The sequence below is a fragment of the Nyctereutes procyonoides genome, unplaced genomic scaffold, assembly GCF_905146905.1.
Source record: "Nyctereutes procyonoides isolate TBG_1078 unplaced genomic scaffold, NYPRO_anot_genome, whole genome shotgun sequence".
In the NCBI taxonomy this organism is placed as follows: domain Eukaryota; kingdom Metazoa; phylum Chordata; class Mammalia; order Carnivora; family Canidae; genus Nyctereutes; species Nyctereutes procyonoides.
The window spans coordinates 6,893,816-7,037,994 of record NW_026575142.1 but is presented as its reverse complement, the minus strand read 5'-3'; the positions used below and the strand labels follow the sequence as shown (position 1 = coordinate 7,037,994).

Genomic DNA, 144,179 nt, shown 5'->3' with positions numbered 1-144,179 from the left:
GTCATTTCTATTAAGATTTCCTTGAATGTACAGACCAATTTAGGAAGATATTGAATCAAAATATTGAATCTTCCTATCCAAGAACATGGTTTATCTTTATTTATGCCTTCTTTAGTTGCTGTCACCAGTGTTTTGTAGTTTTCAATATAGAGGTTCTACACATTTTTTGTTAAATTTATTCCTAAGTATTTTATAATTTTGGATGCTACTACAAATGCTGATAGTTTTTCAATTTTTTATTGCTATTATAGAGAAAAACAATTGAGTTCTGAATACTAATTTTGGATTATCAACATGCTAAGTTCACTTTTAGTTAGTGTTTAGTTGGAGATTTTTGCAGGATTTTTCTTGTACACAATAATATCGTCTAAAATAGTTTTATGTTTTCCTTTCTTCAAATCTTCTTTTCTCTTGCATTAGCTAGAATATCTAAATAGCACAATGTTGAACAGGAGTGGAGAAAGTTTTAATATTGGAAAAACTGAGCAGTAGGCTTTTCAGAAGTGCATTATATCAGATGAGTGAGGCTTCTATCTATCTCTAATTTTTTTGTGAATTTTTATTATGAATAGGTGCTAAATTTTGCCAAATACATTTTATGCATTTCTTGTAGTGCTAGTGGGTTTTTTCCTACTATAAACTATTAATCTGAAGTACATCAATTTCTTTTTTCTTTTTAAAGTTTATTTTTTTTAAGATTTTATTTATTCATGAGAGACAGAGGGAGAAGCAGGCTCCATGAAGGGAGCCCGATGTGGGACTCGATCCTGGGTCTCCAGGATCACACCCTGGGCTGAAGGTGGCACTAAACTACTGGGCCACCAGGGCTGCCCGTACATCAATTTCTTAATGTTAAAAGAATCTCATGTTTATGTCTAAACCACACATGGTCATGATTTGTTATCGTTTTAATACATATTACTTAATTTGATGTGCTAATATTTTGTTAAGGTTTTCCACATTTATGGTTATGAGCAATATTCTTTTTTTCTTGTGGAATTATTATCTAGTTCTGGTAATAGCATTATGCTGACCTTATAAAATGAGAAATTTTTTTCTTTTCTGTTTTCTGAAAGATATGTAATGTTTAATATTATTTGTTAGTTAGTGTTTGATAGACCTCACCATTGAAGCCACCTAGGCTAGGTTTTCTTTGTGGAAAGGTTTATATAACAAGTTCAATCTCTTTAACAGTAGAGGGTATATTAGCTTTTTATTGCGGTGTTAACAAATTATCCCTAAATCTTAACAGCTTAAAAGAACAAACATGTATTATCTCATAATTTCTGCGGATTGGTAATCACGGAGCAGCTTAACTGGGTGCTTCGGATTCAGAATCTCTCATGAAATTTCAGTCAAGCTGTCAGCCTAGGCTGCTGTCATCTGAAGACTCAGCTGGAGGAAACTCCACCTCAGGCTCATCTATGTGGCTCTTTACAGGCCTCAGTACTTGCCAGGTCACTGACTTCTAGTTCCTCTCCTGGTGGGCTTCTCCTAGGCTACCTAACTGCTGTACTCACAAAATGGCAGCTGGCTTACTGTAGAATGAGTGATATAAGACAGAGATAGAGATAGACACAGATATAGATAAGATAGAGACCCATAATGTGTTTTATAGTGGAAACTCAGAACTGAACATGCCATAATTTCTGTTGTATTCTATTGGTCTACACAGGCCAAGTGGGATAAAACATTGGAGGGGACAGCACAAAGGTGTGAATACTAGTATTGTGAAATACATAAATTAATACAATCATATGCAGTAGAAAAATAAAAATATACTTTTCAGAAAAAGCAAGTATTTGTCCCAGTATCTGTACATATATTGGGAGTTTATGCTTCTTTCTGACACTACTATAGAGTGTTGGACTAGGTAGGCAAGATAACAAATGTTGCAGAGTGTTTCCCAAATGCCAAATGAAGAATGGTACTTAGAATTGATTGAAAATCTTGAAAGTTAGCATATTCTTTGATCTGATGGTCCCACCTTTAAGGATTTATCCTGAGAAAATACCTGGATGAGTACACAAAGAATTGTATTTGGAGTCTTCGCAGTTTTGGGGGCACCTGGCTGGCTCAGTTAGTAGAATGTGTGACTCTTGATCTCAGGGTCATGAGTTCAAGGGCCAACTTTAAATTTAAAAAAATATCTTCACAGTGTTTTTTTTTTTTCTTTTCCTTTTTTTTTATTCACAGTGTTATTTAGCAAAGAAAAATATGCATAGAACTTATTGATTCAAAAGTCAAGGAATGTTACATAAAATTGGTATTGTAACCATCAAAATTATTTTCTAAAAATATTCATTGACGTGAAAATATTTTTAGTATTGTTTCTAAGTAAAATAGAAACAAAAGTCACAAAAATAGAATGTCCATAGAATGATTTCATTATAAGAAACATATGTGTATAAAAAAGTCTAGATATTATTATTGAAAATATTAACTGATATACCAGAGTAGACATCTGTTGTTTTAGCTTACTCAGTATCTATTTCTCCTTCTCCCAATAGCAAGACCTAGACTTTTCCATTATCCTAGTCTTATCCTCTATTCAATGACTGCATAGTGTTAACTCAAGCCTCCAAGTTCAGCAAAGGAGTTGGCATGTGACCTTGTCTCAAGCAGTCCTTGTATTCCCAGCCAGCCACAGATACTGAGTCAGGGTTAAGACTGAGAGAGTCGAATCCCAGACTTTTGTTTATGTAAGTCAGGAGCTAAAGTGGCTACGTTGCTCCTTTGTGGAAGTCAGGAGATGGCAGCGGGGTTGGGGGGAGTGGTGGGTTGACCCACCAATGACCACATGGTCATTTGACCATGCATTTCCAGGCAAGCCCTAGGGTCCTCATCTCACTTAGGCTCCCATACCCTATGTTATATCATCATGTTTCTCCCCACCACAGACACCTCTACTTGACTTAGCTGCACCTCATGTCTTTTGGACTGAATTAGGAAGAAAGGAAGGAAGAAAAGATGGAAAGGAAGGAGGGATGACTAGAGAGAGGGAGGAAGGAAGCTTGATTTTTATTTATTTCTGAAAAGATGGCTATGTAAAAAAAATCAGGGAAATTGGAGACAAATGAAAACAGAAGGGGAATCATGACCATTGTCTTCATGTAGGTTAAAGACTCAGAAACAAAAAGGACTATTTTGAATTCAGTGGTGTAAAGTTACAGGGAGGCATATTTGCTTCAGTGTAAGTAACATAGTGTTCTAACAAGGAGAGCTGTCTAAAGGTAAAAATGGGATGCCTTGTAAAGTTATGAACCCCTTGTAAGTGGAAGCACTGAAGCAGAGACTGGATGCCAATCATCAGAGTTTTGTACAGAAGGTTCATTCCTGCCTTAAAAGAAGGGTAGCTCCAAATGACAACTAAATTAGTTAACCGGGGTGGGTAACTAACTTGGGAGCCCTGGGCTTTCATTTCAATTTTTTATTTCTTTATATAATAAATGAATCTTTGCACAGCACGCTTTTTAACGTAACTCCAAAAATGTCTGAAAGAGGAAATTTGGGGAAAGCAGTACTCATGATTTTCTAGTAGCAAAAATAATTAGGTCCCGATCTTCTCGTGACTCAGAACAATCAGTAGTCAGTGCATTAAATACGAAGAACCTAACATGACACAGTGTTCCCTTTTGAAATATAAAGCTATTTTGAATTATACAGAGAAGAGAAATTTCCCCTGGATAAAATTGAAAACATTACATACTATACCAAGGAAAGGAAAACATATTTTTATCAGCATGGGACTTTAGACTGTTTTTTTTTTTTTTATGAGAAAACACGAGCATGACAGAGTGAAAAAGAAACAAAAAATATTGATAAATTTCTGAACTGTCAGATTTTAGCTAATGCTGTAAAATCTCTCAGGTCCTTATGGAATAAATTTTACACATGAGTGTTCATTCCCGAAAGTGACAAAAGTTTTGTTTTGATAGAAGTCTTTTTTTTTTTTTTTTTTACAAATATATAGGTACATTTGCCACTTTCCTGCCTTAACAGAGAATCCAAAAAAAAAAAAAATTGTCTTAATGACCCACAGAATTATCATTGTATACTCAACTTACGTGGAGGCCCTCAGTCTTCTAAAGCATATTTTATAAATATATATTAAATATTATATATTCATATATATATACACACACGTATTCCTACATTAGCATGCCATTAATGTGTGTTTTGAGCAGTACTGTCTCCTTTTTAAAGTTTTTCAGTTTTCTTCCTTACTGTCAGGCTCCAGTCTGTCATTCTTCAGTGCTGCTAATAAATCTATCTCTGGCAGCCTTTTTCCTAATGTTAAATTTGCTGCTTTTTACCTGCTGCTGGTTTGAAAAATGGATAACTTAAGCAGAAAAAGAACACACCAGAAAGATTAGATCAAAACGGTGGACTGAGTACATGTGCCGGCCTCATCTTCCTCTCCCAAATCCTTAGAAATGAAAAGAAATGGATGCTGTATGCGTGCGATACAAGGATGTATGCCATTTATTTATAATGAATTTATTTGAAGTGTATGATTCCTAGGGGAGACAAAACCGTGTGGAGTATCTTGGTTCATACCTCCTCCTTGCAGTACCGGAGCTGGGATTGAGGATTTTTGATGTAGAGACAATCGAAACCATGTGGCTTGTGGGAAAGAGGTTTGACAAAAAGCATGGCATGTTCAGTATGCGGACACTTGCTGCAAGGAGGCCTTCCGCACCACCCTCCTGGCCACTTGTCAAATTTTAAGAAGCTTGGATTTTAAATTGAGAAACTGACCCTTTTCAGTTTAGCATGAGCAGAATTCACATTTTCTTCAAGTCGACATGTAAACAGCTTATAAGAATGGTAAATTTTAATTTATATGTAAGTTATTTAATCCCTAAAATATATCTTCATAGCTTGGGAGCTGGAGACTCGTGATTCTTTTCAGATCTGGAAGATTCCCAGTTATCATTGCTTCAAATGTTACCTCTCTGCCAGTCCCTCCATTCTCTTCCTCTAAAACTCTTGTTAGAAGGACCCTAGACCCTTCACACCTACCCTCTGTATCTCTTAATTATCTTTTCACATTTTAATCTCTCTTGTCTCTCCGTGCTGTTTTAGATGGATTCCTCAGACTATCTTCTCATTCCCTAATTCTCTCTTTCACTCTGGCAATGTACCAGTTATCTATTGCTGTCTGACAAACCACTTCAAAATTTAGTGGCTTGAAATAAGAACAATTTGTTGTTTCTCATGATTCTGTGGGTTGGCTAGGTGGTTTTCCTGCTAGCCTTGCCTGGACTCCCTCTTGCAACTACCGCTTCCTGGTGGGTCAGCTAGAGTCTGGCCTTCACTGGCCTGTGGCGGACTCACTACTCAGTCCGCATGATCTCTCACTGGCCAGGAGATGACCACGGCTTCTAGCCTTGTGGCTTCAATATTCCCAGCAGCATGAGTGTATGAGGCCCAATACTTAAGGACCTTCCAAGCCTCTACTTGCATCACTTTTACTAGTGATCCATTGGCTAAAACAAGTCACAGAGAAATAGGCTCCACCTTCGGATGCCAGGAGCTACAAAAAATGTATGGTCATTCTTCACAGGTGACCATACCTGGCTGGAATTTATTCACCTTCTATATTCTGTATTACAAGTAGAGTTTTTCACTTACAATATCTGTAAATCTCCACATATTATCTTCCTATGCCTGCTTTGTTGCATGAAATCTTGTTCTTGTAATGAATATATTTTTTTAATTTCTTTCTTTGAAAGAACAAATTTATTTTAAGATCTTCATCATATTGTACCATGTAACTGATTTCATATGGGGTGAATTTATGTTCTACTCGTTAACTTTGTTGGTTGTCTTTTTTATCACTGCTTTGTTCATGAGGTTCATTTGAGGAGTGGATTTTATTTTGATTTGTTATTTTGGTTCTCAGTCTCTGTCCTCCCCCTGTCCTACTTTTACTTACTCTCCCACCCCTTTGGACCTCTGGCTCAGAATTGAGTCTTACAATATGTTTTTGGGATCCCACGCTGGTTTAGGATGAACTTGGGCCCAGGGCCAGAAGGCAGCTTGACTCAATTTCCAGTTACACATCTTGCTTCTTGCTTCCTTAGCCTATACCTGTGAGTCCCAGGCAGAAAGTCAGCAGGAAGGAGAGGTGGAGGGTAAAAATACAGGACCTTTCCTTTTTAGCTTCCATTCATAGAGATGAGTAGGAAAGGTCTTCTTGAGCCACTGGCTTTAAGCTCTGAGTCAGGCCAGGTCCCCAATCTCCTGAGGAGGATTTTTAATCTTCATTACCAGCAGGAGCCATCCATTGCCCACTCTTGTTTCCAGGCCCATCATCTGTCAAACCTTCAGCTTCGGTCCCACTTATTCAGATTTCTATCGGTTTACAAGCCATGTTTCCACATTTTGGACTCTGCCTAGGGATTTTATGTTTTATCTATAATGGCTATGGGTTTCAACTAGATGAAGTACATTACATATGAATGTACTATCCAACCGACCAAAGTCCCACAATTGGTTTAGCAAAGCACCTTATGTTAACTCAGAAGTATATGACAAGCACAGGAAAAGATGCTCAATATTGATAATTATGGGGGAAAGATTAAAAGCACAGTGAGGTCTTACCATATAATCATTAGAATAGCTAAAATTAAAATCTGATCATACTAAGTGTTGAAGGATGTAGAGCAAGAGGAGTTCCCACACATACCCTGTTGATAGGAATGAAAAATTATAGAGCAAATTTGGAAAATAGCCTGGCAGTTTCTTAAAAAATTTAACATCTACCTACATACGATTTAGCCATTCCACTCTTAGATATTTACCCAATTAATGCATCATCTATATAAACACACCCATAAATGTTTATGATAGTTTTATTTGTAATAGCCAAAAATCAAAATTCTATCAACAGCTGGATGGGTAAATAAATTGTGGTTTGTATTACAATGGAATGCTACTTGGCAATTAAAAGGAATGAACTATTAATACAGAACGAATCTCAAAATATTTAAGCTGAGTGAAAGAAGCCAGCAAAAAAGAATAGATACCATATGATTCCATTTATAAACATTCCAGAGAATGCAAACTAATCTATAGTGACAAAAATTGGATCAATAATTATCTGAGGATGGGGAGGGGAAACAGAGGTAGAAGGTAGAAATCATAAAGAGTCACGAAGGAAATTTTGGAGGTTATGGACATGTTCATTGTGGTGATGGTTTCACAGTACTTACATACCAAGCTTAAATTATACACTTTATATTCCACTTATTGTATACAAATTATGCCTTAGTGAAGCTTTTTAAAAATAACTTGATTCTATGTATTTTTGAGCTAGTTTAATTTGGACATACTATTTTTACTTAAAATTATAGCATTGGCCAAAATATTGACAGCGACAGCTAACACTGGGCACTTTGCCAAATCAGTTATTATGCTAAGTGTTCTGCTAGGTCATCGCACTTGACCCCTTCAACAAATTTATCAATAAGGGATTACTAATATCCCCATTATCTAAATAAAGATTGGGCTTCAAAAGACTAAGTAACTTGACCAATAAGTGACACATAGGCAAGTGGCAAAAGTGGGATATGAACTATAAACTGTGGTTGTAGGGCCCAAACTTTTAACATCACCCCTAGCCTGATGGGAAGGACAATTTGCTTCACTCTTACTCAGTTTCCTGGTCTTGTTCTTTAAAACTGGTCTTCCTCATCCCCATTTTTTTTATCTCCTCCTAGTAAGGCTGATAAGCTTCTTCCAAGGATGGGGGTCAAGAAAGAGCACCACCATTTGGTTATGTCTCACCAGGTTGCCTATGCAAGGAAAAACTGAAAGACTGAAATTATGGGGTGTCCTTGCTGGTCCATACATCTAGTGATCACCTTTGCTTGTCTTTACTGGACTATTTTATACCTTTGTGAAGATAGAAGTTGTAGAAAATGGATAGTAATGCCATAATTCCTATCCAGAGAAATGCAAATTATCTGGTGAATTGATATATTGATTATTGCCCCACAGACAATGATTTCTTTTAGTCTGTGTTTTATCCATTTACGTATCTATTTCAGCACTTCTCATCTGACTGTAGGTTGTCTTTTCAACTGGTTGTAACATCTCCTGGCTCCCTCATGAATTAGTAAGTTACATAAAATCTTTAATATGCATTCATTTTTATTTGTATGAGAGACATGATTTTATCCCTTAAAAAAACCTACCCTTTAATAATATGTTATATTATAATTTAAAATAATTCAAAAACGTATTCCTTAACAGAGCCAGCAGCTCCCTGAATTTAGTGATCTCTTCCTCATGCCGTCCAACCATGAAATTCCCTGTGTATATATCTTCAATGACTGTGAGAATTTCAATTCTAATCTAAGACAATGGTGAGCCCTTCCTATTGCATCTAATTAGTTAGAGTAAGATCTGGGAGAGGGAAATAGAGACTAGACATAAAAAATAGTTGGAGAAGTAAAAATGGAGTTTCCCCTCCCATAAACGGATATAAAGTTTAAAGAGAAGAGGAGGAAAAGTAAATGCAGACTTTAAGATTGTCTTCCTGTGACATCTGTAAGGGGAAAGGAAGGAAGCCAAATACATGTTCTTTGGGTTGAAGTGATCATAGAAAGAGCTGAGACCTTATAAAACAGTATTTGGAAAGAAAGGAAGAAATACCTGCTTTATGATGATGTGTGTATTAAATACAGATGACTTACAGTTTTTTTCCATTTCAAATATCCAAGTTCTTCTCTGTCCCTTAGTTAAGGCGGAAAGGTGGCAAGACAGACCAGATGAGGAGGCCTGGCCAAGATGCGGGTGCCGGAGCATAAGATTAAATTACCACAGGCACAGAAAAGCAGAAAAGCACTGATAGAACTGGACCAAGCCTTGTAATCCAGATTATCTTCCATAAAAGAAAATAAATTTATGGATATCTGGTTAAAACTAAAGGAGAGGGAAACTCTGAACGTTTCCTGTAAGAAACAGTAAATGGGAATTGAATGTAGCATATATTATTACTTTAAGGTATGTAAAATAGCAGTGATGCTGTCCTTATAAATAGGTGATGTTTTATCTAAGACAACATTAAAAATACTTAACAACCTTAAGGCACAAGAAAGACTTATCTGGAAGGATGCAGAGCCCAGTGGAGCAAGGTTCTGGAGTCCCCTGGCTATGCCTGACATTGACATGGGATCCATGCTCCATGATGGAAAATCCAATAGCCCTCGGGGAAATAACCACAGTTACTGGGGCAAGTGATTGGCACTTAAGAGGCTTGGGGAAGTGGCTACTTACAAATTACATGGAATCATTTTGGTATTTTAATTAAAATGCTTCTTCCTCTCTCTCTCTCTCTCTCTCTCTCTCTCTCTCTCTCTCTCCCTCCCTCCCTCTCCCTCTCCCTCTCCCTCTCCCTCCCTCTCCCTCTCCCTCCCTCTCCCTCTCCCTCTCCCTCCCCCCTCCCTCCTCCCCTTATCCTCTTGCTCTCCTAAGTACTTGGTATTGCTCACCTAAACAGGAAAAACAAAGGACTGTAAAAGAATTGATCACTGTATGAGTTAGGAATGTGCACAGCTACAAATTGTGTATAAGTCTACCACAGGAGCTTAACAGAAGGGTTTTTTTTTCCGTATCACACATGCACACATACACACATGATACAAGCAGTCCAGGGTTTGACATGGGATGCATACAGACATCATCAGGGACCCAGTCTCCTTCCATGTTCATGCCCCTCTATCCTGAGCCGTCCTCATCATGCTTGTTGCCTCTTTGTTGCAAGAGGGTTCTGGAACCCTCACATTTCATATCTAAGTCTCAGGAAAGAACGAGATGGAAGAGTGAAGGAGTAGTATGTATCTTGGGGGAGCACATTCACAGCAGACGTCTGCTTGCCTTTGGTCAGAAGTATGTCACATTATCTACCCTAGATGTCATGCAGCAGCAGGAAGTCAGTATTTTTAGTGATGCACTTTGTTGCCTTGAACAAAATGAGAATTTATTAGTGAGGACGAAGGAGAAAATAAATATTCGTTGGGTAAAAATACACTACACTCATCTAAAAACTCCATCAAAAATTGGATAGAATTGGCTCTACCAATGAATTGTTAACATTTACAAAAAAAAGTCTTAAAATAGCAAAGTACAGTGCATTCTGCTGTGGGTTTTTAAATAATGTATTGTGTCACTCAGTAAATGTTGTTATTTTTAAATTTCACATCTGCAGGGATGTATATAATCACAACCTCATGTTTAAGTGGAAACCGTTGTATTACATATAAGCTGTTTCCAAACATGTATAACTAATCAAATTTTTAAGCCAAATTTCTTCATCCATGCAGAAAAACACTCCTCACTGATGTTCACATAAAAGCTCTTCATGAATGTAAGATTAATTTTGTAGTGTTTGAGGAGAGAGAAAGGGCATAATTTAAAAATTGTAAAATTATCCTAGTTGAGGCAATCAAATATAAAGGACTTTTCAACTTAAAAAAACATTTTAATTTCAGAATTACTCGCCCCTTTAAAGCAGTTATATTTTGCTCTTCCTGGCTCTGCTTCTTTTCTAAGGTGATCTTCAGTTTCCATTCTGTCTTTCTCTATTTTTGTTTGACTTTTAATTTTTTTCTCCATTTCAGAACAGAATTTTTCTAAGAGGGGAAGAGAGGTTTGTTGGTTTGTTTGTTTTTCCCAAATTGCCTAACATCATGTATCTCTATTGTAGAAAATGGTGTTCTCGTTTGTCTCTGCAAAGAGGCTCTTCATAGTTTCTAGTGCAGCAAATGAAATGCAATCAGTTATGCTCCCAGCTTAAAAACATCTATGATGAAATAATATGTACGAGTTCATTGGAGAATAACCCTTGCATAAAATGCTTGAGCCTTGCTTTATTTAATGTGAATCCCAGTTTGGGAAGAAAAATGTTTTCAGAACAGTTTGCTTTTGGTAACTGTTAATACTGCTGGATCCTCTAAGTGCCACAGAGAGTAGAGGGGAATTGGGTAGAGACCAACTTACACAGTTAAGCTCCTGATGCTCGCATAGAGCACATATAGAGCTATAATGCCTCAATCAAAAACTAAGCATTTCTCTGAAAAATAAAAATGGACGGTAACAAGTGGCATTTCCAAGATAGATGTTGGTTTTATGTTTAAGCTGTACTTAGGTTCCATTTGAATTAACTCAAAGTAAGTTGACTGAAATACTTATTACGTTGCATGAAGCCCATTTACCCTAAATTTATGTCACTAATGACCAATGTGCGGTGGTGACCTCCTTTCCTTCTTTTCTTTCTCAAGCCCAGACAATGCCTATTTGACATTGAATAGACCCAATGAGTCACCTAGATCTAATCAGATAGAGCTGTAAACTTGGCCAGGATTTGTTGTCACTATAAAATGTCCTATCCTGCTAGTGAGGGGAAAAGTTGGTTTGACTTTTTTGGAAGATCGCTTGATAATGCATCAAGAGTCTTTTAAAAACACAGCAATTTTACTTTGTGTACATATCTGATCATCTCCTTTGAATAAAGTAGATTTATATACAGATGTTTATCAAAGCATGTTTACAAAAAAACAGAATAAAAGTAACTTCTCATTACTAGGTTATTAGGATATAACCTAATACATAGCTATGATCAAAGAGAGGGTGAAAGGGGCGCCTGGGTGGCTCAGTTAGTGAAGCATCTGACTCTTGATTTCGGCTCAGGTCATGATCTCAAGGTGGTAAGATCGAGCCCTGTGTCAAGCTCTGTGCTGCTTAAAGATTCTGTCTTCCTTTCCCTCTGCCTCCCCCCTACTCTCTCACCCTCAAAAACTAAACAAAACAAAAACAAAGATAGGGTGAAAGGATAAAGTTTGAGATAGTATAGAGTGTATGACCTGTATTTTTAAAATTATTCAGACAATAAGACCCAAAGTAGAAAAATTACTGAAGGAAAATTCAACCGTGTCATATCTAGGTAAAGCAATTGCCTCCCTCTATAGAAACCTCATACACATATCTGATTAATTATTTTGATTAAATTCCTAAACAGAAATGATACCATGTATTACTATTTTTAAATGTCTTGTGTCACATTTTCAAATGGCCATCCAAAAATGTTATACCAATTTACGTATGTTGATTGTAAGCAAGCTAATTTTCCTTTCCTTTTTTCCTTTTTTTTTTTAGAGAGGGGGAGGGGCCGAGGGAGAGGGAGCTAGAGAAACTTAAGCAGGCTCCATGCCCAGCGTGGAGCCCAACACAGGCCTTGATCTCACAACCCCGAGATACTAACCTGAGCTGAAATCAAAAGTCAGATGCTGAACCAAATGAGCCACCTAGGCATCACAGCAAGCCAGTTTTCTACTTAGGTGCACCCAGCTTCCCGGGTCTTCTTTACATTTTTCTTTATTATACAAATTATCTACACCAAACAAGGATATTTGAATAATAAAAAATACTTATATATACATATGAAAAAGACACAGTATTAGAAATGCAGATCAAATAAGAGAATATCTTGTCCTTCGAGAGTGATTATCAAGAGTGTCTTGGACCCAGCCTGAGACCCATACATCAACCTCAAGCGTCTGTCTACCTTCCCTTCTTTAACTGATTGGTGTTTCTACTTAAGTGTGTCATCATCCACCTTCCATTAAAAGTGTCAACATGGGATTCCCAACCTGGCCCCCACTAGCTGCATTTGTATTCTCAGCATAGTCCTTCTCTCACGCTTGAAGCCTCTGAGCAATCTTTGACTTCTCTTTTCTTGCCTACCACGTCACTAGATTATAAACTTTTCTGAACCTGTTCTCTGTCCTTTCTTTTCTATTCCCATGGCTCCCACCCTAGCCCAGGTTCTCTTTACTTCTTTTATGCAACAAATACACCTTCAGTGCCTCCCCTGAACAAGGCATTCCACTATGGCAATGGTACGAGGACAGAGGCTGTTCCTACCTGCATGGAATTTATAGTCTAGCAGGATGGACGGACAGTAAATGACACATTTTTTTTTAAGATTTTATTTATTTATTCATGAGAGAGAGAGGCAGAGACACAGGCAGAGGGAGGAGCAGGCTCCATGCATGCAAGGAGCCCGACGTGGGACTCAACCCCAGGTCCCCAGGATCACACCCCAGGCCGAAGGCAGTACTAAACCGCTGAGCTACCGGGGCTGCCCCAACACATTTTTTTAAAAGATTTTATGTATTTATTTATGAGACACACAGAGAAAGGCAGAGACATAGGCAGAGGGAGAAGCAGGCTCCCCATAGGGAGCCTGATGTGGGACTCGATCCCAGGACCCTGGGATCACGCCCTGACCCCAAGGCAGATGCTCAACCGCTGAACCACCCAGCATGCTCAGGTGTCCCAGTAAATGGCAAATCATCCAATTTATCATATAACTGCAGGTGTGACAATGCTTCACAGAAGAAGGCCTGAGAACTGTAAGAGCAAGGAACTAGAGAGACATAATCTAGTCTGGAGAGTTTAGGTTGAAGACTGCTTGAGGAAGTGCTATTTGTTCTGAGCTCTGAAGTGGGGGCATTAACTAGGCATAATGAGAGAACAATCTAGACATAACGAACGATGTGTTCAAGAAAACCAAGAGGGAAGGGACTTGGGGCATTCAGAATAGTGAGGCCAAGTCAAGTTGGATGGAGGACAAAGAGAGGAAGAAAATGGTCTACCCTGAGGCTGCCAAGGTAGGGTGGCCAGATGATGCAGTCCCTTATACGCTATGTACTAGACTGTAGGACTAAAACAACCTAAAAATAGCCTCTCTGGCTCCAGGGTTACAGCGTCTTCAATTGTTATTGCTCATTACAACTAGATAGATCGTTCTAAAAAATCTGCTGGAACACATCAGTTTCCTAACACAAAGAAAGCTGGAAAAAAAATCATCAATCAGTAGCTCACTGCTGCCTACGAACTCAAGGAGACTCCTTGGGCTTTGGGGGTAGGTTGAATTGTAACCCCCTCAAAATTCATATGCTGAAGTCTCTACCCCTAATATCTTAGAATGTGCTCTTATTTGGAAATTGGGGAAATGGGGTCATTGCAGATGTAATAGTTAAGGTCATTCTGGAGTAGGGTGGGCTCCTAATCCAACATGACTAGTATCCTTATGAAAGGGGAAATTTGGACCGAAGCATAAGCACACAGAGAGGGCCCCATGCAATGGGAGTTATGTTGTCACAAGTCAAGGAACTACCAGCAGCTATGAGACAGCCCTGGAACAAATTCTTTGCTAACATTTCCAGAGGGAGCACATCAGACTCCTGAACTCCATGCGAGGTGATATATTTCTGTCGTTTAAGTCATTCAGGGTGTGATGTGTTGTTCAGCAGCCCTAGCAAACTCATACTGACTTTTACCTTGCAATTTCTCATTGAGATATCTCACTAAGATATCTGGTGTTGTCCCCAGAGACCAAAGAAGACTGATGCCATTCTTATTGTCTTTATTTCCTGACTAAAATGACCCCTACTTCTCTCTGCTTATCTGTATCAGTTTTTCCTTTTAGAACCCACCCATGGGAGCCCCCTTCTCTTCTGAAGCCTTATATAATTATTTTCTAATGTCATATTCATGCAACTTTTGTAAGCTACCTTGAATAATTTAGGGGACATAATGAATGGAGTAAAATAAATGGATAAAAAGGTAGTGTGGTGCCTAATTGTGATACCATTCATCGTCTATGATATGAAACTCTTGCCACTTTGTTAGGAATTTGTCTCATCTAATATCAGAAAGGGAGACAAAACATAAAGACTTCTAACTCTGGGAAATGAACTAGGGGTGGTGGAGGGGGAGGAGGGCGGGGGGTGGGGGTGAATGGGTGACGGGCACTGAGGGGGACACTTGACGGGATGAGCACTGGGTGTTATTCTGTATGTTGGTAAATTGAACACCAATAAAAATTAATTTATATATATAAAAAAAGGAATTTGTCTCATCTCTCCAACTAAATTGTGTGCTTTATGACCTTTCTCTACTTTTTTTTGAATACCCCAAAGTAGTTCACCAAACTGTAGTTGATTGCCTGAAGTAGGCAGCCCTGACTGAACTCTTGTAAAGGGTGATCTAGTTGATTTCTGGGTAGTAGCAACTGTGATGCAGACTTGACTCTGGGTCAGGGGCTCCAATTCTCACTCTCAGTATCCACCTTCAGCATCCTCTACAATCATCACGGCACCTCTTTTTCTAAGGGTCTTAGGGCTTTGGAGGACTAAAAATAGACTTCTGTCAAAACAGATAAGAAAATTTAGGTGTGGGATGTACATATATTATAGTGTATTCAATTTAGAAATGATAATATAAGAAAATACAACAAGCAATGGATATTTGCTTTTCCTATTATAAGTCTCGTTCTATTAAATATGAATAAACAGTGTGGAGCCAATAACATAAAATTGCTTTTAATCATGACTGGAAATTTTTGCTGTTATTCAGACATGGGCATCAGTTTATTTATTTATTTATTTATTTATTTATTTATTTATTGCTGCTTTTCAAGGCATATGGAATTCAAAATCTTATGTTCCTAACTCCTTATTTATTAAAGCACATCAGAAATAGAAGAAAGCTAATACTTCATGTAATACTACCTTACTTGCTAGTTTATTTTAGGGAATTACACTGAACCACTTAGAGACCTATGTTAGTGTGTGTGTGGAATATGGTTAACCCAATAATTATTCTTTTTTTTTATTTATGATAGTCACAGAGAGAGAGAGAGAGAGGCAGAGACACAGGCAGAGGGAGAAGCAGGCTCCATGCACCGGGAGCCCGATGTGGGATTCGATCCCGGGTCTCCAGGATCGCGCCCTGGGCCAAAGGCAGGCGCCAAACCGCTGCGCCACCCAGGGATCCCTAACCCAATAATTAAAAGAACATTATTTCCCCTTCAGTTAAGAGAAAAAGTCAAATGATGCTAATGGTAATAGTTAAATACAGTATCCGTAGCAAAAGATTGTTTTCATAGGTTACGTTTTGGTGGTAAGGAACCTTGGGATTATGTTTGGAACTAAGGCATCAATCTAATTCCAAAATAGACCTAAACTGTAACCATTTGAATGACTATTAGGTAGATTGTGCCCACAATATATTGTCTCAAAAGTCACCTCTCTATAACTAAGTCCATTTTAAACTGAGTTTAGAAAGACAAATACTGTCTTCCTTCTATGTGGGATCTTAAAAAAGAAAAAAAAGAAAAAATAACCTCATGAAAAACAGACATCAGATTTGTGGTTGCCAGAGGTGAGGATGGCAGGTTGGGGAATTAGGTGAAGGTAGTTAAAAGGTGTAAGCTTCCAGTTATAAGATAAATGAGTTCTGGGTATGTAAGGTACATCATGATGACTATAGTCAACAATATTGTATCATATTTTTAAAAATCTTGAAAAGAGTCGATCTCATCACAGGAAAAGAAGTATAACTATGTGAGATGATGGTTGTTAACTGATCTTATTGTGGTGATGGCTTTGCATGTACACACGTCAGAATCAAGTCATTACATTGTACACCAACTTCAATGTTTTATGTCAACGATATTGCAATAAAACTGGAGGAAATGGTTTAAACATTATTTTAAGTGCATTCCTCTTTGCTATTTATTTTCACCACTTAAATTTTTGTGCACTTTAACCTGTAATATGCAGTCTTTTGTTCTGTCTAAAATATATCTGAAATAGAGAATGAATTGGTTGGCAGCCTATACATTGGCCTCCAGTGATCCTCACCGCCTGACATCCATACCCTGTATATCACCTCCCTTTGAATGTGCACTGAACGTGGTGACTCACTTCTAACAACCACAGTATGACTAAAGTAACATTATATCCCTTTTGATATTAGGTTATAAAAAGCCTATGGCTCCTGTCTTGGGTACTCTTGCTAACTTTCTCATTCCTTCTTAATCTTGTTCTCTTTTAAATCACCTTGGGGAAGCCAACTGCCATAATGTGAGGCTGTCCTGTGAAAAGGTACATGTGAGTGACCTTGGAAGTGGATCTTCTGAGGCCTACCAAGAGCCACATGAGTGAGCTTGGAAGTAGATACTCCTTCAGATGAGACTACTGCCCTGGCTGACTGCTGGATTGCAACCTTCAGAGTGACCTTGAGCCAGAACCATCCCACAGGCTACTTCCAGATTCCTGATCCACAGAAACTGCTTAAAGTGATAAATGTTTGCTGTTTCCAGCCACTGAGTTTTGGGATAATTTGTTACAGCACAATGATTGCTAATGCAATGTAACATTGTATGCTATGTAGTACATCATTTTTCTTTCTTTCTTGAAATTGGCCCAGTCAAGTTTTGAGTGTTGGGAATGGGGCTGCTAACTATATTAAATTTCATCTTATGGATAATATATTTATTATATAGTCTAATTTTCAGTGATTTCCATAATTAACCTGAGTGGACTACAGTGCCCTGATGCATTCTCTGTTACATGGGTAAATTTATTTCAAAGCTCTTGGTGAAACCTTAAAATGTTAATGACCTTTGTATGTTTGGAATATGAGTTGTTCACTCCTGCATTCATTCCTTTTATCATTAATTCAGTTAGAAAGCATCTGTTGAATCTCTTATAACTAGGCATTATACTAGGCAATTCAGATACCAAGTGGAATATTATTAATCCTACCTTCTAGAAACTTGAGGTCTAATAGGGTAGCAAACCAATGGCAATGATAATAGAGAGTGATGATTGATAGAAATAGCAGTTGGTCTTGGATGCTATTAGCACTGAGGAGAAGCATTAAGGGGATGAAAGAAAGTTTCCTGTAAGAAATGATGACTGGGGCACCTGGGTGGCTCATTTGGTTATACATCCAGCTCTTGGTTTTTGGCTCAGGTCATGATCTCATGAGATCGAGCCCTGCATCAGTCTCCATGGTCAGCAGGAAGATTGTTTGAAGAGTCTCTCCCTCTGTCCTCCCCCAAAACATGCCTGCATGTGATCTCTCTCTCTCTCAAAAAAATAAACCTATTAAAAGAAAAAGGCATGACTGATTTTGAATGATAAATAGGATTTAGTCAAATAAAGGAAACATGCAGGAAGTATTTCAAGCAGAAGAAAGATGTGTGTCACAGCATAGAGTAGAAACACAGTTTAGGATTTTAAAGCCCCTTCAGGTTGTTTAATGTAGCTGTAAGGAAAAAGGTGTGTGGTGATGGTGAGAAAAGAAGCTAGAGGGATTGGCAGGGGCAGATATTAAAAGGATTTGTGAAACAACTTAAAAATTTAGATAGACAAATCTGCTCCCAGAAAGGTAGATTAAAGTTCTAGATTCTCACAGTCCCTGAAAGACCCATTTAATCAGATTCTGGAGACTGAGAACATTATTGCACTGTTTCTAAAATTAATGTAACATAGGGACCATATTTATAGGAAAAGCAAACTGGCACTGACCACCAGTATTTCCAAATGAACGAGCAAAAAATTGTGAATGAAACCAATAAAATTTAAATCTAATGGTGCTCATTTCAATTGTGGGATGGAGTCGTTTGTTGAGCTAAACTGGTGCTTCCTCAGTGACTATGACTCTGCCTCCTGTCTGCAGCACTAGATCTTCAGAGTTTAGCATGTCAATATGATTATGCATCACATAAGGACTCCATTCATCCCACACATTGTCCTATTTGAACTGCTATGAGTTCTAATTTATACAGCCCACGCTGACCAGTCATTTGACCTTCACTTAAGAATGTCTGGAGTATTAAATCTATGTACTCCTTAGGATTAAGTTCGCTGATGAACCAAAACCCAAATAGTTAATTCAAACAGGATAGATGTTTTATTACTCTCTTATGTATGCCTAAAAGGTGCCTCGGTTTGGTTTAGTCTCCACAGTGTCAGAGACCCAGGCTCCTTTTGCACTATCATGTTGCTTGACCCTAAATGAGCCCTATACAGCTCATCAACCAAAAAGGTATTCCAGCTTCAGGCATGAGAATATATTCTACACAGCAGGGCAAAGTGAAGGAAAGGGACAGGCTTTCTCTCTTTAAGGACACTCCCCAGAGTTGCACAAACCACCTTCAGTTAGAGCCTGTAGTTGCACCTAGCTGCAAGGGATGCTAGGAAAAATAGATTTTCTTAGAGGCTGCCTTGTAGTTCTGTTACTGAGAAAATGGGAACAACCAATTATTGACAGATTATTGGTGGGCAACTTGCAATCTCTGTTACACGTTGTAATTTTTTTTTCATTAGCCCACAACACAAATAGTTACACTATTTCTCATGCATGCTATCATAAACCTAAAAGTAGACAAGGATATTGAATAAGGGAGTTGTTGAGATAATCAGGGACACACTTGCTTAAATTGTCTTAGATCATCATGAAAGTGGAAATACAAATGTAAAAATATTTTTAGTCTTGAAATCCATGACAAAATGGAACCCAGCTTAAGCAAAACTACCAGTGTTATTAAAATCATCAATTTAAAAACCAGTGCTAGATGAGGTAGAACCATTAAGGGATTTTAAGTAAGTTTATGCTAATAACAATATTAGTTCTCAAAGTGTGAGGGGCTATGGAGAGCCAAGCCCAAATCTTTGGGGATTTGGAAGAGAGATGTGCAAGCATGCACACACGAGTCAGTGGGAGGGGCAGAGGGAGAGAGAATCTTAAGCAGCCTTCATACCCAGCGTGGGCTTAATCTCATGACCCTGTGATCATGACATGAGCCCAAATCAAGAGTCAGTCGCTTAACTGCCTTAACTGAGCCACCTAGGTGCCCTGGAGGATTTGCTTTTTAAAAGCATATGAATATATCTTCTATTTTTGTAATAGGAACAGCAGAAAGTAAAGTTTGATATGATCTCTGTGGAACTGCACAGAAGGTAAAGGGAGAGAACGTTTTAGAAGTCATAGGTTGCAAAAATTGACAAATACTGCTTTGGAAAGACCATTCTGATAGGAGTGTGAAAAATCATTTGAAGATAAAACCAGTAGGAAAGAATCCCATAAAGAGGCTATTACAGTTGTTCAAGGAAAAAAGCAAAGGGCCTGAACTGTCACTGGAGGGGAAATGAAGAAGGACAAGTCTGTGTTGACTTTTTTTGGCTTGGATCATGTGAATGTAGATGGTCTTGATATTTGCCAAGTCACTGAACACAGGAGAAGACACAGTTATTATTTGCTCATATACCAAATGATTTTTTGTTTGTTTCAACTGTAAATCACAGGCTGTTCTACATTCTGGGAATATTGTGTGACAAAATGAACTTGATCCCTGCCCTCTTGGAACTAGCACTCTAGTGATGGAGAAAAATGTATGAGCAAACAAATTATTGAATTACAAATTGTGGTAAAAAAAATAAAGGGGAAAACTAGAATGCAAAGAGATGGAATTTATATATAACAGTGTTATTGTGGAAAATAATTTTTAGAAATTAATTTTGTTAGAAGATTATGAAATATCTTCTTAGAAAAGTCCCAATGCAATGTATACAGAGAATGGGACTAGAAAGAGAAGCTGGCCTTAGGGTTAAAGACTTGGGTTTTATCAGTAGATTGACATTGTTAAAACTATGGATCTCAATTATGATCCAAGAGAAAATGTGTAGGGTTATCAAACTGTCAATTATTTAAGGAGAGTGCTTTTTGAGGTAGATTTTCAAGGTATCTGATTAATTTTAATCTGAGAATGTTACTTTTTTACATTAGTACCAGGTTTAAAAATAATTTCAAAGAATTTTCATTAAATTATAGTATCAGCAACCACAAAAATGGTTACTAATGCAATGTGCTTTCCAGAAGTTCCATTTGGTAAGTTCGTAAGACCTGAGAAGCCGTTAAGTTTAATGCTTAAAAAGCACAGAATGTTGTGAGGGCTGCCTGGTTTCAAATGTTGGCTTCAGCACTTACTGTGTGACCACAGTTAGTTGCTTAAAATCTTTCATCTCAGTTTGTCTCTCTGTGAAACGGTGATAAGCCTTGGACATTTATAGGGTGAAGAAAATGAGAAAATACAGGCCAAGTGTGGAGCACGCTGTACGTGCTCAATTTAAAAATAGTAGCAACAATGGGACACCTGCACCCCAGTGCTCATAGCAGCAGCATCCACAATAGCCAAACTGTGGAAGGAGCCACGATATCCTTTGACAGGTGAATGGATAAAGAAGATGTGGTCTGTGTATACAATGGGATATTCCTCAGCCATCAGAAAGGATGAATACCCACAATTCATCATAGATGGAACTAGAGAGTATTATACTGAGTGATATAAGTCAATCGGAGAAAAACAATTATCAGTTTCACTCATTTGTGGAATACAAGAAATAGTGAAAGAGGCCATAAAGGAAATGAGGGAAACTGAGTGGGGAAAAATTAGAGAGGAAGACAAACCATGAGAGACTCCTAACTCTGGGAAACAAACCAAGGGTTGCAGAAGGAGAGGGGGGTGGGGGTGCAGTAACTGGGTATCAGGCTCTAAAAGGGCACATGATGAGATGAGCACTGGGTATCATACTATATGTTGGCAAATTGAATTTAAATAAAATATTTAAAAATTATAAAAATGGTAGCAACTCGAAATACTATTATTTTTTAAAGATTTATTTATTTTAGAGAGAGAGAGAGAGAGAGAGAGAGAGAGCCAGCACAAATAGGAGGGGCAGGGAGAGGAGAAATAATCCCAAGCGGACTCTGCACTGAGTGTGGAGACCAATACGGGACTAGATCTCATGACGCTGAGATCACAACGGAAGCCAAAACCAAGAGCCAGAAACTTACCTGTGCCACCCAGAAGCCCCCAAATATTATTCTTAATGCTGAGCATTACTACGTGTGGCAGTAGTAGTAAAAATTGTTCTGTGACAGCTTTCTGAAAATCTATGGGATATTTTGGGCTATAGAATTATCAATATTCTGATATTTTCCAGTTATTGTAGTTTTTCCTATGACCAAAAGGAGAGATGTGTTTTTTTGTTTGTTTGTTTGTTTGTTTGTTACTCCATTTGAGATAGGGGTCAGGAAAAAGAAAGAGGATTGTGAAAACACCAAAAAACAAGGTCAAGCAACCGAACACATGCCTTCTGCCATTGGAACTAAAAATCTTGGGATTTTTCAAGATCCCTATTTGCTCCTGGGACCAGTTGTTTGGTATTGCTGGGAAATTGCATTATTTTAAATATGAAAATGTCAAATTTCCTCAGTTGTGAGAGAGCTGAAGGTGTAGCAGACAATTTTAATTTACGTTTAACTTTACTGTTTTATTCTCTTTGAGACCCAGATTTCATTTCTTTTGGATATATACCCTGAAGTGGGTTTGCTGGACTGTTTGGCACATTAGTTTTAATTTTTTGAGGACCTCCCATATTGTTTTCCATAATGGCTGTACTAACTTACATTCTTACCAACACGGACAAAGTTTCCCTGGTCTCCACAACTTCGCAACACTTTTGTCCTTTGGTAATAGCCATTTTTTTTTAAGATTTTATTTATTTTTTTTATGAAAGACAGGGAGGCAGAGACAGGGAGCCCCATCCGGGACTCGATCCTGGGACCTCCGGGATCACGGCCTGGGCTGAAGGCAGATGCTCAACCGCTGAGCCACCCAGGCTTCCCGGTAATAGCCATTCTAACAGGTATGAGCTGATAGCTCATTGTGGTTTTGATTTGCATTTCCCTGATGACAAGTAATGTTGAGCATCTTTTCATGTACCTGTTGGCCTTTTAAGACATCCTTTCTCCATTTTTTAATTGGGTTATTTTCATATTTTATAATTCATATGTTGAAATCCTGAACCCTAGCGTGATGTTACTAGAAAGTAGGGCTTTTGAGAGGCGATTAGGTCATGAGGGTGGAGCTCTCAAGATTAGGATTTTGCTGTTTGTTGTTAGGCCAATCTCCATTTTTTTAGAGGACACTAAAATTCTCACCCAAAATCAAGAAAATGCAGCTAATACGGAGTTTCCCCAGTGTTTAATCATAGATAGTGCTGATATGGGAATACTTTTATTGGTGCTTGGATGAAGTGAGGAAAATAATGTTTTTCCTAAATTAAATTTATTTAAATATCTGCTCCTATTTGTTTTATCTTATTCCTTTTTAAAGCTACGTTATAATATGCTGATGTTATAATTCTAAGCACTAAGTTTAGAATAAGGCAGCAAAATTAAACACTGGCTATTGGCCCTAACATTTTTGGAACTTTTACTGACCTATTAAATTTACAAATCTAGTAACTATTTACCTAATGCAGATAATCAATCATAGAAATTTTTCTACCTTATCAGTGCTATTAGTTACTTATTGCTGATGTAATAAATCGCCACAAACTTAGTGGCTTATAAGAAACATTTATGACCTGGCTGTTTTGTAGGTTAGAAGTCTGACCTGGGTCTCACTGGGCGTCAACGTCCTCTAGAGGCTCTAGGGAAGAAAGCATCCCCTCACTTTACTTTTGCCCCACTTCCTGGGTCTCCGGCATTCTTGGTTTGTAGCTCTTCATCCTCAAAGTTCCTAAATAGTGGACAGTCTCATAGCACCACATCATGTTACTACAAGCTCTTCTTTCTTTGCATTTCCGTGTCAGACCCTTTTCTGCTGCCTTGCTCTTTCACTTTTAATGATCCCTGTGATTACATTGGGCCCACCTAGATAATCCAGGATAATCTCCCTACTTTAAGATCCACTGATTAGCTCCCTTAATTCATCTGCAGCCTTAATTTTCCTTTGCCTGCCATGTGACCTTACATATTCATAGTTTCCAAAGATTAGGGTGTGAGCCTGTTTTTTTTTTTTCTTTTTTGCAGGGGTTGGGTGCATTATTTTGTCTGCCACATTAACAAACTTAGTCAAACAGCAACTGAGAGAGAAGAATGTGGTTTAATTTTGATTATTTCCTTAGGATGAATTATAAGCATTGAAATTGCTAGATATGTACGTATTGGAAAGGTTTTGGAAGCACATTTGGCAAATTGCTTTGTAAAAACCTTGCAAATTATTACACAAAATATTATACCCAATTAAAGTTTAGATTCTAAGAAGCATTATTTTACGTGCCATTAAGGAAGGAAAAGCACTGCCAGTTAAACTATGACATAGTTTTTTTAACTTAGAATTTTTATTTTTATTTTTTTAAGAATTTTAATTTTATAATTATTTAAGGAATTTTCGGGAATCCCTGGGTGGCTCAGCGGTTTAGCACCTGCCTTTGGCCCAGGGCGAGATCCTGGAGTCCCAGGATCAAGTCCCACGTCGTCCGGCTCCCGGCATGGAGCCTGCTTCTCCCTCCTCCTGTGTCTCTGCCTCTCTTTCTCTCTCTCTCTCTCTCTCTCTCTCTCTCTCTCTCTAAATAAATAAATAAATAAATAAATAAATAAATAAATAAATAAATAAATAAATAAATAAATAAATCTTTTAAAAAAAAAAGAATTTTCTTAAACTTACTTGGCCTTGGGTATTTATTCTGCATCATGACAACACGAAGAGCTATGGCCAAGCTCGCGCAGTCACAGGAAGTGCCAACTATGTCAGAAGTGCTGCCTGACTGGGAAGGATTTAAGACACCATTGATTGAATGGTACATTTTAATTTCAGAGATGTTAAAACATGCACGTTGGAATCAGTGAAATGCAATATAGATCTATAGATAGATACATATCTATCTATAGATATTTATCTTATAATGTAAGGATTTAACATTCTTGATGCCCATTTTTTAGTAGTAACTGAGATAGCTCATGATGGGAGATGATTGCAGCTTTGCTGAGACGTGTATTGCACGTTTCCTGTTTGGTCACAGACACAGTACTTCAATCTGTGAATGAGTGTGATGAGTTACGCGCACCCCACGCTCATAGCCGTAACCCATGCAGCAGCTCTCATTCTGCCTGCCGCTCTGCACCTAAGTTTAAGAATATGCAAAGATTTCCTGTAACCTTCAGAATGTCAAGTATGTGGTGGGCAGTTAAGAAAAATAGCATTTATTACTCAGGGGGAAAATAGGCCTTCAAAAAAACCTGCTTCAATAATTAAAAAATAACTACTGTTTACTTAAGGCTTATGTTCAAGGTACTATGCTTAGGGGTCTGTCAATATTTCTCCATTTAATCTCTCACAACTAACAGCCTTGCACAGAAGATATAAATACGCCCCTTTTATAGCTGAAAAAAGTGAGTCCGGGACTAGGTAAATGGTATGTTCCAGGAAACATGACCAGGAGGGCAGAGCTGGGTTTTGAAGCCTGGTTTATTTGAATCCAATCACTGTACTACACTGCCTTTGATATTAATTATATTGTTTCTAGGCAAATAAATCACTGCTCCCAACTTACAGAAATTACATTAAAGTTGGGGAGATTTTTCTGTCTCTACTGTGATTCATCATTCTTACAGGATAATGCTTTTAAGATAACACAGGAAAACATACTTTATGAAAATGAGCAAACTTCAAGGAGTGACATCACAAAATACAGATTTATTGTTTTTTCCCTTCACTGAACATGGCTAAAATCCACTTCCCAAGGACATCCCTGCTACCTCCAAGTACCATTTGGAAAATATTCCTTCTACATCATGACACAACAGTAGGTATATTGTAAGGTTTTTTAATTGATAGCATATTTCTTGCTAAGTATCTTTTCAAAACCACTTCTTTGAAAAAGAACTCCACAAATTAGGAATAATTATTATATATTGAAATGTAGGAGAAACTTACAACAGTGGTGTATTTCAATCTTAATAAATAGGTGAACACTGCTAAACTCTAGAAATTTACCCTCTCATATAATAAACAGACCTGAAATTATGATTTTGGAAGAAATATGAAAAAAATGCCTAATAGTCTCTTTCTATGTATCATTGGGGTGCAGCAATTTGAACCATCACTGACATTTACTCTCTAATTTAGCAGGTAGGCTTTCTTATTTTAAATAAGAAATAAAGCATCTTTATTTTCTTATTTTTCTTATTTTCTTTTCTCCACCTCACCAGTTCTCAGCATCCTTAACACTCAGGAGCTCTCCACCTTGACCGTACATTGAAATCACCTGGGGGAACTTTAAAAAACTGCTAATGTCTGGGTCTCAGCCCTGGAGCTTGTGATTTAAGTAATCGGGAGTGTGGCCTGTGCATCAGGATTTTTAACAGCTCCCCAACCATCACAAGATGATCCTAATGTGCAGCCTAAGTTGAGAACCACTAATAAAAGGGTTAGATAATAGAAAACACATCTTTGAGCGTGCGAAAGAAGGCTGATTCTAATGGCTTAATAGTGATACTTCTGAATTGGTTACAGATTTTGACATATATATTACATCTGTTCCCAACACCATAGATAATTGAGATTTAGTTATGTTGCTAAATACTGTAAGCAGGTCATGGACCAAGAAATATAACCAGATCATTATCTCATTGTAACTCTTCTCCTAAAATTATCTTATTCGTTTCTGGAATTCTGTAACAAATTGTGTTTAGATTATAGCCCCAGGAAATTCAATGGTACTACTTGTCTTAGGGGAGGGGAGTGGGAGTGTATAGTAATAAGATTTAAAATTTATAACTTATCATCTTGGGCAGAAATCATGGCCAATTTCCTTAAAAGACAATTTGACACACTAATAAAACTTCTGCCAAAATAATCTTTTGCAGGGCCAAAGTAACTTTAGGTACGATAAACTGGCCCCAATTCCTGAATTTTTGAAACAAACAATTGTAATAAGCTATCTGTCGCTTCTGATATTGTTGTTTTCCCTAAAAACACACATAGGGGAAAGCAAGATTTTGCATAGCAAGCAAGTGGTAGAGATGCGGCTAGGTCCCAAAAAATAATAACTTCCATTGATACAGAATTTTATGATTTTTTTTAAAGCTTCTTCACAATGAAGTTCTTTATTTGGTTTCTATGGTGATTTAAAGTCACCTCACTTCATAGCAATGTTCTTTCTTAAATAAATGTTTTTACAACTCAATCAGTGTACTAATGAGGTAATTTAAAAGAAAATTCATGATTGGTTGATTAGAAGCTATCCTGATGCTGTCGAGAAGGATAAGGTAAGTCCCTATGATGTTTATATCTGGTGTTATCACTGTTTCTAATTAGCATATTTACCTTTGGTTCAGACTCTACATCATTATACATCAATACTCCACTTTACACAGCTCCTTAGTGTTATGTCTTCTAAATAGACAATTGGCAACCGCAATAGCAAACACTCCGTAAGAGGAAAATATGACCTCTTAAGAGGAAAGTGTCATCTACTGGGATTTGATGTCAGCGAATGAATATTCATTCAAATAAACATCTGTTACTTCCACAAGCCACTGCAGTAAATCAGTTTTAAGAAGCTATACAGAGATGAATATCACATCACCTTCCCTCACCCCAAATCAATCTCTTTAAAATGGGATCTCTTTTGTTTGGATTTTACATCACACACACCACACTAAACACCGTAGCTACTTAGCTTAGGCCATACAGAACCCTTGCCTGTGCTCCTGACCTTGGTCCCTGACACTGGTTTTTACTTATTCCGTATTTGCAGCACCTAAGTAATGTGGTTTATCGAGTTATGGAGTTGTGAAATTTGCAGTGTTGATCCTTATGTGTAGTCTTTAACAAACAAGTGCTTGCTCTTGTGGAAAATTGACTATGTGCACATGCTCTCTCTATATGCATGTATATTTGCACTGTTTTGCCAATTAGACTAAGTATGTTCAGATTAAATCATTAATTTGTACCAGACTAGGCACAAATTGCCTGCTGATAGTGAGAATTTTCTCTAGACAACTCCTGTTAATGAGTCACTATTATTTTTATACATGCGTATAGTTATATAGTTTTATATATGCATATAGTTAAATGCACAAATATAATTTATTAATGTTTTAGTGGTTTTTTTCAGAAACTGAGAAACTTCAGTGTTCTATAAACAATCCCTTTGCTGTTAGGCACAAGCGAATGCTCTCCTAAAGTGAAGAGTCTAATTAATGTTAAAATGTTCCTACATCTAAATTTGGAAATATATTTTTTTAATTTAATAGAAAATGTTAAATTTCAACATGAAATGCTTTGTATTAAGATTTGGCAATCCCTTCTAATATTGAATTGATGGAGTGCCAGGACTTATTTTCACAATCTCTTACTCTTTAAGAATTAGTACACTTTGGGAGACTTTTCTTCTATTAAGAATCATTGACCTGCATTTACCACACTAATAAGGACCAATTTTGAAATAACCTCAGTTCTTTTCTTTCCATGGAAGTGCAGAGAGAGAGTGGGATGATATATGCATTTGATTTAGTAAATACAATAATTTAAAATGTAGGTTAACATTATAGCAGGCTAAAAGAGATAGGAGGGGGAAAGAGGGGGACATAGGAGGAGAATGACATGAAGGAAGGTGAACTAGGGGAAGAGTGGCAGGAGAAAAAAATGCCCAGAAGGACCACAAATAATTTCTGATTTTTGCGGGAGCTTCATACATGTCTCTTTCTCATTGGGTAGTCTCTGTCAATCTCACAATGCAAAGATTGTCCAAAAGCCACCCCCACGGGTTGCCTAAAATCATAGCACTTCTCCATCTTTGCTGGCTATCAACATCTCCAGCCTGGCCCAGAGGTGCCAATTCTTACCCTTCTCACTGTGGGGCCAATGATGCTATTGGTTCCTCCTCTCCTCCCTCCCATCCCAGCACTTGGAATGCCACTTGGTTATTTAGAAATAGCATAGCACAGTAGTCAAGAGCATGGGTCTCCTGGCCAGGGTCCATCATTTATAGTCAGATGACCTTGGGCAACTTACTTTCATCTCCCCATGCCTCAGTTTCCTCACCTGTAACATTATATATAATCATAATACCTGCCTTTTTGAGGCTATTGAGACTATTAAATGAATCAGTGTATGTAAAATACAGGGTAAAAGACAGTAAATATTACAGAAATGTTTATTGTTCTGCGAATATTTATTGAGCTCCCTAAGAGTGCTAGGCACTGAGGATACAGTCGTGATGACAGGGAGTGAAAGAGACTGGTGTCTTAAGTACCTTAGCTAGATGGTTGAACTCTGAACTCTGTTCTCCTAAAAAAATAAATAAGCAAATAAGAATAACTTGCTACAGTGCAAAAAATAATTCAACTGCTGTTTTTTTAGCCATGTAATTATCCTAAGATAGAACTTATTTTCCATCTACTCAAGCAGTGCCTACTTGTTCAGCAACTGCTTCATGTGTGTGTACGTGTGCACGTTGAAGGACATCCTACCCACGTTCAAAAATACAGTTTTCTTATTCATCGAATAGGTACAGAATGTTTGTTGAGTATGCATATAAATCCCTCTTTTACGTCCTCTGGCTTCTCCTCTAATGTATTTGAAGGCAGTGAAAGCACAATTCTAAGGCATTGTTTATTACCTGAAGAGTAGGTGAATGGACTTCTGCCATTGTTTTTTGGGCAGGAAACTCCTGTTTTTGGACTTTGAAACACCCCCCCACCCCCACCCCTTAAACCATCCTGCTAGATTATAAACTTTACAGCAGAGACGGTATCATGTCTTGTTTGGTATGTATCTTCTAGCATTGTGCTTTGTCCTTCAAAAGGCATTTGTTACATTTGTTAAATGAGTAAATAAAGTTTCAGCTATGCAAATAATTCTACTTCCCAACTTCAATTTTGTGAGGGCTTTTGCGTTGTGTGGCAAAAATGGCCCTAGGTAAGTTATGGACTTTTTTTTTTTTTTAATTTTTCTAGGGTCAAGAAAAAAATTAAGTTTAGAATTAATCTGACCAAGAAGTGGCCATCTGACCTGGTATAAACAGCCTTATTAAAAATAACATTGATTATTTTCTTTATAAAACTTCAAACAACTAGAATTTCTGGTATATATTTTACCCCACTTAAATTAATAGCTGGTTTGGATGCATATACATTCATACAGCCAAAATAACTGGGGGTGTGGTGGGGGTGGATGTGGAGCAGGGTTGCTGGTTACGGAAGCCTTTATTTAAGAAAGACATTCACATTTTTAAAATCCAAATTGCACTTTAGCAGTTAATCAACTCGTGTGGATACATATGGCTTTAAATCATTGCTGGCGTAAGTCTTGACATGAAGCACTGTTAGTGTTTTTAAAAGCACTACCAGGCATGTTAGTTAATTCAGTTTGTTCAACAGCACTTACTTATACGATAGCATAAATCATACAGATTCCAGAATTGGAAAGAATCTCTGGACTCTCTCATTTTGCTGATGAGGAAACTGGCATCCAGAAGGGTTGAAGCAATGTAGTCAGAACTAAAACCCCAAGATGCCAGGTTTCTGGATCAATGACCATGATGTTCTGCTTAAGAGCTAGAGAAAGTTGAACCAAATACTTAACAGTTTTATTTTTCCATCAGTCCTTTTAAATATCTCTGCCAATGGGTCTGAGACTGAGGTCGATTGATTTTAATCTTTGTTGCTAACATTTAGCTTTAGAGAGCACATAACTTGATCTCTTCCATGTAGACCATGTAGACGTTGTATAAACAGGGGAAAAAATTTGCTGCCCTACTGTATTTTCAGAAAGGAATATAAGCCAGTATTCATTCTCTGAGTAAGGTTCTATTAGAAGTTTGGTGAGAAAAATGTGGTCATTATCCTCCTGACATGTATTTCAGAGATTAGGGTCTATTGCAAAACACCCTTGATTTATCTGCATGTGTGATCCTACCGTCCTTTAATTTATCTAAATACTTTTGGACTCCTGTATCGTTGGCCTATACTGCTTTTCATAAAAATTAGGTCCATAAGAATACCAGGCAGTGTAAAAAGATTGTTTCTTGTGGTTGTTGTTATTCTATAACATTTCCTTCAACTGACTTTGAGTGTGAAGGGAACTTGGCCATCCATCCATTCATTCATTCAGGAGTTATTTACTAAGTATTATATGCGAGGCTCTGTATTGAACGTAAAAATCAGATATGGTTTTTACTCTAGTAGGGAGAGAAAAATCTTAAAGAAATAATCACACAAGTATTTATTTGGAAACTGCGATTCAGTATTTTACTATAGGGTATTAGGAGTGATTAAAATAGTATTACAAAATTTATATCAGTGTATCAGAGATCATTCTCATGCTCCCAAGGGTGAGAAAAGACTGTTAAACTGAAAAGAACTTTTTGATGACATCATTTTGGTATCTCTACAAGAGCTGGTGGTTTGGGGAATGGGACTATATGGCCTGGTGGTTATGACGGTATAATAGTAGAACGGGGATAAAATTCTAACGTTCTGTTTCCAATTCTGTCAAGAGCTACCTTTAAGACTTTAGGGAGGGAAGTCATTTAGTGTCTCTGAGTCCAAGTTGCTATTTACCTCCACCACACAATGAGTATATATTCTTACTGAAAATTATTTACCACTTTTTTACCCACTCTTCTCACTCTGTGATGTCTATTTTATCTGAGCTATTTTGGGACATTATATTCCAGAGAAGTTAAACTATGCACTCTAACATTTTACTAGGCTTACCTTCGAGATCTCTTACAAACTATCACAAACTTCTAGAATTCGAACCGGAAAAAAACTGAAGTATAACTCTCAACATATTTAGCTAATATCCCCATTTGAAATATATTGTTTTAGATCTTTAGTATAAGGACATTCAACTAAAATGTAAACTTGCTCATTCTGTCAAATTAAACCACTTTCTCTGTAGCCCCACATCGAAGCACATTGTTTCTTAATAAATCTCTTCCAAGTTGATAACCACTTCTATGATATAGAAAAGGCAGCCAGAATCACAAGTAAACAGGCCCTTATCCTAAATGATTATTTTCATATTTCTTCCAAATCTCTTTTATACATTTTCCAAACATATTGTGCATTTTGTTTTCTGAAGCATAAAGCATACACTTAACCTGATTTTACAGTTGAGGTATTGTAAAACATATCAGAAAGATTTAAGTGACAGAATGTTAAGTAAAAACATCAGTTAAAAAGTTGATGCACGACGTCTTTTGTTAGTCTTATTAACTAAGCGGGACGTGAGCTGATCTCATAGAGAGGGATTACTGTGAGAAGGCAATGAAGGCCAAAATGATAGTTATAATACTCGCTATTTTATATTCATGTATATTCCATTGAGTGAATGGACCATAATTTACTAAAGCATAGCCTTATGTTGGACAGTTTGAGTGGTTTCCATTTTTATATAGTATAAATTACACTGGGATAAACATTGTCAGGCATATGGCATTTTTTAATATTTTGGATTATTTCCTTAGGATAGATTCCCAGAAGTAGAATTACTAGGTTAAAGGGTATGAACGTTTTTATGACTCTTGAAATACATTGCCAAATTGCTTTCCAAAAAGAGGTTGTATCAATTTACAATGCCACCAGCAATATAGGAAAGTGCTCTTCTCATAATATTCTCACAGGTATTTGGCATCACAGAATTTCTAGTTTTGCAAATTTTGTGGACAAGAACGTAGTACCTCACTTTCATATACATTACTTAGTGGGTTTTTTGGGTTTGCTTTTGGTTCTCTTAAGGCAACATAGCGTTGAATAACTTTGAATTTCTGACATGTTCTTTAACTGTCTATGCTGATTTGGTCATTTTTATGAGCCTGTACAGAATTATATGTGATTACATTAAACCTTCTCGATAGTACAAACTTTTGTCTATTTTGTTGCTCCAAATTGCGGCATGTATGTGTATGTATGGCAGGAAGCATATTGAGGATTCAATTTTTGTACCTGCTCAAATTCTCGCTTTCTTCTGTGATTTTCTTTTTGCCTGTTGGTTTACAGCATATCGTAACTCCCCTCTCGCTACGTTAAGTATGTGAGTTATTCTAATTTTTCTAGGGAGTGACTTTTTAAAAACAACTCTTGAATTCATCTGTAATTTATGTTGATGTATGAGACAAGGCATGGATTCCAAGTGATCCTTTTTATATGGGTAACTAGTTATCCCAATATCATTAGTTAAACAAGTCTTCATTTTTCTGTTTTAGATGAAGTCTCACTTGTTATATAGTCATCGAATTCTTATTTCCTTCTTCAGTTTAGTGATCTATCTATCCTTGAGCCAGTGTTTATTTAATGTAGAGTTCCCTCAAATGGCTTTCTAAGGATTTAAAAAAATGGTCTTGCCTTTAAAAAAAAAAAACAACCTGAAAATTTTGACAAATTCAACATAGTCTGCTTGAATTTTCATTTCTTTGAATTTATAAATAAAAATTTAAACAAAACAGCTTATAAAATTTTTTTAAATAAAAAAACGGTTCAAACAGAATTTTTTACTTTTTTTTTTATTATGAAAGGAGTACCTGCCTATTTAAAAATGCTTGGCAAAATACTGAATATAGATTGAAAAATACTGAATATCATTCATAGTTGCTCTCTTTTATTTTAAAGATTTTATCTATTTATTTGACAGAGAAAGAAACAGCACGAGCGGGGTGGGCGTGAGGGGCAGAAGGAGAAGGAGAAGGAGAAGCAGGCTCTCCACGGAGCAAGGAGCCCAAAGCGGGGCTCAATCCCAGGACCCTAGGATCATGACCTGAGCCAAAGGCAGACAAGCAACAGAGCCACCGAGGCGCCCCTCATAGTTGCTTTGAAATATAAGCTTAGGGGAATCCCTGGGTGGCTCAGCGGTTTGGCGCCTGCCTTTGTTTGGCCCAGGGCGTGATCCTGGAGTCCTGGGATCGAGTCCTGAGTCGGGCTCCCGGCATAGAGCCTGCTTCTCTCTCCTCCTGTGTCTCTGCCTCTCTCTGTCTATCATAAATAAATAATTAAATAAATAAATAAATAAATAAATAAATAAATCTTAAAAAAAAAAAGAAATATAAGCATAGTTAACCTCTAGAGTGTGTTCCTTTCAGATAGTTTTGCTAGTTGTGAGGGTGTGGTGCATAGTTCCTTGACAGATATCTATTGAGCACTTACTTTGTCCCAGATCCCTTACTAGGCATCGAGTCAGGTTCCGACTTCACAAAATAGACAACTCCTGCCCTCGTTAGCATTTTATCATAATCCATTCTTGTATTTTGCATACTCCTCATAGATTTTAATACCTGCAGATTTTATTGTGTCATATGAATCCATTTGAGTAATAATTTTCCTAGAATTGGACATTTCTAATTATTCGATGTCCCCCCCCACACACATTTAGAATGTTTCCTTAAGATACATTTCTTGAAATGGAGAAAGTTGGTTAAAGGGTGTGAACACATTTAAGGTTCTTGACCCAGACTTCCAAATTGCTTTGTAAAAGGTACTAACTTTGATTGCCACTGGACGTGGACAAACGGAAACTTTTTTTTTTATCAATTTGCCAGCAATGATTATCATCACTAAACATTGTTTTTGTTGTTGATGAGTTTTAATTCTCTTTTTTTGATAACTAGCAAGGTTTCAGGTTTTTTTTTTTTAATACAGTCAAGCAAATGAAGTTCTTTGAAAATTTTTCTGATCATGCTCTTGCTCTATTCAAGATGCTTCCATTTTATTTTCATGTGTATGAGCTCTTTACAGATAAAGACCTGAGCCTTTTTGGCATTTACCCTCCTTCAGAGTTATCACAAAAGAGAAAAGCAGGAAATGATCACTGAGTTTTGGGCCCTGATGTACTTGAAGTCAAACTGAGGCTTAGGCACCTGTCCATTTCCAGGGCTTAACCTAGGGTGGGCACACAGCGGGCTCTCCATCCAGGACGCGGTGGACGAGCACACAGGTGTCAAGCCGTGCATTGGGTTCTGGGGTGTCCAGGGACACGGAGACTGACAAGGGCAAAGACGTGGCTTCCTAAATTCAGCCTGGGCCAAGGAATGACTTTCTGGGAAACCCATCCATGTTTATGGGTAGGAAGAAAAAAATATCATAGCCAGAGGACAAAAGGATACAAGCAACTGGGTAGCATCGGAGAGAACCTGAGAGAAGGAAAGGGGTAAAATGAAAAGCTAGTGAGAGGAAAGAAACCAAAACAGAGATAGACAAAGCAAATTTATTCTGCATCCATCCATCCTTCCATAGGACATGCACAGGGTGTCCTATGTTGGGAGGTATGTTGCTATGGTGGGCGATTAGAAACGATCGGCGGCCTCACCAAAGCTTATCTAACTCCTCAATTCAGAAACGTCTTAGGCAACTCAAATGATCTATTCCTGTAAAATTCTTGGTTATACACGCATATGCTTAAGTACACATGTAACGCTAAGACTCATTGGAAGGTTCAGGAGAGAGCGTCTCCCCAGCTACAGATTTCGGGGGCCTGCCTTCTCTGCCCTTATAACAATAGGTCCCTCTTGGTCACAAAATCTGGGGGAAAAAAGAGGAGAGAAGGTAATAATTATGGCACCATCTGTTGCCATTGGATAGAGTATCTTCTCACCCCTGCCTCTCTTGGGGTTGTGAGTGAGAAGCTGGCAAGGCCCCAGGCCAACAAGAAAAAAACAGGGGACTGAGAGGGGACAACCTTCTGCGGTAGCCGGTGTCCGCTTTGTCGTACTCTTTTGAGGGTCATCTGGGAAAATTTTTATTATATACTTTATGGAATAGTTTGCATTAGGTCAAATTTATATTCCTTCCGGAGAGCCTATGAAACATGATCCCTAATTTCAAGGGTAGACGTTGCAAAAACAAGAAAGAGGTAATTACCAAAAAAGGGTGTCCTGTGGGAAAGAACTTTGAGTGAGGAACCGTTCAGAATTTACAAGTTGCCCCTGGTCGAGATGGTGATGTGATCTGACCTTGGAGATCTGTGCGCTGGAAAGGATCACCCGAAGGATACCTTTAGTCAGGTGAATGAAGGCAGCTGAGTACCCAATATTTTGGGGGCAGGTCACCTCTCTCCCTAACCTTAAGGAGCCGTTCATTCTCTTTATGGTGGCTTTGGTCATCCCCTAAGTACTGACTATTGAGCAACTATTATGTGCCAGCTACTTTGCCAAGAACATCATCTATATTATCACCTATTCATTCCTCCAGGCCTAGCTCACTGTTCTTTTTAACCCACCCATGACTTATGTCCCCAAGCCGAATTAATAATGCCACTACCGGTTGACTGATAATTAACACACTCTACTCATTCTGTTCGCTCCTTGAATGCAGCTCTTCTCCCACGGCCCACGCTTCTACCTGTCCCCCTCAGTTCCTCAGTCCTCCTGAGCTGGACAGGACCAGCACCCACGCTTTATTCCAACTTCCCAGCATCTGGTAGTCCCCACGTGCCACATTCCGTTGAGTGGAACCACATGACTTCAAACTCTTGGAAGAATCCCGGAATTGCTGAGCAGGAGGGCGCCTGGAACCTTCGCTGGCTACAAGCTCCTTTCACACAGGAGGAGATTTAGGTTCGCACAAGTAACTTGCCTGAGGTCACGTAAACCTGATAGGACGAAATCAGAATCCAGTTCCCTTGCTTTTCAGCCCAGTGTAGATGCTACCGAGACACAACTAAGTATCTGTATTTCCCAATCTCCTGGCCCCACCCGAATCCTATCAGCAACTGGCCTTTGGACCTTCAGGCTATTTCTGTGATAATCTATTTTCTAAAAGAGCCCACTTCCATACACAGCTTTTCTTTCATTGCTCCGCATTCCAAACAGGAAAGTCCAAACTCCAAATGGGCTGGCTTGAGCCCTTGAGCCGCAGCATCGGTGTAAAAGTTGGGAGTGGTGGTGGCGGTGGTGGGTGGGGTGGGGTGGGGGGGGACCTTCTGTGTATATTTTTACCAAGTTCTGTCCACATGCAGCCTTTGGTCCCCACAAATCAAAACGCTTGTCAACACACATAGCAGGCTCCCTCTTCCCCATCTCTTGAGACCTGGTGGTTGTGCTGACTCGAGGATCCTTCCTCCTCACCAACCTGGCGAACCCCAAGGATCTGCTCCCCTCCTGGACTGGGCGCTTCGGGCACCGCGAGCTGGCTTGGCCCTCGCACCGCGTTTTGGGCGGACTGTGTGCAGCACCGAGCAGCAGGGTGCACCGCGTGCCTCTGCATCTGGAAAATTACAGAAATGTGACTTACTCCTCGCAGTTGTACGCACCCTTAACCCAAACTTTCCTACTTGTTGGAGAAAGTAAGTAAAATATGTTGGTGCATTCAGTACCCCCCCCCCCCCCCGCCCGGCTGCAGATTTCTTCTCTTTCTTCCTTTGAGTCCGGTTGCTCTGTTATGGCTGCTGGTCCCGCCGCCTCCGGGAGCTGCACAGGCTCCAGCACCCCTGGCCCTGCCCCTGCCCCTGGCCCTGGCCCCGGCCGGACAGGGATCCACAGCTTCCCGCGGGGCTGCATCACTGGAGCACGTTCCCAGGAGCTGGAGGACATCTGGGCGGCCCACAGGAAGTTCTGGTACTTGGGATCCCATAGCAGAGAAGGTGCTGGAACGAACAAGACCGGCCCGGAGGACGCCCCTCCGAGGCTGCCCCTGCGCGCACGCTCCGACCCAGCGTGGCCCAGGGCTCCCCGCTCCAGGACGGTTGCCCGGCGTGCACATGGGGCCAGGCCGGCAGGGGAGGCAGCCTCGGAGAGCCCCGCGAGCTCAGGCTGCAGCAGGACGTTTACCCCCCCCCCCGCCCCCGATTGGGATTATTTTTTAAGTTGTGAAAGCATCCGAAGGGCTGGCTGCCCCTCGGGCGCGCGGAGGGCCAGAGCCAAGCAGAGCGCGGTCCCCTGGGCTGTCAACCCTTCCTTCCTCCTGCTTCGATGCCCGATGCCCTCGACCTCGTGTTGGCCTTGGGGCTCCGGGGCGGGCCGGGGGGAGCGGGGGGGGGGGCAGGAGCGGCGCGTCCTCACCGCCCCCCTCGGGCCCCGCCTCCACCCTCCCGGGGCCCGCTCCACGACCCCGCAGGTTTGCAGGCTCCCAGGGCGGGGGCTCCCGGGCGCGCATCCAGGGCCCTGCGCGCCCCGGGGGGCCTCGGGCGCACCCCCCTCCCCTCCCCTCCCCTCCCCCTCCGGAGCGTGCACGGAGGCGCCGCGGGCGGGGGTGCGGGGTGCGGGGTGCGCGCGCGGGGGCGGGTAGCCCAATGGGCAGCCTCGCTCGGGAGGCGGGCTCAGGCCGGAAGCCGTCCCCGCGCCCCCGCCCTCCCCGGCCGAGGGCGGCAGGGTCCCCGCCCGCGCTCTTTGTCCGGGGCCCGCGTGCGCCCCCGCATCCCCGCGTCCCCCGCGCGTCCTCCGCGGAGCTCCCCGGCCGGGGGCGCGGGCAGGCGGGCGGGCGCGCGGGCGGGGCGGGCGGGGCGGGCGCGCGGGAGGCGCTCGTGCCCGGCGGCCCCGGGAGCGCGCGCCCCTCCGCCCTCCGCCCTCCGCCGCCGCCGCCGCCGCCGCCGCGGCCGCCGCCGCCGCCGCCGCGCCCGCCCCTCCCCCTCCCCCGCGGCCGCCGCGGAACTTGCTGACTGCGCGGCCGGGAGGAGCCGAGCCGGGCGGCGGCGGCGGGAGGCCACAGCGCGCGGGGCTGCCCGCGTCCCGGGAGCGCGCCCTCCCCCGCGGCCCGCACCCCGCGCCCGCGCCCCGCACGCTCTATTTATTTATTTATTTATTTATTTATTTACCTATCTATCTCTCATTATTTATTTATTTTTTATCATCATCACCGTTATTATTATTATTATTTTTTTTTTTGCATCTGTCCCCCTCCCCTGCCTTCCCCTGCCTTCCCCTGCCTTCCCCTGCCGCGGGCGCCGGGCGGCGCCACCCTCCGGCCGGAGCGCGGTACTGCACGGCCCCCGCCGACTTTCAATGTTCCACGCTCCCCGGCCGGAGCCTCCGCGGCTTCTTTTTTTCCCTCCCCCCCCTCCCCCCCCCACGGCTGCCTCCATTTCCTCAAGGAAGGGTTTTTTTCGCTCTCCCTCCCCCACAGCGTAGCGGCGCGCGAGCGGGCCGGGCGGGCGGCCGAGGTGAGGCGGCGGGGCCGGGGGCGGCGGGGGGCGCGGGCGGGCGGGGGCGGGGCGGGGGCGGCAGCTTTGTTCGCGGGCGGCGGGGCGGGGGCGGCGGCGGCGGCGGCGGCGGCGGCGGCGGCGGCGGCGGCGGCGGCGGCGGCGGCGCATCCCTCGGCGGCCCCCGGCGCCCTCCCCACAAAGGGCCGCGGGGCTGCGGGGCCGCCGCGGCTCGCCGGGCGCGGGGATGTGCTGCTGCACTTCTTGCGGCTTTTGTTTGTTTGTGTTTGCCTCCTCTTTCCCTTTTTTTTTTTTTTTTTTTTTTTGGTTATTTCTGGACAAAATGTCGGTCCGCGATGCGAGCGTGGAGCAGGGGGGCCGGGGCGGCGCGGGGAGCTCCGCGGGCGGTGCAGCCGGGCGCCCGCTGCCCCCGCGGGGCCGCTCGGGGGAGCTCGGGGGAGCTCGGGGGAGCTCGGGGGAGCCCGCCCGGGGCACCGGCCGGCGCTGCTCGGCCCCCCCGCGTCCGCGCTGCAAGGGCCGGCGTGCACCGAGCAGGAACCGCCACCCCAAATAGGCACGGGGGCCATCAACAGGGTCCGCTCTCCTCCTGCAGAAGGGGAATTGCACGGTCTGCCTGGACCCGTGTCAGCGCCTAAATACTGAGACGTTAGTGACTCCTCTCTCTCTCTCTCTCTCTCTCTCTCTCTCTCTCTCCTTTTTTTTTTTGCACATTTTTCAGCCCCAGATCTGTTATGCACAAGGTGTCCTCAATGCTCGTCGCCTAAGTTCCCTGGCAAATCTGTCTCATGCCTTCTGAGAAACTACACAATTGATAGATTGTCCAAGGGATGGTGGGGGGGGGGCGGGGGAAGGAAAAAAAGAAAAAAAAATGTGAGTGGGTTTTTTCTTTTTTTTTTTTTTTCCCTCCGAACTTGAGTTCGGCCAAGGCTTGGACGTGGTGAGACACATCACCTCCCCGTGTAACCTTGCTGGGTGATGATGAGATCAGTGTGAGCACTGGCAAGTGTTTCTCATTAAAATGCGAATGTAGGGGAACCTTGGGAGGAGAACGTGCTGTTGTTGGTTGATTTCTCAGGCTTAATATTTCCTTTCTCTCTCTCTCTTTTTTTCCCCCCTCTCTTTAAAAGTTTTCTAAGAAGTAAGTTCACCAAGATGTCCAGTGATAGGCAAAGGTCCGATGATGAGAGCCCCAGCACCAGCAGTGGGAGTTCAGATGCAGACCAGCGGGACCCCGCCGCCCCAGAGCCCGAAGAACAAGAGGAAAGAAAACCTTCTGCCACCCAGCAGAAGAAAAACACCAAACTCTCTAGCAAAACCACTGCTAAGTTATCCACTAGTGCTAAAAGGTAACGTGTCAGAAAAGGACGAAAGCACATGATTCCGGTTGTCTTCCAGACAACTCACTGTTGGTTTTTTTTTTTTTTTTTTTTTTTTTTTACATCACTAGCCAGGGTTCAGAGATATTTACTTGGCGATCACTTCTATTTGCACTTGAATAGCTTGTCATTCTTTAGGTGGGACGTAAGGCACCTCCCTAGAACTGTACTTCTAAGGGAACTTAACTCTGTACTTTGGTTAACTTCAGGGAGAGTGTCCTTGAGTAGAGAGAGCTTGGACTCCCATTCTGACAGATTGTTTGAGGAGCTGGCAAGGGAAATTTGGTGTGCCCAAATTAGCTGGTACATTGAGGATGTTCCTTTTTATGAGTCATACTCTTCTTCTTCTTCTTCTTCTTCTTCATTGAAATTGACACTTCTGGAGGATCAGCAGCGCCTCTCCATGAAGCCTGATGATTAGAAAGGGGAGTGTGTTTGCTAGGAAATTTGTCAATTCAAGGCCTGGACTATATTGGAGAGCAGATTTAAAATTTGGGCTCCCCTTTGCTTTCAGTTTTGCAGATAAGGACTTTAAGTCCCACATCCCAGGTAACTGCTCTTCTGTAGTTAACGGTTGGTTGTGCCTCTCTATTCTCGTGAGCGCGCATAAAACTGCAGAGGAGGGATCCCTGGGTGGCGCAGTGGTTTGGCGCCGGTCTTTGGCCCGGGGCGCGATCCTGGAGACCCGGGGTCGAATCCCACGTCGGGCTCCCGGTGCGTGGAGCCTGCTTCTCCCTCTGCCTGTGTCTCTGCCTCTCTCTCTCTCTCTGTGACTGTCATAAATAAATAAAAAAAAAATTAAAAAAAAAAACTGCAGAGGAGCCATTTACCATTTTGGATGGCACCTGGCTGTCGAAAACTTTCATTGTGTTTGTGGCCCTTCCCTCTGAAACTTGTGGATCTGCTTGACGTGTTAATACCCCACAGCAGAAGAAACCTGTTTTGATGGGTATATACGAAAGGCCGTTTGTTTCCTGTTGATTTATATTATCTTTGATGGCAAAAAAGAGAGAGAGAGAGGGATCCCTGGGTGGCGCAGCGGTTTGGCGCCTGCCTTTGGCCCAGGGCGCGATCCTGGAGACCCGGGATCGGATCCCACGTCGGGCTCCCGGTGCATGGAGCCTGCTTCTCCCTCTGCCTGTGTCTCTGCCTCTCTCTCTCTCTGTGTGACTATCGTAAATAAAAAAAAATTAAAATGTTAAAAAAAAAAAAAAGAGAGAGAGAGAGAGAGAGAGAGAGAGAGAGAGAGAGAGAAAGGATTCTGTCCAGGGGACTCCATTGGTGGCACTAGGGGAATATCCACGAATTCCATTAATTCTACGTCAGATATGTCTATAGCGTTAGCTCATATTGACATTTTGTTGGTTTTTATTGATCACGACTAAAGGGAGAAGAAAATATAAAAACTGTTCAAATACTGCGTTCTGTAGTGATTTCGAAGTACTCTTATTTTTCTGTGGACTTTCACCTCTATCAGTAATCCCGTATTAATAACTTGAGAATGTTTTATTAAATAACAGCAGTCTTTTAAATAATTTAGAGTCCCCCTCAATTTGCTGTAATCTTGTTGAGGAACGTGTTAAACACATCTTAAGTTTTGAAAGCGTTTTAAACTTGAATAAAATCAGAGAACTGCTTCCCCTGCTCTCTCCCCCCCCGCCCCCATCTCAAGGCTATATATCCTGGTATTTCTTTCCTTCCCACTTTACTCAGTCTTAGTCCTGTACTTAAATTAAGGTCAAGGAAAACAGAATTGGTTAAGTAAGAATGTCAGAGTCCTTGAGAAGTTTTTCACTGGTAAAGATGTTTGTGAATTTTAAACTTTTTTTGGCCCCAAATATCCTCAAAACTGTTAACGTACTCGTGTGCTAGCTTGCTGCTACTTACCTCTATAAAAGTGACTTGAAGTCATTGTCAAAAATTCTAGTGCTTTCCCTCCTCCCTTCTTGTCTCATTTGCATATAAGCTTGAAAAGAGAATTTCTTTGGTAAAAAGTGTTTTCAAATAGATCTTCTATCCTTTATTGAGTACTAGTAGAGGACTACTTCTCAAATCAGGTGTGCATGTCATACTTATTTACAGTAGCGAGTGAGAAAAAAAGCTGCAAAGTTTCTGTTAAGGGATTTGGGTTATGCCTCTGAGAACAAAGAGGAAGCAGCCATGTTAGCATTACTGAAGGCAAAGCCAGCCTTGCATTTAACTGCATGGTGGTAGAGGGCAGTGTAATTCCCCCGGTTATTCTGTAGACTACCTCAAATCCTTTTTGTCTGTTCTCATTTCACTAACAGAATTCAGAAGGAGCTAGCTGAAATAACTCTTGATCCTCCTCCTAACTGCAGGTAAGACACACATTTTGTTGTTCTGATTTTTTTGAAAGGTGGAAAAATATCAGGAGATTAACGTATCGGCTCTGGGTATGTGTGCTGCAGAAAAGCAGCTACTGTTTGCTTCTCTTCAGTTCTTGCAAGTGGAGCACATAAAAATTATCCGAGGTGAATTAAACCAGTTTGGGGGGGAAATACTCTTCAGCGTGTATCATACCTCTTAGATTTAGGAATAGACCGATTTCTGGGCTTCTTACTGACGTGGGTGTGAGTGGTGCTGATTTTTGTTCCGTTGTAACATCTCTGTGGGGTGTTTATTCAGAAGTATATTGCAGAAACTTCTAAAATTTTGCTCAGCTTTAAAGTTACTGCTCGTGTGCAATCTGAACTGACCTTCCAAATTTAGAAATCGCTGAATGTGGTGTTACAGAATGTAAATGCAGTAAACAAGAGTATAGTTTCTGTTTGATTTATTCAGTAATGTGCCTTAAGGACAAATTTTATGTGCTAAGCTAATGCTTTTAGTTGTTTTCTAGAGAATGCATTGGTGGAATTACTTACTTGTTAATCAAATGTCTTAATTACTTGGGAAAATCCTTAGGAGTCTTGGTCCTTGTAATATATATGTGTATGGAAAGCAGTAAATGAATTGGAATTTGTAGGAAGTATTCATTACAGTGACATCATGTAGGATAATTTAAAACGGTTGGTTGGTATAAGGTGCTTTAAAAGTAAGTGGTTGACAGTTCTGTTTGTGAACTGTTTTTTTTTTTTTTCTTTCCAGTTTGTCTTAGTGCTCTGTTTTCAGCAGTGACTATGTGGCTTCCAAAATTCATCAGACTTAGACAAAAAAAAAAAAAAAAACAGTGTTGTAGAGACTTTGCATACAGATATGTGCTCAAGAGCAAGAGTGGCAGCTAGAAACAAGGCAGGGTTACGGTTGGATAGGAAAATGATTTTCTCGTCCTAACCTGTATTTTTGATGTAAGTTGTGTTCACATGAGATGATCAGACCTAGCCCTGAAGTCTACTTGAGATGTAATTGGGTGTAACTCCATTGCTTCTTGCTTGTGTGTGTTATTAACCAGATCCTTGGATAAGGTGATCTGATCCTGATTTATTCAGTGAATTAACAGTTTTGCTGATATTCGTAATCACCTATTTCAGTTCAGAAGGCAAACGTGAATGTAAGCTAATTTTAAACAGGTAGTGGGTATGTTAGATCTCGAAGTTCTAAGAGCTGTGCTGTCCACTAATGCAGCCACTAGCCACTTGTGGCTCTTGACCACTTCAGTTGTCCAAAATGAGATGTGCTCTAAACGTAAAATACACGTCAGATTTTGAAAACATAGTACGAAGAAAAGAATGTACAGTATCTTAGTGATTTCTAAAACTACCTGTGACGTGTTTAAATGAGAAGTCGGGTATGTTGAGTCACATAGAATGTTTTAAGATTTTACCTTTTTATCATCTTAATGCAGTTATTAGAAAATTTAAAGATACGTTATGTGGCTTGTATTACATTTCTAGTGAGCAGTGCTGCTGCTTTAGAGAATAAATACATCAAAGTATTCCTTCCAGCCTTCTCGACTGGTGTGTCAAATCTGTAGCCATTTAGTGAGGTCAAGTTAGATTTGCTCTTGGAAGTATCACTTAACTTGCAGAGTATATTCTGATATTTCCCTTTGTAAAAGATGTAAAGATCTATCAGTTCAAAACCTAAATTGCATGTGAGGTCAAACATTGGTTTCTGTTGATTTTCTGCAAGTGGCACAAACTAGCGTACGTGCATAAATCTAGAGAGTCTAGTAGGCGAAGTGTTGAATGCCCTTGGAGCAGTAGTGTAGTGTTGCAGTTACTGAAGAAGTGTGCTTTACATGTTTAACCCAGGAATGGTTCCCCAAGGTCACTGAGGATTATTTTAGAGGAAGTTGAATGTTTCTGGGAGGCAGAAAGTTTGTTTATTTTTCTGTTTATATGTGCCATGTTTCATTTTAGTCTGAAATTACACTTCACATTTAGTGATCATTGAAATAGCGGACCTGTGGGCTTGGGGATGGTGACATGGACTACATCATCTGTGCTTTCCCTGGTCACAACCTGTGATGATTGTAAACTATTGCAAATTAATTACATATTTCGGTTCTCTAGTTCTTTTAATATTTCACGGTGGGTTTTTTTTTTTTTTTTTTTTTTTTTTTTGGTGGCTATGTGACTAAAGGAAAAACAGAAAAAGTGAGTCTTGACAGGGAACTGGGAGAAGTTGTGTCTTACTAGTTTGGGGACGGTCTTCTTTACATGCCTGACGTAAAATAGATACTTCTGTGTCTTTTATTTGAAGCGTCTGGAGATCGTTTTGGGGTGGAAGATGATCTAGTCCTGTCCTCGAGCAGGAGTTTGGAATATTGAGTGTTTGGTGGAGACACTTTGAGATTTTGACAATGAAGTCTGAATTTGTGTTGTATTTTTTTTTTTTTTTTTACCTGTCAGAAATGTGTGACAGATCGTGGTGTTCTTGTAGTTCACAGGTGCATGGGTGAGGATTTTAGCTTTATGGTGATTGTATAGTTTAAATTTATTGATTTATGTTATAATTTAAAATGGGATTCTATGTTAATAAGTTTTAAAATGTATGAGTTCATATTGCCTGAAATCTATGAAACCTTATACTCTCTTGACTTTGATGTTTAACTTTCATGTGCAGTTAATTAATCAGAATTCCATTATGGTTTTGAAAATAATTTTTACAAGCTTGTCAAAGTAGGTGACAGATTTAATTCTTCCTCGGGGAAGAAATGTAAAGTGTATCTGTGTACATTCAGGAAAAAGTTGGTTGAAATAAAACTCAGCAAAACCAGAATTAGACAAGACTAAGAATTCTCTTAGCTCCCGTCCTCCCTTCTTGTGCTTTATTAATAAAATATTCTTATGTTATATATTCCCTTACTATTATATGTCTAATATGTGTATATCGAGAATGATCTTAGGGTAGACTTACCTGTTGAATTAAGTGTGTGGTTTTAAACAGGTTTGAATATATTTTTGATAGTAATGATATTTCTTTTCCTGATAGTATAAAAGTTGGATAAAGGACTATTTCCAGTGATTTGATGGCATTTTAGTTTTTAGGTAGTGGAGTTCCTTAGACCAGAGCATTCTCAACATAGGGATTTAATATTTAAGGTAGTGGCCTTGATTTATATGGTTTACATAGTGTATCGTGCGTTATGGTATAGTTGATTCATCAGTGAGAATGAAGGGAAGTTGTGTTACAGGTATTTCCATATCTGTTTTTGGAGAAAGTGATTGACTAGAATTGTTGAGTACTGTGCTATTAAGACATTTATGTTCCCTCTTTCCCAGAGGGTGCCCTTGTCCTTTCACAGTAACCACTTATAGACCTTTAGGAGGTTGCTAGATCTTTAACTCAACCTCTGATTCTTTCTGTATATGATAAAAGCACAAATACGCACTCTTAAAAAGTTCTTTAATATGTTGAGGTTGAATCCGTGTCAAAGTTGGATATTCAGGGACGTTTGTAAATAGTTTTTGGATGTGGGAAAGGCCTTACTGGAGGGGGACGTAATAGTATCAAGTGTGTGCTTGCAGAACTTGAAAAGGTACTTTAATACTTGTAAATTTTGCTAGCAGCATCCTTCTTTAAAAACAAAATTAATACAAGAGGCAATTAAGTTCTAAACCAGAAGTTGGCAACTCTTGATTTGCTCATAAGCCTCTCATTGTCTAACTGTGGGTGAACCGTACCTCGTGAGGGCTGTCGCCACTTGCCACCATTTTCTAGGGTAGTCTAGAATTTTGCTCCTCAGAGGGTGATCTTCAGGTCAGCAAGGTCCGCATCGCAGGTAAGATTGTTAGAAATGCAGAATCTTGCCTCCCCCCGCTGCAGAACTACTGAATCAGAGACTGTGAATTTCAGCAAGAATCCCGGTGAATCAAGAAGTGTATATTAAGGTTTCAGAAACATTGGTCTGAGTTCAAATCCTTGATCTGCCTTTTATTAGCTGTGCTATTTTAGATCAGTTAGGATATATTTCTGTCTTTCAGTTTTCTTAAATGTAAAATGGAGATTAAAATAATTCCCCTTCTACAGGTTGAGGATTAAATGAGTTGTTATGTTTTAAAGTTTTGTAATGGTGTAAATTGGGTCAGTAAAGTGACCACAGCATAGTTAAGGGGAGAGAGGCAGGTTAGACACCTGTCCTCACTCTTGCTGGCATTTTTCCAATGGATCAACATCGTACTCTAGGAGTAATTTTATTTTAATCAATTTAGCATCTATTTATTTGAAGACACATCAAGCAAAACAAATTTTAGATATATATTTATTAGTTAAAGGAGTTCCTTAGAACTTGAGTAAAAAAGAAAATTAACCTAAGGACATTGGGCAAGGATGAAGGACTAGTATATCCCTTTTAGAGGAATATACATAAAGTTAATGATACTTAATTCAATAGAGAATGATCTCTCTCTGCAGTAAATTACAATGAAAAAATTTTGAAAATAAGGGTGATAGTTACGTTTTCCCTTTTTAAAATATCCTGTTTTAAAAATGTGCAGGTTTACTGAGAATGAGATTATATCAATATTTGTAAAACTTGGATTCTGAATTGATGTAGTTTACCAGTAACCTAAATATAGCAACTTTTTTCCTTGCCTGTGATTTTGGAAGCTTTTTGTAATTGGTATATGAAGGCAGGTAATAATCAAAATAACATGTGATATCTACATTGCTTAGTTGGTTGCTTATACAGCATTTTATTTTATTTCATTTTGTTTGGGGGAGGGAGGCAGAGAGGTTGAGCCTGGATCTCACAACCTTGAGGTCATTACTTGAGCTGAAATCAAGAATCAGGTTGCTTAATAGATGAGCCACCCAAGTGCCCTTACAGTGCTTGATTTTTTAAAGTCCTCCACATTTACAGATAGATTGCTTTTTTTCTTTTTTACTTTACGTGTGTTGTTGTGGTTGATATTAGGCAGCATGTGCTATGTGAAGGAAGATACCCTCTTTTGTGAAAGATCTCTTTCATCATCTAGTCACTTTCAACTCTTCAAAAAAAATTCTGGAACTCTCTCTCTTTTTTTTTTTTAATGGAATCTTTACTGGAAGCACACATTCTAAAACAGATAAATAAAGAACTACGCTGATTGAAGGTATTTTCCCTACCACCCCATTGTGGTCATCTACTGATAGATAGTTCTTAATGTTTTGTTAATTAAATTTTGACTTCTGCACAGACTTTCAAAAATCATGAGGATTTTTGGGATCCCTGGGTGACGCAGCGGTTTGGCGCCTGCCTTTGGCCCAGGGCGCGATCCTGGAGACCAGGATCGAATCCCACGTCGGGCTCCCGGTGCATGGAGCCTGCTTCTCCCTCTGCCTGTGTCTCTGCCTCTCTCTCTCTCTCTCTCTCTGTGTGTGACTATCATAAATAAAAATAAATAAATAAATAAATAAATAAATAAATAAATAAATAAATAATCATGAGGATTTTTTTGGAAATTTGGGCATTACTGATAATTTTAAATGATGTTTTATGTTTCATTAGCCTAATACTAGCTTCAACACAGATGGAACACATAATACAGTATGTTTATGTTGTATACTATAATTATTTACTTGTTTCTACCTTCTGCAAGGGTAAGTGTTCCTCTGAAAGGAGGGTGTGGTCTTACACATTTTTGTAACTCTTGCTTTACACAGTATTTTGCATATGAAAATTCGTTAAATTAATAGATAAATCGAAATCTGTCAAATTGACTGGAATAGAAAGTCCAAGCAAAACAGTGACTTTGGGTTGGAGAAAACTCTCTTAAAAATACCATATGTTCTGTACTTTTCTTTATAGTAGTAATTATTAGTATGATTATTCAAAGGCACTTAGCTACTGTTTCTATTATAGAAGGAAACTGATAATACTATATAGTAAGCCTAATTATTTGTCTCATATGCAAGAGTGCTGCAGGAAGACCCAGTGCTGTTGTGACTAAAAACTTTTCCCAAAAGAATGACATGATTGAAAACAGTATTTCTTCTCCTAAAAGGTCATGTTTTTATTAGGGACCTATTATGTTCAAAGCAGATAGTGTAGTTAGAAAGTAGGTGAAAACACTGTGTGCCTTTATTCCCAGTTGTTTTGTCACTTTCTATAGTTAACCAATTGGTACCTTATTCCCTCCTTGAAAAGAGTTGCTGTTAACAACAGATGGATATGTTTAGTTACAAGAAAATCAACAAATCCTTCTTGCTTTGAGTGCAAGGGCATTCAGATTGAGAATGGAGAGCTTGATCTGCCATTCTCATCTTCCCCATAAAATTGAGATTAAAAACATACGATAAAACCACTTGTAGACTTAGAGAAATAGAAATGATTTTTTTTTTCTTCCTATACGGCTTTTGTCAGGGAAGAATATTTGTCATTTTATTAGAATCTAGAAAAGAAACTCTTTAAACTTTTATTCTTTCTTTTGCCTCTAGATCAGTGGTTCTTTTGCCTCTAGATCAATCAACTGGCGGTGATTTTTGCCTCCCTACTTCTCTCTACCAGCTCCTCCCCACCCCCGCACCCCCCCCCCCCAAAAAAAAAAAAGCCTAAGGAACAGAGGAACAGTGGACAATGCTTGGAGACTTTTGTGCTTTCTTAACTGGGAGAAAGGGGGGGCGGTGGCTGCTGATATTTAGTGAGTAGAGGTCAGGGATGCTGCTAAATGCCCTGCAGTGTGTAGGGCAACCCCCTCCAACACAGAATCATCTGGACTAAAGTGTCAGTAGTGCTCAGGTTGAGAAATCCTGCTGTAGATCCTTAACTCTGATACCTTGCTGCCTGAATTGTTGCATAGTTTTCTTTTTACCACTTTGCTGTCTTATTAGCGATGCCTGCTTAGTATACTCTCCTACACCTTAGAGCTGATGGCTCTGCCTCCCACTACTCCTGTGCTATGGTTTATATTTATTGTGTATTTTTTGACATATGAGTATGTTGTTTTTATGTGAAACCACAGGAATGGCTACCTTGAATACCTGCTAAATTATGGTCTATTGAGGCCAGAAATGCTTTCGGCAGTATTTTTATTTCTTTTCTGTCTTCCACCAGTTAATTATACCCCTGCAAGATCTAGCTTTAGGCTGTTGTATCTGTGTTCTACCAGAAATATTGAAGTACGATGCATCAAGGAGAAATACCATTGGAAATTCATCCAAATTCAGTTTTACATTGAATTACAAACAGGTTAGAAACCATGCCCTTGATTTGGTTTTTAGTTTCATCATTAAGACAGTACAGAGATTATTCACTTCTATTATTGTTCTAAGTCCACAGTCTTTTATTTCCAACCCTTGGGGCTAGATGTGTTTCAGAGTACAGAAAATTTTTGATTTTAGAAAGGGAATATGATGTGCTTGCTGTAGCTTATATAACAACCCCAGTGGGATCTTCAAACACATAATATTTTTACATCAAAAATGTATGAATATTTATACTAAATGGGATAATAAATAGACATTACAAGTAATTTCAGGTTTAGTTCATGTTTGGTGTTGGCTGCCAAATTATTTTTCTCCAAACTTATTTTAAAAACCTTTTGATTTTTAGAGCTTTTGGGATTCCAGAATTGTGGATAAGCAGTTGTGAGTCCTCTACTCCCTGTGTTAGAATGACAATCAACTACAGCCATTTACAGTACAAGTGTTTTGAAGCTGGTCGACTTTCCTTTCTTCTACCTGTTTTCTAATACCAGTTTTCAGTTTCTCACTTTTTATTCTTGGATAATTGCTTTTGTTGTTGTTGTGGTATGACTTGTATGTTTAATTAGAAAAATAATTTAGCCTCTTGATTTTAGAATTCTTTCTGCTTAAGTTGAAACTATAAGTATCAGTTTCTTTTTAACTCGCGTATGGTGGATTACTTTTCCACTTTGTTCCTAAATACAGTCTTTTAATCATTTCATTTTTTTTCTTAATGCACGAAATTACACCAAAACCAGTGCGTCCTTCAATACTTAAACAGAGGACTTGCCATTTTTATGTATGCGTTTTGTCCTGTAGCATTTGAGTACAGTTGAGTACAATTGAGTACATTAAATTTTGCTGTGTTGGAAGCATATAAGGGTTTACTTCTCTTGGTCATATGAAGTCCACTGTACATGCAGGAGCTCTCCTGGGTAGGTCTTCCATGTATGGACTCCGCTCTCTGCTTCTTGCATCCTGTAGTTGTGCCATTTGAAACCTGTGTCCAAGCAAGAGAGTTAGAGGGTCATGTGCCAGCTTTTAAGTGCTTCGGTCTGGAAGTAAGACATGAATTCATCACATGGCCTCAGCTAACTGCAAGGTGGCTGGAAAGTGTGGGGGAGCATATGGATATTCAGTGAGAAATCAGTTTTTCTGCCACAAAGGATGCATACTTCCATGATCAAGACTTTCACTCTTACTTTTCTTTTGAAGAGGAAATAATTGAGCATCCAGCCTGACACTGTACTGGAGTCCATAGTATGATACTTATTAATATTCTAACTTGTTTAATTCCCAAAAGAACCCTCTAAAGAATCATTCTTTTTAAGATTTCAAAACTGAATCTTAAGAGTAGTTGAGAAAATTGCCAAATGTCACATATGTAGCGCATATACATAACAGATGCGGGGCAAAAATCTATGTTTACTTTTTGACATAAAAGTAAGCGCTTCTGCTTTTGTACAGTGCTGCTTGAGAGATCTGGTAAAAACATTCCCAGTTGATTATGGGTCTGTAGGTGCATGCTTAGTTTAAGTATATCTCCCATTTGTTTGTTTATAGTTTTTCGAAGGATCCAAAAATACTGTTCCTTGTAGGGTTTTAGAACCTGGCAAGTAAGGTCCAGATGGTGAATTGGAGATAAAAAGAGTTTCCTTCTTTGGCTTGGGAGTGCAAGGCTTTCTTACCTTTTTTTTTTTTTAATTATCATTTAAGCTTTTTTTTTTTTTTTTTTTTTCTTTTTCAGGGAGCATTTCCCCAGTTGTCAGCTCTCTTGCCTTATTCTCTTCCCCTGTAAGAAAGAAGGTCAGGGACTGAGTATGATCATAACGGAAAAAGCAAATCTTTGTTCTCTGCCTTGTAGTTCTTTGTGTATGGCTTTCCTGTGGGCAAAGGAATATCTTTAAATCTACCTCTGCTTTTTTCTCTCGGGTATTGTGAAGCAGTCCATGTTTATGAATTGCTTTGAGGTTGGAAAAAAATCCATCTGTAGATAAGAATTCCTAGCTTTATGGAGAAAAGTCCCAATCACATAGGATTTTAGGAGAATTTGAATGCTGATTTCTCAGCACAATGTGCACTTACTATTTTTTGATACTGGCACTAGATCTCACTTTTTAACAAATTTGGCTTCATGTTCAAGTTAAGTCCTCTTAATTTTGTCTTTTTTTTCTTATAGCCTCATAGTTCATTCAATCACTGTTTTCCTAAATTTGTGAATTTATACAGAAATTATTCCCAGATAGTAGTATGGGGATTTGCTTTTTTTCTTACGAGTGAGTCTCTTTGGAAAAGGAGCTGGTCCACTTAGCAAGACAGACCTACTAACGTTCTCAGGGTGACCTGCTAGGTTTATGTAGTTCATTTTAGATTAATGAGATTAGTTTTATGAATCAATCTGTACCTTGCACTTTGTCTAAAGGCAGTCTTGAATTTTAAACTTGTGGCATTTTCCTCTTTGTTGACATTTCATTGGTTTTATAAGGGTGTGTAGATAAATAGCATAAGCTTATTTTATAGCGCTTGTTTTGTATGTGATGGTCAGTAGGAAGCGATTAACCTCAAAAATAACAGCAATGGGGCCAAATTTTTAGATCATTACATTTAAAAAAATTTCAGTCCTTTCTTGATCCTGAATGTATGATTATTTTAATTTAATGGTTATTTGCAGCGAACAAAACTGAAAGGAATTGCAGTATTTCCGTGTTCATTCATTGTTTGTGGTTTAGTCTGCCTGTTTTGGAGAGATTTGGACCGGTTATGCCCTTCCAAAGTTTCTTTGCTGCTTCACTGTCCGAGAGCAAATACACTTTGTCATTCTGTTTAACTTCTAGCTTGTCTGGGGAAAAATAAAGACATCTCTTGTCTGAAATTGCTTTTGGGAGTATAGCTCCACATGTTTTGGTCGGAATGAAAGGCCTAGGGAAACATGAATTTTGTTACCTTTTTATTTTATTTTCCTTTACTTATAAATCATCATGATGATCCTCCCTTTACATCCTTGCCTCTCACTTTTTATAAACAACATTCATTCCCTTTCTAAGGGTGGTTATTTGTAGTTTGTTTTGCCATTTACAATCTTATAAGTCCTTTACAAATGGATCATTTTTTCACATTAAATTTTAGTAGGTCAAGAATCCATTTATTCAGGGTCCCCAAGAGAATCGATCTCAGAAGATTGTGGCTACATATTTTTTATGGCTTCCTATTGTTTTCTGTAGTCTTCTCAATTTAAAGAGTAGCAACAACAGAATATAAAGGGCACCATAAGGCCTTGGCTTTATGGTTTTATTTTTGTCTCAGACTTGTTTCTAAGAGTATTGGTAATATTTGTTGGATCTGTGAAGTATATGCTTGTGGTAAATTCACCTGCTATCGCAGTGAGGAAAAATCTGGCCTTTGATGGGTTTGAACTTGAATTTAGATGCATGTGTTCCATGTGGAATTAAGTGGCAGTTTTTAACTAGTATTCCTTTAGATTTTATTTTATTTAAACCAGTGTCTGTTTAAAATTTTAAAAGACATTTCTGTTATATCTTCCCAGATGCTTAATATCCCCATATCCATTAGAGGACTATGCCAAGCGTGCATTTTGTTCTTTTTTAAAACCCTAAAATAAACATGTTGCAAATGATTGCTTTCCCCTCCTGCTGAGGTTTCTTAGTTTTTTTAAATTAACTTTTTATTATGGACGATTTGAAACATATATGAAAGTAAACAGACTGTTACGATGAATCCCCATGTAGCCTGCACCCAGTTTCAGTAGTTACCAATCCTTGACCAGTCTTGTTCCACCTCTAATCCCATCCATCTCACCCTCCCATATTACATTGAAGCAAATCTCAGACATCATTTCATCTATATTTTTAAAGAACAGATATTGTGCTGCGCATTTTCAAAAGATAGAGACTCCTTTCTAACTTAACTACAATGTCATTAACACACCTACATTTTAAAAAATCTAAATTCCTTAATTGTTCAAGTTTACAGATGTCTCATGGATGTCCTAGACAACTGCTCCCAATTCCCACTCCCTAAATTTACCTGAATCAGTGTCCAAATAAAGTAGACGTATTGAGATTGGTTGGTATGTCTTTTATATCTCTTTTAACGTCTAAATTCTCTTTTTCCCCATTTTTTGCAGTGTAATGAAAGAATTGGGTGAAGTTTCTGAGAGTAGACTTTGCTTATTGCATCTGTATAGTATAGTTTAATATCTTTGCTTTCAATATTTCCTTTAAATTTGGGAGTTTTGTCAAGAGGCTTGATCAGAGTCAGGTTTGGCTGGTTTATTTTCTTTTTTCTTTTCTTTCTTTTCTTTCTTTTCTTTCTTTCTTTTCCTTTCTTTCCTTTCTTTTCCTTTCTTTTCCTTTCTTTTACTTTCCTTTCCTTTCCTTCCTTTCCTTTCCTTTCCTTCCTTTCCTTCCTTTCTTTTCTTTTCTTTTCTTTCTTTTCTTTTCTTTTCTTTTCTTTTCTTTTCTTTTCTTCTTTTCTTTCTTTCACAACTCCCTTATGGGTAGTATGGTTTTCTATCAGATTTGTAAGATCTGATTTTCTTCTTGTGATGTTAGCAACCATTGGAATAGATCTCTAAAGAGAAACTTACTGCATCTTCCATTTGTTTACCCAGTTGGGTAAGTTACTTAGTGAAGGCCGACTGTTTTATTCCTTCTCTTATTTATCAGTTTTATTTTTTAGTGCTTTTTCAAAATAATAGTTGGTTTCCTAGTATCCTTTTCAGAATCATTGTGAACTCATATCTGTTGTGTTTCAGTCCATTGCAGCACTTCTGTATGTTGCCATTATAATCCTTATACACCGCTTAATTTTAAATAAACTTCAGCTTAAATTGCTTTGCCTTAGGGAACTTTGGATGCATAAAAATTGCATGGACCTATTTTGTGTTAAAAAATCATGCAAATACATACATTCAGCCTAACCATTGCCCTAGATATTTTTTCAAAAACTGAGTACTTTTTTACGCTATTGTTTTAAACAAGTGATATTCTCCTAGCCACCTCTTCATCATTTGTCAAGGGATAATTATTAAGTCTTAGCATTAGGATGACTGAAATACCTTTTTTGGAACTACAGGTCTGTTTTTAATTTCTGAATTAAAATAAATGAAGGTGGAATGCAGAGACCTTTATCAGAATGAAATTAATTTATCACAAGAAATGAATTTAAAAATCAACCCTGTTGTAATCTAATAAGATCTAACAAGATAAGCAACCTTCCTTGATTGCTTACAGTGTTTCTCATCAGGGTCCCCCTTGGCATTTGGGGCTGGATTGTGCTTTTCCTTGGAAGACATTGAGCATCCTTGGATTCTGCTGGTCAGGCCTGTCCCAGTATTAGGGCCACCAGAAACCACCTTCTCCCATTTCCAGATGTCTTAAGGAGGGGAAAGGGGTTAATCACTTCCCATTACAAATTACTGGTATAGATTCCACATTGTAATGCTAGCAAATCATAATAGTGTAATAAAAAAAATTGTATAGCATTGCTTCAAATAATAATGTATAATAAGGGATCCCTGGGTGGCGCAGCGGTTTTGCGCCTGCCTTTGGCCCAGGGCACGATCCTGGGGACCTGGGATCGAGTCTCACGTCGGGCTCCCGGTGCATGGAGCCTGCTTCTCCCTCTGCCCGTGTCTCTGCATCTCTCTCTCTCTCTCTCTGACTATCATAAATAAATAAATAAAAAAATAATGTATAATAATTTTTGGTAGATTTCTAATGTAAAGTCTGTGATGACCCAGTGTGTGTGATTTTACTGCCTATGTAATTATCTTCTGTGCAAAAAAATAAATGTTTTCTTCCTCTAGCATTTTACTTTTTACACCTCCCCCAAACTCTGAACTCTCATACTAAATATGAACTTTGTGCATGAGCTCAACATATATATATACACACGCACACATTTTTGCAAATATGTATGTACATACATATCTTTTGATCTTTTTGTTTAGCGAGTTTTATTTTATTTAGAGGAAAACCTGTGTACCTGAGGGATTTTTCTGCTGGCCCATTGCCTCCATTAACCTTTCCTGTTTTTCAGAAATTATTTAAAAGCCCGTTTAATTCTGTCATCTTTTCTCTCCTTATTATCTCCTCTCTGGCTTCTCATTTATCTTTATTGAGCCATGTATGTAGCTACTTCTCCACATTTGTCTTTTATCTCTTTCATCTTTTTGTAATCTGGCTTTTTGTCTTCTGTTTTATTTCAAAAATGTCATTTGGTAATCTTGGTTGTCCATGTTTTCTTCATATGACTTATTTGTAATTTTTTTAAGTGTTCACCTTGTTATGTCTCTTTACTTTTCAACTTGTTTTCTGTTGTTGATGAAATCTTTCTTCTTTCTCCTAATTACTCTTCTTTTGTATTTAGTATTTGTTTCTTCTTAAACGTGGTACCTGTTCTTTCTTCACATGTGTATCCTTTTTTTTTTTTAAGGCTTATTTATTTATTAGAGAACATGAGCGGAGAGAGGAGGGAGAGGGAGAGGCAGGCTTCTCACTGGGCAGGAACCCAGGATCATAACCTGAGCTGAAGGCAGATGCTTAACTGACTGAGCCCCCCAGGTGCCCCACGTGTGTCTGTTTTATCTCTTATCTTCCCCTGGGCACTCATGCCACATTGTGTCAGAGGGGCCTTTGATTACAGAATTTCCTCAGAAATCTCAGTAATTGTGGGCCACCTGGGTGACTCAATTGGTTAAGCATTAGATATTTGGTTTCTGCTCAGGTCATGGTCCTCACAGCCCTTAAATTGAGCCCTGCATGGGGCTCCATGCTCCGGGGGGAATCTGCTTCAGATTCTCTCTTCTTCCTCTGCCCTTCTGCACCCTCTGCTTGCATGCATTCATGCTCATTGTCTCTCTAAAATAAATAAACAAATCTATATTTTCATCTCTTAGTGTAATGTTCTTGCATTACATTTTAGAATAATTTTAATGAACTTGTTAATTGAAAGCAGCTCTGAAACTAGCCAAACTCTTTTTATGTATGGAGTGCGTTATAGGAACCCTGCATTGACCATACATCCTGGCTTATGATTATTAATAGCATTAATATTAATAGCATTTGTTTTTACTTTCAGAAATTCCCCAGTGTGCTAAATTATAGGGTCATCTTACTCTTATGCTAATGTGGGCAATGTTCTGGTTTGGCTTGGTGAATTAAGATTCTTGTAGTCAATTCTCCAGAGCCGAGATTCTGATTTAGTAGTTCCAAGGGTGGCCTGAGGAGGATGTGCATTTTAAGAAGCATGTCTTAGGATTCAGATAGTAGTGGCCCTCCAACCATTTTCTGAGAACTAGCACTCAGACTAAAGATCTTAGTTGGGTTGGGGATAATGGGGAAGTGGCAGAGGAGGTAATAAAATACCACTTATTCTCACTAGAGAAGAACAATTAAGCTCATATTTCTTACTTGATTTTAATGGCTGTTTTCTTAAGCATCACCTATACTTTGAATGCCGGTGTCATAATACAAGAGTATTGGTAAAAGTGTGTGTGGGAGGAGTCTGCTAAACATTAAGGCTCTGCATGTGTGTATGTAACTGATGACTTAATGAGGACATGAAATTTTAGTGCAAACAGCTGAAAAATACAAGTAAATCAGAACTTAAGCTACAACTCTGGAGTAAGCTGGCTGAGCTAATAACTCCAGAGACAGTTCTGAATCTCACTCGTGTTTCTATATATATTTTTTCGTGTGTTTCTATATTAAAAAAAACGAAGAAAATAAAAACACTTCAACAGCAGTCTCTTCAGGTATTTAACCAGAGGATGATTGATTTGAAAACCTGAAGTAGATTATTTGTAGACTAACTTTAAAAAATTTATCCTGTATACTTTTGTTATATAGCTTTCACTATGGATTTATGGATATTTCAAACTTCTAGGTGATTTTTTTTTACCTTTTATTCAAGAACATAGGAAAACATGAAAAACTACCTTAAAAACTACCTTAAAAATGTTTTGAAGCAAGAATAATCTAAATTCCCAAGCATGATCCCACACTGCCAAAATGACAGTTGTATAATCTCACTGAAGACCAGCAGTATTAAAATTGTAGAAACAAGTAGAATTCATTTATTAGACTATTACCCCGTACACAAAGGAAGTTTGTTACAAGACTGTGAAGAGTGGCAGTTTCCAGTCCTGTGACATATTACTACCATAGGCTACAGAAGAAAAAATATAGAATATTTTGAAATAAAGAATACAAGATAAAAGCATTTTATATATTTTATCCGTTCATCAATTATGGATATTTAGCTCATTTCCGTCATTTGCCTGCTCTGAGTGGTGCTGCTGTGAACACTTGCCTACAAGCATTTGTTTGAATACCTGTTTTCAGTTCTTTGGGGTATATTTCTGGGAGTGGAATTGCCATATCATGTGGTAGTTCTGTTTAACTTTTTGAGAAACTGCCAAACTGCTTTGCACAATGCTGTAGCATTTTAGTTTCCCATCAACAATGTATGAGGGTTCCAGTCTCTTTACATCCTTGTCACACCTATTTTCTGGTTTTTTGACTATAAGCATCTTAGTGGGTGTGAAGCGGCATCTCATTGTGGTTTGGGTTTACATTTCCCTAATCACTTGTGATACTGTGCATCATTTGGTGTATTTTAACTGACTCCCAATTTAAATATTGAAGTAGAAGAAAATTCTCCTTTAAAGTAATAAAATATGCTTCCCTTTGAAAAAGCCAATATTCTTATTGAAAATACTTGTGAACAGTTCTTTAAATTTTGAAGGGAGAAAAGCCAGGGATGCCCCAATTATAACTAATAACCGTGAGTGACTATAATATAAACGTTGAAGAAGAAAAGATAACAAAGAATATAAATATTGGAAAGGCAGAGACAACCTCCCGACTGCCCTCCAAATGCCCTTTTTAATATATATTCAGGAATTCCAACTGACTTAGACAAATACAAGTTCAAGTCCCGACTCCACAAGGTAGCTGTGAGATTTTGAGCAAGTTAATTTAAATTTCTGTCTCATAAATGTGGATGATAATCCTATTTCATCTGTTTTTGGTGTATTAGATACTCCATATCTGGTGTATGTTACATGTAATGGTAAATAGCTGTTTTATGTTTATTTAAAAATAAACCAGCGTGTTTATGAAATAAGACTTTGAAAAATGAGGTATTAGGGTCAGTTATATACAAAGATTTAAGAAATATTTCTAGTCCACAAAGAGTAGTGATGAGTGGGATAGCATGGCAAAAAGATCTGACATACTATGGTCATTGACTTCTATGGTAAGACTAAGAATTTTGTGTTCTACAGCCATCTTTTACATTTTATATTGTCCGCATTTAGCAGTTTCTGGCACATAGAAGATACATCATATATGTTTTAAAGTTTTGTTGAATACAGGTTCAGGTGGAGACTTATTAGTATATTAAACAAATACCTTTAAAAATACTCAAAATGACTTTCCAAAACATGGAGTTAAGATTACTTAATATGTGAAATTGGGATAAACAAATAGTGCTTTAAAAAGTTGTCACAACTTTTATAATATAACCTCCAGATGGATGAAAATCTTACGTATATTGTAAATAAAGTCAAACTGTTGGAAAACTTCAGGAAATGGGCCTATGTATTGTTTATTGTTCTAGAACATCCATAGTGTACAACTGCAGGGAGTGTCATTTACACTGTGCTCTGTTCAACACGCCGTAGCACAGAGTCTACCATAAGTGGCACCCTGGGGGTTGTGCAGTATGGTGGCCATGATTAGACCTTCGACGATTAACTTTTAATTCATAAGTGAAATCATAAAGGAGATGGTTGAAATTCTAATATATATGTAAAGTAAGAGTTCTTGTGCTATGAAAGGAACAAAATTTTAAACAAAGAGAAATACATCTGCATTGCAAAGAATGTATATCATAAGGAGCTCATATCAATAATAAAACTATTGATTCATAATGATTAGCTGAAGGATATGAATTCACACAGGCTCCTAAAGACGCAAAAACTGGAAACAACACTGGAGGGGTTGCACTCCTTGGACTGCTTCAAAAACCTATCGAAAGCTTATGAACCATCTCTTCAGGAAAATATATGCAGGACATTTCGGGAAGTTTAGGACACCATGAAGGTCTTTCTAAGCTCTGGAATTTTATAAATGAATTGTTACATTTAATGTCAGTTAGTGCAAAGAAGCAAAATATGCCGTCACTTTTCAAGAAAGATAGGTGGGAGAGAAATAACTCTGTAGCCTCCAGAAAATTGAGAGCTTGCATGTTGAAAGTAGAATTTAAAGAGTTTCTTAAATAGCTGGGGGAAAGAAAAATAAAATTATGTTTTGCCTTGAGTCCTGGAAGTCCACCTGCCAGCTATGAATGTGTAAGGGGAGAAGTGGAAATAGAGCAAAAGAGATGATTTGGAGAAGGGGTGGTTTGAGACAACATGTCCAGCCCAACGGAAGGATTAGGAAGAAAAGTAGGAAAGAGTAGAGATTAGGCTGGATGTGATCTGATGAGACCTCTGACACCTGCAGGCAAGCATCCTGACGCAGGACCTGTAAGGGCATTAGGAAGTCTTTGCAGGCTGTTGAAAGGGGAGTTGGGATTTCAGGGTAACAGATTAGCCTGCAGCTTGAGTTGTGGTGGTTAGACAGCCTTGGATAACTAATTGACAAATGGATGATTCTGGGGGGACAATGGTCCGGAAGCAGTTCCCCTTGAAATCTGTTAATTACACGGTTTTCAGATTGGGATGAGATTTTCTAATTTTATTGTTTTAACCTTCCAGTAAGACAGTGCTCCCCTCATTATGAAATATTTAGTAGCTAAAGAAAACATACGATGTTTGTCCATGTCTGTTTTTTAATAGTGGGAGTTTACGAGGAAGTTGTGCTTTTCTGGTTGTTGCACGTGGAGATTCAAGGTCAGATATCTCAAGCAAAAGGCGATACAGGGGAAGCCCATTTGGCACTAGCTGCAAGTCTGTGTGGCTTCCCACACCTCACTGGCAGTTGGAAGTCTAGGAATGAGGTTGACTTTATCGTTGGTCTGTGAAGTGCCCCTTGGAATGGATTTTTTTTTTTAATTTTTTTAAATTTTTTTTATTTATGATAGTCACAGAGAGAGAGAGAGAGAGAGAGAGAGAGGCAGAGACACAGGCAGAGGGAGAAGCAGGCTCCACGCACCGGGAGCCTGACGTGGGACCCGATCCCGGGTCTCCAGGATCGCGCCCTGGGCCAAAGGCAGGCGCCAAACCGCTGCGCCACCCAGGGATCCCTGGATTTGTTTTAATGAAAACATCTACCAGTTATTGGCTGTGTGATAAAAACTCTAGTATGTTAGTAACGGCATAATGTTTTCTGGTCTGTTTTCAACTGTAGTATATATCAATATGTTTCTTTTGTATTGCTCACTGCTGTCAGCAAGGCCTGTTAAGAAGTTATATGAAAATGTGTGGAAGGGGGACAGGAAATGTAGATCATGCAAAGTGGCAGATACATGTCTCTTTTGTTGTTAAAAACAAATTTAGGAAGCATTACAAACGAAGAAAATGTTCTAAACTCTTAAGTTTAGGTGCCATGATTCAAAATAGTGCTATTTAATAAAAATATAGTGCAAGCCATCTATGTAATTTTTGTTTTCTAGTAGCCACATTAAAAATTAAGAAATTTGTGAAAACAAAATATATATATTTTTGTTGTTTGTTTGTTTGTTTTTTAACCCGAACCATCTCTCAATTTATTTAAACCACTTGAAAGAAACCCGGGTGGTATGATAGACTGGGAGTAAACTGTGTGATCTTGGGTGCCTGACTTCACCTTTTTTGAGTCTTCAGCTATTAGAGTGAAAATTAATTATATTTTTATTAAGTCAAATATCCAGAATTATATTTCAACATGTAACCAACATGAAATTACTGATGAGCTATTTTAACTCTTTTTTGTACCATATCTTTGAAATCTGGTATGTATTTTACACTTAAAACATATTTCAGTTCATACTACGTAGTCTGTAAGTGCTTAATAGCCAAAGGTAACTAGTGGCTGCTGTATTGGACAGCATGGATTTAGAATGTTTGCTCTGTGTCCTTCCACATATTATGGATTAACTTGGTTTTGCCCCCTTATACCTCATTTTTTTTTTTTGTGCATAGGTATCAAGAACTGGGGCACACCCCTACTTGTAAAAGGAAGATTAATAACCCCTTTGGGCTAGAAGTAATTAGATGTGAAGATCCAAAAGTTCAACAGTACAGAAATGGCTGTTTTCCAAAGGATTTTGTTTTGAAACACAGATCCCTCTGCCCATGGTTCTTCTTTATTGGTGTCTTATGGTAGGATATTCATAATTGAGAGGGAGTCTCTCTATTCTTCTTCTATTGTTTCATTGGTTTTAGAAGCTGAAATGCCATTTGTTGGGTTTGATTTTTTTTTTATATCAACACCTAAGCAAATATGAGCTAACATATTTATAAATGTTTTATCTTGTTAGAGATAATCTTACGATCAGCCATACTCATATTCAGACAGCCTTTAATGAGAAAATTTAGTGTTCCCATTCTGGACATTTAAAGAAATACTTTGTAAATAACTTTAATTCAAATTATTTATGTCTTTCTGAGAACTCCTAGGAAGGATAACATCTCAGGATTTAAAGTTCACTTAATCTTATTATAGTTTGTTGGACTTTATTTGCTGTAAACTTTAAATAAGATAGAGTTAGTTCCATTTTTTTTTTTTTGGATTGTGATTTTTCACTACTCTAATGCCATAAGGCGATTTGCTGTTTTTGAACACTAACTTTTAATATTAAAAAAACTTCCTAAAACAAAATTTGTTTGTACACAGTACATGATAGAACCAGACTATATTTTCCAAGATGTCTTGTGTTGTACATTTTTATTGCCATTTACTCTTTTCGTCTGTGTTGAACTATGACAAGCGTCACTTAATTATGGCAGTGCATGTCCATTTGAAACAATAGCTTTTACTTATTGACTATGCTACGTCCTTTGTTATATAATTTACATATATTTTAAAATTCTTTCCCTGAATATCTCCCTAAAAGGGAGATATTCTAATCTTTTTAGAAATAAGAATAAATCTTTGAGAGGTTATGTAACTTGTCTAAAGACATACTAATTAATGATGGAAACAAGATTCAAACTTGATCTGATCCCAGAGGTCATGCTGTTCATCACACCACGTTAGATGTTCCCATGGCTGAATCAGGTGTGTGTGGGCAGGGTAGGGGTGAAGAGTAAGGACCATCAGTTTATACAGTACTCTGTGACAAGGAATACTTGTCAGTTTATGTTTGTATTGTACGCACACGCGTGGGGCTTGTTTCTTTTTAAAGAGGTGAAGGCATAGTTTACTGCGGGGGAAAAAAGTAATACATGTTAAATAGTAAGGAAAACCAAGACCACTGTTGCTTCTTGCCAAATGCAGTTGTGAAGTCTGGCATTTGTATGTTAAATCTTTAGGTAGATTATATCTTACATAGAAAATGTTTTGAAAAAATTTCAAGTAAAACCCAAGGGCTTATATTTGCATATACTTACTTGCATATTGGCAGCCTACAAGCCAAACTCAGCACTGTTTGTGTGTGAGTTATTTTTAAAAATTGACTTTGAATGCCTGTATCAAGACTCATTTTGTTGCAGTAGTAGAAAACTTAGACTGAACTGGCTTAAGGAAAACATGTTTGTTGGCATAACCGGGTAATGGTACAGCTAAAGAAGTTGTTGCACATAACCGAAAAGTTCAGGGTGGAGTTGCCTTTAGGCACGTCGTCAGCATCTCACTGACTTGTCCATCTGTTAGCTCTGCTCCCATTTAGTTGACTCCATTACGAGATGGGTTTTCCTGTTGTGGTCACATGATAACTGCTGGTATCACCCAGCTACATCCTTCAGTGTCAGATGCAGTGTGAAATAGTGTGAGAGTTCTGGCTCCAGTATTTTCATCAGAATTCTAATTGCATGTCATTAACACTAATTGGATTCATCATTGAATCAGACACAATGGGGTGAGTGGAGTGGGGTGAAATATTCTGTACATATGGTTCATGCCTAGGTGACTGCTCTGTCTTCAGACTGGGTTAGAATTCACTCCACTGGAGGCATATATAGGTGCTGAGAAGGGCTGCAAATGTGAAATGAGTTACCACAAGTCAAGTGCATAGAGCTGAGTGGCAGATGCAGTGTGCATCTCTTTTGGGGGTGGCAGGCATGTTCTGTTTCACCATAGCCCTCACTCTTCCCAGCATGTTGGCTTACTTAACTAATTTGCGTTACTTACTTGGCAACTTTTGAGCATTTGAGTTTGATTCTCCTGGCTTATAGCTTCCTGTTATGAGGACTATTGAAGAACTTATGGTTATATAAATGTATACTTTTCTCAATTTAACAGATTTATTTTTATAGTTTTAATCTCTGGATATCTGTGTCTTAGATGTTCTTATAAGTGTATTTGTTTGAGTTGTTGAGCAGCAAAGATGTTTATAGACATACTTCTGAGATGTGGGGGTTCAGTTCCAGACTATTGCAGTAAAGTGAATATCGCAAAAAAGTGCGTTAAATGAGTTTTTTGGTTTCCCAGTGCATATAAAAGTTATGTTTGTGCAATGCTGCAGTCTATTAAGTGTGCGATATCATTAAATTAAAAAATGTCATACCTTAATTTAAAAATGCTTTATTGCTTAAAAACCCTAATCATCATTTAATAAGCTTTCTGCAAATCCTATTTTTTTTTTTTTTTGGCTGGTGGAGAGTCTTGCCTTGATGTTGATGACTACTGACTGATTAGGGTGGTGGTTGATAACAGTAGGTGTAGCTGTGATTGCTTCTTAAAATAAGACAACAGTGAAGTTTGCCACATTGATTGACCTTTCTTTTACAAGTGATTTCTGTGCAGCGTGTGATGCTGTTTGATAGCATTGTACCCGAAGTAGGACTTCTTTCAAAGTTGGAGTTCGTTTTCTCAAACCTTCCCTCAGCTTTATCAACTAAGTTTATGTAGCACTCTAAACCTCTTGTTGTTTTTTCAACAATCTTCACAGTATCTTCACCAGGAGTAGATTCCATCTCAAGAAACCACTTTCTTTGCTCATCCATAAGAAGCAACTCCTCATCCACTCAAGTTTTATCATGAGATTGCAGCAATTCAGGCCCATCTTCAGGCTCCATTTTCTAATTCTTGTGCTGTTTTTACCACAATTACTTCCTCCATTGAAATCTTGAATCCTTCAGAGTCATCAGTGATGATTGGACTCAACATCCAAACTCCTGTTAATGTGGATATTTTGACCTCTTCCCATGAGTCATGAATATTCTTAATGGCATATAGAATGGTGAATCCTCTGTAGGAGGTTTTCAATTTACTTTGCCCAGATTCATCAGAGGAATCATTGTCTATGGCAGCTATAGCCTTATGACATGTATTTCTTAAATAATAAGGCCTGAAAATTGAAATGACTCCTTGGTCCATGGGCTGCAGAACAGATGTTGAGTTAGCAGGCATGAAAACAGCATTAATCTCATTGTACATCTCCATCAGAGCTCGTGGGTGACCAGGTGCATTGTCAACGAGCAGTAGTATTTTGAAAGGAATCTTCTTTTCTGAGCAGTAGGTCCCAACAGTGGGCTTAAAATATTTAGTAAACCATGATGTAGACGGATGTGCTGTTATTTGGCTTTGTTATTTCATTTATGGAGTATGGACACAGTATATTTAGCAGAATTCTTTTTTATTTTATTTTATTTTATTTATTCATGAGAGGCACAGAGAGAGAGGTGGAGAGACAGACACAGGGAGAAGCAGGCCTTGCAGGGAGCCTGATGCAGGACTTGATCCCGGGACTGGGATCATGCCCTGAGCCAAAGGCAGATGCTCGACCACTGAGCCATCCAGGCGTCCCTTTAGCAGAATTCTTAAGAGCTCTAGGATTTTCAGAGTGATAAATGAGCATTAGCTTCAACTTAAGGTCACCAGCTGCATTAGCCCCTACCAGGAGAGTCAGCCTTTGAAGCTTGGAGCCAAGCACTGACTTCTTCTCTCTAGCTATGAAAGTCCTAGAAGGCATCTTCTTCCAATAGAAGCTTGTTTCATCTCCATTGAAAATCTATTCTTCAGCCACTTTCATTAATTATTTTAGCTAGATCTTCTCATTTTCACTAATTATTTAGCTGCATCTTCTGGATAACAGGCTGCAGGTTCTACATCAGCACTTGGTGACTCACTTCCTACTTTTATGTTATGGAGATAGCTTTTTAAACCTCGAGAACTGACCTCTGCCAGCTTCATGCTTTTCTGCAGCCTCCTCACCGCTCTCAGCCTTCATGGAATTGAAGAGAGTCAGGGCCTTGCTCTGGATTAGGCTTTGACTTAAGGGAATGTTGTGGCTGGTTTGATCTTCTGTCCAGACCACTCAGACCTTCTCCACATCAGCAATAAGCCTGTTTGACTTTCTTCTCGTTCGTGTATTTACTGGTATAGTGAGAGACCTGCACTCTTCCCTTCACTTGAGCACTTAGAGGCCATTGTAAGATTATTAATTGGCCTAATACCAATACTGTTGTGTCTCAGGGACTAAGGAGGCCCGAGGAGAGGTAGAGACAGGGAATGGCTGGTCAGTAGTGAGAACACACAGCATTTATTAAGTACCTCTTACGGACGTTGTTCGTGGTGTCCCCAAACAGTTATAGTAGTAACATTAAAGATCTCTGGTTACAGATCACTGTAATAAATAGAATAGTAATGAAAAAGTTTGAAATACTCTGAGAATTATCAAACTGTAGCACAAAGACACAGAGTAAGCAGATGCTGTTAGAAAACTAGCCCTGATAGACCTCTTGGGGTAGGGTTGCCACAAACCTTCAATTTGTAAAAACACAGCATCTGTGAAGCACAATAAAGCAAAACGCTAAAGCGAGGTGCAATAAAATGAGGTATGCTTGTGCAGAGGATTTGAATTAGTTTTTTAGAATTAGTTATTTATTTATTTTTAATTTTTTGATTTTTAATTCTTTAAAGATTTTATTTATTTATTCATGAGAGACACACACAGAGAGAGAGAGGCCAAGACACAGGCAGAGGGAGGGAGCCCGACGCGGGACTCGATCCCGGGACCCCAGGATCACGCCCTGGGCTGAAGGGGGCGGGGTGCTAAACCACTGAGCCCCCCCCCCCCCCCCCCCGGGGCTGCCCTGGAATCGGTTGTTTAGAGTGACTTTTCCAAAACAAGTTTGTTTACTTGTTGGTTGAACGTCAGCTGGATGTCTTGAACTATTTCACTGCTTCGGGCAGGTTTTAGAAGAGCCTGTAGCTAGATTTTGGCTTGTTTGTATAGTTAACAACTAGACCAAAAGCTACTGATCTAACCCAGTAGACGGGGTGAGCGTCAGGTGGCTGCCATCGCTGGAATGGAGGGGCTCCAAGCCTAGTTCTTCTGTAGGAACAAAGTGGAGACATTTCCAAAGTCCTTCCGAGTACAGGCGTGAACTCAAGCGCATAGAAAGGCGCAGGTCTGTAGCACTATTTGGGATTTGTGTCAACAAGATGAAGTTAACAGAGTGGGAGCTGGAGTTGAGCACAACTAACGTAGAAAAAAATTTCTCCAACAGGATTTTCATGAACTGGCATTATTAGATTCAGCGGCTTAGGGTTTGCTTGTATGCATGTCTTTACTTGTTTTAAAAGCATACCTCTGTGTAATGTCTGTATTTATCCATATCGATTGTGATTTCAGATCTTGTCAACTTCCCCTTTTTGCCTTTCCAGATTCCATGAAGGCTAATACTTTTGGGCCTAGAGAGGCCAGATAAAATATAGGACACCTCATTTAAGCTGAATTTCAAGTAAATAACAAGTAACTTGTTAGTGTAAGTATATCCCAAATATATACAGGGTATACTTCTACTAAATATTCTTTGTTTATCTTAAATTTGGAATTTATCTGGTTATTCTGTATTTTTCTTCCTTTTTTTTTTATTTTGAGATAATTGCAGATTTGTGTGCAGTTGCATCAAGTAATTCAGAGAGATCATCTTGTATTTTTGTTTGATAAATCGAGCAACCTTTTCTGGGTCTTTTTATCATAAGGCAACCCAACCTCAAAACAGTTGTGTTTTGCAAAAAATAAATACTAGATAGAAACCCTTTGGGGGTCCTCTGACACTTCAGCAGAGACCAATACTTGAAAGAATAATCTTTGAGGAAAGATACTACTACTAAAAGTGCTTAAACATTTCTAAATTTCAGAATAAAATTACTTTAAAAGCTATACAGGATTTAGGATATTTTATAATTCCATCTCCTTTCTAGCAAGGTGTCGTGTATTGGAAATATTATGAAACAATAAACTAAATGGCTTGTGACATCTCTGAGCATTATTTTGAGCCAGATAGTTTCACGTCTCTTTCATCTCTCAGTCTTTCAAATTTGTTCCAACTCTCTTGACCCAGATTTGGCAAGAGGGTTATAATCCTGTCTTTTCCTGAAGTTCGTGGTGATTGCAGGCTGGAATCATAATTTGAATAAATCAGAACCTAAATGCCTACCACTCCTTTGAATAAGATCAGAAAAAGAAAATAAGTGATCCCTCACATTTTCAAAGTTCTTGAGTCAGGGTTACAGCTTGTTTCCTTTTTCTTTTCCCTCATCTGGATGGTGGGTGGTAGGGCACAGGGAGAAACATGGCCAGCTTGTTTCCCACACAACTACTTAGTTCCAGCTGTTACTCTCCATTGGTAAACAAACTTGATTAGTACTTTTTTTGTTTTATCAAGCAAGTAGATTGAACTGGGGAAAGAAGAGGAAGCGGAACTAAGTAAAACTAAACTAAAATTGATCATCTCGTTTTTCCTTTATGCTTGGAAATACCTGGGTGAATGGCTATAGAACGTTGTTCTCTAAGGAGGAGATGGAAGTTGGAGCTTCAGTTAGTTGGGCTGTTGGACCTTCGACTGGATCAGTTTTGGTCTCCAGCTTTACCTCCTGAAGGAGCTTGGAATCAGCAGGATTTTTCTGGCACGGCTCAGTGGGAGGCAAGACAGTGATTGGAGGCCAGTATATCAGATGGTTAGTGCCATAGGGCTTTGCACCAGTGTTGTCCAAAAGAACTTTTTTCAGTGGTAGCAAAGTTTGATATCTGTCATATGTGGGAACTGAGCACTTCAAATGTGGCTAGTACCACTGAATGACTGAATTTGTAATTTAATTTTACTTATTTATACATGTAATCGCTGCATGTGGCAAGGGGCTAGCTACCGTATTAGGGATGGAGTCTTGACCCTTCATCGAAATTTGTACAGGAATGAAGGAGTCATTTTGTGCTTATAATCCAAGCATACACTGAAAATAAAATCATACAAATACAGTATTTTGTATTCTGAATAGTCTGTAGTCTGGCGTTTTAAAGTAGGACTTCACAGGGACACCTGGGTGGCTCAGCGGTTGAGTACCTGCCCTCGGCCCAGGGCGTGATCCCGGAGTCCAGGGATCAAGTCCCACATCAGGCTCCCTGCATGGAACCTGCTTCTCCCTCTGTGTCTCTGTCCCTCATGAATGAATAAATCTTAAAAAAAAAAAAAAATAAATAAATAAACACACGACTTTATAAACAAAGTAGGACTTGAGAAATACTAAGATAATGCATTTAAAGCTTTGGCCTTAATGATAAAATTACTAGTTGTGACATCGTGGGGTCTCTGCTATAAACAAATATGATTGCTCTGCCAGTCAGGCATTTATTTTGCGTAAGGGTTTTATTTTCCTACCTGAGGTTTGGCTGGACACTTTGCAAATAATTCTGCTAATGTTTACTGAAAATTACTATATGCCAGGCATTGTTCTGAGTCTGTAGCAGTCTTATGAATGTTTTTTTCACATTGAGATGAGAAAACTGAGGGACGGGGAGTTAATTACCTAATATTGTATAGGTGGTAAAAGGGGGAACTAAGATTTGAACTCAGGTCCCAGAGTTCATGCTCTTACCTGCTACACTGCGCTGGTCTAGCAAGTTGTTGAAGCAGCCGTGGGTATTTTGTTTGTATGCACAGAAGCTGACTCCTGGTGGAAAAGCTTTCTTTGTTCCAGCTGAGGGATCTATATTATAGCCCTGATTGTGGCAGGAAAGGTTTCCTAGTTTTCAGCTATTGAGGGCAGTTTTACAGGCAGCTCTGGGTTCTAGCAGCAGGAGAGCTGGCTCTGACACTGTGTGTAGTAGTAAAAGGAGGGTAATGGAGAGGGAATGGAATTCCTCCGTGGCTTTGGGCTGGAAAAGGGCAAACTGCAACTGGGTCGGAGAGCACTGGGCATGCTTACCGCAGGTCAGCTTCTAGGAGCAAACCTTAAACAGTTACTGGGAGGTGATGGTTTAATTTCTTGAGAGCTAAGTTTGGAATAATTTGATAGATTATGACCATGATTGTCCCTGATAGTCTTTAACAGAGTCAGTCATTCTCACATTATTCTTTTTCTCATCACACTAGGCTGTAATTTGTTTTAACAGAATAGCATTGGGTCTTGATGCATTAAATACAATAGGAATGCTAAAGATAATTATTCTAAAACAGCGTATTTTATACTATTTGCATAAAATGGTAAAAAGGCATAAGATACAGTTATTTTTGTAAGCCAACTGACATTTAGTCACCTGCCTGCACCTTTTGAAAGAATATCCTATCTAATCCCTGATTTTCTTCAGTAATTGTTAATTTAATGCTAGTGTAATGTTTTTCCTGGGCATGTAGTATTTTTGATACTGAGAGATTGGGCACATTACAAAACTGAAGGGTCTTTTTTCACTATTTATCTATGAAGTTATCTATGAATTATTAAACTGCCACATTGTATTTGTTTGTTGTGGTGTATAGATAGACCTGCTTGGAGTCAATGAACAAATATAATTTTCTTCCTTTCAGTGTTTATTTTCTTCTAAAGGGCTGATTGTGAAAATTTCTTATTTTACTCCTGCACTCTAAAGTACATGCTAATACGAATTCCTCTAAGAAGTGGACAAAGCACTGTTTTAAGAAGTTGTTGATATCTAGAATCCAAGGTGGTATTAAAGCATATTGGTGCTTAGCTACTTTATATTTTTATCGTAAAAGGTACAGTCTATTATTTTTCTTGATAAACTATTCCAGTTTAATACATTTGTTTACTCTTAATTGTCCTCCGATGTATTTTTATTTTGATATTGTACATGCTATTACTATTTTCTATTATATTCTGGCCGGATACATGGTTGTAATAAGATTCCAGTCACATCCTTTTTTTTTTTTCCCTTAACCCTTTCTGGACCATTGTAATGTTTTTATAAACTAGAAACAGAGTAAGATGAAAGTCACCTAAAGTATTATTTCTGCTATAGTACTGGTGTAATAATTAGAAGATACATAATTTGTGGTAGGTCGGCTGTATTCTTTTGTATTAACTGTGCTTTACTGTATAGTTCCTGTGTTCATTCAAAAAAGTCATTAAGTAGAAGATGCAATTTCAGCTGTGTTAGAACTGGTTGCTGACTTGTTATTGAATCATTTTCTTGTTTGTTCTATACTTTATAATGACTGGTTAATTTTTGAAGTGGTCGCTTTTAGCTGATTGCTTTTTAAAGTAAGAGTAGTGGTTGCTTTTCCTAGCTGTAGAAGAAGTCAAAGGGATATTCATTTTTTCAGTTTTGCCTATCTGCCTTAATCTTTTTATGTGCTCTTTGGTAATAGGGGGATCTTTAGCAGGTTTTTAATATTTCTATAAGATAGAAAATCTTCCTTGCCATGGTGTAAAAATTCGAGTAGGATTGGCACTATTTTAGTTAGATTTTGGCAATTGTTTTATAGCTGCCAAAAATGGATTCAGAAGTTACATATGAAGTTGGTTTTACAGTTAGATATAAAAGGAAAACAGTAGCTAGTAGAATTTTTCTCAATATCATATTATACTTTCCCTTTTTTGTTTGGATAAACAATGTTTTCTAATGGGACTTCAGAATAACTAAAACAGCCTTTGATGTCAGGGGGAAAAAAATCCTTTTTGATGAAGTATGATGTCTTAAGAGTATTGGAAATATATACTTCCTGCTGGCAGTTTGTGCTACATCACATCCTCTTCTTTTTTTTTTTTTTTTGCGTTTTATTCCTACATGGATGTGCTTATTGGCAATATTCAGATATGTCTCAGACTTAATGTGTGTTTTGAGTACCTCTGCAGAAATGAACCTACTTGTGTCCTTATTAGTGAGTGATGGGAGTTAAAATTTCCTACTGAAGGCTTAGCTTTAGTTGCACATAATATGCCATGCAAGGCCATTATGGACCTACCTCTCACTTTGTTAGTAAAATCAAGGAGTGACTTAGTGACTTGGCCACAAGATCTTGACTCCTTTTAATCAGAGCCAGAACAAAAATCCAGATCTCTAGGCTCGAGTCCAGTGTTATTTCTAGTGCTCCTCAAATAAAATTTTCTTTTAGAAAGATAACCCAGAGACTGCAAGGGAACCATGCTATAGAAGTGTCATTTCTAACTCTATTAGTTGCCAGGTAATATGCTTCCATTTTTCAACTTTTATCTTAATGTCAGCATTGTGTGAGCTATAACAGTTTAATCACTGAGATCCTCTGGCAAGTAGTGTTAGAAAAATTGGATCATACCATTATTTATTGTTCTTATTTTAGCTTTTCAAATGAACAAACCACATGTCCTCCTTTTAACTGCTTTTAGGAAGAACAAATGATAAAGATTGATTAACATTTTTTCCCGATTATCTAATTTCACTTTATGGACAGTAATTTTTTGTTTATTTGCTTTCAAATTCCCCGAGTAAGGTTTGTTAGGCAAAGTGGACTCCATAGAATACATCATATTTTCCTGTCCCTTTAGTGATTTCAGAACTAGACTATCATTTTATGTGCAAGGGCAGCTCTGTTTTGCTTCACTGTAAGGTAGAAGACTCAGTTACTAGGTGGGAGGTGGAAAAATTAATTATTTTCTTTTGAGAGAAAGCATTTGTGATTGGCCACTAGTTATGGATTTGTTTTGCCCCCTGCCAAGTACATTTTTGAATAGTATGCATACTCCTTTTTTTATGCAGCAGTGCTGCTAGCAACACCAATTAGATTAGTTTTAACAAATCTATTATATGTAATAGTGTTTGCTATAAATTTGCAACATAGCTCAGACACATTTTTTTTTATTCACTTGGTTAAAAGTCAAGATGGCTTGTCAGTTACAGTTGTCATTTGAAATCAGTATTGTCTTATGATTTACATTATTTCCTAGATAGTTTGCTGTGTATTTTAGGTACCTGCTAGACCTTAAAAACAAACATGGTCAGGGTGGCTGTGTCTGTTCGCGTGTATATGTTGTATACACACATGCATATGTATGTGTATTTTCATAGATTCATGTCTGTGTGTATAATTTTAAGTTATTTATACAACAGCCAAACATTGTCAGATAAGCCCAAGGAGATTTAACACTTATTGCCACGGAGGTAATCTCTTTGTTATGCCTGAAGCCAGTTTGGAAGATCTAACTAGTAAAATGAGTGCAGTATACTTTATTTACTAATCCTTTGGTACACACATAGAAACACACAGTCCTATTTCTGTTTGTCATTTATTTATTTATTTTAAAGATTTTATTTATTTATTCATGAGAGACAGCGAGAGGCAGAGACACAGGCAGAGGGAGAGGCAGGCTTCATGCAGGGAGATCCCAGGACCCCAGGATCACAACTTGGACCTGAGCCAAAGGCAGACGCTCAACCACTGAGCCACCCAGGGGCCCCTTCTTGTCACATATTCATATATATTTACTTACTTGTAATTTTGTGTTTTAAATTGAGGTATTAAGGCATTTGATGGCATCAACACATTAAAGTTTTATCATCTTGTAACACATTTATAATTATGAATTTAGAGATATTGGTAAACATTGGCATTTTTCAATGAATATTTCTGGAGGACCTACTATGTATTAGACATTCCAGCATGTAACAGTGAGCAAGGAAGGCTTTGTCTCTGCTTATTCGTTTTTTTTTTTTTTTTTTTTTTTTTTAGGAAGCTGCATACATTTTTTTTTCTTTTATTGCAAATTTGTGGGGCACCTGGGTAACTCAGTAGGTGAAGTGGCTGCCTTGGGCTCAGGTCATGATCCAAGGGTCCTAGGATAGAGTCCCACATTGGGCTCCCAGCTCAGCCAGGAGCCTGCTTCTCCCTGTCCCACTGCCCCACCCCTTGCTTGTGTGCGTGCTCTATCACAAAATCTTTAAAAAAAAAAAATTCAAGCATGTTAAATATAACAAAAGTACTAAGTGTTATGATAGGGTACCAGAGAGGTTGTGTTAGTTATCTATTGCTATTTAATAAATTGTCCCCAACTTAGTAGGCCAAAAGAGGAAACACTATCTTATACTTTCTATGAGTCAGGAATTTGGGAGAGGATTAGCTGAGTGGTTCTGGTTCAGGATCTTCCACCAAGCTGCCATCATGGTATCAGCAGGCTATAGTTATCTGCAGACTTGATTAGATTAGAGGATCCGTTTTCTCGGTGGCTCACTCACATAGCTATTGGCAGGAGGTCTCAGTTCCTCACTGTCTGTTGGCAGGAAGACTTAGTTTTTGCCATATAGGCCTCTTCATAGGGTGCTTAAATGTCCTCATAATATAGAGCTCTCTCCTGAGTAAGCATTTGGGCAAGCATTATGAGACAAAGACTGAGTGAGAGGGAGACAACTACGTGGAAGCCTCCTTGCCTTTTTGTGATCTAGCCTGGGAAGTTCATACAGCATCACTTCTGTACTCCGTTCACCAAGTTACTTCCAGAGCCTCAACCAAATTCAAAAGAGGAGAGATAGACCATGCCTCTTAATGGGGAACGGCAAGTTCCAGAAAAGCATTTGCACCACAAGTATCGATGTCATTTTTAGAAAATATAATCTGTGGAAGGGAGAACGAGAGGAGATCCTAGCAGATCCGTTAACATGCTTCTGGTAGGTCAGGAAAGAGGTGATGGTGGTGGAGATGGAAAGAAATGGATACCTGGAAGAAATATGCCAGAAAATAGAAAGAATCTGGTGATTGGAAAGATGTGGGTGGTGAATGAGATGGGATATCAGGTATGACTCCCATGTTTCTGACACGAGCAATCAAATGAAGGTGGTGTGATATCTGGGATTGGGAAGTCTGGATAAAGGCCAGAGTGGCTACGGAGGTTTGTTTTGTTTGTTTGTTTGTTTTGTTTTTTTGTTTGTTTGTTTTCTCAGTGGTTGTGGTTGTGGTGAGCTTAGCTGGTGGGAAGATGCTAAGTTCATTTCTGAATGAACTGAGTTTGAGTTACATGAGAGACATTCAGTGGAAATGGAATGTTGCTAGTCTACGTAAGAGATGTAGTCTGGGCTGGAAATAAATATTTGAGAATTGTAGGTATATAGGTGGCAATTTAAAGTGTGTAAGTATCAAAGTTCAAACTTGGGTGCATGTAGACTGAGAAGATATATTTTAAAAAAGAGCTCTGAGGAATAACATCTTTTGATGGTTGATTAGAGAAAAGCTAATCAAGTAAGGCTGAGAGAGTGGCCTGAGAGGTAAGAGAAAAACCAGAAGGATAGATTTCAAGAAAACCTAAGGAAGATTGTGTTTCGGGCAAACCAAAGTCAAGTAGGTTGAGGATTGAATAATGTTTACTGGATTTGGCCTCTTAGAGGTGACTTTAGCAAAATTGTATTTGAAGAATGTTGGTGGTGAAGGCAAATTGGAGTAGTGTGAAAAGTGAGTGGGAAAGGAGGCAATAGAGGTGCCCGGTGAGACCACTCTTATGTTGAGTCCGTGTGGGGAGAAGAGGGACTGAGGCCACTAGCTGCAGAGGAAGGTGAAGTACAGAGATTTTTTTTTAGATGAAATTTTCCCCCTTTTTAAATGAAGGGGCTTGATATCTTGAAATGTTTAAGGATCAAGAAAGAGAAAAACGAGGACAGAACTGTAGTTATGCTGTCAACTTAGTTTAAAGGGACATACAAAAGGATACTTAAATATTGAAATAAGGTATTCATGGCCCAATATAAAAAGCCACTCTTAACCTATAGCCACATTTAGCCTTTCCAAAATCAGAGTTTTGGTAAAAACAAGCTAATTGGCTTAGGAAGTCCCCAAGAAATAATAGATGTTTAAAAAACAGATGCTACAAATTCCATCAACAGTGAATGGTAACCAAAATTTGGCAAGTACTTAAAAGAATGTAAAGAATTCTGAAATGGATATAGTCACTAAACAATCACTTAGTCCTTGCCCCATGTACTAGAGATGAGACTTACAGGAATTACAGCTAACCATACTGTAGGAGCCCAAGTAGAAATTGGGTCCTATTCTCACCCTGTTGATAATGTTGTATAATACCATGGAGCATGTTAGAGCTATGAAAATGGGATTGGAGTAATTGCCAGTGAAGATTAAAATTTGTCCAATTAGCCTAGTTTTATCAAGTTACAGGAATTATTAGGAAGGTAGAAAATATCTGCAGTGCTGCCTCTGGTGTTCGTTCATATTCAGGCTTTGAAATAAATGCTAGTGAGTAGTGTAAGGGGTTCAGTGATAGAAGAACTAAATTTTAATCTAAATCTGCTACCACTTTAGCTGCACAAACCTGGGTAAGAGCTATAACCTTGTTCCTCGATAAAATGGTGGAGCTGGTGTCAGGCTATGAAAAAACTCAAATTTATTAAGCAGCAGCTATGTTGACAGGCATAGTGTCATTTTCTTAATACTTTCTCGTTTAATCCTTACAGCCATCCTATGAAGCTGCCCATGTCCATTTCAGAGATGAGGCTAGGTAACTTGGCAGTTGATAAAGGTGGAATACCCACCCAAGTCCATTGACCCCTAAACTGATGCTTTTTACACAGCATCATGTGTCGCATACTTCATTCATTTTTGTACCTTTTTTTTTTTGGAGAGGAAGAGAGAATCTTAAACAGGATCCACACCCAGCGTAGAGCCTGATGGAGGGCTTGATTTCATGATCCTGAGGTCATGACTTAAGCCGAAATAAAGAGTCAGACACTTAACTGAGTGACCCAGGTGTCCCGTTTTCGTACCATTAAAAAAACTGTTGCCCTTTCGGTGTGTTACTACTACTGTTATTTACTTAATATTTTTCTTTAAGTCTATACACATATTTTACTCAGATTTATTTCAGAAGGAAACTACTTGGCAAATAAAAACAAAATGAAACAAACTGATGTGGAAGACTGGAAAGACCAGGAGTTCTCCCTCCTTTCCTGGGGGGAGGAAGGAAGGAAGGAAGGAAGGAAGGAAGGAAGGAAGGAAGGAAGGAAGGAAGGAAGGAAGGAAAAAAAAAAGAAGGTAGGTAGGAAGGAAGGTAGGAAGGTGGCGGGAAGGTGGTAGGAAGGTAGGTAGGAAGGTAAGAAGGTAGGTTAGAGGCCAGGGCCTGGAAATGGCCAGAACATTACAGAGAAGTGGGTTTGGGACTGGCAATTTGAATCCCATTTGAGAACTATATCACAGACAAGAAGATGGAAATAAGTCAGGAGCACCTGCATTTGATTTAAAAGAGCTGGGGGTTAGGAGAAAGAGTTGGGCCAGGAATGGAACCTGGATTATCAGAGGGTCTGGAACTGAGAGGTTGGAATGCTTCCTGGGAGAGGGGAGAAGGGTAGAGCCTCAAGAAGTAGCACAAAGATTGGGAATTCTGGAAAAAAAGAGGACAGGGAGCTCGGATTAAAGCAGGGCAGTGACTGGAGCTCTCCAGAGACTGAAGGAATGCTCAGGTGAAGGCTGAGGCCCTAGCTGGAGGCTCAGAAATGAAAGCTTAAAGGTGGGTACCTCTAAGATTGGGGCCCTAGAGGCTGAGTTGGGAGCACAGGGATGGGGAGGGAACCAAATGTGATTCTCTTCAGTATTAAGCCCATAGTTTTTCTCCGAAGACTAGATCATGAGTGCTACAGTTCTGGGAAATTCTCTCCATGAGACAGTTTACATATGGTCTGAAATAATCTTTTGTACATGCAGTAGTAGGATATACACCGCCCTTTTGGTAAACGTGGTTACTCCTAGATTTAATTCATCTGTCCCTTCTAACCCTGGGTTTTCCCTTGACTTGTTTTGTCAAGTCCTTACTCTCTTGTGTTATAGGTTCATTTAAAACAGGGTTAAATAAGAGGTTTAAACATTTCTTAAATTTAAATAATATTTAGATCTAGAATATTCCTATAGCTTGCTTTGTCTTTCAGCTCCCAACTAAGAAAGGGACTGTCATAAGCAGGGCGTAGGAGGGGAATTAGTCTGCCTTTCTAAAGAGAGGGATTGACCGGAGAGGCTGAGCATCCTGCTTCCGGATTTCTAGGTCATAGGAGTCCCATCTTTCCTGTTGTCAGCCATCGTTTTCCAGTTCCCTCTGAATTTTTTTTACTTTTTTCTCCATTTTTTTTTTCAGCAGTATCTTTACTTTCTGCTTTCTCTTTCTGCATATATGTTCACCTTAGTAGATTTTGTTGCTGTTCTTCTAGTTTTTACCTAGTTCTACATAATGACCCTACCCTGATGCGTGTGCTTGGGGTTCATTCGTGCCTGTTGGACTTTGATTTTCTTTGCTGTTAGTATTTTGTTGGCTGTCTTTCCTACAATGGGTAGGTAACTCTTGAACAATTAACAAAAAAGATTATATTATAGTAGTACCGTATGCCACTAAAATCTAAAAAATACTATTTATATTTAAAGATTCTGCCTTAGAGGAATGTATGTTAGTGACGTACGTGCATACATAAGTACACACATATAAGTGTGTATAAGTGTGTATTTACACACATGGTTAATATTTTCATCTACAGACATAGTATTTTTGACCTATAGGAAGACATAGTGTGTCCTGTATATTTATGAGGGCGTTGTGTGTGTATATACGTAATATATAAGCACATACTTCAGAGGATTCCTTGATTATTAGCTTTTGGGCTAAAGGACGTAGGGGAGTGTAGGTTAGTTAAAACTGTGGGCCTTATTGCTGACACCTCTGCATTTTATTTCAATTTCTAATGTTTGTTCTTTTACTAGACCTTTTAATAAGCAGGTTCTAAAGAGGTTGAAGAGGGAAGTAAGTTTAATTGCAGGAGTTAGTTTGATCTTTCTCATTCTTGTTTTTCATTCCACCAGTAGTCTTCATCTTTGGTTTCATACAACAGTAATATCTCGGTAAATGGCCATAGTGTAGTAGTATAATATATATACATTTTTCTTTTTATTAGTATCCGGAGGATCTAGAAAAGCTCATGCCTTTTGTATTAGAGAATTATTATCCTGATAAACAGTTACCTAGGCAAGGAGCAGAAGAGATCCAGGCTCCCTGGTATCAGATTTTTCATTGTAAAATGAGGAAGTTGGAAACAAATTCTGAAGTTCCCTTGCTGCTCTAAAATTGATGAGAGTATGGGTCTGTGAAATTGTTGGTTGACAGACGTTTAATCATGGAACATGTTCAGCCAGTGCTCAAAATTTTCTGCCCATAAATGTCACTCAGAAGCATATTAACTTTGCATTAATCTCTTTCTATCCTACCAGTGTAAACTTTCAAACTTTGAAGATAACGGTGCATAATGGCATTTCTAACTTATTTTTGCAGGTTGTTACTTTGGAAAACAGCATGGATTTAGTTTTAATTTGCATTTTGAAGGCATAATAGCAACTATAGGACTCTCATTTGGTGGGAGCTTCGTTTGTACTTAGAGCAACATTTATTTTCATTGCAGGGCATAATATACCAGAATTTTTTAAAGTCTATTTAATATCAGTTGTTTTGCTTTGCTTTGAAGATTGATGTATTAGTTTCTTTGGGCTCCTGTAACAACATACCCTGAACTGGATGCCTTTATTTATTTTTTTTTAAGATTTTATTTATTTATTCATGAGAAATAGAGAGAGGAAGAGACATAGGCCAAGGGAGAAGCAGGCTCCCTGGAGGAGCCCAAGCGGGATTCAGTCTCAGGACTCCAGGATCACGCCCTGAGCCAAAGGCAGATGCTCAACCAGAGTCCCACAGGTGTCCAAACTGGATGGCTTTCAACATAAATTTATTGTCTCACAGATCTGGGAGCCAGAAGTTCTCAAAGGCAAGGTATGGGTAGGGTCATGTGCCCTCTGAAACCTTTCCTTGACTCTTCTAACTTCTGGTGTTTGCTGGCTTTCCTTGGCATGTGTATATATGTCATTCCTTTGTACATGGCCATCTTCTTGAGTGTTATAAAGACAAAGGCCATATTGGATTAAGGGCCAACCTTACTTAGGATCTCAACTTACTTGCAGTGATTCTGTTTCTAAATATGGTCACATTTTGAGGTACTCTAAGTTAGGAGCAAAACATCTTTGGCGAAAGGGAGAGGGACAGGACACCCTCACCCCAGGACAGCTGTTAAGGTTGTGATTGCAAATAATCATGTACTAAGCCCAGATTATTGTCCTTTTATTCATCATTTCCTAATTGTTTCAACACTGCCACTACCACCTTTCCATCTGCTGAACAAATGTTCTTGAACTTTTTTTTTTGTTGTTTCTGGCATCTAACATCAAATAAAAAGCTCTAGTATAGATTTAGAGGAAATGTTCAAACTAGTTTTCATATTAAGCTGAGAGAAAGAAAGTGAACAGTTAAAAGTGAGTTTCACATGACATTAGGTAATCAGAGGAACTAGACAATTTTAAATTTACTTTAACATACCTAGGAATTCCTTGATATGAGTGTAAAATCTAGTGACATGTTTGTAGCATGCTGGGTAAAGTTTTTATTAAAATTTTAGATTTAGAGAATGATAAAAGGCAAGAAAAGGGGGGGGATTTTATCCTTCCTGTTTCATAGTATTTTATTTGGAAATGTTCCAGTATTTTAATGCATTTTGAAATTGATGAAAGGGTTAGCACATACTTTGTCAACAATTTTATAGAGTATGGTGCATAAAAAAAACAGTAATTATGTTGAGAAAGGTGGCTTGGGTATAGAAATATGGAGTAGATAATTGCTACAGCAATATACCACTCTTTGTGGACTTGAATATATAGTAACATAGTTAAAACTAAAAAACATGAGGTTAGTCAGGATTTTGTGCTTTTACTGGCAAATAAGATACTAATCTCAGTGGAGTGTTATGTTTTCTCTTGATATTATATATTCATTTAAGTTCTGCTCTTCTGTTCTTATCCAAGTTTTCAAAATTATTCAAATGTGAATGCTGCTTAGAGCTTTTCATTTAAATGTGTGATATGTTAATATCTGTGGTCATGGAACCAAGTAAAATGATTTAGTGGTATTTGAACTGATAGATTTCTTAATATTCTTTTAGATTAATTATTTATTTCTTTAGAGTTCTATTTCCGTCTTTTTCAAGAACCATGTGTAGGTTGGAAAATGTTTTTGGATTTTGTTTTCTTAAATGATTTCCAAGTACATCTTCAGATTCAGAGTAATAGTCCTGAGAATCCATGACGTTAGTCTCACCTAGGTGTGAAACCACCAGCTTTTCTCTTTTGATCAGTTAAGAAGAGTAAAAGCTACCTTGCCTCACATACAACTTTTATGAAAATAACAATGGGTGCATCATTTTGGAAATTGTAAAATGCGGTACAGGTGGAATAACATAGCATTAAAAATAATAGAATCTAAGTGGGAATCTGTATTGTTATCTTCCAGTTAATGTTTGTTACGGTAAATGTGCTTATAAGTCTAGGAGCCATGGACAACTTTTTAAAAACGAATGTTCAATAGTTATCTGATGATTAGGAACTATAACCTTTCCTGGTAAAACTCTTGAAAATAAGATTAATTTTACTAGCTCCATTCATTTCAGGAAGATTTATGAGATGGTTAGAAAAGGAAATTCATTTGATTTTAATTATTTGTGGTGGTTATGTTGCCACAAACATTGGATTAGTGAACACTGAACTAGTGCTCCTAGGAGACGTACAGGGTTAGGTTCCTGTGAGCCTCTGGTTACATTTCATCACAAGTCAGTGCCTGACTTATGTTTCTGTTTAAAGACAGTTATTTAATATGTATTGTTAATTTATTAATCCTGAACCCATGGCCAGTGACACTAACTCAAGCCTGAGTGAAGCTTATCTATCTGACACATGTGTTTTCTCTAAGGCACACCAGAGCTTTTGTGCACTTTTGGGGACACTACACAGCACTTCAGCACTGAACTTGAGGCCGTTTCAGACAGTGAAAAGCACAAAAATGGAAGAAATGTGGTATTAATAAATAGACCATGAAAAGAGCACTTGTTTACAGTGTGAGAACTGAAACAAGAAGGCTGAGTATTGCTTTATTACCGAAGCTGGGACTCATATTTTCTACCACTCTGCATATGCCTCGAATGACTGCAAAAGTACCGCTAATATTCATTCAGGTTATGGAAATACATTTGGTGAGTAGGTGAATTCAGTGTCAAAATACAGGAATGAATGAGGATGTTGTATATGCAACAGTGAAAGATTGAGTTAAGGTGTTATAGTTGGATTCAGATACTTTGTATCTTAATTTCCTAAATTTACATTTAAAGTAAATAGTACATCCTCTGTCTTTGTCTTCTGATTTCTCAAACAGTGTAACTACAAATTCTCCATTATCAATGATACCTGTAACAAATAATTTAATGCCTTGCCCTTTTATTTGATGGTAAGAAATTTGTAACTTAAAAGAATCTTGCGTTGCTCTATAATATCAGAAGGAAGACGGAGGACTTTGATCACTGTAGTGAGTGTACAACATCCCTTACACTATTTGAGTCAATAATAGTCGTGCTCTTTAAGTAATTCCACTCTCCCAACCTCCAGGTATTTCTGGGCATAAAAATCAGGGACATTCTGGAACATATTAAAAGTGTTAAGAGTGGGGGTCCTATCTTGGTCTCATCACTTACTTGATGTGTGAATTTAGGTCTACTAAGTTCTTTGTGCCACAGGTTCTTTTATACAGTGAGAATAATAATAGTATCTACCTCATGATTTTGGTGGGAGAATTCAGTGAACTGATACACGGAACATACTTAGAATAATGCCCACCAGTTAGTGCTCAGTAAATGTTAACTGTCATCATTATTACTATTGTTATTCTCCTAAATTTAAGTAGGCCCTTTTTATTCCTTCTACCTCTTACTGTCAGGGGGGTAATAAAACAACTGAAAAACCTTTGTTTTACGGTATTTCTCATTGCAGCCTCTCCTAGTGCTCATGTTTATCATTGATCTGATGAGTTATGCCCCTCCTTCCTATTTTTACTATCATTTACTATCATATCATGTAGAAGAGATAAACATGTATGTTCAGTCCTCCATCATGAGCCAGAAGTTGATATGGGGACTTAAGGTGATGAGTCACCAAAGGAATTTTAAAAATACTTGTTAATTCCTTCTTCTATTTTCTTCAAAGATTTTGACTGACTTGTTCTCAGAAATGGTTGGCAGTGTATATGTAAGATTGATTCTTACAGTGAATTATGGATTATGTTAAGACTTCATTAGGAAAAAGTGAGACTATCCTTCCGTCCTGCCATCCTATCATCCATGTACCTTGTATGAAAAATAATCCAGAAACGTGTTCAAAAAGGAAGCCATTTCTTATGGCTTTAGTCAGTCACACATGGGTGGGTTCTGGGACCAAAGTTGGAAGTATTCTTGGAGAATTAAAAATAAATAATTTTTAGGGACAACAGTGTTTAGAGGTGCAGTTTTGGATTTAGTATGGGTCTGAGCATTTGTTTAGGAAGCAGACCACTTTGCCCAATGTACTTGAATTCCTAATTGTTTTCGCTAGCCTAGACACTCTCCAAAATAGAGCAGAAATCCTACTCTTAATGACATAAAGACAATGAAATGAGTTTGTTTTCTGAACGTGTTTTCATTTTCATCACCAATATTTTACTTACAAATAAATACCCTTTCACAGTGTCATTTTGTTGATTTTCGCAGGAAAAATGTTCTCTTTTTTTCCACTGATATTTGATGTTAAAATGTGTTCAGCTCGTTAGGTGAGATAACAAGTATTTTTCTCCAGTATTTATTGTGAAAACAGGTCTAATTGCTTGGAATATATGCATTTAAAGGTATGCCTTTAGAATAGTTATCTTAAGAGATTATTTTTTAAAAGATTCTGTTTACTTATTTGACAGAGAGAGAGAATGCACAAGCAGGTGGAACAGCAGGCAAAGGGAGAGGGAGAAGCAGGGTTCCTGCTGAGTGGAGAGCCAGGCATGGGGCTTGAACCCAGGACTCTGGGATCAGGACCTGAGCCAAAGACAGCCGCTTAATGAACTGAGCCACCGAGGAGCTCCTAAGAGATACTTCTAATCGTAGTTGTTAAATACTACGTGTCATTTTCTGGATTTAAGCAGCTACCATGCTGTAGTACTGAACTTGTCTCAGAAATGATGGAAATACACTGTCATTAAATTAATTCTAGATTTGAATCATATTATTGGCTATTAATAATCTTCCAGAATCACATCTACATATTTTAGCACTAAAGAATCATTTTAGTGACAATCTGTAAGACTTAATAAAAAAGAAAAAAAAATCTGAGTTCACACCTTGTCTTCTGTGAGAGCAAGTCTGATGTCAATGTACAGCCCTTTCTTTTTTGTTTTTAAAACACTCAAGATAGTTCAGTTTTATATGAAAACATTTTTCAAAAGAGCAGGAAATGGATTTAGGGAAATTTGCACATAAACTTGCACTCACATTTTACCTAACATGTATACAGATTGGGGTACCTGGGTGGCTCAGTTAAGTGTCTGCCTTTGTCTCAGGTCATGATCCCAGGGGCATAATTTCTCCCTCTCCCTCTGCCTACTGCTCCCTCTGCTTGTGTGCATGCGTGCTCTCTGTCTCCCTCTGTCAAATAGACCTTTTTTTTTTAAAAAATGTGTGCAGAATATTTTTAGTGTTCAAAAAATGTTAAAATTGAATAATATCAAAGAATTTTATTTCATTTAGGGGGTCCATAGGATAGTTAATAAAATGGTGATAGAACTGAAGAGACTTTCATCATAGGATCAAATGTGTTGGGATCATGAATTCTTAAATAGTTCCAATTATGAAACAGCAGGAAAACCCGAAAAAACAAAAAACAAAAAACAAACTCCAACCCATTGATTTAGTAAGAAATTTGGAATATAATAATTTGAGGCTAATATTTTAGACAATCTCGTGGAAACAAAAATACGTTTTTGAATATTGCAGAGATAGAGTACATATTCTATAGATTATTCTGGCATTTTCTTGTAATCTGATTTTTTTCTTTTTAAATTTAAGAATACATTGAATAAGCTTTAGGTAACTTCTTCAGTTAAAATTCCTGAAAAGACAACTGCAATCTCTCTTGGAGTATTTGATTTCTGCTGGTTCCTGTATCTTTTTTGTCTGAAGATAGGGAAGAGGGTGTGTGTGTTTATGTGTGTGTATTTTCTGTCAGTTGGGTTAGTAAATCTTACAGCCATCTTTTGATAATTGTGCGGAAATGTCCTCCAAAAGTTGAGGAAAAAAAGAGGAGGAAAAGCTGCATGTAATGAATATTAGATAGGATAAATAGTGTTCTTCAAGTTGCAGTAATGCCATTCATTTAAATGTTTGGCTCAGGCCTTTTGTTAGATGACATACGTAGATCTCGTATAAGCACTGTGGTTGTGCTTAATTAAACCTTTGGCAATGGCTATACTGGATATATTGTACATATATTGTCAGTAAACTTATAAAAGTTTGATACTGATTAAAATTCTTGTCTAACTTGAGTCTGTTGACCATATGACATTTTGTGTAATTTCTATGGTTATTATAAAGTTGATAACCAGTTACCCAGGCAATTGATATTTTAAATGTTTTATTTTGAGTTTCACTAATCAAATCTCTCTATCCATGAAGCTAATGAATGATTCGTTAATAAGATTTGTGAATGAGAATTGTGAAGAACATTCAGAATTCTAATTTTATCTATTCTTCCTAATTTATACTACATTTAGGAATGTTCTTAATATTTTAGTTTTATTTGGAATTGTTTTGTTCATCAATACTATTTTAAAATGGTATCTGCAACTTTTAAAACAAAAGGGTTATGTATTCTGTAACGTGAATTTCAAATTTATAACATTTATGCATGTGTATATGAATTAAATTTTAGATGGAAAGATGGACTGTAACAACAAGAAGTGTGGACATAAAGTCACAATATCCTTCTTTTTAGCTTTTCTGGGTAAGATGTTAGTAACTATATCATGACCAGCCAGACCTCTTGTTTGAAATCAGAGGCATGGTTAATTATAAGTAAAGATGCCAAATAAATTTGCAAGGAGAATTGTTTGAGCTACTGAGTGAAAAGATCTCACTAGGAATTCCTAGATTATCAAGTCATTTAATTCTGAGCTCTAACTTAAAAACATAAAAGAATTTGAAAAATAAGAATCCATTTGTGGGTAGACTTTTAAAAAGTTTTGTCACTTGCCCATAGCTGAGGCTAGAGACTTTGTTTCTTTTATTTGAAGGTCTGGGGGGAAAAAAACCTCACATATAATTAGGAGCAGGAGAACTAGAGCATATTGTATCTTGCAGAGGTCTTTTAGACTGACAGAAGAGCCCAGCTTCTCTCCTAGTATTGTTTTTAAATACATGTTTGAAGTTGAATATTATTCAGCTGTAAGATATTTTTAATTATCCGTGGTTATCAATGTTAACTACACTTACTGCAGTGATTGTTTTGCAATATCTACATATATATTGAATCACTACATTATAAACTTGAAACATGTTTTCTTGTAACTGTTGGGTATTTGGCTGTCTTTGAGAAACTCTGTTTACAGATCTTCCCATTTTTATTTATTTTTAAGGATTTATATACTTACTTTAGAAAGAGAATGCATACATGAGTAGGGGGAAGGAGCAAAGGCAGAGGGAGAGAAGCTGACTCCCTGCTGAGGGCAAAGCCCAATGTGAGGCTAGATCTCAGGACCCTGAAGACAATGACCTGAACTGAAATCAGGAGTTGGATGCTTAGCTGACTGAACCATCCAGACTCCCCTACTCTTTTTTTTTTTCTTAAAGATTTTATTTATTTATTTATTTGTTTGTTTGTTTATTTATTTATTTATTTTTATTTTTTATTTTTTTATTTATTTACGATAGTCATACAGAGAGAGAGAGAGAGGCAGAGACACAGGCAGAGGGAGAAGCAGGCTCCATGCACCGGGAGCCTGATGTGGGATTCGATCCCGGGTCTCCAGGATTGCGCCCTGGGCCAAAGGCAGGCGCCAAACTGCTGCGCCACCCAGGGATCCCCTATTTATTTATTAATGAGAGATGCAGAGAGAAAGGCAGAGCATAGGCAGAGGGAGAAGCAGGCTCCCTGCTGAGGGCAGAGCCTGATGTGGGACTCGATCCCAGGACCCTGGTATCCTGGCCTGAGCAAAGGCAGACAAATCACTGAGCCACCCAAGTGTCCCTCCCCTGCCCATTTTTAATTAAAACAAACAATTTTTTTTTTTTGCTTTTGAGTTGTATGAGTTTTTTATATATTATGGATATTAACTCCTTAATTAAATGGATCTGCAAATATTTTCTCCTGTTCAGCAGTTAGGCTTTTTATTTTGCTGATGGTTTCCCTTTGCTGTCTACAAGCTTTTAAATTTGATTTAGCCCTGTTTGTTTATTTTTCCTTTTGTTGACTTTGATATTGGTGACTGATGCCAAGCAGCTTGCTGGGTGTGATTTCTTTTAGGAGTTTTATGGTTTCTGGTCTTATATTCAAGTCTTTATTGCATTTTGAGTTGGTTTTTGTGTATACTTCCTCCATTGGAAAGGGGAGCACCTGTACACTTTATTTCTTAATGCTGAAACCAACCATAAGCCGTCTTGCTGACCTTCAGCATATTACGGTCACTCAACTATTGGAAGATCATTATAAATCATAACAACCTGTGTCCTGGAAAATGCAGTACAGTGTCACAGAAACGTGGCCTCTAACTTATGATTCTGAATAGATGAAGAAAGACATTTTATAAGAATACACTGCAATTTTAATACTGTCAACTAATGTGATTAAAGCTAAAGTTTCCCTTTAATGACAAAAAAAAATGTAAATTAATAGTTTCGGGTTTTTTTTGCATGTGTTTGTCCAGTTTTCCCAGCACCATTTATTGAAGAGACTGTCCTCTATCCCCAGTGCATATTCTTGGCTCCTTTGTTGTAAATTAATTGACTAATTGTGCATGGGTTTATTTCCGAACTCTTTATATGTTCCAGTCATTTCACGTGTCTGTTTTTATGCCAATACTGTACTGTTTTGATTACTGTAGCTTTGTAATAAAGTTCAAAATCAGGAAGCGTGATGCTTCCAGATTGCTTCGGCTATTTGGAATCTCTTGTAGTTACTTCATACAGATCAGGATTGTTTGTTCTACTTCTGTGAAGAATGTCATTGGAATTTTGATTGAGATTTCATTGAATCTGTAGATTGCTTTGTCAGTATGGACATTTTAACAGTTTTGCATTTCCTAATCCATGAGCATGTGTTATCATTCTATTTATTTGTTCTGTTTCTTCCATCATGTCTTAAAGTTTTTAGTGTACATATCTTTCACCCTCTTGGTTAAAATTTATCCCTAGGTGTTTTATTCTTTTGGATGCAAATGTAAATGGAATTATTTTCTTAATTTCTCTTTCTACTACCTCATTATTAGTGTGTAGAAACTCAACTGATTTTTGTATATTGATTTTGCTTTCTGCAACTGAATTCACTTAATTAGTTCAAACAGTTTTTTGGTGTATGTAGTCTTTAGGGTTGTCCGTATGTATCATGCCATCTGCACATAGACAATTTAACTTCTTCCTTTCTGGTTTGGATTCCCTTTATTTCTTTATCTTGCCTAACTGTTCTAGCTAGGATTTTCAACATTGTGTTGAATAAAAGTGGTGAAGGTAGTTATCATTGTCTTGTTTCTGATCATAGAGGAAACACTTTTAGCTTTTCTTCGAGTATGATATTAGCTGTGGGCTTTTTACTATTGGCTTTCTGTGTCCACCATGTTGAGAGTTTTTATCATAATTGGAGGTTGAATTTTATAAAATTCTTTATCTGTTGAGATCATCATGATTTTTATCCTTTGTTAATATAGTATATCACATTGATTGATTTGCACATATTGAACCATCCTTGCATTCTTTCAATAAATCTAACCTGATCTTGTTGTAAGACCTTTTTAATGTTTTGCTGAATTTGGTTTGTTCATATCTTGTTGAAGAATTTTACATCTATGTTCATCAGGGTTATTGGCTTATAATTTTCTTGTAATGCCCTTGTCCAGTTTTGATAACAGAGTAATGCTGACCTCATAAAATGAGTTTGGAAGTGTTACTTTGTCTTCTATCTTTTGGAAGAATTTGAGAAGAATTGATATGAATTCTTCTTAAGTGTTTGGTACAATTCACCAGTGAAGTCATCTGGTCCCGGACTTGTGTTTGTCAGGAAGTTTTTGATTACTGATTCAATCTCCTTGCTAGTAATTGGTCTGTTCAGGTTTTTTATTTCTTCACGATTAAATCTTTGGTAGGTTGTGTGTTTCTAGGAATTTACCTACTTCTTTTCTTTCTCCAGGGTGTTGGTGCATAATTGTTAACACGGGATCATAAGAGACTACTTATCATCAGTTGTTGTATTTACCATTTCACTTCTAATTTTATTTATTTGAGTACTCTCTCTTTTTCTTGATGAGTCTGGCTAGAGGTTTGTCCTTTTTATCTTCTCAAAAAGCCAGCTCTTCTTCATTTCAGTGATCTTTTCTTTGTCCTTTTAGCCTCTATATCATTTACTTTTGCTTTTTGTTAATTTTTCCTTCAACTTTCAGCTTAGTTTGCTCTGTTTCTAGTTTTTTTTTTTTTTGAGGTATAAAGTTAGGTTGTTTAATTGAGCTCTTTCTTGTTTCTTAATGTAGGCATTTATTGCTATGAACTCTATCTTACTATGGATTTTGCTGCATTGTATAAGTTTTGTTATATTTTCATTTGTGTCAAGGTATTTTTATATTTTTGAAAATTTATTCTTTGACCCATGGGTTGTTCAGTGGCCTGTTGTTTAATCTTCACATATTTGTGTATTGTGCCATTTTCTTTTTGTAATTGACTTCTGGTTTTATACTTTTGTAGTTGGAAAAGATTCTTGATACGATTTCAGCCTTCTTAAGCTTATTAAGACTGGTTTTGTGCTCTAACAGGACTTATCCTAGAAATGTTTTGTGTATGCTTGATAAGAATGCGTTTTTTGTTGCTCTTGGGTGAAATGTTCTGTATATGTCTGTTAAGTCCATCTGGTCTAACTTGTTGTTTAAGACTACTATTTCCTTACTGATTTTTGGTCTGGATGAACTTTTAATGAAAGTAAAGTATGGAAGTCCTCTACTGTTATTTTATCTCTGAATATTTTCCCTCTGTGTCTGTTAATATTTGCTTTATATATTTAGATAATCCTATGTTTGGTGTATAAATATTTACAAATGTTATATTGTCTTATTGGATTTTTCATTTATCATTATCTAATCACCTTCTTTGTTTCTTATTAAATTCTTTGTCCTAAATTCTTTGTTTGTTGCTTTCCATTTGCATGTATTCTTTTTCCATCCTTTTACTTTCAGTGTGTGTCTGTCCTTATATCTAAAGTGAATCTCTTATAGTGGATCTATAGGTGGCTCTGGGTTTTTTGTTTTTTTTTTGTTTTTGTTTTTTTTTGGCTCTGGGTTTTTTAATGCATTCAGCCAGTCTTTGGTTTTTGGTTGGAGGATTTAGTACATTTACATTTAAGGTAATTATTGATAGGCATGGATTTACTGCCATTTTGTAAATTTTTTTCTGGCTGTTTTGTAATTCCTTTGTTCCTTCTTTCCTTGATCTATTTCTTTGTTGTTTGTTTCCTGTAGTGATGTGCTTATATTCTTTTTCCCTTTATCTTTTGTGTATATACTGTAAGATTTTGCTTTGTGGTTACCATGAGGTTTATGTTAAAACAGCTTCTAATTAATAGTCCATTTTAAGCTAATAGCAACTTAACTTTGAATGAATATTCTAACTTTCTACATTTTTACCTTACTTCCCTACATTTATGTTTATGTTACCATCACTTACATCTTTTTTTTAATTTTTTTTAAATTTTTATTTATTTATGATAGTCACAGAGAGAGAGGGAGAGAGGCAGAGACATAGGCAGAGGGAGAAGCTGGCTCCATGCACCGGGAGCCCGACGTGGGATTCGATCCTGGGTCTCCAGGATCACGCCCTGGGCCAAAGGCAGGCGCTAAACCGCTGCGCCACCGAGGGATCCCCACTTACATCTTTTTATTTTGTGTATCCATTAACAAGTATTGTAGTTAGAGTTATTTTTAATGCTTTTTGTGTTTTAACCTTCATATGAGATTCATAAGTGATTAACATACCATCTTTACATTAGAGTGTTCTGAATTTTACTATGTATTTATTTTACCAGAGAGATTTGTACTTTCATATGTGTTTCTGTTACTAATTAGCACTCTTTCATTCCAGTTAAAAAAGTCCCTTTAACATTCTTTGTAAGGCCAGTTTAGTGGTGGTGAACTCCTTTAGCTTTTGCTTCTCTGGAGAAGACTCATTGAATTCTGAACAGCTTTGTTGGTGAGGTATTGTCATTTGGCTTTTTTTTTCTTTTTTCTTTTATCACTTTGTTTGAATATCTCTTTCCTGTCCCTTCTGGCCTGCAATATCTGCTGAAGAATCTGTTTATAGTCTTGGGGGTCTACCTTATATATTACAAGTTGTTTTTCTTATACTGCTTTTAAGATTTTTTTCTTGTCTTTTACTTTTGATAATTTATAATGTGTCTTGATGTGGGTCTCTTTGGAGTCATCTTGTTTAGGTCTCTTTGGGCTTCCTGGGTGTGGATATTTGTTTCCTTCTCCGAGTAAGTGAAGTTTTCAGCCATTATTTCTTCAAAAAAGTTTTCTGCTCTTTTATTTTTCTCTCTTTTTTTTTCTGGGACTCCTATAACGCAAATGTTAGTCCACTCGATGTTTTGCCAATAAGTCTCTTTTTTTAAAATTTTTATTTATTTATGATAGTCACAGAGAGAGAGAGAGAGAGAGAGAGGCAGAGACACAGGCAGAGGGAGAAGCAGGCTCCATGCACTGGGAGCCCGACGTGGGATTCGATCCCGGGCCTCCGGGATCGCACCCTGGGCCAAAGGCAGGCGCTAAACCGCTGCGCCATCCAGGGATCCCTGCCAATAAGTCTCTTAAGCTATCCCCACTTTTTTCTCTTTTAGTCTATGTTTTTAAATGTCTGTGGCTGCTCTGATTGGATAAGTCCCACTGCCTTGTCTTTAAGGTCACTGATTCTTTTACTTCATTTAGTCTTATTGAACCTCTCTATTGTATATTTCAGTTCAGTTTTGTATTCTTCAGCTCTGTGATTTCTCTTTGGCATTTTCTTGTATTTTCTATCTCTGTTCAAAATCTCACTTTATGTATTTTTCTCTTGACTTGAGTATATGACTACTATTTTGAACTTTTTAATTTTTTTTTTTATTCATTTATGATAGAGAGAGAGAGAGAGAGAGAGAGAGAGAGAGAGAGAGGCAGAGACATAGGCAGAAGGAGAAGCAGGCTCCATGCACCGGGAGCCTGATGTGGGACTCGATCCTAGGTCTCTAGGATTGCGCCCTGGGCCAAAGGCAGGCGCCAAACTGCTGCGCCACCCAGGGATCCCCTATTTTGAACTTTTTATCAAGTAAATCACTTCTGTTTCATTAAGTTGTCTTTCTGAGGTTTTATCTTCCTTCATTTGGAATATATTTCTCTTTTATTTTCCTTGACTCTGTGTCTTGGTTTTTATACATTAGATAAAATGCCACCTCTCTCAGTTTTAAAAGACTGTCCTAGTTTAGATGAATCTCATTTTAAACCCTATGCCAGCTCTTAGTTGTCTTTCAAACCTTGTGATTGTCCATTCAGCCTCTTTTGTTCTTTGTTACTCACAGTAATTCAGGGTGTGTTAACATTTGTCAGTGTTCCAAAGGGGAGGATCTCCATCAGCACATAGATTCAGGCTGATTAGAAGCTGAATTTTTGAGGCGGTATCTTTTCAAGTATGCAGTTATACTTCTTTCAGAGAACACCTGGGAAATGGATGTTCTCTCCGTTTTCTCTGAACTGAGCCTTGGGGTGTTTTCTGCCATCTGTTGAACCTGTCAACAGAAGCCCTTTGGCCATCAGAGCTGGGCTGTCAAGGGAGTGCCACACGTGTTCATAAACTCCTTTCTTGGCGATACCAGTGACCTAGAGTGAAGTAAAAGGAGACAGTGATGATGGTGCCCACTGGCCTTTGTGGGTTTTTGGAGAGTATTTTAGTAGGCTCCTAGACATGTTGTTAAATTAGATCCCTGCCCTATAGGTAGAAGCTTTCAAGATAAACACTTAGGCCTCTATAATGGAAAGATTGGGTATTTCAATCACCTGCTTCCGCTCTAGGCCCTGGGTATAGCTTCCATGAGTATGTGTGAACCCCTTAAGACCTGGTTCTCTGTTTGTGGTAGCTTTGTGGATATTGTGGTCATATGCACTGTTGCCTTTAAAGCTGATGTTTTGTAGGCCCATCTCTTAGGTACAGGTCTTAAATATTGTGCCAGATGTGGGGCACTTTAGGGAGAAACATCCCTTTGTTTCTCAAGGAGAATCTCAGAATTGTGAGTTTTCTCCTGATGTGGGTCACACCAGGGTGTGGTGAGATCATGTCTCAACCTCTTCTGTTCATTTTATTGTAGAGTTTTTCTTGTTCACACAATGTGTAGGAGTAACTCCACTCCCACTGGTTTTTAGGTTTCTTTCAGAGAGAATTGTTCCATATGTAGCTGTAGATTCAGAGTGTCCAGGGGAGGAAGTGAGTTCAGGATCCTTCTACATTTCCACCTTGAGGCAGAACTCCTTTTCTCTTACATCGTTTCAAGACTTGAGTCACGGCATGTAGCTATAGTTCACTAAATTTTCTACTGTATACCACTTTCCTATGTGAATATACCTTGATATAGTTTACTGTAGTAGGAAATACTGGGCGTTCTAGGCTTATTTTGTCATGAGCAATTTTAATGTGAAGATCATTTAACATGTATTTTGGTATATGTGAGTAGATTCTTTAGTTGTATATCTAGGAATGGAAGAGGTTGGGGGAGGAAGGTCACAGGGTAATGTACATGTTCATCCATGCAAGATCATGCTGAATTGGTGATGCATCGTTGTGTAGTCCCACCAGTAGAGTATAATTACTTTTGCTCTGTATGTTTTTTAACACTTGACAGTTTTCATATCTTTTTTTTTTTCTAATCCATGTGTGTAAAAGTGGTATCTTACCATGGTTTAATTTTGCATTTTCCTGAATGATAATGAGGTTGAACATCCTTTTATGATTAATTTCCAATCCATCTTTTTTCTGCAGTTAGTTGTATCAGTTTCTTGTATAGTTAGCCCTTTTTTAAAATGTCATGGTTAAGAATTGTTTACTTGTTATAAGGACTTCAAGGTAATATCAGTATTTTATTTTTTAAAAGTTTGCTCCTCATATTTATATTATACCTATCAGGAATTGATTCTTTGGACCGTGTAAGTTAGTGATGCTATTGCATGTTCCCCATATGAATGACTGTTCTAGTACCTTTTATTGACTAGTCTTTCCATTGCCTAGAGTGCCACCTCTGTCATTTCATGATTCTGTATTTGTGTGTTTCTATGTTGGGTTCTTCTCTTTTATCAATCAAGTTGTCTGTCGCTGCACAAATATTAAATTATACTGTTTTAATTACCATAATTCTAATGAGTCTTGATGCGTGTGTGGTAGGGCAAGAATCCACATTTCCATCAGGAGCTGCTTGCCTCAGTCATTTGCATTGGGAATCAGCTTATCAAATTCTTGAAAATTCTTTTTTGTTTTGATTGAAATTTTGTTAAATTTATTTATCAAATTGGAGAGAAGTAAAATTGTTAAAAATGTTGAGTGATTGTACATGAACATAGTGCATCACTCTACTAATTTTGGATTTCTTTGATTACATTTATAATTTGTCTATATAAGCATCACCTGTGTTTTGTTAGATTTATTTCTAGGTGTTTAATATTTTTGTTGGTATGATAAATTACATCATCCGAAAATTTCAGTTATCATTCTGCTATGTAGAAATTGAGTTGATTTTTTTGTCTTTGAAATACTCTTACCAGATCTAATAATTTGCTTATATATTTTTTGAACTTTCTATATAGACAATTCTGTTATCTGTGAATGACAGTTCTCTTAAATTTTTTTGAAGTCCCTTTCTTTCTGTTTTTTTTTTTCTTACTGTAATGTTCAGATCTACAAGGTCATAAGTGTGCTTCCTGTCTTGTTCCAGTTCTTAAACAAGAATGATACAGATTTTCATCTTTGAATATGATGTTACTTGTGGGTCTTTATCAGTTAATAAAAGTCCCCCACTCTTTTATTTTCTAATTTTCTTTTTTTTAATAATAAATTTATTTTTTATTGGTGTTCAATTTGCCAACATACAGAATAACACCCAGTGCTCATCATGTTTTATTTTTTTTATTTTCTAATTTTTTAAAATTTCTCTTTCTAATTTTTCTAATTTTCTAAGGAAGTATTTTGGCTGTTTTTGTTAGTGGTGTTCTTATGTAAAATATTTATTGGTTATTTAATTTTATCAAATGTTTATCTGCTATCAAGAAATAATCATGGTTTTCCTTTAATCAGGAATTGTGTTTGTATATTTTTCTGTCTAACTTGCATCACAGTTTGGTTATGGTATACTATCTTTTTAAATAAGGACACTCTTGGGTATGGTTTATTACTAAGAGTTTGCATCTGTGTTCCTTAATGAGATTAGTTTTTAAGTTTTTTTGAATTGTACTTTTAAAGTCTTTTTTAGGGATCCCTGGGTGGCGCAGCAGTTTGGCACCTGCCTTTGGCCCAGGGCGCGATCCTGGAGACCCGGGATCGAATCCCACGTCGGGCTCCCTGCATGGAGCCTGCTTCTCTCTCTGCCTGTGTCTCTGCCTCTCTCTCTCTCTCTCTCTGTGACTATCATAAATTAAAAAAAAAAAATTAAAGTCTATTTTAAATATCAAAGTTATATTGGCCTCAGAAGAAAGAATGATGTATTGCTTAAAATTTGTTAGAGCTTCTCTGTAAAATAATATTTGGAAGTTTTACATTTGACGTGGTGTAGGATAGGGAAAACATAAAGAATAACTACCAATCCATTACTTTTTTATTATAGCAGTATTCTCATAGTCTTTTCCTTTTGATAACTTGCGTTTTTCTAAGTGTAGGATCATTCGTCTAAGATTTATTTATGGTGGTGTTTGTGCCTTCTCTCATTCAGTCTTTTTGGAGGTTTATATATTTTACAAAAAAAGAAAAAAAGTCTTTCTTGATTCTGTATTTTGTGTTTGTATTCTGTTTCACTGATTTTTATACTCTTACCTCTGTAACTTCTGTATTTATTGTAACTTCATACTTTTGTTCCTTTTGTAGTTTTTTAGGTTGGGGATTTAGCTTGGTGATCTTAAGCTTTTTTACATTAATGTAAGCCTCCAAACTGTAACTTTACCTCTAATTACTGCTAATGGTGGTGATTTTAAATATCTGATGAAATTTGCTTTTTGGCTTAATACACAGTTGAATTTTGTAAGTATTTTCAGTATGTTGAAGAAAAATGTCTTTTCAGGGTGCCTAAGTGGCTCAGTGGTTAAGCGTCTACCATTGGCTCTGATCGTGATTCTGGGATCCTGGGATCAAGCCCCACATCAAGCTCACCATAGGGAGCCTGCTTCTCCCTCTGCCTGTGTCTCTGTCTCTCATAAATAAATTAAATAAATAAATAAATAAACAATCTTAAAAAAAAGAAAAATATGTTTTTTCTAATTGTTAGGTATCAGGTTCTGTATGCCTCCACTGTATAAAATCTATGTCTCCAATATGTTAGGTGTGTGATTCAAATATTTTATATTTTCATTTTTTCCCCTGCTTGACTTACCAAAAACAAAATAGAAATGTGGGAATATATGGATTTGTCTAATTGTTTCCTGTATCTTGAGGATATTTTTTTAGGTGAAGTAAACTAAAAATGATATGCCTCAGTAAATGAAACATTTATCTTCATTGCTTTTGCTTTTTTGTCTGTTAAAAGTACCATATTACTGTGTGTATGTGTGTGTGTGTGTGTGTGTGTGAGTGAATTCAGTTTGGCAGTCTCTGAAAAGTGATCTATTTATATGGTGGTTGGGCTTGTTTCTGCCATGTACTTAGTACTTTATCTTTTCTGTCTCTGTCCTCCTACCTCCTCCCCCTTTTCTTGTACTTTCTCTTTCTCCCTTTGTAAATTTGTTGAAGACTTTCTACTTGTTAGTTGCTTTTTTTTTTAATTTCCTATTTCTTTTATATCCATTTTGGAAGATAAACACTATTTCAGTTTTCTTATAGTTCTTTTGAAATTTTACCATGCCCACTTAAATCCTAAGTTAGTGTCTTAATGCCTTCTCATACAACACAGGGCCTGTGGAACAGTTTAACTCTGGTCAGCTTCTTCCCGGATTTAAATGGTTCCAGACTAATGATTTTTTAAATGCTGTTGTTTGAGTCTAACTCAAAGTTAGCCAGGCCCGCAAATGCCAATTTGGAAGTGCCATGTACCTATTCTAACCATCCATTGCTACTTTGAGCAGATTCTATGTCCACCTTTTGTTGGGAGATGTCTCTGACAAAAATGAAGCTTTATGTTGAAATAATACCTTGTGAAAGCTAAAATGAACATCATTATTTCAAAGGAAAAATAGAACTTGGCCTTACTTATTCATCCAGTAGCAATTGTATGAAATAATGCATACTCAATACTAATATTTAAGTGGTGATATTTATTTTTCTGGAGAGTCAGGTTCTGCTGATGAAAATGTGTATTATTCTTGCATATATAGAGACTACAGAAAAGCCATTTGGCTAATTTATTCTTATGGCACCTATCAAAGGGAATCTCTGTGTTACAGATAATGTGGGTAAAATAATGAAATTTCAAAAAAATATTAGAGCAAATCATTCAGTGTTCTTGAATATGTTCTTTGTATCTTAAAATTTTCTCATTTGTACACTTTGTTAACTCAAACTTTTAAGTTGGTATTTTTCTAAATATGAAAAATTTCTAAATAAAAATTCATAGTCTGAAAAATAAAAGAAACTTTTAAGTATATCATAATTTGGACATACAAAGAAAATGAGATTGGAAAAGTATATTTTTTAAATCTGCTTCCTATTCCCAACTATGTTTAAGAACCACTGAAATTGGGCAGCCCCGGTGGCTCAGCAGTTTAGTGCCGCCTTCAGCCTGGGGTGTGATCCTGGAGACCCAGGATCGAGTCCCACATCGGGCTCCCTGCATGGAGCCTGCTTCTCCCTTTGCCTGTGTCTCTGCCTCTCTCTCTCTCTCTCTCTCTCTCTCTCTCTCTCTCTCTCTCTGTCTCTCATGAATAAATAGATAAAATCTTAAAAAAAACAAAACAAAACACAAATTTATGAGTAAACTTTTGAAGTAATTTTAGGTTTATCAAACACTATCTAAAATTTGCTAGAACTAGCATGTCACAATATTATTTTATGGCCCACTCAACTTATAGTGTGTATACTCAGTTGTACTTCATTTCTGTTCATATTCATATTGATATTTGAGAAGTGGTATTGAACTGAAATGTGGTTTCAACAGGTGAAATGGTTTGAATATTAGAAAAAGGTAAAGCACTAGTATTTAGATTATAGGTAGATGAATTCTACTTAGCTAAAGGTGAAAACTCATTTGGAAAAGCTACATAATATCTATAATATAAAAATCATTCATAAACTAAGTTATTTAAATGAGAATTTGCACTTAAACATAACTTTATCATTGTCATGGAGTTTTTTTTTTCTGAAGTTAACATTTTTAAAGGATACATGATAACATATTCAAGGAAGACATTTTGACATTTGTAATTTATGAAAGGTAGAGAAAAAAAGGACTTACTGAATTTTTAAAATGTGTTTTTAAAGAATATGAATTAGTTTTTAAATAATAATTATTGCTAATACAAATCTTGCTCTGTAAGTTCCTAGGGTTCTTGCACTGTGGGCAGGAGGGCAGGAGGAGGGTTATATAATAAGGCAACGTAAGCTTGTAATACATTCTTTTGCTCTCTTCAGCTGTCTTAGGGTTCAAGATTGATTTTATGTGAAATTGAACTCTTGGTGTATGTTAAAGGAAGCCTCTGGTGTGGTAGGTGATATAAATACAGTACATTCTTTAAGCAGCAGAGATACAATTCTCATTTTCTTCAGTGGCATTTTTGAAATACCAGTTTTTTTTTTTCAGATTTATTTATTTATTTTAGAAAGAGAGTGTGCAAGCAGCTGGAGAGGCAGAAGGAAAGGGAGAGAAACTCCCAAACAGACTCCCCACCAAGTCTGGAGCCTGACATAGGGTTCAATCCCAGGACCCTGAAATAATGACCTGAGATGAAATCAAGAGTCAGATGGTAAACAGACTAAGCCACCCAGGCAGGCATCCCTGAAATATCCATTTTTTAACAGAAATGGACAGGATGGAGGGATTAGATCATGTCTGGCACCATTTCGGACATTCTCAGTTTTGAAAATGAAAAAATAGGACTCACGTTACCTGCCATAACATATAAAGCTACAGATAGTGTGGTATTGGCAGGAGGATAGATCTATAGATCAGTGGAACAGAATAGAGAGCCCCAAAATAGATCTACACATTAACGGTCAGTTTACTTTTGACAAAAGTGTGAAAGTTAATTCAGTAGGGAAAGGATTTCAACAGATGGTGCTAGAATAACTGAATATCTATTTGTAGAATAATGAACTTTGACCGTTGTCTCTCATCATACATAAAAATTAACTCAGATTGGGTCATAGAGCTACATGTTTAGAAGCTAATGTGATAAAACCTCAAGAATAAAATATAAGAGAAAGTTTTCACGACCTTGGATTAAGCAAAGATTTCTTAGGATACAAAATCATGAAATAAAAGAAAAAATGGGTACATTGATTTCATCAAAATAGAAAACTCTGTTGAGAAAACGAAAAGTCCACGTATAGACAGGGAGAAAATATTTGCAAAACCTATGTCTGATGAAAGACTTGTATCCAGAATGTTCAGAGAGTTCCTACATCTTAATTCTGAGAAAAATCCAAAATGGGCAAAAGATTGAATAGACATGTCACTTACAAAGCTTTATAAATTCTAGTGATGCTTAACATCATTAGTCATGAAGGAAGTGCAAATCAACCATAGTGAGATACAACTGCACATGGACTTTAAAATTTAAAAAAAAAAAAGAAAACAAAAACAGATCATACCAAGTGTTGGGGTGGATGTGGAGTTGTCACCACACATTACTGTAAACAAAGGCAAAATGGTATAGTCACTTTGAATGATAGATTGGCATTTTATTATTACAAACATACACTTACCTTATGACTCAGTGCAGTGGGTTGAGTTACATCCCCCCAAAAGGTTATATTCAAGGCCTCCCTGTCACTACTTCAGGATGTGACCTTATGTGGAAATGGGGCCGTTGCAGTTTAAGATAAGGTCATTTGGACTAGGGAATTAAGCCAGCATGACCTGTGTTCTTAAAAAGAGAGAGAGCCACAGAAGACCTAGAAGGGAGAGAAAGCCATGTAAAGACAGAGACATAAAAGGAGAAAAAAGAATATATCAATCGTATTTAACTGGGTATAAGACGAAGAAGCTCTATGCATGTCTGAATATATGGCAATTCTCCATTTTCCCAGTAAAAAAAAGAAAAAGAATATTCCATCCTTATAAGGATGGAAGCAGAGGTTGAAGTTAATCAGTTTTAAACCAATGGCTGCCAGTACCAGTACTCTACCAGTTGCTAAGAAAAAAGACATAGGACAGATCTGTTCCTAAAGGCTTCAGGAGAGCATGGCTCTACCCACACCTTGATCTCATACTTCTAGCCTACACACTTGTAAGGGAATATATTTCTGTTGTTGTAAGCCGCCTATGTTGTGATACTTTGTTACAGTAGCATTAGGAAGCTAATACACCCAGTAATAATATCACTTATAGGCCATTTACTTAAGAAAAATGAAAGCATATTTTCAGAGATGTACTTGAATATTCGTAGCAGTTGTATAGTTTTAATAGCCAGAAGCTGACAATAATATTGTCTACTAATTGGGTGAGTGAATAAACAGATGGTAATATATCTGTGTGATTGAATGAACTGATACACACCCACAACATGAATGAGTCTTAAGGGGGTTACGCTAACTGAATGAACTCAGTTACAAAATTCTACATAGTGTGTGCTGCTAGTGATTATAGACATCCTAGAAAAGCCAAAACCATAGTGGCAGAAGTAGATCAGTAGTTAACCAGGAGCCAAGAGGTGGAGAGAGGGGATTAACTGCCAAGGGAACGCCAAGGAACTCTCCTGGGATAGTAGAAATGTTCTAGATCATGATTGTGGAGATGCTATAGGGTTGTGTACGTTTGTCAAAACTCATCAAAATGTTTGCTTCAAAATGGTGAACTTTATTATAAATAAACTATACCTCAACAAAGCTCATCAAAATATTTGCTTCAAAATGGTGAATTTTATTATAAATAAATTATACCTCAACAAAGCTGATTAAAACAGTTAAAAGAGTAGAATAAATGGTTATATTGAGAATATAATGAATATACTTTTAGGTTGAGTGAAAAGAACATTGATCTTAACATTGTACAAATGATATTTCTGGCTGATAAAATTTTTGATAACGGCATCAACTGCACAGGCAAAAAGTGCTGCATCTCAATAATTTAGAATTAAAGATAATGTACTCTGGAAAAGGATTCTAGTGATGATAATGACACTAATGTCCAGGAATTTTAATGAAACAGTAGGGGAAAGCATTATTTGTAAGTTAATTTAGTGTTATATTGGGTGATTTTAAATATCTGTAGATGAACTAGATATTTCAAGTGTTTCCTTGGCATTCCAAAAATCATACACTTAAATTGGGAGAGGAAAATTATTTTTTTCTTTTTTTACTGGGAAAATGGAGAATTGCCATATATTCAGGCATGCATAGAGCTTCGTCTTATACCCAGTTAAATAGAATTGATATATTCTTTTTCATCCTTCCATGGGTCATTGAACTATCTCTAGTTCTGCACCTCTTAAACTGTATTGCATTTATCCATTTTCATATCTGTAAATTCAGTTAGGTGGCATCTTATTTGTCCCTACCACAGTCTACGCTACCTGATTCCTGGTGTACATAAAGTAAAAGATTGATGGATGGGACAAAACAGTTTTTATAAACAATCAGTTGTGTGCCATCGTGCCTTTTATGATGTTTGACATTTATTCAGCAAGCACTTATTGTTATGTGGAAAGCATTCTACTAGCTGCTTTGGGACATACAAAAATGCTGTAACATCTAAACTTTTAGGATTAAAATAAAATGTAATCTATTTAGTGAAAGGTGTGACAAAAAGGATGAGGGTAGGTAATCACTAGAGCTTTCAGGTAGATCATAGGTTAAAAATACTGGAGAAACTATTTAGTCCGATGACAGAGGGAAATCACTTCAGCCGCCACAATATGCAAAATAATCATAGTTTAGATGTCATTTAACAACATTTCCTGGGATTTTTATAAAACCATTCTCCTTACTGTCATATTGTTAAGTTGATCAAAAGAGTTGGACTGTGCAGTAAATGAAATGCTCTTCACCTTATAAGAACGGAAGACTTGAATTTTCCTAAGTAGGCTCCTAGCTATTCCTTCTGATGCTTCAGCATATTTTTCTTTTCTCTAAAGAAGTAGAAGAAAGAATAATGCCTCCAAGATTGACCATTATTTGTTTGTTTTTTACCCTTTAAGTAGATTTTGGTCCTCACATGGGGTCAAATAGCTGTGAGACAACACCTTTAGCTCTCATAGGGGCATTGAACAGGACATAGAAGCTTAGTATGAGCTATTTTTTTAATCAGTATAGCTCCATACTAATTGTTAAAATGGATGTCAGAGTTTTCCGTGAATAGTGTGGAACATAAGGATTCTTAATATACTGCAAATTGTGATAAGGTTTTGTCAAATAGAATTATTCATGGCTGATGCTTTCACTCGGTGAATTGAGTGAAAACCAAGCCTTGGACATGAGCTGTGCGTGTGGTCCAGAAGAGCACTGGAGCGGGAGGCAGACGACTCCCCCTCTCTACCATCAGAGTGGAGATGGTCTCGGTATTCCTTAGAACGCCTGGTTCAGTGCTGTACTGATGCCTGTCCTCCAGGCACCAGCAAGCAATCGTACATGAGAAGGCCTTTTTGAAGCCTCTGCTACATTTATCAAAACTAATTAATATTAGATACTTAGAAATTAATATTGGTAGGTTACTGTTAATTCCAGGCTTTATTCATATTTAACATTTTTTCATTAATGCTCTCTTTTGATTCCAGGGTCTATTCAAGGATACCACACTGAATGCAGTTGTCCTGTTTCTTTGGCCCTAACACATTAATTTTCAAGCACTTTCTAAAATACGTTTTACAGATGTTGGAAAATTAATGTTTTCCCATCTTAGGAAACAGAGTATGTGCTGAACCTCACTCAGTCTTTTCTTTTAACTCAAGGCTGTTATTTTGAAACATGTTACTATTCTGTGCCTTCAGGGGTTGTTTACATGTTTCATGTTTTTTTGCCCTGACCTCAAGCCACCACCGGGCTCTTCTTCTGGCTGGCCTTCCGTCAGTGTGCCCTAACCGAAAGCCAAACAGCAGAGTGTGCTCAGTAAGTTCAAAAAGAGGGAGGAGTCTTGTAGAGTCCTGGAAGGCCTTCTGTTTATCAATGAATTCAGATAAAGAGTATTGAGAGAAGCAGGAGTGTTCAGGGAGGTAGAAGATACGGTATAAACAAAAAGACTTAAGGAATTTTTCAAGGATTCTAAAGGACTTCCATGCCTTTCGAGTAGTTTGCTACTTCCATTCTTGCCATAGAAGAAAGATCGCATGAAAGGAATTCCTGAAACATTGGTCCTGGTGAGGAAGGAGGCTTAAAATTGAAGTTTCATGTCTGTACAACTGGAATGATAAATGAAAGTGCCATTTAAAAACCCCTTTTTTTCTGATTATAAAAGTATAATTATCATAAACATCTGGTTAAGACACAAAGGCAGAAAAATACATAATAAAATTGACTAGCTCACTGTAGATACAACCACAGTTTATGTTTTTATCCATATACATATTTTACACAGTTAGATTACTACTGGTATACAATGTTGTGACTTTTCTCGCTTTAATCCATCATATTTTTCCACCATATTTTCCATATATTTCCATTCCATTAAATAGCCTTCAAAACTTGATATTTAGTGGCTACATCGTAGTTCACTGAAAACCAGACATGATTTAACTATTACTTTTTTTGTTGGACAATGAAAAAATTTGAGTCTCATTACTGGTGTATTTCTTTCAGCTTCCTTACAGAAAAATTTGTAATCACATTTGTATTTATTTTCTTAGGACATTTTCTTAGGGGTGGGATTACTTACCAAATGGGTTTTGACACATGTGGCTAAGGAACCTTTAAAAAGTTGTATTTCTTCTGTCACCAGCAGTGTATAAGCATGACTGTCTGTCCCACCCTTTTGCCATCAAATACTACAATTTGTGGACTTTAGAAGAGCCAGAAGGGCCAGGTTTGCGTTGAAGATTATTTTGACTTCGTGGGTTTTAAGTGACAATTAGACAAGTAAAGTAGTACTAGAAGAAGCAGAGTGATAAATGTGTATATAATGGTACAACTGAAGATTTGGAAACTGTTGTTTATATGAAATAGGATATTTCTAAGCTATAAGTACATATAGTATGGGTAATGATATCTGTGGCATTGACAGAGCAAAAAGTGGGGAACTCAGGACTGAACTTCAGGGAAAGCCCAGGTAATATGAGACAGAAGTGGAGAAAAGGATCTTTCAAGGTGGTAGAGAAGGCTGGAGATGATATACAGTGTGGGTTTATATTAGGCCTTACAGAAAATGTGACCTTCTATTTTCTGAAAGGCTGTAAGGCCTATCCTTAAAGAATATTTGGTTTTAGCTTACTATATAGCGACTCCTTTTGTAATTTCAAATTTCTGACCCAATCTCAATATTCCACTGTTATACCAAAGAACTGTTTTATGTCATGTAGATTAATATATTGTTGATCTTCTTCGCGAATCTTGGCTTTTCTAATAATATTCTCTTAGATGGTAAGGTATTACTAAAGTCCTTGAATGGCTGTTAGAGGCCTCAAACAGTTTAGTGCTGTTTAAAAGTATTTTATAGGGGATCCCTGGGTGGCTCAGCGGTTTGGCGCCTGCCTTTGACCCAGGGTGTGATCCTGGAGTCCTGGGATCGAGTCCCACGTCGGGCTCCCGGCATGGAGCCTGCTTTTCCCTCGGCCTGTGTCTCTGCCTCTCTCTCTCTTTCTCTCTCTGTGTCTATCATAAATCAATCAATCAATCTTTAAAAAAATAAAACAAGTATTTTATAGCACAATGGTCATATAGTACTAGTGATGTTACTGGTAAGTGTTCTAGACTTAATAATTATATATTACATATAATTAATATATTTTCCCATTATGTAGAATTTTCTAAATGTTGAACATAAAGTGATAGAATTTAATAAATGTTTAAGTAAAATTTTAAAATAAGATTTTACCTCTTTCTGAAAGCTCTATTTGTGTTTATGCTTTTAAGTCTGTTTCTGCTTTATAAGCAGAAAGGAAGGGAATTGACAAACTTAGAGTAGAAAGAGCAAGGATTGTAAACTGTGATAACAGCATTTTACTTTTTAATGACAAACATGGGCAAAAGTAATTGTGCATTATGTGAGTAGAATATTTTTGAGACCTTTCCTCATTTGACCAATGTTTTGAAAAGTTGTTGTATTCTGAGGGTTATCATTGCAACTCTTTTGAGATGGTGATAGGGAGGTTGTCCATGGAGGCTGGCATGAACCTGGCTGAGCCTAACAGAGCAGCAGTACCTTAGTAAATTCAGTGTACTCCGAAGATGATGATGAGTTTTGGCAAAAAAGTTATTATAGTCTCTTACATCTGTCTATCCAGTAGGAGTAACATTTACAGAGCCCAGGTAGTTTTGTCATATCTGAGAATTGGAATATTTTCTCATGTTTCCATTCTGTCATTTCCCAGTCTTCCTGTATGTGAGATCTCTTTTTTTTTCCCCAGTTGCTTTGAATCTTGACTGCACCTGAGAGTTTTTAAGCCTCTGCAATCTTGGATCACACTTGTGCTGATTAAATGAGTCTCCTAGTTAGGGCCTAGAAATCAGTAATTTTTAAAGCTCCATGGGCAGCCAGGGTTATGATCTCTGGTTTTAGATGTAGTAATGCCATCAGTGAATTCAGTAGTTCTTAAGGGGGGGTTGCTTATTAAAATCACCTGGAAGATTTCTCCACATTATTCCTTCCCGTCCCTTTCCCCTTATTACTTGAGTGATCCAGTGCTCCCTGCTAGGAGTATAGCCCAGGCTTTCGATGTGTCAGGACAAAAAAAAAAGACAAAGGCTCAGGATGTTAAATACTGTTTTCCTGGTAGATATTCTGTTTAAGTGACTTTGCATTTATCCAGTGTTATTCCATATTAATAATTTTGTGTTGTTTGTTCACTTATTTGCATATTCTCTTTGAAGGCAGACATATCTGTTCTGTTCATCACTCTGTTTTCAGTACCTCACAGTGCCCAGCACATAGTGGGTACTCAGGAAATGTTACAAGAATGAATCATTAACTCTGAGTTTTGGGAGTACCTCACTGTTGTATGTCTATATGCACTACCTATGTTATTAAGCTTTATAATTACATTATCCACCGAGGAGAAAGAACTTCTGTAAAGCAAAACATAAGTAGGAAATAGATTTATTGAATTTTGAAAGTCTTTTTTCAGGTCAGGGATTCCGTGTGGACATTATTAAGGTTTGAACAAAAATTGCAGCTCATAAGACAAACATTTCCTGGTAGAAGTGTTTGCATACTTAGCCCTCATATCAAGTGTCAGACCAAAACGCATAGAAAAACTAGTGAACAAACAGGTACTTTTAAGAGTCTGTGCTTAATTCAAACTTTATGATAAACTAGAGTAGAGCTTGGCATATATATCAGCTTGTTAGTTGTATTTTACTCAAAGTCTGTCTCAAAGTATAAGGTGGAAACTAAAAAGGAGATGATCCTGTAAAATGTGGTTGATGTGTAATACCGATTTACAGTATATTGACAGAATGGCTTAAATTTTAATGAGCCTTTAGTTTTACAGTTTGTAAAGAATGGGGTAAGGGAAGGTACCTGAGAAAGTCTGAGTAGTTCTAGCTAACATATCTCAAAGCTCTTATTAAATCTCTCTTATTTCAGAGTTAGGGAATCTCTGACACCAGAATTCTCCAGTTTTAGGATTGAGGATAACAAAATATATCATATAAACTGTGCATCATTAAAATCCTCTATGGTTTAGATTTTCTTCGGTAATCATAGTGTTTCAGTGATAGAAAACTCACTGGGATTTTCCCCCTTATTTTTTTAAATTAAAAAAAGTTAGAAAAAACCATTTTTGGACAAGTAATTAATTCAGAATAGAAAAGAATAAACAGGGAGAATTAGGTTCCTTTCTATCCCAAAACATCAGATCCTTCTTGGAGCGAACCACTATTAGCATTTTCTTGTGTATCTTCCCGGAAAGAGTTGGTTCCTTTTGCCAGTATACACATGCACATAGCTTTTGTAGTTTACTCTGTAATAGAATCGTTGACATCCACTGCTCTGTGCCGCCTTCTTCTTCTTTTTTTTTTTTTCAAACATATATCTTGGAGATCTTTGTAGATTACATTTTTTATTTTCCTCGTTGTGAGTTGTTTATGATCCCCACCTCTTTACCAGGTGAACTCCTCCTTAATTTTTCTAACACCCTTTTCAAACCCAGCTTCTCTTATATCTCTTCATGTACTTCATTTCTCCTCTGCTTTGCTTCCATTTACTTTCTCGGTCCTTCTCTTATACGCTGCTGCAGGTCCGCCTTTTCATGACTTCTATATGATTCTCTCATCCCAGGTGTCCCTTATCCCAGTTTGGCCCATCCCACCTGCAGGACCGTAATTCCCACCTAAATACTAAGGATTCACAAATACACACACACACACACACACAGAGCCCAGGCCCAAATTTGAGGTGTCCATATATATCTCCTTGACATATCAGTTCTTGTCTATCTAGAAGACATCTTAATCCTAGTACATCCAAAATCAGCTCCTTTTTCAGTGTCCCTATCTTAGTAAATGGCATCTATATCCATTTCAGTTGTATACTCCAGAAAACTATGAGCTATTCTTGATAGCCCTTCTCATGGTGCTAAAAACATAACTTTGGTTGAGTTTTATTTCCTAAGTCCCTCTCAAATCTATCCTGTTCTCTTTGTCTCTAATATTGCTTGAGTCCAGCCTACCGTTTTCACCTGGATTACCACAATAGTCCACTCACAGCCCCCTCTGGTCGTCTTCCAGACCATTCTCCACACATCAATCTGGGGAAGCTTTCCAAAATATAAATATTAGTATGACACCCTCGCCTCCCACTTAATTATTTATTGACTTTCTGTTGCTTTTAGGATGAAGCCAAATATCTTTAATAGCCCGACAAGATCCTACAAGGACATTCATTACTATTTCCCTCTTTAGTTATCTCTCACTCCACTCTCCCTTGTTCTTTTTGTTCCTGCCACATTGACCTAATTTCCAGTTCCTGCTACTCAGCTTTGCTCCTTACTGCCTCAGGGCATTTGCATATGCTATTCAGTCTTCCAGGGCTTGGCCCTTCCCTTTTACCTTTTCCTAGTTAACTCCCATTGGGTGTTTCAAATATCATCTCAAGCATTGCTTCCTTTGGGAAACTTCCCTGGTCTTCATAACTAGGTCACATTCCCCTAGAACTGAGCATGGTATAACTCTCCTTTGTAGCAAATTTTCTATTTTGCTTTTAGTGTGTGTGCATTTATTTAATATTTATATCCCCCACCCCCGGCTAGATGGTGATCTGTCTGAAGGCAATGTCCATTATATCTTCAGTTTCCAGCATAGATGCCCAGCTCAAAATAGTAGACACTTAAGTCTTTAGTGAATGATTGAATTTATTTCTATTTTCTCCATTGAATCTACTATGGAAAGTATGCAAAGTACTATACCTTGCGTATTATAAAAGCTCAAATACATTTTTCAGATACAGAGTGAAATCATACGCTCAACACAGTGTAGGGTATGGATTAATAAGCAATAAATGCCATCATTTTCCAGAAGACTTAGAAAGAGGTCATTCTGGGAGAGGGGAATAGGAAGATAATTTTGTGATCTGCTAGCAGATAGCTAGGTCTGTCTTTTTAGTTAGTAGGATTATTTCCTTATATTGTTTCTTAAAGCTATCTCCCCTCTCCCATTGTCTTTTATCTCTCTCTAGTAAGTCGTGAACTTCTAATTATATTTAAACTAGAGAAATCTATTTCCAAAACACTCAGGAGTAGCACCTGTTTACTTAAATTGCCTAGGACACTTGGGTGGCTCAGTCAGTTAAGCATCTGGCTCTTCAGCTCAGGTCATGACCCAGGGTCCTAGAATCAAATCCTGCATCCGGCTCCTTGCTCAAGCGGGGAGTTTGCTGCTTCCTCTGTCCCTCCCCACTTCTTGTGATCTCTCTGTCATGATTCCTCTCTCTCACTAATAAGTAAATAAAATTTTTAAAAAATTGCCTAAATTTGGGAAAGAAATCTAGAGATGTGGTTAAGCTTATATATAACTTTCTTTAGGTAGACTCCTTGTGTCTGCCTTCCTACTGCTATGCTAGCCAGAAGATTTTAGGGGAAGCAGCTGAGCTGCTGTGAAGCTGGGGTAGTTAAAAGTATCTATCCCATAGTATCACTGTGAGGATTAAATGAGATAGATAACATTTAACATCTTGACTCTTGGCAACATACAAGTACTCAATGATTTTGTTGCTGCAGCTGCTTTTACAAGTTAGGACACATTTTCCCAACACAAGGTTGCTTAGGTTTCCAGTTGGTTCATACATAACCATTTAGCACTTGAGGTACTTAGTGTAGTTTTTTTCTACATGCTGAGGATGTTCTAAAGCCCTCAATACCACTGATGACCCTGTTTATATGAACAACTCATTGATAACTACTATTACCTTTATCCCTCTTCCTGTGTTCCATGGAAGAAGATAGAACATGGGAGAGAAAGCAGTTTGTAGTTGAGGATGGGTATTCGTGATGCCTCCATTAGTAAGAGAAAAATCAGGAATCTGCAGATACATAGCACTTCATTTATTTATTTATTTATTTTTAAAGATTTTATTTATTTATTCATGAGAGAGAGAGAAAGAGGCAGAGACAGAAGCAGGCTCCATGCAGGGAGCCTGACGTGGGACTCGATCCTGGGTCTCCAGGATCAGGCCCTGGACTGAAAGCGATGCTTAAATCGCTGAGCCACCCAGGCTGCCCATAGCACTTCATTTAAAGCTAGGGAGGAAAGGGTTTAAATAGACTTTGTGAGCCAGCATTGAAATCACCATTTATCTTACTGTAGTTCAAATGTGTTTCAAGTCCCTAAGGACATGATTTTAAGACAAATTTTTGGAAAGCATCCCTTTGTAAACTTTATTTGTATGTTTTAAATTAATAAACTTTAATAGCAGTTTTAGTTTCACAGCAAAATTGACCAGAAAGTACAGAGTTCGCATATACCTGCTGTCTCCACACTGCACAGCATACGCACTGCAAACATCCTGTGCCGCAGTGGCACTTTAGTTACAGTTGATGAACCTACATTTGGTACGTTATTGATCAAAGTTCATAGTTTACCTTAGGGTGCACTCCTAGTGTTCTGCAGTCTGGGTTTTGACAACGTATAATGACGCGTCAGCATTGTAGTCTCCTACAGAATAGTTAATACTGTCCTGAAGGCGCTCTGTACTTTGCCTGTTCATCTTCTCTTCCCACTAAACCCTGGCAACCACTGATCTTTTTACTATCTTCATGGCTTTGCCTCTTCCAGAGGGTCATATGGTTGGAATCATACAATATGTAGCCTTTTCACATTGGCTGCTTCCATTTAGTAATACGCATTTACATTTTTTCCGTGTTTTTTCATGGCTCGATAGCTCATTTCTTTTGAGCATCAAATAATGTTCCATCCATTGTCTGGATGTACCACAGTTTACCCTCTCACCTACTGAAGGACATTTTGGTTACTTCAGGTTTAGATCGTTCCGAATAAAGCTGCGATAAACATCTGTGTGCAGGTTTTGTGTGGACATAAGCTTTCAGTTCATTAAATACCAAGGAACACAATTGCTGGATTGTATGTTAAGAATATGTTTAGTTAAGATGCTGTCAAACTGTCTGCCAAAGTGGCTGCACCATCTTGCATTCCTCCCAGCAAATGAATGGAGGTTCCTGCACATCCTTGCCAGAATTTATTGTGGTCAGAGTTTTAGATGTTGGCCATTCTAATAGGTATGTAGCGGTATCTCGTTGTTGGTTTAATTTGCAGTTGTCTAATAACATGTCCCTAATACCGTAGACTTGGTGGCTTACAAGCAACAGAAATTTATTTCTCACAGTTGTGGAGGCTTGGAAGTCTAAGATTTGGCGTCTGGTCTTCTTGCTGTGTCCTTCCATAGCAGAAGGGACAGAGAGTTCCGGGGCTCTTTTTTTTTTTTTACAAGGGCACTAATTCCATTCAAGAAGCCCACAGGCTCCTAACCTCAATAGCTTCCCTCCTAATACTGGGGGTTAGGGTTTCAACATGCGTTTGGGGGGGGGGGGACGCAAGCATTCAGTTCATAACACCGTATGATGTTGAACCTCTTTTCATATATTTATTTGCCATGTATATATATACTTTGGTGAGGTTTCTGTAGAGATGTTTTGCCTATTTTTTTAATTGGGTTCATATTTTTTTATTGTTGAATTTTAAGAGTTCTTTGTATATCCTGGGTAACAGTCTTTTATCAGATAGGTCTTTAGCATATATTTTTCTCCCAGGTTTGACTTCTCTTTCATTCTCTTGTCATTGTCTTTTGCAGAGAAGAGTTTAATTTTAATAAGTCCAGCTTACCATTTTTTTTTGCCCCATGGACTGTGCCTTTGCTGTTTTATCTAAAAAGTTACTGCCATACCCAAGGTCACCTAGGTTTTTCCCTATGTTCTCTTCTAGGAGTTTTATAGTTTCACATTTTATAGTAGTTCTGTGGTCTATTTTGAGTTAATGTTTGTGAAAGGTAAAAGGCCTTTATCTAAATTTTATTTTTTTTTACATGTGGATGTCCAGGTGTTCTTCAGTGCCATTTCTTGAGAAGACTGTCTTTATCTTTGCTCTATTCTATTTTGTTTGCTCCTTTGTCAAAGGTCACTTGACTTTATTTATGTGGGTCTATTTCTGGGCTCTCTATTCTCTTCCATTGATCTGTTTTTCACTTCTTTTGTCCATGCCACACTAACTTGATTACTTCTGCTTTTATACTAAGCCTTGAAGTTGGGTAGTGTCTGACTTGGTTCTCCTTCAGTATTGTGTCAGCTATTCTTTTGCCTCTCCGTATAAACTCTATCATCAGTTTGTTGGTATCCACAAAACAACCTGGTGGGATTTTGATTAGGATTGTATTGAACGTATAGATGAAGTTGTGAAGAACTGACATCTTGACACTTGAGTCATCTTACCCATGAACATAGAGTGTCTCTCCCTGTATTTAGTTCTATTTTGATTTTATTTGTATTTTTAATAGATTTCATATTACTATATAGTGCTTTAAAATTCAGTTAAACCAATATGGCATCTTAATTCAGGCTCTTCCATTATGTAACCCATGCTTCAATAGGAACTTTGTGTTAGTAAAGGTTTTTTTTTTTTTTTCCATTTCAAAAGCATCCTACACTATGTGTACACAGTATACATAGGAATAGTTATTTTAATATTTTCATAATTTAAAATGGGACACTTGCTTGTATACCACAGTTTTCAGTTATGTTTTGTGTTAAGTCATTGTTATATCATTTTCTCTTTGAACTTAGTTCATCTCATTTTTAAGATAAGACTTTTTGCCATAGGGATAAAAAGCACATAGAATTTTAGTATAAATATTTGCATTTAGTTTGGTACAGGATTAAAAAGTTGTGTGCATAAAATCATTGTGTAAAAATAATGCTTATTTGTAAAATGAGTCACTATTAAATTGAGCATTTGAAATTTTGTACAAGGAATCTTTCCAGTGCTGGGAAAGTATAGTGTTTATGACCCTTGCAGTAATAGTAATTGTTGAATTAATATTCAAGCAATGAGAAAATGGGTTTTGCTAATATATCAATCCTCATGTTGCAGTGTTTAAAGTTATGTCACTTGGGGACGCCTGGGTGGCTCAGCAGTTAAGCGTCTGCCTTCTGGCTCAGGGCATGATTCTGGAGTCCTGGGATCCAGTTTTGTATCGGGCTCCCTGCATGGGGCCTGCTTCTCTCTCTGCCTCTCTGCTTCTCTCTCTCTCTCTCTCTCTCTCTCTCTCTCTCTGAGTCTCTCATGAATTAAAAAAAAATCTTTAAAAAAGAAAATAAAGTTATGTCACTTGTTAATAAGAGCAGCTAGTAACAGAATTTTTAGGGTAAGTTTGTCACTCTACCTAAACTTTCTACCTGCTTTTTACTTCTGTTGTTTTGTGTAGAACATATAGCTTATGGGAAACATGGTATTAGAAGGAGGGATGAATGTTTGTAGGGTGAAAAACAATAGAATAGAGGTACTTCTCATCCTCTTAGTAACCTTTAAGCCACAAATTGCGTACTCCATTATGGAATGTAATAATTGATTTTTTTTTGTATTTGCATATTGAGGATTCAGTAACAAAGGTCCTGTTAATTTTGTCTCTGCTTTCTCATAATTTGACTCAGAACTAGAATAAATTTTACTTTTGCCGTATCGGTGAAGTAAATTAAGTAAATGAACCTTTTATGAAGGTAATACAAGAAGATGTTCTCTTTCCTTCCCCTCCCCTCCCCTCCCTTTCCCCTGCTGTTACACTTGCTCTGTGAGATCTTCCTTTCCTCTCACATTGGGCAGGTGCCACAGCTCCTTAGCCATTTTGAGTTACTAAAATATTTCTAATTTTCAGGGCACAATCCACTGTAAGTTATAGAGTCCAGTCTATATTTTATAACCTTGTGGAGCCTACATTCTAGTGAGACAGACAAACGGTAATATAAATAGGTAAACTATATAATATGTTAGAGAGTTTTAAATGCTATGGAGAAAAAAATAGAAAGGAATACATAAATTGTGTGGAGATGATGTGTGACATTTTTTGATAGAGTGGCCAGGAAAGGCCTCACTGAAAAGGTGACTTTTCAGTCAAGACCTATAGAAGGTGATGAACCTGAACCATGTTGCCATCGTGAAGAACAACATTCCAGGCAGAGCTCCATCTGTGCAGAAGCCCTGAGGTGGAAGTGTACATTGTGTGTTGGAGAAACCGGTTGCTACAGCCAGTTGAACAAGGAAGACAGGAACAGATAAAAAGGATGAAGGTAGTGGTGGTGGCAGTAAATTATACAGTGCCTCGTAGGTCATAAGACTTTAACACAGAATAGGAGGGTATGCCTTTGGAAAGTTTTGGCCAGACTTGGTTGATCTGATTTACTTTCTATCTTTGCCTAATTGTCACTTGCAAATAGACTCCCATGGTAGGAGTAGGCTCAAAGGTGGAAGGAGAGAGGCTGTTGTAACTAACCAGGAGAGAATTCTAGTGTTTTGAATCAAAGTCAAGATGGTAGGAGTTGGGAGAAATAATAGAATTTTCAGTTTGTTTCGAAGATAAAATCAACAGAATTTGTCAGCATACCTGGATGTGTGGTAGTGTTGTCAAAGACGAGGTCTCTGCTTTTGCAAGAATGAAGAATGGCATTAACTGAAATAGGGAAGATTGTAGGAGGAGTTCAGGAACTTAGGTTGGGGCTTGTTAAAATATGAGGCACTTTTCAAAGTTATTAGATTCAAGACATTAGATTTCAAAACAAAGACTGTTCAGTAAGCATTTAGTTGTATACCTCTGAAATTCAGGATAAAAAATCTAGGCTGGAGATACAGATTTCAGAATTAAGAGCCTACTGGTGCTGTTGGAAGCCCTAAAAATGCATGAGATCAGCAAATGAGTGGATGTGAGTAGAAAAGAGAAGAGGTCCGAGGTCTGAGTTCTGGAGGACTGGCTATATTGATAGGTTAGGGAGATAAGGAGCAGCACTAGTGGTTGAGAAGGCAGGACCAGAAAAGTTAGGAAGAAAACCAGGAAGTTTGTTACTCTGGCAACAAAACAGTGTTCTATCAAGGAGGAAGAAGTGATCTGTGTCCAGTGTTGCTGGGTCAGTCACATAAGACGAAGATTGAGAAATAAGCATTGGGTCTAGTGATGAGGTCACTGGTGACCTTTGATGAATGCTGTTTCAGAGTAGTGATGAGGAGTAAAAGCCTGTTAAGAAATCATTGACATGGGGCCTGGAAGGGGTAGAGTAATAGAGACCTGTTTTTTAATAAAGATTGGGGAAATGGTATTTGTGATACTCTTATGAATATGATTCAACAGAGAGGGGAAAAACAAATGATCTAGGATGGCATGTGGAACTGCTAGTGTCAGAGAGAGAGAGAATGCAAACTAGTGAAAAGCTATGAATAGCACCTGTCTGGAGATTGTTAGCATTTATCACTCATTTTCTACTCAGCTGTGAAGCCTCAGTGGCAGGTCAGATGCTAGCCTGTAAAATGCTTTGCTTGAATTTGGGTGGAGTCAGCTCTTGCATCCAACATCTCTTCCCCCACACCCGCCACCAAGAATGCCTTGATGTGCAGTTGACACCTTTGTGAAAAGGAAAGGGGCTCCTTATTCCAAACGAGGCCGCCAACACAAGGGCTGAATTGTAGCCCTCACCCGCCTTAGGCTCAGTATTCTTGGAACAGTAAAGGAATCCTACTACCATAAGCTGGGGCCTTCCTCAGTCTTCCTGAGACAACAAGGAAAGTCACATTTAATATTCTGCTGTAATAAACATATCATTTGTCCTGTAGCAAAACAGCATAAATGAGAAGAAAGCAAACTTAAGAACCAGTACAAATTTCGTGTAGGAATCCCAGTCCTTCTGCCAGCTGGCAAAGGGGATTTAAGACGCATCATATACTTTCTGTGCCTTGGTTTTTTCAACTGTAAAGGGTGGGGGTGGGGGGGTCGGCTTCAACCAGTTTCTTTTCAGTCTGAAATAATACGACTCATTAGAATATAGTAATCCCCAACTTTTGTGTATCCCTTGAAGCATAGCATATTTGTGTAAGAACTGAGAAATACCACTGAGGAAGTTTGGTTTTGGGTTTTTGTTTCTGTTGTTTTGTTTGAGTAACAGCACCTCTTGAATTTTTACACAAATAAGCATTAGCAAAATTTGAAGATTAAATTAGATGTAGCAGCACTGAAATTAGTAAGAGGAAATATATAGCAAACCATTGAGGACAGTACAGACTAGTTCACAGACTGTCCAAGTTCTGTCTGAGTCATTTTTGGCTATGGGACATATGGAAAGTTATTTAACGCTCTGAACCTTTGTTTCCTCATCTAAAAATAGGAATGTACTAATAGTACCTACTTCACAGATTTGTAGGGAGGATTAAATGAGTTATGCACTATGCTTTGAACAATTCCTGGCTTGTGGTAAAGATGGAATAAACCTTAAGTAATGTTGTTTTTAGTATTTTTTATTATTATTACCACTACCACGGTGTGACATGTATAGTTTAGCAACAATTTTAGTGAAGTGGCCATATCATAAAAGTCTTTGACACTATAATTTAATTGTATAATGATTATCTTAAGTCACCAAGGGAAAAATTTGCTTGGAAAAAGAAATGCTCTTGAAACAGGTTAAAACCCTTTTTCGTTTGTTTACAAAATTAGGACTCAATTTTATGTTTTTAGTTACAATAAAAATTCACTTAGGGAATATAGCTGATTCTCAAGTGATGACAGAACAGTGAGCCATTATTGTGATTAGTTTCAATGCTGTGTATACTTGAATCATATAAAACAGTATTTATTTAAAAAATATTTTTCCCTACGTAGGCCAAAATAGTAAGATTTTATTGTTGATGTACCTACCTTAAAGATAGGTATTTAAAGCATGCTGCCAACATTTTGATTATACCGTCAAGTTTTCTATACCCTTTCTGTATGAACTATTTTTCAGAGCATACCTTTGATTATTGATAACATCACTTACCTGACTTTACAATTCGGTTTGTTTTATAGAATTAATAAGATACAGTTAAATTATTTTAACTCTACTTGAAAGTCCTATTGTGATTAATGTGCACACTTAAGTATGGGGAAAGGCTTACTCTCAAATGGCTTAAAAAAAAAAGCACTGGGTGTCGGTGTGTGCGTGTATACACAGACAGACATAGAAAGCATGGGAAGGAGGGAAAGATGAAACAGCTAATGGGGCCAAATGCTAACAAGGAGATTCTGGGTAAGGTTATGCTGGTATTCTTTATTCTTGCAGTTTTTCTGTAAATTTGAAATATTTGCACATAAGTTTATACATTTGTATGTACACGTTGGGGCTTATTTCTTTTATATTTATCTCATTGCTCTAGGTTGCTAATTTACCTTTAATACCTAATTGGTTTAAGATGTTAACATCCATTGCTTACAGATACACACATTGATCTTTAATTTCTTTTAAATAGTGCTGGGCCTAAAGGAGATAACATTTATGAATGGAGATCGACTATACTTGGTCCACCAGGTTCTGTATATGAAGGTGGTGTGTTTTTTCTGGATATCACTTTTTCGTCTGATTATCCATTTAAGCCACCAAAGGTAAGAACCTAGATGTCCATTCTTTAATATTTATCCTTCTCTGAAATGCTAGAGATTAAATGTGTATTTATGTAGTCATTTTCATTTCATTGCTTTTCATGAAGTGATACGGAAACTCTCATGTAACCAAGGATTTTAAAACTGAAAGAAATTGATTTCTGCCTTATACAAATAGCTTTATAATCAGCGGAAAGAGGGTTTGTTAATTGCGAATAAAAATATGCTACTTTGCATACCAATAAAGCAGATGCATTTCAGATTTATGTTTTAAGGGAAAATATCCTATGAACCTTCTTTGAGAAACATATGCGGGTAAAAAGTAAACAGAATTAAATAAGAATTAAATAGCTTGAGTTTTGTGCTCAATACCTTACCCTTACAGATCAGCAAAAACTAGCAAACCATAGCAAAGAAGAGGGAAACTACTATTATTTAATCAGCTTACTTTGTGCCCTCTGTAGATACAATGTAGAAATGAGAATGAGGGTGGTTGGGTAGCTTAGGCCTCAGTTGGCTCTCAGTATGAACTGGATGGATAACAGAAGGGTTGAGTTGTGCCTTGTGAGGATTGGCAATTATTTTTCACATCTTAAACATGACAGTTACCTGAGTAGTTTCCTCCTCTCACTTCTCATTATAAAGTGGTCAAGCAAACAGGTAAAAACCGCCAGTATTAAGCCTGAACATAATTATGGTTTAGTTACAGGGACTTCTGACATGTCAGGGGAAAAGTATGTTGTTATCAAGCCTCTAACTAGGATGAAATGTTTTTCCTTTCAACATAGTTCCTTATGTTCCCTACACTATTTAAAATACATGTAGCAATTTAATGCCTGCACTCACCTGGATGCATAGGTGGGGTTGGGGATAGGGTTGAGATTGAGAGAGAGTAAAAATTAAAGGTATTTTTTTGAAACCCAAGCTTATTTCTCCATTATCTAATAAGGTAACAACAGTTCCACCTAGTGGTATCTACCTCAAAATACAGACGCAGAGCTCCCTATCACCTACAGGTATTTACTGTCAACTGGAGTTACCAGTGATCCCATCAGAATTTAAGATCTTTAAACGACTGTCTTATTGAATGTTTTCACGTATGTAGAGTATATCTTGCTAGATCAAATAAAGGAACAAAAAGCCCTTATGTTATTAATACTACAAATTGTATTCACATTCAAAATGACACGTTAAGTGCTGATATGTCCATAACTGCTCAATTTTGCATTCTTTGGTTAAGTTTCCCATATTACAGAAAACAAAACCACAGCAAAATAGCCATGGCTGTATTTGCAAATAGTGATACTTCTTTCCAGATGCCTCATTTTTCTTGAAATTGGTTTTAATGTGGCAGCAAAATTAGAAAAAGTTTGCAAGATGTATTTTTTACAAAATTATTTTTGTGAGGGAAGATTTGTTAAAGAAAGACTCCTATTTTTCTTAGCATCTTTTAATGTAAAATAGAAATTGACTAACAAGAGTTTCAAACTATAGTTCTGTGTATGATTTATCAGTTGTTTTGGTTACTATGGTGATTATGTTTTAATTTAGCATTAATTTTTTTTTTTTGCTGAAGTCTTAGTATTTTAATTTTCTAATCCTTCCATGTTGAATCATTCCTTTTGCCCAAGATCTCTCACACAGTGTTATGAACCACTGTCCAGATCTATGGTTGGACACGTGAAAAAGAAAGAATACTTCTGCTCTTATCTTGGTGTTAGGTATAATTATTTCTATACAGTTCTGCTTATTTTTGAGGTTCAGATAAGGTGTTGAACTTCTTGAGGGATAATACAAATTTAATTCTCTTCCATTCACCAATTATTAACAGCTGAAAGGATTCAAAGTATTTTTAAAAATATTTTTTGAAAATATATTTATTTGAGAGAGAGAGCATGTGCACGCAAGAGCAAGCAGAGGGAGAGAGAGAAGCAGACTTCCTGCTGAACAGGGAGCCAGATGTGGAGCTCCATCCCAGGACTCTGGGATCACGACCTGAGCTGAAGGCGGGGCTTAATGGACTGAGCCACCCAAGCATCCCTAAAGGATTCAAAGTATTAATTGCATTGTGGTTTTTTTTTTAATTTTTTAAATTTATTTATGATAGTCACACAGAGAGAGAGAGGCAGAGACACAGGCAGAGGGAGAAGGCAGAGGGAGAAGCAGGCTCCATGCACCGGGAGCCCGACGTGGGATTCGATCCCGGGTCTCCAGGATCGCGCCCTGGGCCAAAGGCAGGCGCTAAACCGCTGCGCCACCGAGGGATCCCCTGCATTGTGTTTTTAAACCACAGTCTGTTTAGTAGTCAGCTGTCGGTGATCTAAACATATATTATTCCCATAATCTAGAGCAGAAGTGTCTGACAAAAATAAGGCAAGCTACACGTGTTATTTTAAATTTTCTATGAGCTACATTAAAAAGGGTAGAAAAAGTGAAATTAATTTTAATAACATCTAGTACATCCAAATTCTCATCATTTGAATATGAAACCAGTGTAAGTATTCTTAATGTGATATTTTACACTTTTTGATACTGTGTCTTTGAAATCTGGTATATATTGTACATTTTTAGCCCATCTCCCTTCAACTAGCCACATCTTAAGAGCTATAAAGCTAGTATGTGTACCCTACTACACAGAGGTTTTGGAGCTACAGTCTCTTCCTTTTTCTTATTGAATGTTTTCAGTTGAATGCTAGACCACTGGTTTCTTTGTTTTGTTTTTTTTTTCTTTTTTTGAAATTTTCTTATTTTTAATTATGCATCCTTATCAGAAATATACTTTTGAGAACTTCTAATATTTTCTTTCTAGACTCCATCTGGGAGATCATGTAGTATCCTGCTAGTTCTGAAACATCAGGAACTTTTTCTTTTTTTCTCTGCTACTCCATATTAAGAATTAGCCACCCCGTTAGTGTTGGTGAGTGTTTAAAACTTGCCAGTACTTGTTCCTATGATTTATTCTTTTTTTCCCCACATATCTCAGATGTATTAGTTTCCTTTATTCATTACCTCAAGACCTTGCTTGTTTCGTTTTACTGTCTTAGTCTAACAAGACGCTGAACCAGCAGCAGAAATGAAAGGCTGAAAAGTAGACAAGTGATTTCATCAACCTTCCTCTAAGTCCTTGGCCAATATTTTCTGATACATGACAGGACATTAGCTGAGTTGATACTGATCTTTTCTACTAAGAAACTAATGTGACTTTTGTTTTATGGTAAAAAAAAAAAAAAAAAAAAAAAAACTTCACAAGTTCCTTCTTACCTCTGGCACTAAAGCTGTTTTCTCTCACTTGCTTTTCACAGAGAGCTGTATGTGCACACGTGTGCACGGTATATATGGTCATACATACATAGAATTATTGTATCATTCATTTAGCATAAACCAAGCAACCAAATCAGCTACTCACTTTGGTGTAAATTGATGAAGTTCCTTATCTGCTGGGTAAAAAAGGTTTCAGTTTAGTTAAATAAAACCGTCTACTTTTTTTTTCTTTAATTAGGCTCCATGCCCATCGTGGAGCCCAGTGTGGGGCTTGACCTCACTATCCTGAGATCAAGACCTGAGCTGAGACCAAGAAAGATGCTTAATCAACTGAACCACCCAGGCGCCCCAAATAAAATCATTTACTTTTGATGTTACTTAACATCAAATACCACTAACGTGGTATTTAATTAACTCTTCAGTTAAATTATTTTCTATTTAGTATCTATGATGTGTTACTTGTCACTTTTGCTGGTGAGAGTTTTAGTTGGTAATAGAGCATTCATTTTCTTTGTTTTTAATGGAACTGCCTTTAGGTTACTTTCCGCACCAGAATCTATCATTGCAACATCAACAGTCAGGGAGTCATCTGTCTGGACATCCTTAAAGACAACTGGAGTCCTGCTTTGACTATTTCAAAGGTTTTGCTGTCGATTTGTTCTCTTTTGACAGATTGCAACCCTGGTAAGCAAATCTTTATTAACACATACCGTGGGGCTACAGAAACCAGTGTGTTTTTGTGGTTGCTTAACTGTGGATTTGAGAAAGTAAATGCTATTAGTGGAAAGATCAGCGTAAATCATTTTGCAAGGAAATTATCAATGCCATTTCATTTAGAATAGACCAGAAGTTTCACAATAACTTTTGGTTTATTAATGGTGTGCTGCCTATAATTATTTTCTTTCTGTCACTGATGGATTTTTTTTTCTTAATAATGTAGCTGTACAAAGCATGTTTGACAAGAATAAAGCAATGACTGGCACCAGTGTTTCCTTTTCTTGCACCTTCCATGCTACCATGTGCTTTAAAGCAGCCACTTAGTAATGAAGGGCTTCTTAGTCTCCTTTCTCTCTTGGATTACAGTTAGTTGTCTTAGGGGTAGTAATAACGGATATTAAAATGATAGCTGATGAGTTGGACCAGATTATGACATATAACCTCAGAGATAAACTCATTAATACATAATTCCTAACATTTTCAAGAGATGCATACTTGCCACATAGTAACCTGTATAGTTGACTTGAAAAGTGATGTTTAGGTCTGAGATTTTGCATATGTTACCTTACTAAGTGGTCATTTTTTAAAGAAGCTGAATTACCTTTTCTATATATTGGACTAATCACCAAAGGCTTTTTTTAATATCTTAAGCCCAAGAGAGAAAACAGAATTATAAGGAGTGGTGAGACCACTCTAAATGGACTTAATAGGGAAGGTTCTTCAAGATATATTAAGTGAAAGAGCAAGGCACTGGAAAAATGTACATATGCATAACAATATTTTAAATGCTTGTGAATGTGCATAATATCTAGATAGAAATGCTGTAAACTCTATTGCAAGATTTGGGTTTTTATTTAAAAATTACAGTTTTAAACATCCATAAGCAGGGAGACCTATAATCACCATGCATGCTTTCATAGCTGAATAAAATGCCAAGAATATTAGTATTAAAGGCACACATTTTTTTAAAAAAAAACTCAAATTTATTAAGTCAACATGCATTTTTTAGTTAAAAGGGCTTTTCTAATTTGAATATTAGAATATTTATGTTGAGCATTTTAGTCTTGAAAATTCAGCCATTATATATCAAGGTGCTCCTAAAAAATTAGTGTTTCGATTTAATAGACTAGTTAAGCTGTAACTTGAAGACGCCATCTAATCTCTTACTGTTGTTTCTGCCTTTCCAGCGGATCCTCTGGTTGGAAGCATAGCCACTCAGTATTTGACCAACAGAGCAGAACATGACAGGATAGCCAGACAGTGGACCAAGAGATACGCCACATAATTCACAGAATTTGTATGCGGTGTGAAGGAGCAGAAGGCCCCTTCCCACTGTGCTGCAAATCTTTATAGCCTTTACAATACGGACTTCTGTGTATATGTTATACTGATTCTACTCTCTGCTTTTATCCTTTGGAGACTGGGAGACTCCCCAAAAAAGGTAAATGCTATCAAGAGTAGAACTTTGTAGCTGTAGATTAGTTATGTTTAAAACGCCTACTTGCAAGTCTTGCTTCTTTGGGATATCAAAATGTATTTTGTGATGTACTAAGGATACTGGTCCTGAAGTCTACCAAATATTATAGTGCATTTTAGCCTAATTCATTATCTGTATGAAGTTATAAAAGTAGCTGTAGATGACTAGGAATTATGTCATTTGTATTAAACCCAGATCTATTTCTGAGTATGTGGTTCATGCTGTTGTGAAAAATGTTTTACCTTTTACCTTTGTCAGTTTGTAATGAGAGGATTTCCTTTTACCCTTTGTAGCTCAGAGAGCACCTGATGTATCATCTCAAACACAATAAACATGCTCCTGAAGGCATAGTTTCCTGTCGTAATATTTTAAGTCAACCTTGTTAGAGGGTGTGTCTGAGATGATTGTTGATGAAATAAAAATGCGGATATGAAGATTGACTATTAAGGACCAGTACAAATAAATGAATTGTTAAATTGAAAACATTTGAATTCGTGTTAAATGTGTAGAGTTTTCTTTTCCTTAAAGTACTAATGAGAGAATATAATGAGCTTAAGTATGTAAAACTGGATTTTAAGTCATTGATCTCAAAACACATAATGCTTTATGTCGATAAGATGATATTTGAGCAAAAGATAATACGAAATTGTGACTCATTCGGGCATCTGGTATTAACTTACAGAACATTTTGTTTCCTGATTGGTGATGTCCATCCACCATTAGACCATATTGTCAAATAACTTTAATCTGGTAGTGCTTCTGGTGTCATTGGTATATTTTTTACTTTACTTCTAATTGTGGTCTTGAGTTTTCGTGGTGTGTGGTGTGCATTACCATTCTTATTATGGCACTTGGCCAGCAGATACCTAGAGGCAGAGTTGAACACAAAAACCATTGTCTGCCCTGAAGGTAGAATAGAATTCTGGATTATTGTGCAGATGCAACATTTATTTCTCATTTGAAAAAATAACGGAATTTTAAGGGTTTTACAGCTTCTTTTGGTGTTAAGGGTTTTACAGCTTCTTTTTGGTTACAATGATCAAATATGAGACTAGGAGTTAAAATTACTTTGCTGTATTCAGGTTTGGTAAACAGTATAAATGTGCTTATTTTTTTTCATGACTACGATAATTATTGAGGTAATTCTCTCTGGTCAAGCAGCCAAGATTGTGGAATGCAGTGCAGATGTCTTCAGTAGTCCTAAACATGGAACCTAGAGTACCATCTTAAAACTTACAGAATTGGAGTTACTAGTATAAAAATACATTGCTTCAAGCTAAAGTAAAACATTTATAGTTGCATCTACTCTCACTGAGAATAGTGGGCCTCCTACTTGAGTACTTGTCAACAGAAGTCTTAAATCAGAATAAAAATAAAGTTATATTTATATGTATTTTTCACTCCTTCCTTCCTCCCACTCCAACCCCCAATCTCCATATTACAAAAGGAACAACACTAAACAAATGGGTAGTATTTCGAAGACTTGAGGCTTAGGTCTATAAAAACCTCAGAGCCTTGACTATTTTAGGTGGTAATCATCTATACTGGAGTTCAAGTCAGTGTGATGACAGTAGGGACCTTTTATGTAATCTGTGTGCATTTCTGTGCAGGTGAGCTGTAGACTGTTGTTTTTTTCCCCACTTCCAATATGTAGATTCTGCATCCTAGAGTAATGAGCATCTCTCTTGATGCTAGAAGAGCTTTCATCATAATGAATATTAGGGTGTTGGAGATGCTATCATTAGACTTCCTCTATCTCCCTAATTAGTACCACCATCCTTTTTTGCTACTTGTAGGCTATACCCCAAACTCACTTGGGACAGAGAAGAGGGAGCTGGTTACTTAAAAGTGTTTGTGGCTCTTTCACAAACTACCTTTTTTTTTTTTTTTTTTTTTGTACTCCAAATGCTTTATTGTTCTGTTGAGATGTTTACAAATACTGAAAGTCACCCAGCCTGGGGCCCAGCAGCCACGGCCCAGTGGTGGGCAGGGAGGTGGGCTTAGTGTTAAGGCGTGAAGGGCCAAGGCCAGGCAGCTGGTGGCCTGGTCCTCTGCTCTCCATTTCTGTCACCCTTCTGATGCTGAAGGGAGGGCAGCCACACCTCAGGATCCTCTCCCTCTGCTGCCTCCTCTCCTGCTCAGGTTCTCCCTGGAGTGTCTGAGCAGCCGTCCAACCCTGTTAGAAACCCAGCCTGTACAGAACCCGTGTAGCCGCCGTTCCCATCAGCTCCCCTCCTCTTCCAGTCTCTTGACTGGTAGCCTTAAATAAGACACTGTAACTTCTTTGAATTTTAGTTTACTCATATATGAAACAAAAATTGAATTTGATTATTTCCTTATTCTCTATTTCCTTATTCTCTATACTGAGCCCTCAGACTCAGTAGTTCTAATCCTATTACATTTGTTACCCTTTTTCTCTCTCTTTTAGGACCTGGCACAATTTCAAATAGACTGAAAACTAAAAATTGTCATTTGGTTTCTTACCATTAGGTTCCCTTAAAATCCTGAAATTCTTTTTACCTTGTTTCCTATTTCTGAAAAACCATAGATCCATTTTTCAGTTACATAGGTATTCATCTATGAATACTACAAATAGGGTGTGTTTTCCCCCCTTGAAACTTTGCCCTGGATGTAATTTGTGATATTTCAGAACCTCAACTTTTTTCTTACCCATTCAGAACAAATTTTGCAAGTGAAAGTCCGAACGTAACTTTATGAGTATTCAAGAGTCATCATGGCACTGTGCATCGCATTGAGCCTGCAGTGTTTTAATTATGGTCATGTGGCCTCAGGAGCCATATAGTGCGCCACTACATGCCAGGCACTGCTGAGTTACTGATGCACCGTGTCTCTTACTGACTATCCCCTGCAGAGCTTTAGGAGAGGAGACCCTGACCATCTTTGGTTGACAGAGTGAAACTGATGCATACACAGGTTAAATAACTTGCCCAGGTAGGTTACACAAGCCAGTATGATGGGGAAGGTATAGTCTCCAGTCTTCACCAAGTTGGGGTTTGTAACATCACAGTTAGTACTGATTATATATGTGTGCATATGTGACAGCAGACATAGGTAGATTGATAACTCCTGAAAATTACTCTATCGGATAAAGTGCAGTTTGCATTTTAGTAGCATTTTAAATTGTTTTAAAGTCTCAAATGTAACTTACAGAATAAGGCTTTATTAATTGATCCCAGTGAATATGAGATACATTTTCTGCCTTAGGTATTTGTCATGGGAATACTTTAAACATCCCTAATTTCCCTTTGTTAATTGGAAAAATGAGTTTAAATGATGTTATCTTAAATTTTTTTAACTATATGTACGTAACCACAACAGGAAATTTATATTGATAAATATGTGTCAAGCATTTAATGACCATCTTTTTCAAGCTAACGAGATGTAACTTATATAGACATTGCCTTTTTTCTTTCTTTAAAGCAGGAAATCTTAAGGAATCCCAGGGATAAAAAAAATTGTGTAGGCATTTGTGGTTTGACCCTGAAAGTTCCTGTAAGAACTTTGCAGTGTTGGACTTTGAGTCAGCCCACTGATTTGTCCAGGTGTATTGTGACAATACAAGAATGAATTGTAAAATTTAAAAGTCCGTTTCAGTCCTATGACTTCATGTATTAACATGTGTTATAGTTATGTTAATGCAGTGCATTAACACATTTTCCGTTGAATTTATATGGTGGTCTTTGGACAGAATTATGGCATGATGTGAAAACATTATTTTTATAAAACCGCTGCAGATTGTTTTAAGAGGCTGAGATAATGGGTCTACAGTAATCACATTACAGTTAGTGTTCTTTATTTTAGATGAGTAGAATATATAAATAGATTTGTTGCACGTCTAAATAAATTACTAAGTTTTTTCAGGTAATTCCCAAATAAAAAATAATTCATAATTGCATTTTGATAAATAGGCATTATTTGAAACATCAGTTTCATGTAAGTAATTTGTCAACTTTTTTTTGGATAAAGTTCTTCAGTGATATTTACATAGGCCTTTCAAAATGGTTATAAAATGAATTTCTTAAGAAAAAGAATTTCTGAGACTGGTCTGTAAACCAGATTGCCAGCAGTGATGGGTAGTGTTAAAGCCTCGTCAGACAGAGCCAACCTTGTTAACTAGAAATGAAGAGTGATCCTCTAAGGTGGAGGCGTATTACCACACCTATCCTCACTTTTCTCTTTTTCTCCGTGTTGCACTCCATAAACTCATAGGCACTTCTCTGAGGGGAATATCCTGGATTTTGAGTGGTGTTTCTTGTTTAGTTTGCCATCTGCTATGCTCTCAGCTTCTTGTGGTTCCAGTAGTTCATATGACTAGAAGCCCTCGGTGATTTTTAAGTGATAGTATCCTGTGAGTAAGACCAAACCTTCAGAAGCTAAGTTTGAAAATTTAAAAAAAAAAAAAAAAAGGCAAGAGATGACCCAGATTCAGTCACATGGACAGTGTGGACAACCTGTGACGGTATTTATTGTTAATTAGTTGTCTGTGAGAAGGGAGTGAGTTGACCCTGATGAGGAGCAGGGCTCTGGGTCCTAGACCTGGGTATATTCAGAAATAAACAGAACTATGGCGTAGCAAAGGGAATTGGTCAACAAGCCTAGACATTACCAGTGAGTGTATCTGGAGGTACTTAAATTCACGTTAAATCTCCACAGCCAGGTTGCCTTTTTGAAATCCATCCAGTAAGGCTAAAGCCGATTATGCCAGTCTACCCAACAAAAAACATTAAAAGCAGTTTTTTTCCCCCTAAATCCTCCAATCTCTAAAGTTTATCTCAAGTCCGGATCTTTCCATGAAACCTTTCTATTTCACTGTCGTGTACTTTTTAGTCTGTTTCTCTTGAGACACCATGTGCACAAACATCAGATATAATAAAAAGGATTCAAGCCTGTGGTATATTTCCAAGTTGCCAGCAGCAAGCCAGGTGCCTTTCTCGGCAAGGATCCTTTTCTCCTTTTCTTTTTTTCTACAGGAGTGGGTAGGTAGTGGTTGGTTATGCCGTAGAACCCCTTAGCTGACCTCCAGGTCATTCATTCTACGCGTTTTTAGCGCTTGCTAATGGAAGATCCTTTCAAACACCGTGATGCGTAGAGATGAAGACATTGTCACATCCTTAAATAGTTTATCATTTTCTTGTCTGGATAAGATTTTCCCCTCCTCTTAGCAGAGGAGAAAACATCTTTGCTAATGTGTATCCATTTTCTGTTGAATGAGAAATTGAACAGATGTCCCTGCTGATTTAGTTATGAAAATATTAGTATAATAATTTGGTAAGTTTTACTCAACCTATAGGATATTAAACATCCTTCATACTATTTGATGCTTTTAAAATAATTACTGTCTTTCAAACTACTCTTAGTAACCAGCGTCTGTGGTATGCATTTTGGCATCTTACTACATTCAGCTTTATACCTTACACATATTTCTGGAGGATAATGTCTCTACTCCTTGTCTCTGTATCTCAGCCTAATACCTAACATGAATTATGTTTGCTGAATGAATTAATATTATAGGTATAAGTCTTTTCTGGAAGGTTATCCAGAGACCATATGAAGCAAATCAGTCATGTCGTCTTTAATTCCCTATCATCCTATTCAGTGCTTAATATCTAGTAGGTGTTGGATTAGGTCGTGTTCACTTGAAATAATCTGAAGTAGCAATGGGTTTTTCCCATAACCTACTTGATGTCTAGTTGTTTGAAATGGAGAATGAAATCAATCTGGTAATTTTCAAAGTCCTTAAAGATCCCCAAATGCATTTTGTCTTACAGAGTTTGCATAATTTTCCATTGTCATTACTTTCTTGAATGGATGTATTTCTCCTATCCCATTTAATTGGCAAAAAGAAAAAAAAAACACAAAGGAATAGGTGTATTTGCTTACAGTATTCTTCTAGAAAAATCTAAGAGGAAAATGAAAAGGTACAGCCTTTGAAAAAAATCTATGTTAACAGAACTATTTCAGGGAAAAGGAACTAGTGTGCTCTCGAGTAGTACGGGGGGCGGGAGGCGGTCCTTGAGGACTGTTGAAGTTGGCTACTTGAAACACTGTCTCTGTCTCATTTATTTTTCTTCCCCACTTGTAGCTTCTGTGAGAAAGGGGATAGGATAAAGAATCAGAGAAGCTGGTTTGTGTTTTTCTGTATTGCTCCCTATTAGTCCTGCATCAAGAGATAGAATTGAAAGGTGAGTGAGAGGAAGCTCCCTAATTCCAGAAACGTCATTCCAGCAACTTCTCATTCATTGTAACATGAGTAGTTCATAGATGAGCTGAGTAGGCTCGGGTAGGCTGGCTGCTTGTCACTCCAGGCCCACCTCAGACCAAGAGGGGAGAAAGGCAAACCTGTGGAGAAGTGGGTTCCTGAGACGTATTGGCACCGTGAGAAATGCCGACAATTGTGGGGCCAAGGGCTTAAGGAAAATTAGATTCCCCAGTAGCTGAAATTGTTTTGACAGGTCTTTATATAAACATTTCACATTTTCATCTACAGCGTGATGGAGAAAAGTAATTAGGAACACAAGGCAGTGAGGGAATAAAGCTGTATGTCGAGGTGTCCCTGGCACCCCTTCCCTGATTCCCTCATCGTGTTTCCAGAGCACTTTCACCCTCTGCTGAACTCTCTGACCACTCCACTCCCAGTGGGAAAAGTCATTTTAAATATACATGTGAGGTGTTCTTTTTCTTTTTCTCTTTTTCTTTTTCTTTTCTTTCCTTTTTTTTCTTTTCCTTCCTTTTTTTTTTTTAAGGATTTTATTTGCTGCGGGGGCGGGGGGGGGGAGAAAGTGGGAGGTGGAGCACAAGGGAAGAGAGACCCGGAGTCTTAAGCAGACTCCGCACTGAGCATGGAGCCTGACGTGGGGCTCAATTCCAGGACCCTGAGGTCACGACCTGAGCCCAGACCAAGAGTCAGATGCTCGACCGACTGAGCCACCCAGATGCCCTAAGATGATGTTCTTTTTAATGACACACTTTATTCGTGCTTGTGTGTCATCCTTCTTGATCCTGAGCCCCTAGAAATCAAGGATCCAGTTCACTTAGTAGGTTACTAGTTATGTACTCTCCTCAATGTTGTTGAGGGTGTTTAGGGTTAGCAGCGAACATAGTGTGTGAAAGCCCCTGTCCTTATGGTGTTACTTGCCAGTGTCGACCCTGCCGTGAGAGCCTGGCCACGGCACGCAAAACACCGGCGAGGGCCGGGGGAGGTGGAGAACGGTGGGAGACTAGGAAGGGGGCGGCAGACGAGGTCAGGACTGTGACAGCGGGCCCGACCACATAGGGTCCTGCAGACCCCTGAAGGGAGGAGGAGTAGGACCACTGTGAGGAGTAGTCTAGGACACGAAGCCTTTGGAAGGTGTTCTGTTGGGATCCCTGAGTACTGGGACGGCGGATAATTGGAGAATTGGTGGTGAGGCGGGGGACAGGGTAAAGGACAGCGATGGCTTCTCGCTGGGTGGCGTCGGGGCGCCAGTGATAGCAGGTGGTGACATGTGATCCGAGGCTGGCTGACGGCAGGGCTAACGAGACTGATGATGCCTTTAACCCTGTGGTGTGCAAAAGGAATCCGCGTTGGCACCGACGCAGATTGGGAGGCCGGAGTCGCTGGAGTCGACTAGGATGAGGGACCCCAGGTGGAGCAGCCTGGGCAGAGTCGCGAGCTCAGTTTTGACTAGTGACGTTTGCAGTGCCTGTGCAGTGGGCGAATGGGGGTGTCAGCATTCAGGACTGGTCGTGGGCCTTGGGGTGCCGTGAGGCCCCAGGGGACCCTCCAGGACACATGCTGCCAGAGGAGGAGGAGGCCTGGGCGCAGCGACGCCCCGGAGCCGAGGAGGTGAGGCATCAGCCGGGCGCCCAGGAAGGAGCCATCCGGGAAAGGAAAACCCCCCCCAGCGCATGGGTGCCTGGAAAGGAAGTGAGCCCCTCAGAGGGGCAGGGGTGACCGGGGTCCGCCACGGTCGAGAGGTTGGATGAGCACCGAAGGGTCCACCTCCCTCAGCGGCTGCCGGGCTGCGGTGGCCGCAGCGCTGGAGTGGGGAGGACAGAAGCTGGACGGGGGAGCGGGGCCCCTGGGGACACCCGACGGTTCTGCGGCCCCGGGTAGGGGCACACCCGCAGGTGGCACGGTTGTCCTTTGCAGGGGACTCCAGCGTCGCCAGCCTCGGTCCCAGGAGGGCGCAGGAGAGGCTGCCGGGCCAGAGGGCGGCGCGGCTGGAGCCTCCCTGGCTTTTAGCCTCGTGAACCAGGGGGGTTAGTGCCTGAGGCCCGGGCCTGGCCCCCGGGGCGTGTGTTTGCGGGATGCCTCGTGCCCTGCACGATCGGTGCGCGACCAAGTGGTCACTATTGTCTGGATGGGCCTCTAGCTTCATGGCTACGTGTTGGGGACGACGCAGTGAAGATCCCAGCGGCGCTCGGAAAGGCTCGTCTCTCGGTCAAGCGGGGCCAGCAGCCGTTGGCCGGTGTCCGCCTCGAGCACCTTCTGTTCTCTTCCCTCCGAGCGCTTCTCCTCGTGTCACTGGAGCATCTGCCGCGGCGCCGGGTGTAACCCCACGAAGTTCGGGGCTTCCTGAGAGCGAGCAGGTCTGTAAGTGCAGGAAGCCGACCTGGGTGTCGGGACAGCTCCCCACGGTCCGGCGGGGACGGGCCGTCCTGGCGAGCACCGCGCATGGACGCCCAGGCGATGCGCACACGGGACCAGTGAAATGGTTCGTCAGGGTCCTTGCCCGCCCCTCGCGGATTCTGGGACCCCGGGCGGCTTTGTGGATGTGAAGGGCAGAGAAGGACTAGTGGTGCCCGCTCCGATTAGCCGGACTCCCACCCTGGGCCCGTGGGAAGGCGCCCCCAGTTCAGCCTTCGGGCCTTCGGGCCCACCTCGCCCGGGGAGTCGGGAGGACCCTCGAGGCGCAGGCCTCATTTCGGGAGCCGCGGGCCGGTGACCTTGGGACCAGGCCCCACCGTCTACTGCGCTTTGCCCTCCCTGCTACGGTCCTGACCTCCAGCTCCCCGAGGCTCCCAAGGAGGAAGGGGGGCCTGGCTGGCTTACTTGCCCCGGAAACCCAGCCACAGGCGTGCCTCCTCTCTGGTTCAACCACTTAACTGTACTTGCTCAAGAGTTAACAGATGCAAGTGAACCCCCCCCCCAATGAGTGATGCGGGGATGGGGGGGACCCTACCCAGAGGCACCGTGACCGTAGCACCGTTAAACCCAGCCGCGCTTAGGATCTGACATTAGATGGGACGTGGCTCTTCTTTCCCAAGTGAATAGTGTCCTTGAGGATATTTCGCATCTACCCCGGGCTACTAGTTGCTGTTTCCCCTTATTTCTGAAGGACGCGCTTTGTGTTCTGTCCTTCCCAGTTCTACTCTCTCTTCATGTGCTTCATTAACTGATTTCTTTCAAGGAGGCTCCACACCCCGTGCCTAGTCCCTTGTGGGGCTTGAACTCACAACCCTGAGAGCCAAGACCTGAGCTGGGATCAGGAGTCGGATGCTTACCCTGACTGCGCCCCCCACCCAGGCGCCCCCCCCCCCCGTTCTCTTAATCTATCCGTGTTTAACAACTGAGCTGGCCGCATGCCCCCGTCCTTATCCTGCTCTCGGCCCCGCGGTTATTGGGGTCTGGAGGAGCCTTCTGAGGTGTCGGGCAAGGGGCCCCGGTGTGTCCCTTAGCCCCACCCCAGGTCCTCCCCGAGGATGCCCCTTACGGGGACACCCCCAGGCCCCTGGACTGGTGAGAGTGGTCGCCCGGAGTGCACGAAGGGGGTGCCGAGTCCCTTGCGCCCCGCCCCTCCCCGTCAGGGCAGCAGCGTGCTCCGGCTCAGCACCACCGTGCATGCACTTGCTGGGCCCCCGGAGCCCTGCTGCCCACCCCCACGTCAGGGCAGCAGCGTGCTCCGGCTCAGCACCACTGTGCATGCACCTGCCAGGCCCCCAGAGCCCTGCTGCCCCCACCCCCTGCCCCCCCCCCCCCCCCCGGCAGCGGGTCGAGCATCCCTCACACGGTCGCCCGGAGGAACAGCCATCCCGGCCCCCTGACAGCCCTTCCTGATCCTCTTGCTCCTCAAGGCTCTGCTCGCAGGACCACAACTCTGATGCTCTGACATTTTTATAATTTATTTTACAACTAGCGGCTCGGAGTGTTGATGCACGTGACCTTGTCGCGGGCCGCGTTTCGTTTCGAGCTTTAGAAAATGGATTGCTTAGGATACGTGGCTGGGCACCCCAGGATTTTAGATCCGAACTGATATCCTTGGTGCTTCAAGACAGATGGTGCTTGCTTCTGTGCCTAAGAGCATTTGGCAGTACTGAGCCTGCGCCTTCTGTTCAGTCCAGAATAATTCAGCGATGAGTGGGCAACTTTGTACTTTTTTTTTAAGAATTTATTTTTTTATTTTTTTAATTTTTTGTCGAATTTGAATATTTGGAAGTGTTTCAGCTCACAGATTAAGCAGGAGCGCCTTCCTAAGATGACATTGCAGGTGTAGGGAGGTACAGGACCGGGGTAGGTGCTGCGTATGGGTTTGGCATATGGCACCCTTTGTTTTTATTTTCATTACCGTGATATGTTTCCAGGAAGATTAACGAGTATTTGGCCACAATTAAACACGGGTGTCTCGAACTTTTGCAGATTCAGGTTAACTGCTAGCTGGACTAATGTTGGTCAAGATCAGAAGGGGAGCTTCCCAAATGGGAAGGAGGTTTAAAGGAGCAGAGGTGCCCGGATGCACTGTATCGCCTGGTTACCACCTCTTCGGGCACCTGCGAAGACGGCAACGTTTCCTCCTTGAAGGCCTGGCTGGGGGACCCAGGGAGAAGCACCTCTGACTCCCTGTATTTTGATACTTGGAATTAGAAATCGTGTATTCCTCTTGGTGCGCAGCTTGTGAGAGAGCCTTCTCGGTGATTAGCTAGGGAGGTACTTTTTCTCTTTGTGTGTTTTCAAAGTAGCATTTATGTGACCGTGTGGTTATCCTCTGGGGACACTGGGTGTTAATTCTAGGAGGCCCGAAGCCCACAGGTGACACTCCGGAGGGGATCCCTGAAGAAGAGTAGCGAAGGCGCCCCTATCCTGCGCTTGGCTGTGGCTCCTGGGTTGATGCAGAACCACGTGGTTGACCTAGGAGAGGAGACTGCACTGTGCAGAAGACGTCTAGGACCCTTTGAGCCTTGGGAACTTGGGTCGAAAAGACTGGATCTCCTGCGCCCACAACGCTGGAAGGACGAAGACATCGATAGGAAGTCTAGATTCCGTGAATCAGACTGGCCTCTGTTTTGTCTACGTTTCCTGGGAAGCCAGGCCCACGAAGGCTGGTGGAACCTTGGCGGGGGATGTTAGCGTCGGCCCTGTGATGTCACCACATCAAATGGGGGCGCCCATGGACTGTGGCCACTCCTCTAGGTTCCTGGCACGTTCCATGGCCGTGCACTGACCTCCTCGGGGGCCACCTCGCCTTCAGCAGCTGCAGCTTGGTGTGCGACCAGATGACCCAGCCTCTGTTACGGAGTGGCATATGCATGCTTGGGAGTGTGGAACTAGAAGATTGATTTAGGGGATCCCCACCCCTGCTGACACACACACACGGCTGATGATCTCTCTGAAAATCACTGGACTCTGTGTATTCAACACACTAGGGTTAGTAACCTCAGCTCCTGGGGTCCTGCCCAGGAATCTTTAAAATCCTTTCCACAATACAGCTGTATCATCAAATGAAATCTATATTTTATATATATACACATACATATACATAGATAATATATATAGTTATATAGTAATATAAACTAATATATAGAGAATATATATATTAGTTCTAATATATATATTGGAACTATAATATTAGTTCTTATATATATATGTAATATATACATATATCTCATATATATATATATATGAGAACTAATTACCAAGGGTTGCAGCCTGATGTATTTTGACACTTTCTCTAGAAAGAAATGAATCCTGGAGATCGTAGCCTTTACATCTTAGAGAAATTCCAAGTCAATTGATGTATCCCAATAGTTTGCTCCTGAGTAAAACACTCAATAATCATTTTTTTTTTAATTTTTATTTATTTATGATAGTCACACACACAGAGAGAGAGAGAGAGGGGCAGAGACATAGGCAGAGGGAGAAGCAGGCTCCATGCACCGGGAGCCCGACGTGGGACTCGATCCCGGGTCTCCAGGATCGCGCCCTGGGCCAAAGGCAGGCGCCAAACCGCTGCGCCACCCAGGGATCCCAACACTCAATAATCATTATTTCAGTTCGGACTTGTGGGTCTTTAGGATACCGAACTCTAGAGCCGTAAGTTTAATTAACCTAACCGGCCTGTGGTAGAGTGAGTAAGCTTTCAAATTTCTTTTTTCTTTTCTTTTCTTTCTTTCTTTCTTTTTTTTTTTTTTTTAGCTTTCAAATTTCTTACTTACTACTATCTTGTTCTCTAAGGAGGAATTTTTTTTTTTTTTTAACTTCTCTGGGCCTGAATTTTCTCAATTCTGTAATTGAATAAAAACTGAGGAACAACATTGCAGAAATATTGTAGTGATGGGGGAAAAAAAACCTGGTAAGACCCTGGGCGTTTTAGAGAATGTGGAAAGACTTTTTAAAGCAGTAAACCAAGACAATTGCAAACTGTATAGATAATTACATGTTTAGTGCAGCGTGAAGCTTCACTATTAGAACACCGTTTCTGCTTGTGCTAATAGGTGGCGTCGCATTTTTTGTTGTTGTTTTTTTGTTTGTTTGTTTTTGTCTCTGGGCTCCGAAGATTGAAGTGGACTATTAATTGCCAAGAAGGACATAAGTGAGTATATTTCTTCTTTTAAATTTAACCACACCAATAACAGACACGTACTCACTTAGTAGAGGGTGTTTGGTTATAACTGAGCACATGTAGCTGCCGTAGGCTTCTTCTAGGGTTTTACATTTGGGAGCTGGTCTAGTCTAATCATTTTTAGATGATTCTCCTGATTGCCAGGCACAAATGAAAGAGCGAAGGAGTTAAACAATTGAGGAGCATTCTGGGTGGGCTGGGAACAAATTCATGCACATTCTTCTCAAGAGAAAAAATCACACGTTTCCTAATCCTTGAGGTTTCTTTGACTCCCATGCTATTTCCTCTAGTCCAAAAGTAAGATGTTTTCATTTTTTCCCCATTCTTTTCTTTCTCTCCCCCTCTCCCCCCAGTTCCTCAGGTGTGGTGGGTCTACTAGGACCAGAGGCTAAGCACACAGCAGTTTAAAACCATGAAACAAGCAAAAATCTTTATTTCAGCTTCCAGAATTCTTCTCCAACCTTTCTGTTAACGGAATAAGGAAGCCGTTAAAAGAGTGATGTAAAGAAGTCCCATCGAGTTGTTTCCATAGGAAATGAGGAAGCAGAAGCAGGCAGGTGTAGAGCGAGCGCTCAGCCCTTCCCACGCTCACCAAAGTCGGGGAGTCTCTCCCAAGGCCACTCAACATTGATTTCCCGGAGCCTTTGGAAAGGACAGAGACGAAACACAGAGCTACACTTTACGGACAGTGCTAGGCATTTGTGAAAACTCAGGGCAAATAGCAACATTTTAGTTGACGTTTTTGTTGCAAAGGAAATGCAGTCTATGTGGATGAGCCTGGTTAAATGCAGAGCGATCTGCCAAAAAGCTCACACACATGTATTTGCTTAAAGGAACTTTACTGCTGGGTGTAATAGGATTCACCCCACAGGGAGGGACAGATGAACTCAAGGGATGTAGTGGAAAACCTGGAAGACTTACCTCCCCTATGTTTCCCTTCCCTGGCTGCCTTCACCGTAGGAAGAAAAAAGCAGGTGAACACACACACGTACTTGCTCCTTTGAACAGAGTCGCAGGGTTTTGGGGATACCTGTCTCACAACTGCAAAGCCAACCAGCTCTTTGCCACCCCCTCATATCATCATCCCGCGTCATTTCAGCATCTTGCGACTTTGGCCAGTGTTTTTAGGTGGGTAACCAGCAAAAATTCAAACATACGAGAAGTGGACTTTTCTTTTAAAGTCCATTTATATCTATTCTTGCTGCTGTGGATAAAGACCAACAAGGAGCCTCTGCTCCTCTCGGGCCGAACTCTGCAGCTGTTCTGGGGTGTGCAGTCCCACAGCGCGCCATAAATCTCCACTAGATGTCAGTGTGTCACTAAGTGAAACTGGTTCCGCATGCTTTCCCGATGGGTTCTTGGAGCATTACTGGAAGGGTGAACCCATTTGTAACTGTTCATCGGAACGAGACAGAGACCTTTTAGTCTGCAGGTTAACAATGAGTTATGTGTGCCCTAATCACTGTTAGTTGGTTAAGACGAGTTCTCTTATTTAAGAAATCTAGTACCTGTTTTTTACCTGAGGATTTTCTTCCCTTGTATTTTGGTTTTGCCATCATCTCTCCTCAAAGAGACAGAAGGCAAATATCCATTGCACGTCTTCCAGTGGTGTTAACCGGCAGAGGACAAAAGGGTTGGCCCAGCATCACATGCTGGTCATCTCATGGGCCCAGGCTGGTTTTCTGCGATCGCAGAACCTACCCACCTAAACCGTGCTGCGGAGGGGTGAAGTGTACTTAGCTGCAGATTCCCCTTGCCTGCTGCTTGTATGAGCTACCTTGCCTCCCAGACAAGTTCAAGGAGAGTGCAATCATAAAGAACCACTGTGGCTGCTGCTTAGGTTAGTATGGGGCTGTCAGACGTGTGATTTGAAGGTTTTAGCGAGACCGTACACAGACGACGTGCTAAACAGCCAAGGCCCTAGCAGCCTAGATGCCTCGCATCCCCGTTTTAGAGCAGATGAACCCAGACTAACGTGAGCCTCATCTTTAGTTCATGTACTCAGGTGGAGAAGGCAAGAGAGGCAGTTGCGGTTTGGTCATCAAGTTCTAAGCTCTTGGGTATTTGGGGATTGCGAGGCATAGTGTAGGTGTTACACTGGGTGATTTCCTAAAAGAGGAGTCCGCCTATAGTCCTGGACATGAGTATTTAAATAGTGGTTTTCCCCCAGATTGTGTAAATACGCCAGTTATAACCACGTAAAAGTTATATTTGTGGATAAAGATCTAAAGCATCCGCAGAGAAGATGTGAGGGTGGCGGATTTGTGGGTCAATTTAACCTTTTCCCTTCGTGCAGTAATATTGTTCTTATGATAAATAAAAATAGAGAAAAAATGATCTCCTTTATTGTCCATCTTGTAAAGACTTACTACAATCTCAGGCTCATTTCGTAACCAGGAGGTACATTGTAAACAGTGAAAATTCCAGTTTTGCTTTGGTTTGTTTCCTTCAAATGTGCCACTTTAGTCAGAAATCATGCTTAAATTGGTGGAAGTACAGGATCATATTTTCAGACTTTACTGTGAATTTTAATTGAAAATAAATGATCGTCCAAATCCCAGCAGGCTACTTGCTGTAATATTTAGCGCATTGTAAATGTTAACTAAATATTGATGAAAAAGTGTTTAATAAATGGAGCTCTCCTCAGTCTGTGGTTTCATTTTAAAGGGTGCAAGATTAAAAGAGTTACCGTAAAGTCAGAAAAATTTTCAAGATTAAAAATCATTAAAGCTGTTGATTTTGCATGTCTGGACCTATGTTTTGATTCAGAATGTGTGTGTATCAAATCACGCATGGATTTCAGATCGAGATATGAAATGACTTGACATACGTGAAAGAAAACTTGTACTTTTGGGATAAGTCTCCTTGCAAGTAATGACGGTAGCCGTCCTTGAATTACGTATAAATACTTCATGGACAGCAATACAACTCACACAGCCGATCAGTGATTATCCGTTGGAGGAGTTGAGCATGTGTATCAGAATCACCTAGAAAACTTTAAAAACCCTACATACTTCCCTGCCACCAGCCCCCTCCTGTAACCGTGATATTTGTGGAACCTGGATTTCCAGACTTGGCCATGGGATGGGTGGAAGGAGCAAGCAAGAACGTGCAATTCCAGGACTTCTCAGAGGGCTGCAAAGTACTGGTGCATTTCCAGGTGCAAAATCACACCCCACCCCACCCCCACCACCACCCCAGGTGTACGCTCAGGTTAAGTGAATTCTTGGGCCTCAGGAGCCACTTCCTAAAACACAGTGAATCCTGGGCTCACGGTGGTCTGGAGTTAGAAGTTGAAATAAATCTAGGCGACAGGTTAGTAGAGGTTATTGGATTCCCACTTAGGAGGGAATTCTCTGTTTAACCTAAAGGAAAGGAATCCAAGGAAGAGCAAGACCAGCTCCGCTCGCCTCCAGTCCCATCTGTGGCACCTCAAGACTACAACTTCCACAAAACCTTTACTGTCTCTCCCAGTCTCTGTCTCTCTGTGCCTAGAATCCACCATTAGAGATTCATTCTTTGGCTTAAAACATGACCCTCTCCAGCAATCTCTTCCTTTCAGTGCTGATATTACAGGCAATCGGTAGCACGTGGAGTGTATCAGTGACCCTGCGTAAGCGCATCAGCCCCAGGAGCCACTTGCCCTCCCGTCCACACCGGCCGAGCAAAGTTGTGGGGCAAGTGGGGGGCTTGATGGAGGAGGGGACGCAGCAAGGCCCGGGCGCTGCAGCTGCTGCGAGGGGGCCACCGGCTCACCGAGACCTCCAGGTTCCCAGGTGCGCGGGAGGCACCCAAGCTCCTTGACCTGCGGGTGTCCCGAGCAGGTGCTAGAGCCCAGCATGCGGCCGGGCCCTCCCCCGAGACTGCGAGCTTGAGGACCTGAGCTGGCCCCTGGCCTCCGGCGCCCCGAGGGTCTACTGCAAGGTGAGCTCCGCTGCTTACTGTGCCCCAGACTAGCGGCCGGGGTGCCCCCCTGTGAGCCCTCCCGCGGGCTCGCTCTTTGTGAGCCGAGCCAGGCTCGGGGAGTTCAAGGGTCGGTACTGGTGCCTTGCACCCCAAGTTATAGGAGGGTACAGAAGGGGATTGTGCGGGCGGGGGCCTCAGGATCACCTGTGTCCCCGTTTCCCGGCCCCGGTGGGTCGACTGGCTCAAAATCCGCAACCCGGGGAAGGATATTCAGCGGGAGTTAGGCACGATGCCGTTTTTAAATATCTCGGACGGGATCCCTGGGTGGCGCAGCGGTTTGGCGCCTGCCTTTGGCCCAGGGCGCGATCCTGGAGACCCGGGATCGAATCCCGCGTCGGGCTCCCGGTGCATGGAGCCTGCTTCTCCCTCTGCCTGTGTCTCTGCCTCTCTCTCTCTCTCTCTCTGTGTGTGTGACTATCATAAATAAATAAGTAAAGATTTAAACATTTCGGGCTTTTCTTGGCAAATTCTGTTCACAGCCTCCCCGGAGATATTTTGAAGAACTTGGGGCTTCTTGAGTTTGGAGAAAATTTTGTTTTCACATTTAAGAATTCGACATTTTGAAAGTATTGAGAAAAACGTCCGTAGGCAATTGGGAGAAACTTCTGAAAGTGTGTATCTCCCTAGAACAAAGCTGCTCCTATTTTTTTAAGTTAAAGGGTAAAGATGGGGCATTTTAAATATCAAAGTTTTATAGCTTAAAACAAGTTGCCTTGAAAGGAATTGCAGTCTTAATCATTATCGCAACAACTTAAAATACAAGACGGTTACTCAAATTCCTCTTTTCCACCAAGCAGTTCCCTTTCCACTTTAATCAGCTCTCTTTTCCTTGGTATCTTTGAATGGGGGGTCCCCATTATGAGACACATGGCCACAGGGCCTTAAACCTTTCGTAGCAGTGTTTGATAATCATTGCTTCACTTTAAGGGTCCTCAAAATTTAATCTTCAAAGATTAAATATGGTAAATGTAACGTTCAAAAACACATTGTAAAACACGTTAAGGGAAATTTACTCCTTGCGTTAATACATAGCCATTCTGTTTGAGCTACAGTGTGCGGCGATTTGTGAAATTTCTCTCAGTGGGCATGAATTTAAGATCATTAGCTTTCCTCATTGGGAATTTGTGAGACGACTGATAAATAATAGAGTATACCGTGCCCCAGCTGGGTATGTCAATTGGAAATAGCTAGGAAACCCTGGTTTCCTAACAACTGCTGTAGGAAACGACAATAATAAGATTCATCGAATATGGCTTGTTACAGGCTGGTCTACTTAGTGCCGATTGGCGCCAATCCAAATCATATCCATCTATCTTCCTTCCTTCCTTCCTTCCTTCCTTCCTTCCTTCCTTCCTTCCTTCCTTCCTTCCTTCCTCCCTCCCTCCCTCCTACCCACCCACCTACCCACCTACCTACCTACCTATAGGTCATCTACTGTAGCAGGTGGATTTCTTAAAGAACTTCCAGTGTTAAGAGTTCAGTCACCTTAAGGGCTGGTCTGTTCCTATAAGAGGTTTCACGTGGGAAACCTTCTCCACCACATGAGCCCGCTCAGGCCAATGCCCTTTGTGCTGTTCTCTCCTACAACCAGGCTCTTTCCTTAGTGGGAATCGCTTCAGTCTGTAATTAGGGTATTTTCTCACTCATGGATCTAGTTGGCTGCATGCGTTCCCCACCTGAGCATCTGGAGCCCCTGAGCACGAGGACGTGCCCCCTTGGGTCTGCAGCGTCGGGGGGATGAGGTCGCGCTGTGTGCCGTCGGGGGGCTCCCGCAAGCGAGGCCTGGCTGCTGCCCAGCTGGGAACCGGGGCACCGCCTCTGTCTCTCTCCCGTGAGCTGAACCCTGCGTGGGGGCTGCCGGGGGAGGCCTGCTCTTCCCGAGGCTTCGCCAGCTCTTCTGCGGAGCTGCTACCGTCCCCGGCTGCGGCAGGTGCGCCTCCCAGGGTGCTGCCCGGGCCCCCCGGCCCCCCCACATCCTCCAGCATGGCCCTCAGGGGACCTGCAGAGGCGAACGTTTGGCATCAGACTTACTCCACGCTGAGCACCTGCTATTCGGGAAGGGCTTATAGCTATAGAATGTTCTGGGAGTCCCAGGGGTTTGCAACAGGGTGCTAACCAGGCCTTCCACTCCTACTGGCCGGGCCCATTTGCCCCGGTTGCATCTCTTCTCGTTCCTAATGGGACAACTTGGTTCTAGACCCTGGGGTCGTGGCTGGCTCTTCGCACCCTCATTTGCCTCAAGACAGCACCTTCCCTTCCTGTTCCTCGGGCATCTTTCCCACAGCAGGACCCACTTACCTGGATTAATTCACGTCTTTAGTATTATGCTCAGTAGAGAGAGAGAGAGGATGAGGTGATAGTTACCGCAGGGCTTTTAGCAAGATTCCTGTCCCGTTTTCCCACTTTAGGAGATGTAGACAAAATGTGACCAGTTTAAAATGAATTTCGGGATCACACAGTAAAAGAGCAGGGGCTCCCTACGTCACTCTCGCCGCTTAAGCTTCAGTGAATTGCTTAGCCTCTCTGTGGTTTAAATCCTTCATGTGTAGCGTGTCCGTGACCATCGGACCCATCTCCTGGGGTGCTGGAAGCATCAGCTGGGGGGGGGGGGCGCTGTGAGGAGCGTGACCCAGCCCCACGCCCGCCCGGCGCATCTGGGCGCTGCAGCAGGGCCCATTCTGGTCCTTACACGTGCACAACATCGAACGGGGCTCCCCAAGGTCTTTACTTCCAGAAAAGGAGCCCTATTTCCCTGCGTCTGACTAGCCTTGCTCTTTCTCTAGCTCTCATCTCATGATTAACTGTGCCTGCTTCACCCTGCTATAGGGGCTCACTTTCCTTCGTGGGCATAAGCATTTCCAACCATAACTGAACTTAAAAAAAGTTGTTACCGGAGAATAATGGAGCCATAGGTAGCTTGTGTGTCCTAGAAAAGCCTCCTTATGGTGATACTGCGGGAGCCTCCGTGCTTCCACCCAAGTCCCAGAACATATTGTAGTCACCTTTTCCTTGGCAAATGTTTCAATAAACGTCTTAATCATTATTAAGCCCTAAACGTGTTGAACCCGAGTGAGAACAGCTCCTCTGGACCCCACATGCTCGGCCGGTCACTGGGGCTCACACATGTTGCTCTTCTTTTCCTGCCAGTTGTTCAGGTGGCCACTGCTGGGCTCCTGACCGTGCTCCCGATCGTGGACACGCAGGCCTTCAAAACCCGCTTCCCGGAGCAGGCCGCAGCAACACCAAGGCAGCAAAATTCCTCCTGTTTGTGTGCTTGGGTTTTTTTTTTTTTTCTTTTCGATCATCGCTTCATATTTTGTGTAATTGTACTCTTTAATACCTGGATCTATCCTCTCTCTATATCCTGATTTCTGACCATCCCTTACTTAACGCGTGTTTATTGATTTACTGGTGTCCTGACATTAGTTCTTGGCATTTAGCTTTCAGAAAGTATTTGGAGGAACCAAGGTAGGGCGGTACGGTAGCTGTGCTTCACGATTAATCATTTGAAATGTTTTTCGTCCTTGAATACATAATTCAGTTTTTCCTTCTTGGGAAGAAATCCCTTTTCTCGGAACTGTCTCTTGATTCCTTGTTGTCTAGGCCTCTCCATTTCTAATTAGCAGAGATGATCTTTGTATCTTAACTCCTTTTGTTAGCACACACGCAAGGGAAACTCCCTTTGCTCAGATTGAAACAGCGAAACAGCGGCATCATTTTATCTAAGAGATCTGGGCCGGGGGTGGGGGTGGGGGGGATTGGCGTGTCTGTCCCAGGAGGTAAGCCTGGGGTAAGGTGGCTGTAGGTGTCGTTTTGCACACGCAGCCCTAGGAGCCTCAAGAGGGCAGAGGCAGGTACAGTGGCCGACATTAAGGATGACTCCACCAGAGCTTGTGTTGAAAGGTTACTCTTGAACCCCTACAGAAGCGGTCCAGGTGCAGAAGGAGCTCCCAGGAGGGAGTAACCCACGTGTGGGGCCTCACAGCTTGGACCGAAGCGCTGGCTGCTGCTCAGCACCCTTGTTACCCTCAGGACGCCCGGGCAGCACTGAATGATCACAGGCTTTGTGCCATTCTGAGAGCCCAAGATGCCCTCTCCT

General features: G+C 39.1%; 1 protein-coding gene across 3 annotated transcripts; it reads left to right on the top strand.

The window, feature by feature from the left end:
* The first annotated feature begins 38,323 nt into the window (after window positions 1–38,323).
* UBE2E3 (ubiquitin conjugating enzyme E2 E3) lies at window positions 38,324–123,625 on the top strand. Of its 3 annotated transcripts, XM_055308575.1 has the most exons (7): window positions 38,324–38,815; window positions 39,408–39,460; window positions 39,943–40,161; window positions 42,480–42,530; window positions 117,691–117,823; window positions 121,618–121,765; window positions 122,986–123,625. In XM_055308575.1, exons 3-7 carry the CDS (start codon window positions 39,968–39,970, stop codon window positions 123,081–123,083), a joined length of 624 nt encoding a protein of 207 aa, XP_055164550.1. In that variant the 5' UTR covers window positions 38,324–38,815; window positions 39,408–39,460; window positions 39,943–39,967; the 3' UTR covers window positions 123,084–123,625. The 3 variants fall into 3 exon arrangements, with proteins under 3 accessions (XP_055164550.1, XP_055164549.1, XP_055164551.1); XM_055308574.1 differs by lacking the exon at window positions 39,408–39,460; XM_055308576.1 differs by lacking the exons at window positions 38,324–38,815; window positions 39,408–39,460 and adding an exon at window positions 39,756–39,814.
* Window positions 123,626–144,179: the final 20,554 nt, after the last annotated feature.

Coding starts and splice junctions, on each gene's coding strand:
- UBE2E3 (XM_055308574.1), top strand. CDS start 39,968: ATGTCCAGTGATAGGCAAAGGTCCGATGATGAGAGCCCCAGCACCAGC. Junction 40,162..42,479: donor TTATCCACTAGTGCTAAAAG/GTAACGTGTCAG, acceptor TTTCACTAACAG/AATTCAGAAGGAGCTAGCTG. Junction 42,531..117,690: donor GATCCTCCTCCTAACTGCAG/GTAAGACACACA, acceptor TCTTTTAAATAG/TGCTGGGCCTAAAGGAGATA.